The sequence below is a fragment of the Ammospiza caudacuta genome, chromosome 13, assembly GCF_027887145.1.
Source record: "Ammospiza caudacuta isolate bAmmCau1 chromosome 13, bAmmCau1.pri, whole genome shotgun sequence".
NCBI lineage: Eukaryota > Metazoa > Chordata > Aves > Passeriformes > Passerellidae > Ammospiza > Ammospiza caudacuta.
In genome coordinates, this window is record NC_080605.1 from 12,923,568 (window position 1) to 13,050,708 (window position 127,141).

Sequence of the window (127,141 nt, forward strand, 5' to 3'; positions counted from 1 at the left end):
CTGAGAATAAAAAAAAAAAAAAAACAGCGTTAGAAATGATGCACTACTCTGATACTAACATACCTGCTAAGATTTACTCACAGCAGAGTCTTACACAGCTTTAATGTGTTAAAAACTGGGCATGAGAGATAAACAGAATCATCTAAGAGTCAGGCTAGAGAAAAGCCAGTCTCTCTCTCTCACTCTCTCTCTCTCTCTCTCTCTCTCTCTGCTTTTTATTTTCAGTTTGTTCATTTAGTTCACTGACCACATTTTAGTTCACTGACCACTTCAACAGGCACTTTTGAGGTGAGAAATATCTCCATAAATGCAAGCAATTTGTTGAAAATGGTAACGAGTAGAGCCCAACTAAGCACATTGTTATGAAAAACAGAGCTGAAGCCACTCTGACAGGAGTTGTGCTAGTTTAAAGTCCATTAACAATAAGCAGGGCCACACTTCACCTCAGCACAGCTGGCCCCTGAGGAGGCTGCTTGTACTTGTCCTTGAAAGAGAAAAGAGCAGATAAGCCACAAAGAGTTATATTGTGGGGACAGCTTGTGTGGATCCTGGTGAAGGACATGAAAGCAGCCAAATAAAAATACATTCAGTCCTGATTGCAGCCAGCTTATTTTTACATTTGCATATTCCACTAAGATCTATAATTTTCAGGTAGTGAATTTCCTTTTTTTTTTTAAGTCTCAGCTATTGATTTCTTATTAACCAGTTTGGGGACAGTGGGCTGTTCGTATAAGAGAAAGCAAATCAAAATTTTAATCATAAATGTAAATTTAAAAGCAGGATCAAATTAATTGCTACATTTAGCAAATTGTTTCAGACATGTAACAGGAAAATCCTATATCTTTGGATAAGTAGAGGAGGCAAGTTTGACAAATATTGCATTTATATGACTTGCTACCTTGTTACCTGTAAAAAGTCTCAAATTTAGAATTTTAAGCTGTGATTTTTTATAATCCTTATTTATTGCAGATTGAGAGTGGGTCCTCTGTAGAAGTAAACACATGACCCAAGCAAAACTGAACTCTCAAAAACCAATTACAGGAAACTGAGGAGCAATAACAGAGTTGTCCATAATCTTCTTGACTTTGGATTCTTTCTTATTTCTACAAACTATTTTATATTCACATGCTCTGCTGGCTACTGGTTTTTCCTCTTGTTTACACACAGTGCAGAGGACTGAGTTGTCAGAGAGGAACTGCTCATCTTTAGCACTGATAACACCATATACATCATAAGCATTTGTGATATAAAGCACAGTCTGAGCAATACAGGCACTCTTGCATGAAGGCACATGGAAATCAGCATTTGTTGAGGGAGGTTGACCTCAACTATTAAATAATAAAAGTTTTCTGAAGAGCTTTTCAAATGTACTGCTTTTTGAAACTCAGATGTCTGGGTTGTGTTGGACTTTCAGTCAGATTCACTGCCCTGACCTCCTGCAGACATACCAAGGACAGGCCAATCCCATCTTACAAAATACAAAGCTGGTGACAGCTGTGGTTCCAATCCCTCCAATACTTGGCTGTGTTTGAACCATGGAGAGTTCTTTATGTCTGGAGGTGTATGGACAATATCGGCTTCTCCTAGCAGTAGTATTTTATTGGCAAGAGAAGTAGTTGCATTAAAAGGACATGCCCCAGCTTGGAGCTGGCAGGCAAAATGTGCTGGATTGTCTCTTTGGTTCTTAAAAAGCATCAGTTTATGAGAACTGACATTGCCAGACATTTAAGTTCTATCTCACATGCAGTGCTGCAGTTTAAATAGGCAAAACTTGACCCTGCAGATAAGAAGCATGGCCTCACACATTGCTCCATGGCTGGAGAGCTGCTTGTGCCAGCACAAAACAGGCAGGGGTTTAGAGGAAGAGATGTGCCCTCAATGATGCTGTTCCCAGCAGCAAGAGCCCTACCTGCACTATTGCAAGAGTGGAGAGAGAATTTTGAACAGATGTTGCAGACTCCATTTCAGTCAGCTGTCCACTAGCAGGGTGTATTCTGTTCAGAGAGCTTGGAGTACAGACTGTCACTCCAATGGGGAATTTTCTCCCAAAACCCACCACCTGCTGTGGGTCTGCCTGTACTGTCTGACACGGGAAATCCAGAGAAAAGGGAGCCACTCCCCAGGGAAAGGCAGCACTTGTTGTTGGCAGCATCTCCCTATAGAGGCCCTACCTGGCCCGAGCCAGCAGCTCTGCAGGGGGATCTTTACTCCAGGACGGAATAAGAACCTGCGACATCCCGAGCACAGCGTGAGGCCCTTTTTCCTTCCCAGGGGAACTACTGAAGAAGCAAACATTGTTACGGATGACGCAGATGAGAAAATGGGAAACGGGGACGGGGAAGGAGGAGAGTGGAACTGGAACTTTTTTAACCTCGCACGTTTCGTTGGCTATGAGCGCACGAGAGCGCCGGGGGGATCCGCACACGGGGGGATGAGCACACGCGGGGCTATATCCACACACGGGGGGATTCGCACACGGAGGGATCCGCATACGGGGAATCCGCACACGCGGGGCTATATCGACACACGGGGAGCTACATCTGCACACGGGGGGAATCCGCACACGGGGGGCTATATCCGCACCCGGGGGATCCGCACACACGGGGCTATATGCGCACCCCGGGGATCCGCACACACGGGGCTATATGCGCATCCGGGGGATCCGCACACACGGGGCTATATCCGCACCCCGGGGATCCGCACACACGGGGGGCTATATCCGCACCCCGGGGATCCGCACACACGGGGCTATATGCGCATCCGGGGGATCCGCACACACGGGGGGCTATATCCGCACCCCGGGGATCCGCACACACGGGGCTATATGCGCACCCCGGGGATCCGCACACGGGGGGTCCCGGCCGGAGCCGCTCCGGGAGCGCCAAGGGCGGCGGCCAGCGCCCCCTGGCGGGTACGGCGGGCACGGCAGAGCCGCTCCGCGGGGAAAGCGCGGGGAAAGCGCTGCAAAGGGACCTCTGACACTGCAAAGGGATCCCTGACACTGCAAAGGGATCTGTCACACTGCAAAGGGATCCCTGACACTGCGAAGGGATCCCTGACACTGCAAAGGGATCTGTCACACTGCAAAGGGACCTCTGACACTGCAAAGGGACCTCTGACACTGCAAAGGGATCTCTGACACTGCAAAGGGATCTGTCACACTGCAATGGGATCTGTCACACTGCAATGGGATGTGTCACACTGTGAAGAGATCTCTCACACTGCACAGCGATCTGTCACACTGTAAAGGGACCTCTGACACTGCAATGGGATCTGTCACACTGCAAAGGGATCCCTGACACTGCAATGGGATCTGTCACTCTGCAAAGGGACCTCTGACACTGCAGTGGGATCTGTCACTCTGCAAAGGGATCCCTGATACTGCAATGGGATCTCTGACACTGCAATGGGATCTGTCACACTGCACAGCAATCTCTCCAGCTCTCCAGCGGAGAGCGATCTCACACTGCACTGATCTCTCCCACTGCAGAGCGATCTCTGACACTGCACAGTGATCTCCGTGCTTCCACAGGAATGTCTGTAATGACTCACTAACTATTAAAGCTGCACCCTTCATGTTTTAAGTACAACTCCCTATACCAAAGGGTGAAGAGTTTAAATCAGCTCTGTCACACAATATTTTAGTTGCTATATTCCTATCTCCTTAACAGAAAAGGTCCTAGCATAGGAACAAAAATGGTAGATGACCATTCAGGTGTCCTCACAGACAATGACTCAGACAGAAATTACCTTTTTTCCAGGGATCTCTTCTTACACAAACTTTTCTATGCTGCTTTGTTTCCAGTGCTGTGAATAAAGTCTCAGAGGAGCTTATTATGAACCTGCTGGATGTAATGAAGGCTTACATAACTGGAACCTAAAAATCCTTAGGGTCCCCACACTGCTGAATTAGTGTGGAGGTTTTTAGCCCCCAACAGGGACTAATCACCTCTGAAAATCCCATCTACTGTATTTGTAAAGAGATTCACTTGGTTGCTTTGATGTTAAAACACAATGAGCCACAAACAGATTACTTGGGTCAGGTAACAGATGGCACTGAAATCCTTTTGTGAGGTGGAGTCATCATCCAATTGCATAAAATTTCATAAGGAAAAGGTGTATGTATTTCTCAGAGTGCTTGAATGAGATCACATTTGGTAAAAGTCTGAGGGACAAAAGATTTTCTATTATTACTCCTATAAAAAATGTTTGCAAATAGGTATTAACTCAAAATTGCTGTACCCTTGCAGTCCATTACTCAGTGCTCTGAAGATATAAAAATAATCTGTACAAATAGCACAGTAGTTGCAAATAAGAAAGTTTTATTCTTTTCATCAGTTTGAAAGCATGATATTAATTTTGGCTTTCAAAATCAAAGACCTGTTAAAATAAAAAACTACCCAATAGAGAGCACACCCCAGAGGTATTTCCTGGCTGTTGTCTCAAAGGAATCCTGGCACAGATGAATACCATCCTGATCCCATCAGGTATATTTACAGAGAGAACAAACAGGCTTAACTATTAAACCCCTATGAACAGCATTTTTATGAAATTATTAAAGATAAAAGCCTTAATGGTTTCTCAGATTTGCATCTCTCAGACAAATGGTGATGCTGTGATCAGTGGAACACCCAGGAGTGCCACCACAGCAGAATAGCACATCACCTAGCCAGAGCCCATGGACAGAACTGGCTCAATCCCTTCCTTTTATTCCAGTTCTCTGGGATGTCAGCTCACACCTGGCCCTGGTTTGGATCACCACTCTCTCAGACACAGAAATCTGGAGGGTACAGCAGTTTGTGTGTGTTCAATAGTTTACAGGAGCAGAGCTCAGTGTGGCTGGGGGTGCTGGCAGTGCCCCAGAGGTTTCACTCCTCACACACACACACCCAGCTGCTCTCAAGGCTGAGCTGGCAGCTCCCCCATGCAGGATTTGTGCCATCTGGGTGAGCACCCAGCCCCTTGGCCCTCACCTGCTGGGTGCAGCAGTGCCAGCGCTGGACCAGGGCAGGGGCTCCTCCTGCACACCCCACCCCACCCACAGAACAGAGAGCAGCTTCAAAGTGTATGCAACATTTTATTGAAAAAATACGAATGTTCTGTACATAAAGTACAACTTAATGGGCTTGATAAAATCTCCAGAGACTTATTGGTTAATATAGGTCTTCTTTTCTTCTTTTCCCTCTAAGGGCATAAAGCATACAATGAAGCAGCAGGTCCCTGTACTTGTGCAAGTGCAATCCCATGGCTGTGTGTGCAGCTCAGCACCTGGCTCTACACGGGACTCCAACATGCCCAAAGTACTTTTGATGGATGGTCTGCAAGGAATTTAAAGCATGGAAGAACTGCACAGGACTGGTCCTTCAATCCACTGGTGATTCAGAATTTATTGTGAGAACTCTGTTCTCCTAAACAGTCTGCATCTGCATATCCAATATTTCTGACAAATAAATACAAAAATAAATAGGGATCTGGCCTCACAGAACCTGAAGTCTCAGAAGCAACAAAACTTTTAGCAAGCTACATACATAATTTCAACTATGTCAACATAATTTATTTAAATCTCTATCAATAAATGTATTAAAAGTATAAATTCTTACCCAATACTGAGAGTTTAGTTCTGGAAATAAACCCAGAAAAGGAAAGCTTTTTCAGTCCTCTCTTACTTCAGTGTGCTCTTAGAAAATGCTTTATAGCTGAACTTCAGCAGAAACTAGCTGCTATATAATGCACTTCTATCCCCCAAACCTAATATAAAAAGCTTTTTAAATCTTTTTACAGTAACTGGCTTTCATGTCCTAACTTTACATACAGTTACTAAAAATACTGCACATAGCAGTGCTGACTAAAAATAGGTTTAGTGTTAAAACTACATGCACAAATGCTGGGGTACCAAAGCAGAAACTGAATAATGTGGCAGCTTCACAATTTATGTTGCTAATTGGGTGGTGTAACAAATACTGCAATCCCAAAAGATATGTATGTTGCAAATGGAAAAACAATGAACAGGAATGGATGAGGAGAACGTTAGGCAAAAAAACCTTTTTTTCTTCTCTGTTTGAAACTGGAATGTCCGTAATGGCCAAGAAGGAAAATGTAGCCCAGGGGTAGAAGCTTCTAAATCAGGAGTAAATGGTGATGACTTCTCTGCCACCACCTCTCACAAGCAGTACCCTCTCCAGACCCTCAGTCAAGACTTCAAGAAACTCCATGTCTGTTTCAGTACAGTCAAGGACAAAAAGCACCAAAACCACAATACACAGGGGTTAGACCAGGGCCAGCTCACAGCCCTCAGCTCTGGTCTCACTTAGTGCAGGTAACCCTCTAAGGACCAAAATACTTTGAGTTTGTGGCACATTTTCCTATAAGCAATTACCACCTTACAGCCACAAGCCAGTGCCCTCCACTCAGGGAAAGCTTTGTCACATATCCCAGGCTCAACAGCACCGGTGGCCAAATGAATTCAAGAGAACAGATTAAAGAAAAACCTTCTGTGTGGCCCAGGCCTTGTCTGAAAGGATACAGTTTTCATCTCCATCAGTATTCTTTGGAGGACCAGGCATGTTGAGGAGCACAAGTCTGGCATCATGGGATCTATTTACAATGACTTCATTGAGCTTCACTGCTGTGTGCATCCTTCGGACATTGGACTGGTTCCTGTAGGAGAAGCACATTCAGACTCACTGTTAGAAACATGCCTCTGAGCACTGAATTATTAAAAAGGTCCTTTAAAAGCATACTCAAATCTCCTAAATACCCTATTAAATGTCAACTCAACACAGTGATTTCCTTCCAAGTTTATGATCAAGATACATAAGACATTTCCCAGACCTACTCAGATACAGCGAGTCTGCTGGTTTTAAGATCTCTGGAGTCAAATCCAGTTTAGAAAGTTACACTGCTCTTCAAAAAGCATTCTTGATAAAGATGATTTAGTGCTGCATAAGAAATTAGAACACAGTTGCATGAGGGGATGTGCTCTTCAACCAGGCACAGTCGTGACTGCAGGGCCTTCCATGTGGGCAGCCCTGCCGGGAGCCCTCACACTGGCAGCACAGGCACCTCTCCAGCCCCAGCAGCACCAAACTCTCTCAGGGGCCTGGGAACCAGCACCAAGCTCCCACAGGGGCCTGGGAACCAGCACCAAGCTCCCACAGGGGCCTGGGAACCAGCACCAAGCTCCCACAGGGGCCTGGGAGCCACCACCAAACTCTCTCAGGAGCCTGGGAACCAGCACCACACCCTCTCAATGGCCTGGGAGTCAGCACCAAGCTCCCTCAGGGGCCTGGGAGCCAGCACCAAGCTCCCTCAGGGGCCTGGAATCAAGCAGGAGCCTGGCACCACCGTGCTCAGCCACACTCGCCAGGAGCACACTTCCCTCCTGGTGTTGAACAGCAGTTGGCATCTCCAGAGAAAGGCTGGGCCACTACAGACTGCAGTCACAGACTGGGAAACACAGGATGGCAGCCCAGAGCAGGCTGGGTGTAAGGGGCTTTTCTGGAGGGTTATAGGGATGTTAAGCCCTCCTTCAGGACGCTAATCAATCTCTCTGCCTGGCTGTTTACAGGAAACACTTCTACCCAGGTGTCTCTAAAACATCTATCACGCTATCAAACTTGAGTGGCCACTTAGTTCAAAAGGTAGGGGAGAAAAGGGAAATAGGTGCAGCATAATCTCACACACGTCGGCTCCATAAGAATCCAGGCTAAGAGAGGTAAAAGCATTAATTATTTGGAATATATTACCACAAAATAACATCAATTCATGCAGGAACAAAACTCAAAAGTAACCTTTGGGGATTTCAAGCCTTCTTACAGGAAATCAACCATTATTTTGGTAACATAAAAGGAATACAGAAATAAACAAACTTGTCGAAGCTTATCTATTAGAATATATTTATACTTTTGAGGCTTTTCCACTTGAGATTTTGTCTTCATTTTATTGTAATAAAAAAAAGTATTAGTAGAAACAAGTGAAATATGCATCTCTGCTTTCATTGATTCAGCTTTGCATGAGTGAAACTCTTTAGTAACCATGCTGCTCTTCTGAATATTCAGATTTGCAAAAAAAAATCATTTATATGCACAGAAAGAAGATGTGGTGGGAAGAACCATGTTTATTATGCTAACAGAATAATTTACCCACTGTGAATTACCTCTCTGTTAATTCATGTTCTTATTCAATTTGGATCAAGAACACCCTCTGTCTTCACCACATCAGCTTCAGAAAGCCAGGGACAACACTGAGGCCAGATTAGGTTTACAGGAAGTGAGGAAAAAGCCAGCAGCAGGAACGTAGCAGTTGTTAGCTATGTATAGTTCTGGAAAGGAAACTGAAAACTGAACGTGTGGTTTTCTCTAAGGTGGTATTTCAAACTGGCATTTCCCCACTGATCTGAAGGTGTAGGCTACAAGAAAGGGCTTGTTTAGTGCCCAGAAAGTGCCAGAACTAACATCCTAGCAGTGTTGTGCAATGAGAGCTTCTCTAAATGAGTAATGTTTCCTCCTACTTGTGTCATACTCTGCTTAGGAAAATAGGTTCAGACTGGAATTGTTTTCTATCCTTAGTTCTCGTCAGGACAACTCCTGTAGTTTGTTACATCCTACTTATAATGATACTTAGCTTAAGTAGCTAATCCTGCTCCCTTTAAAACATTGCTAAGACTACTCAACTCTAGTGCCTTTTCTTCCATTAATACACACAGTTTTCCTGCTTTTATCTGAGAAAATTAAGTCTTTCCTCTCAACCATCTTAATGTATTTCTAATTTAAATAACAACTTACACGATTTCCCACCCTCTGAAAGCATGGAAGAGGAAAAAGTACAGGTAGTTAACACCAAATTCAGCAGAATTTCTACAGTAGGATTCAGCCTAAAACAGATTTGAATTCTGATTTATGAGGGAAAAAAACATCTGGAACTTTGCCAAGTATGCAAAACTGAGCTCTTCATGTGAGATGTAGGAAATCAAAGAAGTCACAGGAGATTCACACAGTTTTACACAAAGCCAAAAGAGACCTTTACTTCTCACTCTTCAGTGGTAGCACCCCAGCTGTGGTTACATGCCAGTGCTCCTGCAGCAGCAACTCTCAGAGGGTTGATCACACACAGATGCTGCTTCAAGTCATTCATCACCATCTCCACAGCTTCTTCCTTTATGGGTTAAACATCCACACTATACGCTAGACAGTGAAATTATCATCTTTCTTTTAAATTCTGATTAGATCAGTAAAATCATCATTAAGGGATTTGGGAGACAGTAGGGAAGTTGCCACAGGATTTAACAGTTCCAATTTAGCATTTGGCTATACCAAGTGAAATATTGAGGGATGTGTGCACATTTGATTGGTCAGAGGTTTCTGGGGACAGCTACTGCTGTCTTTTCATAGCCAGGTCTCAATGTTTATAGCACAAGTCCACACCAAGGATTAAGAAACAAAAGATAATTAAAAGCACAGCACGAGTAGAGCTTCAAGAGGTGGAAAGTGTAGACTTAGACAAGACTCACGGCTTAATGGTGATGAGATCTCTGAAGCTGCCCACAGCACTGCCACGGTTCCGCTTCTCAGCATCACATTTCTCCTTTGTCCAGGTCATCTGGATATTCTCAGGAACAGGGTCTGCCTCATCTTCCTCATCTGAGTAGAGGCTCTCCAGACGTGCTATTGAATGTCTGTCCTTGACAAGCTGAGCCTGGAGGGCACATAAGTGACCAGGTGAATTCAGAGGCTTTATTTTATGTTCTCTGGTGCTCTTTAAATAATTAGATACAAATAATTGTATCTTCTAGCCTTCAGGAGAGTTCTGATACCAGGCATAAGCCCTAGCCAAAAGTCTTACATACCAAACTGACTTTTAACAGTTTTGATGGGTGTAAGCCAAGCAGAATTTGGACTGACATAAGCCTGTATCTGTACAAGAAAAAAATGTCAGTCCAGCTCACATCATGACATGGTCAGGAACAACAGACAAAATCAGCCCAGAAAAAAAAGTTTTTTAGTTTTGAAAACTAAAAACAAAAAGCTTAACAAACCCATGCAGAAAAGATGGATCATCTTTCATAGCTACATGACATAGACATCATAGTCACCTCCTATAAGTCCAAACTAGAAAGACATCTTCAGCAGGAAAACAGGATATGCTATAAATTGACACAAATACTGGATATAAAGAAAAAAAACAAGAGCTACATGCAATTTTGGGAGACAAAAAAAGCTATACTAAAAGTATTTCCTTACATCTTTAGAGCACAGGAGTTAAATTTAAGCAGCAGCTACATAACACACTGCTAGGAAGTCACTTTGTGTCATCCCCCTCAGCAGCCCATAGAAAACAACCACAAATTACATACCTCCCTTTCCCTCTCAGTTTTTGTCAGCCTCATCTGCCTCAGCATCTGAGATCTCTGCTCCATCATAAGAGTTCTCTCATAAGTATATGCTGAGATATCACTATTGTGCTGCAGAAATAAGGACAAATATTGTGTTTGTATTCAAGTCATAACAAAACATCATCATGTGCATAATAAAGTGGAAAATGGGCTCAATTCCCTTACCATTTCTACCACTTCTACTTCTGCCTCTATTCGGAGCTGATAGAGGAAAGTAGCCAAATCTTTCTTCATCTGGATGCTGTTATCATCCATCTGAGCAACAGTAAAAATTCTCATTTTGCATTTTCTCCAAACCTGGTGAGGGAACACCAATTCTCAGTTATCTGAACCAATAACACTTTGCTCTACAAAAGAGAAACTTAGCAACATGTCCACTCTTATTTATCAATACAGGCTCTACAACTGGGCCACGTTTCTTTAAACTAAAGAATGCAGAAATAGGTGGGGGACATTCTCTGGGTAGCTGCTTACTTTGTGCTGTTTGAGAAGAAAAGGAAGCAACATCAGCATGCCTCCATCATGCACAATCCACCACACATCAATGTTGCCTTCGTTGTAACGCTCGTGGTTGCTGGGGTAGAAAGAGACATTTTTGGGAACCAGCAGAGCCAGGTGAGCTGCAGTTGTGCAGCGAACAGTACCTGCCCAGGAGGGGGAGAACACAGTCACTTCCAACTCTGCCAGAGTCATTTACGGCTAGAAAAACACTATTCACTGAGCAAGTGTCAGCAAACCATAGAAGTCATCACTTTATAAATAAAGAAAAGTATGTACAGCAAGGCTTGCACAGACAGGTCAGTCCCAGTGACAAAGCCAGGATTAAGCAGACTCACAGGAACACAAGCCTTATTTCACACTGGAAAGTAAAGCAGCAACCTTCAAAGCTAAGAATGAGGAGAGAGCATCTGCTCTGTTCTAATTTGATTAAGTAACTGGACCACAGTAGAAGGAGAGAGATAGAAACAGGGAGAGTGTTATCCACTAGAGTGGGATAGGTTAGAACCACTGACAAAACAGAGATTATCTAGGAAACAAATTATAGTTTGCCACAAAACCAACATGTCTCAAGCCCATAATTTTTTAACCATTCACTAGACACGAGTTTTAGCCGCTGGAATAATCTTTGAAGGTCTTTCTTAGGTCTTTTACCTAAAGGAAATGGTATTTCAAACAGAGCAGTGCTGTGAGAAAATACCTGCTTCTCCATCAATACTAGAAAAAAAGGTAAACTCAAAACCAATCTTACAAAGATTCTGTTAAAATCCCCTGTGTGTAATAAACATCTCTACTGACAACATCTGATCACACCAAACCTTTAAACTCACCTATAAATGTCTTCCAAGACCTTGGATCTTCACTCTGTCTCCAGCCATAAGGCCACCCCAAAACCACAGTGTTGTGCTTCATGCCACCGAGTCCACAGGACTGGATCAAGTGAGCAATTCCTTCTCTAACTTTATTGGCTACAACTACTTGACAAAATCCTTTCACCTTCTCAATTTCCATCATATTCTTGATAGTCTGAAAGAAAAGGAAAGGGAAAAAAATCTCAGTTTTCCTTCCCGAAAGGAATTCCTTTATAGACAGAATATTTCTTTGTCATGAGATTGTAATGGAAATGCCTGGTTTTCATGTCCATAGGTAAAGCATATTACAATGCAAAGTTCCGCTCATCAGATTTCCTTCATAAAACAAAAGAGAAAACATCCACTTGTTTAAAACACAGTTTCTTTCCAAACATCAGCATTTCTAACAGATTAAAAGATTTTTTGGTTTGTGGTATCATCTCTTATTCATAGTAGTAGATAGTGATATCTGTGTTACTATTTTACTTTCCATTTTCTAATACTACAACACTCACCTTTTTAAACCCAAGGCCAACTGACTTCATTTGGATTTCCAGTTTCAAATTCCCAAGTAACATGCTGTATTATATTAAATTTACAAATATAAGCACCAAATCCCACACACACGCAAGTATACCTTTTCTTTGTTTAAAAACTAAACAAACTTAATCAACACATAATCCATTAATTAGCTTTCCTTTTGGAGCAATTTTCCTACAGAAAAAGCCTCTGGGGAAAAAAGTGAATACATTGAAGCTGTACAGATGTAAACAGGGCTATGACATCATGTTTACACAATGAGAAAAATTTATTAATTTATTAAAAAATTTTCAGGACCATCCTTCAATGCTTTTTATAATAAATTCATCAATACACTGAAAAAAACACATTTGCTAAGTTTAACAGTTACTGAAATCACAGAATCACTAGGTTGGATGAGACCTTTAAGATCACCAAGTCCAACCCATGCCCTAACACCTCAACTAAACCTCATCCAGGGATGGTGACTCCACCACCTCCCCAGGCAGACCATTCCCCTACTTTATCACTCTTTCCATAAAAAACTTTTTACTTGGAATATTCAGAAAGCTAAACAGTCCCCTTCCCTCCATTAGGCACAGAAACTTCTACAGTCATTATTTCCTATAAATGAAGGCAGTTTTATGCAGTAAGGCTGTTTACAATGGTGAGCATTGATCTGCATTCCCAAAGGCACAACTGGCAGCTGAAACATTTCTGCAAGTCCCTTCCTGAACAGCTGTAGCACTGCTGAACTTGTTCTGTGTTTCATGGACGCCTTATCAAGATGCTTTTTTCCACGTATAATTACGAAACAAAATTTTGCATTACCTGCCCACTCACCCCTTTCTACTGCAGGATTTAGGACACTGACCTGCTCAGCAGCCTGCGCTTCTCCATAAGTTTCCAAGAAATTCCCTTGGATGACTGATCCTATGATAGTCAAACCTTTACCAGCTTTCAGCTGGGATGCAAATGTTAACAGTCTTGGGTATTTTACATGCAAATCTTCATCAAGTTTCAGAAGCACCAGCAACTGAGGCCTGGAGAAAATAAAAGACAAGGTATTTTTTAACTTAAGTTTTAACAGTAACACTTGTAAAAACCTGCCTCTAATCATTTATATTGTGCTTAAATTTTGACTCTGAAACATTCTCTCTGTCTCTCACACATTCAAGGGACCTTACTCAATATTTTGTTTCTCTTGGTTTAAAGTAGATGTGAAACTGTGGGAATTCAGCTGCTGCATTGTGCTGAGAGTAATAAAACCCGCTGATATACTCAGCTTGAGAGGCTTGCATTAGTGTTTAATTTACAGGCATGTTTTTCGTGGCTCTTTTAAGTACTATTGGAGCACACATAGTATTCATACTGTAGGGCTGTTCTCCCAGATCTCCCAGGATACTTGTGCCAAGAAAATATCTGTCTTCTGTCTCCAGAAACCTGGCACATGGAAAACAGAAATATTTTCATCTAAACATAGATCCCACCTGCCTGCTGTTCCTTAAGGTATTGCTACACAATCAATGAAGTCACTTTCTGTCTGAACAAGTATAAAAATATTTATAAAACTCTGTCCTTGATAGATTCATCTTGCTCTTGTTCAGAGCCCAAAGGTTGTGCAATGCCCAAGCAAGAAGAGGGTTCTTGCCCACTCTGTTTTCAACACCAAGAGGGGATGACATCAGAAGGAATAATGTTGGCCACTGCTCATTTCCTGGCCTCTGCACCTCTGTACTCACAGACCTCCAGCTCCCCCAGGTTCCACTTCTGAATTCACCAATTTGGAGTCCAGTTAAAGATCCAAAGGGCACTAAAGGTCTGTCCATACAGGGTCCACACAGTGACAGGACAGCTTACTGCAAACTCAACACTTTTTATAATATCCTGGGCATTTTAATTCATTCACACTCTTGTCTAGAGTCCAGTTTAATTCCTTGAGTGTAAGCAGACAACCAAGGCAGCCATTTCACCAGTCCAGGGTGAGTACCTCCAGTTCTTGGTGTGTGGAGGGCCCTCCTCCAGCCTGAGCAGCGCGTATCTGGCAGCGCTGAGTGACAGGCCCCGGATGCCATCACCCCACTCCTTCTCTGCCCTGTGAAGAACAAACACTTCAGCAATACATGGCTCCAGGAGCACTCACCTGCACACTTACATCAGGCTATAGAGCTCTGAGCACCTTACTGTGGGTTTAATAACATGACATGTATGGCATCTACATTTGTAATTTGTATAATTAAATATGTCTGCAATATCACAGATCATGTAAGAAAATTTAAAATGTTTCAGTAAAATTTATATGATGAACCACCATTCTGAGCTCAATTTGTAATCAACACTACAGAGAAGGCTTCCCAAGCATATACAAACATGTGGCATTTCAACACCCTACTTAGTTAATAGGCCAAATTAAGTTAGAAAGTCACATTACAGCCTGACTCCATCCAGTGCTGATCTCCAGCAACCCAAGCAGCCAATTCAACTGTTCTAGACAGACAGATTGGAATATAATGGTTGGCATCAGCTGTTCTGGGCCTGAAGTAATCATCTGCAGTCAACAGCAGATAGATCCCAACCAGCTTTTTACTTCCTGCAATTCATGTTACCTCTAACACCTCTAGAAGCTTAACAACAAAGTACTTCAGGGGCTTTTGCTTAGCAGTGACACAGTAAAATAATAAAAACAAAAATTAACTGGTAAGGAAAGCCGTCCAAATCATCTCTGGACAGTTCCTTTTCCAAATGTGAAGACTCTAGAGATAATTCATTAAAGAGATCCGGCTCTTACCCTTTCTTATCCAGGTAATACTTACCCTTGGTACTCAATGTACTTGTAAATCATGCCTGCAATAAGCATAGCTACCAAAGCATAATACCAGGATGAAATGAACATCAGTGCCAGGCAAATGCTCATGCCTAAAAACGAGAGGGCCCTAAAATGAAAAGCAAAGGTATTAATAAGTAGCGGGGCAGAAAAGCTTAAAAAACAAGTCAAATACATTCTTGCTCTTTTTTCTTTAAACTGTCTATGCTGAACTGGCAGTGAAAGCAAAGCCTCCACTGGATGTCCCCAGTCCCATCAGTTTTAGTTAAATGTTGTTAAATGCTGTTAAAATGAAACTCTTGTGCCATGACGTATGTGAGTCTGGCTCTCCTGCACAACTGATATCCAGAGCAATAAAAGATGCTCCTTGCCCTCCTGGAGAAGGTTCCCAGGTGCAGATTGCAGGCTCAGAGAGGTGCCAGCCCTGCACTCACCAGTGGTAGTATTTAAAGCGGGGCCGCCAGTTCGGGGTTCGCAGAAGTGTCTGCACTGCACATGCAAGATTAACAAAGAGGTAACACATCAAGAAAAACCTGCAAAACAAAGTGCAAAACCTTTTAGCATGCACATTTATAGATCCTGGTATATATTATGATTACATGATTGATTTCAAGTAAAAATCCCACTGCCCTGTCCCATGCCCTGTACCCCAACCCCTCTGATTTTTATTAGCCTGAACTATCAGCATAAAGTAGCTGGAACAATTTTTTAATTGGATCAAGTTAGATCTGTTCACAACATAATGCTGTAATTGTTCTGTGATGAAAATGTTTTCTCAAACCAAACAAAAACATAATAAAAACGTGCTTATTCACAGAATTCTCCGGAGCAGAAACAAATAGATTTATATGTCGAGCCTGAAGTCAGAGGATTCATAGAAATTACAGAAGTGGAACCCAGGCTCTGGGAATTTGCTTTACTGGTTTAAGATAAAAGTTCTGAAAGACAATCAAACTAGCAAAACTCAAGAGCATTTCTATTCCCCCCCTGAGACAGCAACCAGGCTGTTTCTTACATTGAGAGAATTGGAGCCACCATGTCAAGTGAAGCAATAAGGATTCCCAGCTCAGCAATTAATGCTGTTAACAGAAGAGCCCATGTTGGTTCACCATTTGCTTTTCCATGACCAAAGATCTGAAGAAACAGAAACATTAAGCAAATCTTCCTGGTATTTCATAAGGTTGTAATGGGAAAAAAGAAAATTATAATCAACAGTAATTTTTTAATCAACAGTAATTCTTTTACATACTTCCTTCTCTAGAGCAAGGAGTCAAATTATTTTAATGGCTTGCCATGCTTTACAAAATTAGATATTCAACTTTTAGATAAGTTTACCCCGTAAGTCTAGTTAAAAATCCTTCAAAGTATTCTTTGGTGCCAACAAAAGCAAAAAACCCATCAAAATAAAAAATACTGCCCCTCCCCTCAGCGCTGGGCAAACTGGGGAGACTAAATCTGATTTTAGGGGCACGAGGTGAGTCAGGCGAGGCAGCAGGAGCAGGCAGCCCGTGCAGGTACCCACCCAGAGGAAGGGGATGATGTTGTCCTTGGCGATGGCCTGCAGCAGCCGGGGGGCCCCAGTCAGGCTCTGCAGCCCCGCCCCACAGGTGGAGAAGAAGGAGCCGATGACGATGACCCAGGGCGAGGGCCAGGACAGCGTCCCCACCACCAGGTTCCTGTTCACTGCGTCACCGAACCTGAGCAGCAACACAACCACTCTGAGACTCTGAGACTGCTTTGGGACTCAGCTTTGGGGTTTTCAGGGCACTTTTAGCATGTCATTTAAATACTACTATCAATACTATAATATTTAATTGATTTTTTATATTTAATGTAATACATAATTAATATTTTAATATAATATTTTAATGTGTTATAGAGTATTATTAATAACACCATATAACTTTCTTAACTAGAGAACATAAAGTAACAAATAATCTCATATCTAATCAAATAAATATCTCATATCTAAGCAAATAATCAAATATCTCTGATATGCAGATTGGAAGTGTCTGCAGCTTGATTTCAACATTTCATTACACATATTCTAAAATTCTCTTATTATCATCACAACATTATTTTTTACAATTGCAAAAAAACCCACAAGAATTAAGACACAGAATCAGAAATCTGAGGGTGCCATGCCAGAAAATATCAAATGGAATACAAGAAGTTTCCAAAAGCTGTGCTTACAATTTGCATACAAATATGGTTTAAAAGGCACCCAGAAGTAATTTTTTTTTTATTAAAAATACGCCTTAAATTCACCTCGAAGAAAAGGCATTTTTTTTAGAAAAAGGAACTGAAATTTATGAACTCTCCCATTAAAGTCTCCCTTCATCTTAATGTTTCACTGCAACCTAAAAAACAAAAAATCTCAAAGTACACCACCATTAATTAAAAAGAAAAAAACAACAAGGAGAGGAGTGGGGCACACACAGAAAACAGACAAGAACACACCTACACCATAAAAAAAGCAAAACAAAGGAGAGCATTAAAGCAGTAACACTTACTTATCTCTCAGGACAACACCTTCTATGCAGGCTCCAAATAATAACACACAACTGAAGTCTGGAGGACACAATGTGCTAAGGAAGCAGAATTTATTTAGACATGGCAGATGAAAGTATTGTGGAAAGGACAGCATGTGCCTCCATCCTGTGGCACTTGCACTCCAGCTTCTCCACAAGTACATGGTAAAGCTGGCAAGGAAATTAATGCCTCACTGCTCACATGCACCTCCTAATGTTACAGAGAAAGAATTTTCTAAGTTTCAGTTTTTAAAAAGGACAGGTTTAAATGCCATGATAAAGGAGAAAAAAAATCAAATGAAGCATTTTTATACTAAAATGTCAACTTAATCTTCTGGTACTACAGAAGTTAATATTAAAATATTGCTTTTCTCTCTCCTTCTGATATTAAAATATTGCTTTTCTCTCTCCTGAGTCTGATATTTGGAACATACAGCTAACCATTACCTTGCACATTCTTTTTTTGTGTCTCTGCTGGCATTCACATCACCCATAAATCTTTGGCTATCAGGTTTGTTTGTTTGTTATTAACTGTACTGCTTCTGCAATGGGAAGTACAAAATACCTCAGGCTTTTTGGATCTGACATTCCAGTAAAGTTTTTGACCTTGTGAATAAAGTTCACACAAATGATTAAATCTTGAATTTTACCTCTGAATGTAACTATAAGTTACAAACTGCAATCACTGGAGAAACATTGCTCCTGAAAGTGGCAGTGTCACCCTGGTGTGGCACAAACAGGGACACATTCAGATCCAGTCACCCACTGGGTGAGGCCAGCAGAGCTGGGGGTTACGGCTGTGACCTCTTTTAATATTTATTACATGCACAGGAAATGCTGACTTCTTGGTACAGGGTCAGTTCCCAAAGTGACAGCAGGGAAATGCTGCATTCCTTAAGAGCTGGGACAAGCAAGCTGCATCCTGATTTACAGCTTGGCAAAAAAACAGGAATGAAACAGCAGAATTTCCAAGAGAGTCACCATCTCAGCCAGCTGCCCTTTGGGTGAAACTAATTCAGAAAGCTCTTGAATTTATTTTTCTATGTTGATAAATTGTCCTTTAGGACACCAAGAGCTAGATAAAGCTGTAAGATCTTGGCTCATCTCTTCTTGAGCAGGAGAGCAGAGATGAAGACAAGTCTTTCCTAAGCAAAGCTCCTGTTGTCTTAAGCCCTGGAGAGTTGAAAAAACACTTGGGAACATTGTCTAACTTCTGACTCCAGTTTATCTTGTTCTAAAACGTTCAAGAAAACCTATACTCCTTAAAGTCACTCCAAAGAAAAGGCTTTTTTTTTTAAGAAAAAGGAACTGAAGTTTATGAACTCTCCCATTAAAGCCTCCCCTCATCTTAGTGTTCCACTGCAACCTAAAAAACAAAAAATCTCCAAGTACACCACCAGCATGAAAAGCTAGAGATCACTGTGTGGCAAAGAACAGCAATGGGAATGCAAAAGAAAAGAACCCACCACAAAAAAGGGGATGGAAAGTCACAGGATCATAATTACAGTTCTTTCAGCTCTGTTGTTTTGGGGTTTTCCCCCACTGGCCAATCATACTTGCACAGACAATTTGGTAAACTGAAAGCAGTTCCAGAAATCAGACACAATGTCCCAGCAGTCCAGTAATTTGAAAAGGATACAGACTAGTGATGTGGTGACAATGGCAAGAATTGTTCCAACAGGGATGGACTTCTGTGCATCCTTGAGGTCCCCTGATCTGTTTGAACCAGCCATGATCCCTGAAAGCACATTTTGGTAAGATCTCAGGGCGGGAGGAAGCTCAGAGCCCCAGCAGCCCCCTGATGCCAGCAATTCTCACCAGTCACTGAAGGGAAGAAGATGCCAACGAGCACCATGAAGGACGTGGTGATATCTGAGAGCACGTACAGGTGCAGGTTGTTCTTCTGGCCTGCCACATCCACAGAGGGCTGATGTGCCCTCTCCAGTATCTCTCCTTTCTCCAAATAATTGCTCCATAAGTTGTCTTCAAGGTTATTATCAGATCACAGAAGAGAAAAGCATGTTTCAGTTCAAACTTGTTCTCATTGAAATGGGTTTCCAACCGTATTTACAACTCAGTGATCAACACAGGAAAACCACAAACATGTATCAATAATCTACAGAAGTCTAAGCAACTTAAACTTTATTATTACTAAATGTAACATTCTTTTAACCTCATACCTACTTCAACCCAAGGAAATACACTGAATATTTTTATGAGCCATCACACAACACAATAGCTCAGAGAATACAAAGCAATATCAAGCAGTTTTCTAGGCAGAAATGGGTTTGTTCACCAGTCAGTGGAAGAATTACAGAATTATATGTTTGGCATTTGAAATTTCACTAACAAATGCTGAGTCTTCTTGTAAACTTAGAAACTAGACTGCAGGGTTCTGTGGAAATGGGAACCTTTGGCACTCAGCTCCTGCTCTCTGGTGTTCATTGCAATAATGAACACTTTTCAATTACACTTTATTCAGGAGTGGGCAAAGAAGGAGACACATTATTTCTATACAAATACTCTTATCTTTCAGGGCATAATCTTAACCTGTCTAAATAAGAGAGCTGGCACTATAGAGTTCTGAAAATTTTTAATAACTTATTCGTGATAGTATAAGTTAAAATTACAGCTGACTTCATGCTGAAATTATGAGATGAACAAGGGAAATTTAATCAATTTTACAGGAAACAAGTACTGTATCACCACAAAAGTTACATCTCCTTTTTTTAAAGGTTATAAGACTTTCTTTATTGAAGATCATTTTCTTCACTGTAATTACATTTCTTCATTCCTTTTTTCTTAACCAGCAGGGAAGAGTTTAACCCATTTCAGCTGCTCAGCATGCCTCCTCTTTGAGGGGAAAAAAAAAGTTTCTACCATACCTATTAAAATGCCACTAGCAGCTCCTGGAATTCCTGCTATCTCCGAGACATTGTTCATTAGGAAATATTCATCACAGTGCTCTGTGGTTAAGTTTGTGCTGTGGCAGAAGAGTTCCCAAAGCTTGGAGGCCACAGTCATGTTATCCTTAACTACAGTTTTGGCACAAACATCAAATTGATCTCTTGACAGAGTCCTGTTGCCCAACATGCAAATCCTGGAAGGGAAACATCAACACCAGAGTTATTGAATGCAAATGGGAAAATGAAATCCACACTCACCCATACTTATTCTTGTATATCACATGGAAACTGCCAGTGGCTCTACTGTGCTACATCATTTCTCACCTCCAAAATGATGGTTGTAGCACAAAAAAGACTGTATCTGTCCCTTTTAGGGCCAGAAATACAAAGTTGCTTTTTTGATTTATGGAATTGATTGATTTATGTTAAACAATAAAAGGGAACAATTAGGAGAACTTTTGGTTTTTTCATTGTTTGGCCTTGGTTTCTTTTTTTTTATTAAACAGAACTACTGGAGTGGAAGAATTGTGAAGAGTAATAGAATTCAAATTACTAGACATTTAGAATATCTAAAGATATTTGGAATCTCATTAGCCCAGTTTCTAAATTGCAACACTTGAATGGCAATATAGACATTTTAGATTCAGAATTAGGAACCTATATTAAAATCACAATAAGCAAAGGTTCTTTTTGTCAGGAAATACTGTCTTTAATTGCTAAAATCCTCCACTGCCTGTTGTTTCATTTAACCACAAACATCATTTGTTTCAGCACTGAAAAATTTTTAATCCATTTGTCTAAAGACAATTCCACCAAACAGTGATGTAATGTAACAGCTTCCTGCACCTAAAAGCTCATTTAGCTTTTCTTCCCACTGCCAGAAAACACCCACAGGAAAATAAAGCTTATTTAATTTTAATTTAATTAATTTCAATTCCATTGTAATTGTTTCACAGGTCCTATTTATCACTGATGACAGGAAGAAAAACAAGGGCTGTTCTTGCACAGTTTGCAGGCCTGTGAACTGTAACTTCCAAGAAGCCTTCCCCTACAAAATTAAAAATAAATACACTATCTTGTTACTTCAGGGAAAAAAAAAAAAAGGATTACACTCCAAGAAGAAAGATAGGGAAAATATTCAATAACAATCTAAGAGATAATGAGGGGGATGTAGAGACATTGTTTTACTTTTACTGCTGTAAACCTCCACTGTTGTAAAACACTATAATCATTGGGCCTTAAACATCCAGAGGGAACACTTGAGGGCTGCAAGCACTGAGTTACGGTCAAAGCATTTCAAGATGTGAATAATTATGCAGATCCAATTCCCCTATTTCCATTCCATTCATCTCTTGTCAGCAGCACCAGAAAACACAGGTTGCATTCCTGGTAAAACACATACATCCACATTACTGCTGCCCCAGCTCTGAGCTGAAGAAGTTGATTCCATGTTTAGCTGACTCCATGTTTGGCTGCCAACATGCCAAGGAGCTCCTGCTGGGTGCAGGGCAGGCTCCTCACAGACAGGGAAAGCTTTTGTGGAGCCTCACACAGCCCCACATCACACTCCCAAGGGGTGCCCAGTTTCTCAGCAAGGAGCTGACCACACCACATATTTCCAGCCACAAAAGCAGTGTGTGATGTCTGACTGGCTGGGGGAAAGGGAGCTGCCAAACTGCTCCCTAAGAACTCACAAATAACCCAGCAACACCATCACTCCAACCCCAACAGCTGCAGGCCAAGAGACTGGATTGGCTTTGCAGGAAGCAGAGCAGTGTCAGCCTCCATCAGCCTCACCACAAGACTTCCTTCTACCAAAACAGTTTAAATTAAAGTGTAATAACATGTTCATTTTAGCCTAAGAAACTTCAGTTCCATGACCTCTGCACACTGTCATTATACACAGCTAAAAATATTGGAAGTAATTCACAAAAAAACAACGTATCAGGCACAAGCTTTAAGTAACCAAAGGGAAAGCCCAACTTCCAGACCCATCCAGCAATGTTACTCACGGGAATTCAGGTGGATCAAAGATGGACTTGATAGCTCCAGCATAAATGGACAGGATGGATATTACTACACAGGCCAAGAAGAGGGAAGCAAATTTGTTGACATACTTCACACCTACAAACACCACCACTGCCATGAGGATGAGGAACACGGTGCCATAGACCCTCATGTTGTTCAGCATGGCACTGGATGCATCGTGGGCATCAGAGGGATGAAAAATTGCTGCTTGTGGCACAATATATGTCTGGAACAAAGAGAAAGCAAAAGTGAGCTGGAGGAACACCAGCACAGAACTCCATGTTATAACTGGGATTGTTATAACAATTAACTATTAGCTAGTTATTAATTGTTTAAATAACTTCAGTATTTAAGCTCCACAGCTGGAAGATTACAGAAGTGACAGCTAAAATCAAAGGGAATACAGCCAACACGAAAACATCTGCTTTTTTAGTGGTGACCAACTACAGTCACTGCCACTTTTTAGGGTATTTTAAGGTATTTAACAATGCATATGCAGATCGGGATTGTGTACTGTACTAGAAATGTAAATCACTTTGCATTCTTCAGCATGCTCTTCCCTGGGAATCTTTTACAGGAAAAGTCAAGAGATAACAGCCCTTTCTATGTCAGCAGTACAACTGAGCCACCTTTATCAAAGGTGAGCAGGAGTCCTGGATTAAGTCACACTTTCATCCGTTCTCTTTACCTCTGGTGCTTCCCTTTTGTCAGTCTGCAGACTCAAAGTGTGCAGCTTCCAAAGGGAAGCACCAGAGGTAAAGAACTGGACACCAAGGAACTGGAAGTGACCTTCCAGTCTCTTCCTGTTAATGTGTATGCAAATATGGGACAAGAGTACTGGGGCACTTTCTATACGTTATTTGTCTTTAGAGCAGGATTGCTCTGGTACTACTCACCAATAAAATCTCAATGGCACCAAGGATATACATGGCTCCTGCAAATGTTGTTCCCAAATAAAAACAGAGCCCTACAGCTCCACCAAACTCTGGGCCCAACGACCTAGATATCATGAAATAGGAGCCACCAGCTGTGAAATAAGAAAAGTGAGTAAAATTATAATTTATTGCTATAAATGTTTAAATATTCACAAAAAGAATACAACAGAATTATATACATTGTATCTGCTATTTTGAGGTTTAACTGAAGTATCTTTTTTGCTAGCACATGGGTAAAAAACAAATAAATTGATCTTTAGCGTGATTGATAACAAGAAGAAATATTAGATATTAATGGAGGCTTTTTATTTGGATTAAGCAAATTTCTCTAGAATAAAACCACATTAACAGCTTAGAGCAACTTAGGTTTTGGGGTTTTTTTTACCTTTTTAACACAACTGAGACTTGCTAACCACACTTACCTGGAACAACACCGTTCGTGGCAATTGCACTCATTGATATGGTTGTCAACATAGTCTGGGGAAAACAGGGAAAAGGAAGCAATTGTGTCAACAACATTTTTTAAAACACAACTTATTTCTTGATAAAATAAAGCTGCCTCTGCATATACAATACAGCATTTCTATTTATTCTGCCTCTCACTATCTAAAAGAAAACAAGGGCAGCAGGAATTTAATCACTGAGCTGTTGAGACTTCTGTTTGAGAGATGGCCCCTGCTTTAATCAGGCCCAGCAGTGGGTGTCTGCAGACAAAGCAAGATAAGGGAATGCAGGTGCTCCTCCATCTGCAGAGCTGTGATTCCAACCAAGGCTGGTCCAGCAAAGCAGGCAGCCCACACCTGGGGCAGGCATGGAAAACAGCTATTTGCTGAACAAACACTATTTATAAGACTGTATTTACACTACAGTTAGCCAGTTTAGAAGTAACAGTAAAAAAAAAAAAAAAATCCTGCAGCTACAAACATGGCAAAGGTGCCTGGCTTAAATCTGACTTTTCTTCACACAAGCACCTACAATGCTGCCTCCCCAAGTTTCCCAGTAGTTTCACAGAGGTTTTGTCACATGCATTACTGTAGCTAAGTACTTACACAACAGCAGCAAAGCAATACAATCAGGAAGGACTGAAGAACTCCAGCCATTCCCACCATCCAAGTCAGCCGAAGGAAGAGAATGACCCCAAAGATATTCTGCATGCATGGCAGATACACCCCCATCAGGGTGCCCATGCTGGGTGACTGGAAAAAAAATTAAATTCATTAACTGAAATTATTCAAAGCACAGGTAACCAAAAAGGCCTTAAAGTTCATTTTTTTAGAAACCTGGGAAACCTAAGGTAGACACATTCAAACACCGTTGTGCTAGACCTCCACAAAATACAACATAACTCCAAAATCTTGAATTTCTGAACAAAATGCTGTCCCTGTCACATACTTAACGAATTAACCTCAATATTTAACACTGACTGGTAATAACAGGAGACACATTTATTTGGTTTTTTGTAAACCCATAGAATTTTCACTATGAAATATATCAAGTGCTGCAGACCCCAAGACAGATCCTTATGCTACTGTCCAGAGTTCACAAATTAGTTTCAAGGAAAACATACTTTTGTCATGTTACAACTAGAAAAGATTTGGAAGCAATCTGGAGACATGGATAATGTATTTTCTTCCATTTTATATATTTCATATAAAACTAATGGTTCTGCCCTTTCTTAAGTTGAATGTCAGCATCAGAATCTGAATTGCTTTTGTCAGTGACTGAGAAAACACAAGTTACATGACTTCACAGGAACTACAAATGACTGGCCTTCAACACAGCATCCTGCAGAAAAATCATCCAAAATAATGGCATCAAAATGACCCTGGTGAGGACTTTATTCCAAGGAATATAAAAATGTTTGTTGCATCGGTACACCTGGCACCAGCAGCATTTCAGAGTCCCAAATATCTGTGGTTTCCTGCCAAGATATTCCATTGCTTCTGCTTTTTAAAGGTTTCCTTTTGCACTTAAAATTAAACTGAATTCTAAAACACAGAGGGAATAGAGTGCCACTTCTAAAAGGCTCATCCTTTTTCACCCCTTCTATAAATAAACATGAATTCCAAAACACATTAGATACGCAACATTTAAAGAAGCCCTTGAACCATCATTCAAATGAGAAGGATATTAAAGGGAGATGACAAAACTTGTTCAAATTTGACTCCACACAGGATTAACTAGGTGCAAAAATAAATAGCACCTTTATAGACAAATGAAGTCATGAACCCAAAGCAACAGTATGTAAGAAAAGCAATAAAATGTGTGCCAAAAACTTTACATAAGGTAATTCAAGAGCGTATCTCATTACACAAGGCAAAACTCTTAAAGAATCACATGTTTAAGATCACCAGGTCAAAAGCAACCAAGGAATTTAGTGCTTCAACTTGCAATTACATGTTACAATGCAGAATTTCCTCATCTGCACTAGAAACCTGCCCTGCCAGACATGAAACAAAACCGTGCCCAGGAACATGATCTGAACTGTTCCTCATTACAAGTGCCAGGAGCTGCTGGCTGAATTGTTTGAAGTCAGCTATGAATTCCTTGACTAAAACTGAAACAGATCAACCAGACTTTTCTCATACACACCACAGCTCAGGTGAACCTCCTGAAGGAAAGTGGATGACAGAATGATGTGCTGAGAATGTGCAGGGGGGTTACCCTATGAGACCTGCAAGCACAGGGCCAGAGCTGTTCCTCAGCTGTTCCAGTGCCACAGTACCAAAACAAATTAATTCCCTAAACCATCACCTGCCATTTTATACAAATTACCATCCTAAATATCTAACCTGATCAGCTTTGCCAGGACTATGTGTGAGAACAAAATGAATTGTCTCATAGTAACAGAAATGACACTTTTTACATAAATGTCCTGATCAGGGCAAGGTAAGGATTTTTTACTGAGTTATTCCAGTGCTATAATTGAGGAGGATCTTCATGGAGTGTTATTTACAGTGTACTTGTTTCCTCAAGGAAGGGAAGGTGTAGATACTTATGATTCCAACACTTTCATCTAATTTCCACCGTGTCTTTAACCCCATGAATATAAACTCAGAAAGGACTAAACAGACATTGCCCAGCACAGGGGATTCCCACTGTCACATTAATGCACACTTTGCCTCTCAGGGACACATTCCAGATTGATGATGATAAAATTATCTGTCTATTCATACATCAGTCCCTCCCTCACAACATCTCTGAGCCCATCAAGTGAATTTATCAGATATGTGGCTATCTCAAGATAAAGGAGTCAAAGAGTTTGTCAAAACTGGCATCTGGGAAAAGAAGCCCATCCTGTTGCTCCTACACAGGAGACGTAAATGAGCGATGGTTTTTGTGTTTTCTATGTGACAGTCCTCCGCACACTAGGAAAGCAGCTGAGATTTCAGCCTGCCCTTACACACCTCCCAGCACCTGCTTCCTTTGCACAAGGATCCACTTCAGCTCAGCTCCTTCCCACCTTCTGCCCTATGTGGTCCCTGCAGCTTTGCTCCACTGTTCCATTATCGCCTCCCCCACCCTCCCAAATGGCCTCTCAAGCCTATCAAGTTACAAGCTCACTTTGACCACAGAGGAAGAGAAATTGTGCATTAGTTGTACACTTGAGACCACAGCAGAGCAGCCTAGGAAATGCCCAAGTGTCTGCTCAAGCAAGTATTACTGAGTGTATCTCAGGCCTAAGAGTTTAGTCTGGATTATCTTACCCTGTGGAAAAAAAAAACTACTCATAAGAAAGAATTATTTACAAATATTACTTGAAGCAGCTTGTTCACAGAACTATTTAACACCAGTAATCTGCAGTGACTTGAGCCTTTTTTTCATCACTAAGTGATACTAAACCAGTGCTGAAGTTTCAACAGAATGTGACCTTAAACAAGGGTTATGTTCAGCCTCAGCAGCAACCACATGAAAAAATGTAACACCCCATGCTGCAGAAAGGAAATTAAAGAAAGACAATTTGAAGATCACCATTTTAGAACAACCCAGAAGGGACAGAAAAATCTCGAAAACAGTCTCAATGATGTAGATGATGTTTCTGCTTACTCTCATCAGCTGCAGACACATAATTTATGTAAATATTGATCTGAGTCTGAAGGACACTATTTCCATTGTGCCAGTGTGATGGGTTATTAAAGCACTTGGCTGCAGGGCTGAGGGACATTGATCAGCAATGACAGCTCTCATGGTGCTCTCTAGCATGAGGACAGACAGCAGCACTGCCTTGAAATTAACTGCCTTGTTAAAGATACAGGAACAAAAACAGTTTGGCTAATTTTTCCATCATGAGAAGGGGATATTTCTATAGCACAAGTGCTTTATTGCAATACTGTGTTTAGAAAAGAAAAAGCAACCCAATTCCCACCTTATTACATTGGAGTTGTGTCAATTTTACCTGATGTGTGCCTAAGAGGGAATGCTACTACCAAAAGTATTTAGTGGGGTTGCTGAAACAAGATAAATGTTCATATCAAGTTGTCTTGCACTGAAATGAGTTTGAAAGGGTGTGATTTGGCAGGCAGGGCTGTGCTAGGTGCCAAAAGGTCCTCACTGAGAGACCTCTCTTACCTGCTCAGAGAATTACAGTCACTTACTGAAAGGATTGCTTTCCTCAGTTCATTTTTAAATATCAGATCTAGAGCCTGCTCACCTGCCTTGCTCCAGCTCTTGCCTATGAGATGCCAATCCCAGCAAGTGACAGGCAAGTCACTGTTTGTCACACCAGCTGGGCACACCCAGTGCAGCACCCACCAAGGGGGGGTTAACAGGGGTTTATCCACCTAAAACAGACCTGCTGGGGCTGGAATGGACTGCCTGACTTCTCATGCTCAAATGGGAAGGACAAGGTAACAGCAGAACAGTGATTTATACTTCAAAGATGACTAAAAGATGTAGAAGAATCCTGTTTGCACTGTTTCTGAATACCTTCAATCCATACCCTTGTCCAGTTACTGCTTTTAAATTTCCTGTGTTTAATGATTATAATTATTGGCCAAGGTTTTCGGCCGTCTTATATTCTGCATGATGGTTAAAATTTTATATTGCTCATGGCAAGAGAGAGAGAAGAAATTCAAGCTGCAGTTATGATATTGCAGCTGATGTAATTTATCCCAGAGACAGACATGCAGACAAAGGTTTGCCTAAGGAAACTGCAGTGTTTACACAGAAAACACTGAGATATTAATACAGCTTGTTACTGTCACTTTTGGAAAGGTCACCAAGCCCATCCCACAAAAACATCTGAGAAGTCTGTGAATACACGTTTCTGGGACATGGGAAAGCATAATTCAGGAAAACACAGTTATTAAACCTGAACTCCATTTTGCCATAGAAGCAAAGCTTTAATAAAGATAATAGTCCTTTTTAATGGCAGTAAACAGCTTGAAAACATGCAAGCATGAATCATACCCAAATGCAGAACTATTAACACCATACCATGCATGGTACTCTACCAGGGACTGAAAACAAGTTCTCAGTTTTCTGGTATTTGCCTCATTTTTACTCTGTGAAGTTTTACATACATTTGCTTTAACCAACTGTATACTGCAGTCCCATTGCCAAATTCTCCCAATACTTTTTCCATCAGGGAAGCAAGGGACTAGATTCCAGATTGCTCTGCAGCTTACCCTGGTATTCTGGTCAGGCAATTAATAAGCAAATAAAGAGCAAAAGTGATCACAACTTCCTCAAAATTTCAACAACTGTGTCTATTGTGTCCTTCACCATTCTACTTTTGTCAGGGAAATAATCAATCTGCTTCAGATACCAAGAGGATGAAAATTATTTTAGATTATGTAATAATACCATATTAGCAGCTGATGCCTGACATTATTCCCACCAAAAGCATGCTAAAACAGAGATGCAGCTGACATTCCTCATTAGTACTGTGAAGGTAAAAACTTTGGACAAGACTCAGCCATTAGTGTAATAGCAAGTACCACACAAAAGAAAATCATAATTAAAATGTTTAAATTGCTTTTTTAATGTCAGTTTATAGGACCAGAATGCAGCTACTTCACCCAGGCGACCTTAGATCAGTCCTGTCATGATGTAAAATTAACCACAATATTGCAACACTTTCAGTGGATGTGGCCTCAAATAAAATTGAATTTTAAGCTTCACGTTGACAAAACAATTTTGTTATCCCCAGTGTAAAACTGCAGAGTAAGGAGCTGGAGTGTGAGTAAGGGCGTTCAGCATGGGGTAAATGCTCACTCCTTGAGAGCACCATTGGTTTGCAACACTATCACTGCCATCTCTTTCTGAAACGACTCAAGCTTTGTAGGGCAGTGCCAGAAAACCTGCAGAATTCAAGCGCTATCTTAGCTTTTCTGGAAACCTTTCTTTTGACAAGACTTGTAAACAAACTGACAGGCCTGCAAGCCATAAAATGCAAGCACACCACTTGCAGGTGCAGCAGTAACCAAAGCACCTGCAGCTCTGCCAGAGGGGAGAGGAGCAGTTGAACACTGCCCTGCTGATAGAAATCAGCTACCAACAACCCAACCTCACCTGCTGCAGCCATTCCAGGGCCAACCATCTAAATGCAATGCTTTGGGGCAGAATTCAGCTGCCTAAGTGCCTGACTCCAGAATGACTCCTGAGCTGCCCCAGGGTGTCCAATCTGAGCTCCATCCTCTGCTCCAGACAGGTGTTGTCTCCTGCAAACCCTGTGCCATTGCCTTGCAGAGATGTGTCAGATACCACTGGGCAGCCAGAACAGCACCAGGAAAAAGCTGGGGGGTGGTTGAGTTTTCATTAGTGGCCCACTGAAAGCCTTCTTATCTAAAGGCACACCAAGCACAGGGAATTGCACTGCAGTGCAGTTTTACCCACCACATCTGCCCCAGCTCTCTCTTACAGCTGTATCCCTACAGCTTCTGTGTCATTTCTTTGCAACATTGTCATGGCTCCTGAGAGAGGTTAAGAACAAGCACAAGGGAGGCCAGTTCCCCAAAAATCCCACAGGGAATCATCCCAATCATCACTTTTGGCCATGGAGAGAATCTCTACTTACTTTTGATACTTTCTTCTTCGATCCATCAGTACTTTCTGCTTCTTCATGTTCCTTGACACCTTGAGTAAGATTTGTGTAGTTGACCAACTTGCCAAGCAGAGATGACACTTTTGGTCGTATATCAAGCTCCTCCTGTGGAAGAAGACAACAAGTCAGCTTCTGCAGTTCACAGCACTTCTGAAGAGTGGCTGGGATCACACCTTCCTGGGCATGCCTGAGGCTACCAGGGAACACACCAGAAAAATCATCCAGGAAATGACAGAGTATTTCACTGTGCCTCAACCACTGGTGAGAGGTTTTAATTTTCTGAAAGGAAAAGGCCAAAATGTCTGCACCATGTGAATCATTCTCCTCAGGTGCTGAAAAGCATAATTGCAGCAATGAAGAAGTGTGAGCCTTAGAGAAAATGAATGTGCAGCTTGCACGTACCTCTAATGTCAACTCACATCAACAGATATACTTTTAAAAAGGTCAAGCTGCCAAACAAATCAGAGATTTAGTGATTAAACTCTGCTTATTGTAGACAAGTATGCACTCTGATGATTTTATTACATTTTCAAAACTATATTATCTAATTCCTGTGGATCTAGACAAAATTCCCAAGAGACACATGTATGGAGGGCCTCCCACCTTTATACTCATCCCATCCAATTTTGTTTCTGGTTTGGGGCAGGGGGGAGGAAAAAGTCCCAGAACAAAATCATCCCCTTTCCTTTTCTCTTTAATTTTAAAATCTTGCATGTCTGATAGCACAATAAGGAATTGCATGGTAAAGAGAAACAACTTTCTACACAGGAAATAAAAACCAATTGAGAAAGATTTCACTGTCTGCAGCTTTATCATATCTTTGGGTATCACCTTGAACAGCTTCTGGTGGCATCAGTAGCATGATGTGCTTTGTACATGATGCAGAAATGGACCCCAAATGGGGTCACCTCTAAAGGGATGACATGAGCCAAGCACCCCTTTTCTTACTCCTTCCTGTGATCTGACCTGCAGTTGACATGTTTAAAAATCTGATCACAATTCCTTCCAGAAGGGGCTGAGACAAGATGCTCACGAGAGCAGCATGGCCTGTGGGATCCTGGTGGATCCTCCTTTCACTTAGTGCCACAGGAGAGCCTGCACACCTGGTGTGGTCCTGTGCTTATGGAAAAGGCCTCCAGCAGGAGAGCCTGCCCCTCCCTAATTCCAGATATTTACAGTTAAACAGAGTTTTGGCTCTGCCTCACAGATCCAGCTGTCCCCACTCCTGAGCTCTGTCACCACACAGGACCTCCCTGCCTGCTGGTGCCCCGACAACAGATGGACACCACAAAAAGGCAGGTGGGGGAGAAAGAGGTGCTCAATCCCTCCCATCATGGAAGATCACAAATCACATACAGAAGTACAAAAACCAGGTAGAAATTACCTCAAACAACGCCAGATTTCTGTCATAGTAATCACCTCCCTTGCCAGCTTCTGAACTGTTCAGGAAAGGACTGTTTTCTTTATGGTTGCCATGACCTGTGAAGAAAAAAAAAGCAAGTTTTGATAAGCAGAGAATGATGCTGTAACCTTGAAGAATCCGTAGGGAAAAACTCATTTGTTTAATTGAATTTGTTTCTTTTTAGTACCTCAAGTCATACAATGTTAACAATATCAAAGGTGTTACTCTCAAGGTAGAGTTTTTTCTATTTCTACTCCTCTGTTTCATTAAAATGGAATAAAAAGACACCTCAAAGTAAAATTTACAAGTGGGGTCACAGCTACAGTGCTATATGTGCCTGGTGTGTGCTCACTTCTGTAACTGTTTTTATACAGAACAGTGGCAAGCACTGGGACAGCTCCTGTGCATTAGAAATGGCTGCTAATGGTAACAGCAGCCTCTGAGCTGTGTGCCCAACCCAGTCAGATACATTTACTAAAACTGAACACTTCAAAGGCAGATTCTGTAATGATAATACAAAACAGCTCCCAAAGCACCTTTTTAGTTCTTAAATGCTGTTGGTTATGCACTGTGCCCACTAATCCCCAGACATTCAACACCCTCACTGTGTTCTGAACATTTAAGCTGCGCATTCTTCAGGCTCCTCTTATACTCCTGTACTAAAACCTGATTTAATATACACTAAAATCAGAGCATTCCCATATGCAATGAACAATGTTTTAAAAAGAAAATAACATGGAAGATGAGTAGAGTTTTCTGTAGCAAGTAGTAAAAAAAAAAAAAAAAAAAAAAAGGCAAAAAAAAAAACCCAACCAAGGGCACTACAGTTTAAAACCTGTGAGGGGGAAAAATTAAATTGATTTCCATCTTCAAAATAAGTTCTTGGACCTATGTCTCCCATTACCCTCTGCTCAGCAAACAAAAATTCTTCTCTTTTGTCTGTACCTCTTCACTCCCTGCTCTCCCAGCCAATACAAATGAATTATTTCCAAGAGCATCTCCTTAAGAAAGGATTAATCCAAGGAATACCTTTTTCTATTTACAACAGATGTAACCACTACAGAAATTAAAAATGAAAGAAAAAGACATTATTTTCTCAAATGAAAACACTACAAGTTAAATTACTTTACATTGAATACACCAAAAGTGAGAGATTAAATATCTGGATTTTTGGGTGCATCCTTTAAATGGTTACAGTAATCAATTCAACAAGGCTACACTAAATTATTGTAATACAATTCAAGTGAAAATCTCTCTGCATTTTGAAATTTGAATCAACTTACAAAATTAACCTAGCAGCAAAGAGGAGACTCCTCCCCTACACACAGTGATCAGCACAAACCACACTGTTACAAAAGTTATTGTTTTAAGCCAAGAAATTATGAGAACACTCAGTCCTATTCTTACTGAGGGGAAGGCATGCATGGAAAGCAGTAGAATTTTCTGGAAATTGCTGACAGGTGCTTTGAACAAAACTGTTGGAAAAACAATATTCACAAAGAACAGAGGGATTTTAAAGCTTCTGTAAGTAAATACTTAGCTGACCAAAAATATATTAAAAGAGCATCCTATTGTGCTTATGTGCCCAGTGCCCTTCTCACAGCTCTGACAACTGACCTCAAAATGTTCATGAGCTGCTGCCTTTACAAGGGGTCTCAGCTTATTTGCTGACCCCACCTACACATAAGAGATGCTCACTTTGTAGAAAATTGTAGAATTTTTTATATTACTACAAAAACATCAGTAAGCTTAACAACACAGCATCAAAATCAAACAGTTATCAACTTAAGCAAAGGTTAAAATCTGCAAAAACTACTTGCTTGCTGTATTTGTTATACCTGTAGTGGAATATACCAGATCAATTTTGCTGCAGTGTGCTGCAGTCCCCCCATCCTGTTGTGGTTAAAGTACATTTACAATTTTTGCTGAGGAAATGGAGTTATCTGCCATACACCTTTTACTCATTAAATTGACAGAAATGATGGTGCAAATTATGACATCAACAAAAATACTGCTGTCTGCTTGATTCTTCAAGACTCTGGTCTCTGCAGTATCTTCTCCATTACACTTATTAAACACAGCAAGGTCATGGCAACTTTGGTTTGTTTCCTCAATTCCTGTATTATAGTCCTATATTATATAGGAAATCCTATATACTGGTTCAGGTGACAATGTTTGAAATATCAGCCTGGTTTTTTTTATCACTGAGTGATTTTTAAAGCAATTCTTTGCTGCCTTAGTTTTCCTCCTTCCATTGGGAACCCTACCTTATCACTGTCTCAAGTCAGCATAATGGGTGTTCTTTTACTTATAACACTTAGAGAAACTCTCAACAATTTTATGTACAAAATCCTGCTGTTGCCAAGGTACATTCATACATTCAATCTCAGTTTTTCAAACAAGATTATAATTATTTTGCTCTTTCTCAATGCCCTTGTTACCATAATCCACATAACCTCTCCTTAGTTAAGAAAGATTACTTCATACCACTCCTTGAGCCTGACAAAGACCAGTGACTTAAAATGCATCTTCAACTTGATTATTATTTTTTAGATGCATCTTCATTTTACTACCAGTGTAGTTTTCACAATTGATCTGTTCAGAAGACCTCTCTCTCTCTATATATATATAAAGAGCTTCTATCTTCTCTCTCATTCTCCATTTATACACTCAATTATCACTCAGACCCTTCCCATTAGACTGTCCTTCCAAATGTGACCTCTTGGCATGCTGGCTTTATACACCATCCTGCACACAGGAAGCTCAAACTGAATAGAAAATTCAGTAGAACTAGTGACTGGAAATACAGTATTGATTTTGCAATTGCCAGGGCACATTTTCTTCCAGATGGTTCAGATAGAGATGTACTACAGGCTTTTTACCACATTCACAGCAGCAGCTCCATTGTCCTGAAATAACATACCTATGAATTACTGCAGACAACGCAAAAATTAAAGTGAACTTTCCCACTGATCTACTAAAGTGCCACCTTAAAGTCCCTCTCAAACACTGTACACTTTCCACAGAAGTGAAGGAGTGTAAGTTTATATGCAAGTTCTTTACAGTGAAATTCTAGTTCCACAAGGATGGAATAAGCAGAACTGGTGCTGCAGAGATGTGTGCTAATTCAAGACTACTACATTGCTAACTTCAATACAGCTAATTAAATGACAGCCAAAAATCACCTTCACCACAGCTGCATGTTCAATGCAATCCCTTCTTTACAGACATGTTCTAAATCAAAGCATTCCTCTCACTTTCTCTCTTCTCACATTGTGCTTCCATTTCAGGAGTAAAACCTCCAGCAAACGACCATTTCCTCAACATCAATCACAACTGTACTTTGACAAAACACACCAGGGACTGCAGCACAGTGCAGAAAAAACTTTCTCCAGTACATTCCCTGTGCTAGTGAGCAAGAGCAGCAGCTTCAGAGAGACCTACTTGTGACTGGAAATATAGCATTGGTTTCATTCCCTGTGCCAGTGAGCAAGAGCAGCAGCTTCAGAGAGACCTACTTGTGACTGGAAATATAGCATTGGTTTCATTCCCTGTGCCAGTGAGCAAGAGCAGCAGCTTCAGAGAGACTTACTTGCACGAGACGGGCGCGTTATCTCCATCAGCTTGGGGAGGGAGCGGATGTGGCCTCGGAAAGCCACCCTGGGGAATTCCTGCCCCAGCTGCACCCGGGGACACTTCACATCCTGAGGCACCAAGTCTCCTGGGCAAGCACCATCCTGTGACATGGGCACAGTGCTCCACATCCTTAGTTATCAAGCCTTTGGTCCTGGCCAGTAGCTATGGTGTTAGTTTTTTCATCATGCAAGATTGATTTGCAAGGGACATTGCTCAAAGAGAGAGCTAAATATTCTGCAACAGAGAATAATTTATTGGCCTTAGTCCCTAATTAATCTCAAATTTTGAGGTATTCAAACTGTATTCCAAGTAGGTTAATGTTTCCTCTTCACTTGTTTCATTGCTTCTCGGTCTTCATTATCTTTCAATAATTAAGGCATTTTATTTCTGAATCCTACCAGTTCTCTTCCAAACCAGATAATTCTATTTGCAAACACCACATCAACTATACAGTTATCTAAACATCTCCAGCAGAGTTCCCTGAACATTCTACTCCCCTACTCAGATATGGGCACAGGTCTAGAGAACAAGCTCCTCATCCTGTGGATCACTTTGTTAGCGTTCAAAAACACATAATCACGGGGGATTACATGCAGTGCTTTTTATTAAGAGCTCTGGGAATCGGGGTATATTCAACCCAAATCTGACTCCGACCATACATCTGAAATGATCATGTTTTATACTGTATCATTACATAACTTTCATGTTAATTATTAAACTTATATTGTTCTATTGTATACATAAATTTAGCCCCTCTCTGAATTTCCAACATAGTTTCTCACTATTCTTCTTATGGTTATATAATAATTACATTTAATTACTAAACAATCATCACATCTAACAATTATATAATTTATCATACTGCTTACACAGGTGCAGTTGATCTGGGAAAGCACAAAGCTTAACATTTTAGATTCTATCTTTAACTTTTTCCAGGGTTCTACTATCAACTTGAGTTCCTTAAAACATCAGCGATGATCCATGGAACAAAACCTAAAACCCTCAAGTGTGCACGCTCCCACACACAAACACACACGCTCAGGAAACAGAATAAAAGCAATAAATGGATGTCCAAACTTCTGCGTCACAGCCAAGCAAAAACACTGTGACTAAACTGTAGCAGATATTCTACTGACTGGTTTTACTTTGTTCTCCTCCAAAAGGTTAATGTTGTCTTTACTAAAAAAAAATTCAAAAGTATTAAGAACATGGAGGACACTATTCATGCTACTGCTTTCCTTCTGGAAGAGGATTAGGCCAGACACAGTTTCACTGCTTGAGCATGCTGAATGCAAGCCTTTTGTGCAAGCCATTGTGTTTTCTTAAGTAACCGAGGGATGAAATCCAGAATTTAGAGAGAATGACAAACAAAAGACATACATGAAAGTAACTAAAAGATTAGTGAGGACAAATGAAAACTGAACAATTAGGCACAGTGATACATACTTTACACAATATTATAAAGAAAAGACCGGGAAGCTTCACAATGATAAGGACTGCTCTGCCAGACTAAAATAATCATTCAGAAAGTAGCAAGAGCAGTTGCATGACTTGACCTGTCAAGGTTTTTTTCCTCTACTGCCAGTTTCCAAACTCCCTTACAAAAACCACCACTCCCCTACCTCATCACATTTAGATAAAGAAGCAGAAATTAGTAAATCTTTAAAAAACTACAGATTGTTCCATCAGGACATGACTAACCCAGAGATGCTCACCTACTCATGGAAACTTCATCTACCTGGCAAGTTAAGACGTGCTGAAGGCACAGATGGACAGAGCCTGCCCAGCTTTAGTCTGACCCACACAGACAACAAAGTGAACACAGCAATGCCAATCAAGCTACAGCAAGGTTAAAACATCAAAGAAAAAGCAAATTCTGAAGAGGGCTGAACTTTGATAAGAAACTTCTGCCACTTTGCTTCTCCAGGCACATCAGAGCTGAGCTGATGGCAGCAGGCAGAGGCACACACAGCCTGCTCCCAGCAGCTCAGGAGGAACAGAGCCCCCAACACAGCCCAGAGGCAGGAGAGCTGCACAGAGCTCCAGACACTGCTGGGACAGGTGAGGGTGGCATGCAGGGCTGCCACAACCCTCCCTGCCTCAAGTACCAAATCCTAAGTGAGGGACTAAATTTCTTCCGATAATTTCAGTGAGAATCAGAGTTCAAGTCAGAGCTGGAACTGAAATGCTCAGCTTGACCAAGAAACAAGTTGGTTTATTTACCCCCTTATAACCAACAAACAGCAGGTATTTCCTAGAAAACCAGCTCAAAGGACAGCCCAACACTCCTGCCCTCAATGTAATTTAATTTCTGGAGCAGTGTAGAGTTAGTATCTCACTTGTAATTGTACTATACATGTACAGGCTCTTTTGTGTCCACCACAGCAACAAACACTGTGATGAAATACCCTGTCTAGCAGCTAACACCACATTTTGCAGTTATTCAGACACTATTTCACAAATATTACTGGCCACAAAACCTGTGATAGTTAAGGGCACAAACTGAGCCATTTTCATGCACAGGGAACACCACTTGATCTGACTTTTTTTTTTAATTAGAACAAAAAATATTCATACTTCTAATATTTCATCTACCAGTAACACTGGAATCTAAAATTAAAATCAGAGCTGATACCCAAGTAGTTGCTGCAGGTTTCCCTTAATGTGAGCAATCTAACAGCAGGCTGTTAAAGCCAACTAATCACACAGGCTCACTCCTCACTCAGAAGGAGAGGCTCAATTAGCTGACCTCTGGAGTGCCTCTCTGTGTATGCACCCTGACATGCTGCAAATTACCACTAAAGAGAGCCTAACCTAAATAAAACCCTGATTTACAGATATTGTAAGACAGGCAAAATGTATCCCACTCTGGAAAGCAAGTTAGTTCAGTTCTGATTTATTTGTGTTTTCTCAGATGTTCATGTGTCAGTATGTTCTGCAAATTTCTACACAAGTGGCAATTAAGGCACAATTTACTTTGATTTTTGACCACAAAATCAAAATAGGTTTGCTACACTTAATTGTTCTCACAAGACCTAGAAGCAAATGAATACACCCAAGGTAGGTATTCTACTGGGAAAAAAAATGGAGAAACAATGGGATTGCTCCAAACAGAAATTATTGCATAATCAGGTTTTATTAGTCAGATTATTTAGAGGGAATTTGTTCACAGCCTTATGGATAAGGTTTTAACATAAAAAGCTACCGATGTCCATTTTTATCACACTTTGGGGGTTTGGTTTGTTTTTAACAGCTCCTGAGACACCATTTCCCAGATGTCAGTGAGGATCATGCTCACACTGTTCCTCCCAAAGGCTGTGTGAAGTTCAGAGTGCTCTGCTCATCACTCAAGACCTGCAGGTCTGGGAATTGCTGAGAAACAGAAAACCCTCACCAAGGTGTCCAAGAACCCTGGTGTCTCCAATCCCCAGCAGCCAAGCACTCAGGAGTGCTGCAAAGTAAACCAAGAGACTCATTCTAGGATATAACCTAAGAAACATGCAGACAACAATTTGATTTCAAATACATTCCAAGTCTACTCCTATTCATGTGGTTCCTCACATGTGGCTGGAACTAAACAAAACTCATTCATTCTCAGAACTGCTATGGAATATTTTTCTTGGTTCATTCCTGAGATTATATCAAATAATTCAATGCACAATTATGCTTTTGCAGATATCACTACCTTGACATTTCATTAAGAGAAATCAGACATTGCTTCTTTTCTTAAATTGCTTTCAGCAATTTAGCAAAAATCTTAACCCAACATCAGCAGCAGTCCCAAATAAAGATAACTTTAAGCAATAATAAAAAAAGACAGCCTATTAGAAATACTTGTTTCTCCATGGACAACACACAACTAGCCAGAAACACAAAGAATTTCTAAAATGAAAATTCTGGTTACAAACTTATTTATGGCAGTAGAACAGGCTGCTGACATTACAGGATCTGATAACAAGGAATACTTATTTTTCACTTTAGCTACAAAGTAGTCGGCAGTACCCAAAGCACTTTTTTTCATTAAAAACAAAGTTGTGATTTAACTTTCATATTTTTAAAAACTGAAAACAATAATTCCTTTATTTAGCAGTAAGAAAAAGACAAAAGTAGCAAAGTGACATTCCAAGCTCAGAAAAAAACATTTCTCAAAATGTTTTGAAAAGTCCACTAAGTTCTTGTTTTGAGGCTGGGCTGGTTTAGGTGGGGGGGGGGTTTAAATAGGATTATTGTATTTACACCAGAAATAGGAGAAACAGGAAATAACCACTATTGCATCTAGTTAAACAAAACTCATTCAAACTACAAACTAGGCATTGCTGATGAAATAATGAATTGAAATCTGTTAATGTCAGTTCACACAAAACCTTGACTACCAGGTCATTTCCACTGAAGTTGGAGGGAAGCACAAGCTGTAAAATCCCAGCTGACCCAGTATTTTATCAAAATAAAGGCCAAAGTCACTCTAGATAAGAACTCACGCAACAATGAGGCTGATGAGAGGAAAGCACAGCAGAATAAAAGGACAGATCTTTCCCTGGAGAGCTTTGAGATCCTCTGTACTTGAAACACAAGCTCAAAAAAATCAGTTTCACTGGCAACACTGAACACTCCCATGCCTGCTCCAGACACACATTTCCATCAGAAACTGCAGCATAAACACCAAACTACTGACATCCATGCCCATGTTAATAGTATATGTTGTTCATTCACTATTATAACATTATTTTGCTATGTAATAACATTATTTACTTCACTGTTAATTGACAGTGTCAGTATAGTTTTGAGTTTACTGGATTTTACCCAACTAGTAAAGCTGTGATTCTTAAGACTTATTACATACTACACTGCAGTTCACATTTATCATCAGCAACAGTGATGGCACCTATAAAAGTGACACAAACAAAGCATAATTGTACCCAAAAACTAAAATAAAAAGCCATATTATTGATATTACAGTCATTCCTCTGAACCAGTTCAGAGTTCAAAAGATGGCACTTGCTTGTGCTCTGCTTGAAAGGAACAGCCAAAACGTTCCCAGACAATATCCTATGCAATAGATAGGCTGGAGTAGAGTACAAAATTAAGTACACAATTAAGCACAGATCTTGGATTTATCCCTAGATAAACACCTGTGAAGACTTCTACTGTACTTTTCAAAACTGGATTAGAGAACAGCCTTTCCCATCAAGTTGTCTGACCCTACAGAACTCAAAGGATTTAGCAATTTAATAACCCAGTGTTTCAGAAAACATTATTACTATTTTTCAGTTAATACACTGATAGTTTCAGAACACTTATAATTCTTTGTAAGTGCTAATATCAGCATAAAATACTTACCCTTTAGCAACAGTTCTTTGACATTTTCAGTAACTTGGTTTACCATTATTCTTCTTCCAGCTCTTAGCACATTCTTTAGTAAATGCCTCCCCTGTGAAGTCTTGAGGATTGGACAACTTTAATAATATTCTATTTCCAAAAGAACTGTTTCTACCTGCTCTGACAAAGTGCTGGCTGCAATGCTGAATTGGACTGATCTCTTCCAAGAGGCAAGAGGTCCTTACAGAAAGTTAAGCCGACACTGATATAATCCTGGCATTATAATCCTTTCAACACTGAGAAAATACACAAATATCAGATCTTAGAGAAAATGCTGCTTGTGAAATCCAAGCCCAGCCACATTTAAGAGGCACATTGCAGTTGTTTGCACACTTACTCAGAAAAGTGTGGCACAAATCTGCTGCTGGCTGAGTGTGGAACCAGAGAGGGTTTTAAACCTGCTAGTGCCATGAAAAGTGTAGCTCTGTGACGTTAGCCCTGCAGGCATTTCAGCTTTCAAGTGAAAACAGTGATCTGTTTCTTTCCATCTTCAATACATTAGAATAGGATGACCCATTAATGGATGAACCACATGTGAGATCACAAAAAAAAAAAAAAAAAATAGAAACAGCAGGATGAAATGGAAGGTTTATGTAAGATACACGAGAAATACTAACTTAGAGATTCTCACCACTTCATAATTACCAGAGCCCTCACCTTCTGCCCATTCCCATTCAGACCCTCTGCACACCAGCACACACCTCACTAAGATTTAGCTACATGATGGGGTAGGGGCAGTCACCAGGAATACCTGTGTCAATAAAGATGCCAAGGCACTTTTAAGAAATTGGATTTAGGAACTCACATCACTTGGGAGTTTTCATAATATAACCTGTCACTGCCAGATGAAACAAAAATCCCACTATAAAAACAACCTTTATTTCACTGTAATCCAGTTCAGAGGTTCTTTCATGTGGAACGGCTCCAGAACCATTTCTCACGATTATCCTCCCCGAAACTCCATCCCCTCACATGCATGAGGACACCTCAGATACAGCATACCTATCTAAATACAGGGAGCAGCATTCTGGTATTTCCCCTGCCTCAGGAAAAGCCTCTTGTCTTGCTACAAAGTGTTCTCACTTTCTCTGAAAGACTGCAACACACATCTATGAGACCAGTATGCAGATTCCATGCAGTATTCTTTCTTTCTGAGATCAAATACAGAAAATTCTTTTCAGCTCCATACATGTTCAACTGACCAGGGCTTCACAGCACAAAAGAGAGAACAACAAAAAAAAAAGCCCAAAAAACCACACAGCACTATTTTGGATGTACATATTCCCTCCTCCAGCTGAACACAGGGCAAAGAAACAATTGTACAGGCACAAACCTTGGAGTGAGAGAAAGCAGATGGGAACAGTGACCCCTAAAAGCCAGTATTGCCACCAGCTCACAAAACTTCCTACAGGGAACAAGTATAAAGAAATAAGGTAAGAGCCAGAATGCTAAATATGATCCAGAGATACAGAAAATGACAGAAGAAAGGAGATTTAATTACTTTGAACATTTCAATGTACGTACATTCTGTGTATTGCATATTACACAATGTACATTTACAGACATCTATCTATCTACTATCATTCACTCCTGGAAGACAGCAGAAAGACATTGGTAACCACTTCCAAGCTGATTGTGAAACCCTGAATGTCATTGGTTTTCAGTCAGTTAACTCATCCAGAAAGTGCTGAACATCAGATATTTCTTACATTTGAGAAGTACTGTGTTCCATGTGAAAACAAAGTTCATGAGAGTTCGTTTTTCTTTTAAGCCAAGGAAAAAGGAAAGGGGGAGGATGTTTCAAGGAGGGGAAAATAAAAGAAAAAAAAAGTTAAGCAAATCCAAGGATGACTTTTTAGTGTGAAGCGCTACAAACAGCCAAAACTCACAATAACTCTGGTCATAATACTTACAAGAAATTACAAATCAGCATGATACTTCTCCAAGAAAAGGGAGTCACTCCTTCCCACTGAACATCTCAGAGGGTGGAGGGAGCTCTGACACTGCACATGATAAAGAGAAAACCACTGTTCTTCTTAAATACAAATATTTTGACACACATTTACAAAGAACGCACAAGTCTCACAAAACAGCACCACACATTTCCCACAGTGCAGCACAGCACGGATGTCAGATATCTGGAGAAGCCACAGTGGCTTTTACCATCATTTTACAGAAAGTTCATCTGTTTGCAAAAGCTTCAGAGCAAAGTGGGTATAACAGAATAGCTTGGAGAAACTCTTCAAAGAGCAATCAGCAACATTAGATCACTTTTCTGCTTCACCAGTCAGGAATTAGGTAGCTGCACACAATCTAAGCCAGAAAACACTCCAAGATGTATAATGGTGAGTTTGCTCCAGCTAAATATGAGCTTCTACTAAATAGTCCACAATACAGCATCTTAAAAGGGCAAAGACAAAATACTGCAATTAAATAATTCTCTCTGTGTTGCCTTGAGTCACAGCTTTAAAGCTCCTTGCATGTGTGCTAAAAGGCATCATAGCACAAGGCAGATAATCATCCCACTGTCTGGTTACACAGAATTGGGATTTACCAAACATGACTCAGCTATACCTCCTCTCATGAGTGGCCACCACGTGTCAGAAATTAACCCCTGACACTGTCACCAGATTTCCTGGAACTCAGAAACACATCAAGAGTTTAGAGTGGTTTGTGCTGCCCTAGACAAAGAGGACAAGGTAAAAGTTCCACACAGGAGCTGAAGCAAGGGTTGGCTTGTGATGCTCTCAAAGCAGCCATGCCCCAGCTCAGGGTGCAGAACACAAACAGGAATGAAAGGAAAGGAAGGGATGCTGTTGAGGGGATGGGAGTGGCCAAGTGGCACTACTGCCAAACACTTCACATTGTGAAATCACAGGCTGGACAGGTAAAACCTTAGCAGAACAAAGCCCAAAAGATACAGGAGCAGTAGAAGCTAAAATCAGATCTGCAAGACAATTAATGAACTTGTACCTTTGTGTCAGCTCTAGATACAAATACATACACTACAGCAAGTAGTAGAAAAATTAAGATCATTTGTACTATTTGGGAGAGGATCAGCAAGACAAAGCTCCTGAATGCAAAGGGAAGGCAGAAGAGGAACAGTAATGTGCTGTCCTCCATCAGAGGCAGCAGCAGCTCTGCCATCCTCTAGAATTACTCCCAGTCCTGACTCAGATCTGACCAGAGCTGGACTTTGCACACAGTAACTAAGCTCAGGGCTACTCAGCTTGCAAACAGAGACAGGGTCATAAAACAAAGTAGCATTGCTATAGATAATTTTATGGAAAACAATTATACTGCAGGGCATAAAAACTTGTGTTTAACTGCAGCAATCAGCAATGTAAAGTATGCAAGAGCAAGTCTCAACAAATTTGCCCTTCTTAACTCAGCAAATGAGCAGCTTCTAATGGCACACCATAAAAATCCTTTTTTCCCTTTGACATGGAAGTGAAAGTCAGAAGGTTGTATGGTCTGCTTCATGATAAGAGGGTAAATGCAGTGATTGAATGATGTTCCTAATCCCTCAGATAAACAGAAGAAATTGCTGGCTACTGGTAGGAGATGAAACTGAAGGCTGGTAATTAGACTGCAGGGAAAAAATCCCATGTAGCCTTGTTGAGGCATAATTACCTTGAACCTCTCCACAGCACAGAGTGCCTCTGCCCTACACACAGCTCTGCCAGGATGTGGTTACACAATCCCTGCAAGGCAGCCCCCAGCAGCAGCTCACAGCTTTGATTCTCCTTCTAAAGCAATCGATGGATGGCATCCTCATGACAGGACAGGCCATGTGCCAATCAATGACACAGCTGGGCTTCTAGGACAATGCAGGTCACTTGGGGGGACAGAAAGGAGCTAATTAAGCATTCTGCATTCAAGAGGATGGACCTGTGGGCCAAAAACCCAGGAGACATGAGGCAAGCCCAAGATGTGAATACCTGTGGAAATACCATGCCTTACCCAGAGGAGCTTCCTGGAGCAGCACTGTGACCATCACACACAGGTGGGATGATGATCACCCTTTCTGCACCCCCAGCAGAACCTCCTCCCTCTCCCTTTGCCCAGCCCTGCCTGGCACTGGCCTCTCATCTTCTGCTCAGCAAAATGCCATTTCATTTATATTTCCAATAAGTCTAAAGCTGCATCCACTCAGCAAAGCATAAGTGCCAAGTTACCAAACCACCCCATTCATCCATCAGCTAATTGAGTAAAAGCTTTTTGGGGGCAATTAGCACTTTATTCTGCACATCAAATTCCATCTCTCTGTCCTACAGAGCACAAAGAAGATCAAAAGATGATTAAGAAAGAACTCCACCTGGTGCCTTTAACAGCAACAAAAATCTGAGAAAATGTATTCCCAGATCTGTTCTGACCTGTACATCTGCTGCTCAGACATGATTTAACACTGCTGGAAAGTAAACAACTTTCTTTTCCAAGCCATACCTAGAACCCACCACAAAATCTAAAGCCCTATTAAAAGCCTGCTAGGAAAAAAAATGCTACTTATTCACTCCAGGAATTCTTTTTATGGTTCAGAAGTGACAGTCGTGAAATAGTGTTTAAAATGAAAGCTATAGGGAAGAAATAGGCAGTAAACAGGTTACAAAATAACCTCCAGACAGAGTTACATATTTTTACATATATATATATATATATATATATATATATATATATACATATATATACACAGTTACAGTATACAAAATGTTGGCATATTCAAATTCCAGAGGTTTACATGCATTCTAAGGGCTGTATTTTTGTGTAGACCCTATTAAATTTAAACACAGTCACATTAACTGTCATGTATTTGAGTCTGTGAAAAGACGAATTATTTGTGTATGTATTTTATGTTGCCTGCTTAAAACAAAGATATTTTTTGCTTGGCAATTGCTACAGCAGCCACTGTGAAAGATGCTCAGTCCTCCATGCATGACAAAATCCAAGTATGCTGAAAGAAATCATCCAAAGCAGCTGAACTGAAAGAACAAGAACAGTACTACTCATTGCTAAGGGATCACTTGGCAGCATTTAAACAGTTGCCTATTGAAAACTAATAATTAAGAAAGAGGTTTTACTAAATCAAACAAAAAAACACCCTGAAACTTTATTATCTGAGCATAAAAATCAGTTTAGTACAATTAAGAGATGCAAAATTTCCAATTCAGAGGTTACTGAAGACAAAGGAAACACCCCTAAATTGTAATTCAAATAGGCTTTAAACCATGTCTTAAAAGGGTGCATTTTTCTTCCCTGTAATTCAGGTCACAGAACAACGTATTTAAAGAGCAACCTTGAACCAACAAGTTGAAGACATGGACCTTTTGATCAAAGAAATCTTGCTCCATGTATTGGAGCTAACAGCAATTTTTCTGAATTTAAAGCAATGTGCACATTATTTGTTGCATCGCAATAAAAAACAGATGTAAATCCTTAACTTGGTCTTGGAAGGGGAAAGTCACCAAATGCAGCTTTGCTCTCCCTGTGGCACTGGGTATCCCCCATCCTGTCACCTGCACTTCAAAACAAGGCAGTGGTCACCAACTCTGAGTTTTCTCAAGGTGGTTGTTCCAACCTCAGCCAACAGCATTTATTAGGCTACATTTTTAGGTTTGGCTACATTTACAAGGCTAAATTTATTTAGATTTGGCTACATTTCCTAGTCAATGAGACTGCAAACTACCTTAAGTCTTCATTCTACACAGAACTTTAGAGCAAAAGCCAAAATTAAATTTTACACTGAAAAGCACACAAAAACTTATACTTCAATTTTGTTGCAGCAGGGAAAAGAAAGCAGATGTCACTATTTTCTTTGAGCAAGTGAAACACTGAAGAAATTTGTAAGGGGAAACTGAATAACACACATAGATCAATTTGATACATGAGAGAGAGCTGTAAGACAAACAAGACATCCAAAAATGTACTTAAAATTCTTTAGAAAACTTCAGAGATTGTATAGGAGATATCACTTCAGCATTATTAAAATATTCCAAAACTTAGACTCAACTCAACTTAGACTCAAGTTTGGAATGGCAGCTTAGCAAGCACAGGCAGAGAGAATTAGTTAAAAACTCCACATCTTTTCATGATTTTTTTTTCTTTTCTACAACTGCTGAGCCTTCTAATGCAGGTGTTCTCCAAAACACCAAATATCTGCAGCTGCAAAAGACCAACAGAGGCTTGTTTGGGTTTTTTCAACAATCTTCCCTTAGGTTTTTGCACCATGCAGACCCACACACACACACACGGGTACGGGAGCTGCTTTCACATCACTCAGACATATCACAGAGATTCCTCCCAGAGCTTTTTCAAATAACTGGAATACCAGAGAACACACAAAAAGGCCCATGTTTTCCTATATTTAGCCGGGTCTCCTGTTCACCAGCAGCTGGCACCACCATCCCCTTGGTATGGGACAGCTGCAGCCTCTCAGCTCAGCCCCAGTCACTGCACAAATTAGAAGAAGCGGGAGACATGCTCAGCAAAAGCAGCAGTTTGTGCAGCAACAAGAAGTTTTTTGTTTTCCTGGACAAGCATTTTAACAAGTTAAACCTTCCTACACTACAAGCCAATAAAATAAAATAGAGGTATTGACCGCGGGCTCCAGGAAAATGAGCTCCTCAGAAGAATTCCTTTGATTACAGGGTATAAAGAAGTATGTACCACCTCCTTCACCCACCCAGCTATTATAAACAGCTAATTATGTCACAAAGCACTTTTCCACTCTCATTTTTCACATGCCAAACTCTTATCTTTCCTTATCTGAAGCAAGAGTCCACTTCTCTATGCACCTGCATTGCTGAGGAAAGCATTGTGGAATTTAGCACTGCAATCATTGCTGTGCTAATTGCTGATTGCTCAAACAGAAAGGAAAAGAATTGAAAAAAAAAAAAAAAAAAGAAAAAGGGAAAGAAAAGGAAAAAAGCCCTAACAACAAAAAAACCTTCCAGGACTTCTAAAGTATGACCCTGCTGCTAAGACCCCTTTCAGGATCTGCACTGAAAACCATAATTATTGCTGTGGATCCCACAGGTACTCTTTCTGAAAAGAAAAAAATATTCACATATTTAGCACTGACAGGACACCTTTAATATTTCCAAATTTACACATCATACTTTTCAGAGAGGGGAAACCAAACAGCAGCAGAACAGGGAAAAAAACCTCTTCCCATCAAAACGCTACTACACTGAAAAAGATGCAGTCTCCATTCCATTTTCAGTAAGAGAACAATTAACAAACCACCAGAAAAGACAGTTCACTGACATCAGTACTGCTATTCTCAGGTTACTTTCTTTTCTCTGAAACAATTCAGAGGTTCTGCCTCAACTCCACCCCAGGCTGCCTCCTCTATGACCTTTCTGCAGCTTTTAGGCAACACAAAAAATGCTGAAGACGCATGTGCTAAGAGATTATGCAAAAATATTCCACTATGACCACCATAACAAACAGTGCCATTTAGCCACACTGCTGCCAGCAGAAGTTCTTAAGATAACTTAAATGAAATGTAGACATGTTTCTGTTGTCCTATTTAGCCCTACTGTCTAATTTATTACATGACTGATTTTATCTTATCTCTGAACTTGGCCAAAACACCTACATGTAAGAATTAGGCACTTTGAAGAAGAATTTTTGAATGATTTATGTGTCCCCATTAAAAGTATCTTCAGACACATCTCATGTGAGCTTGCAAAAGTCTTGCAAAATACTGAGAATCTTTACAGTAAGTTACCACAGATTAAAGCAGTGAACCAGGAAGTTTGAAGCAAAAGCACACTGCTATCACACCAGAACTTTACCCACATTTTCCAAAGCAGCTCACTGCAAATGAGCAGCACAATCTGCTGCTGCACAAGAACACTGAGCACACTGACACAGAATGCAAGCTCGAGGCAAAGGTCCCAAGTCTAGTTAGAGAACTCTGGGCTTGGAGGAAGCCATGTGATAACTGGAACAAGAGCAGAGCAATTCCTTGGCAAAACCAAGGGTGGCAGCTGACCAAAGCTAGTTAGTGACACCAAGCTGATTAGTGTCTCCTTTCCACACAAAAGTCAAGGGAAGATAAATAACTTCCCACAGGACACATGACGTTGCCACACTTTGGTTAACTGGGTGCACAATGACTGTGGAGCTGAGATTTCTATTAAAGCAAAGTGTATTTGGTTTTTTAAACACTATTCAGACCCCACTGTCCCTCTTTTTGCCCTGTGTACCCAACCTAATATGCTGGCTTTATTTCAAAGACAGAGGGGATGCCAAATTCACATTTCTCATCCCTGACGATCCATAAAGAAGGGCTCACGTGTTTATCATAGGATCACAGGATAATTCTTTGTACTTCTTTTTCTAAATGAAAGATGTCAAAGTCTATTATAAGCAGTGGCAGTCAGTGGAACCTACTTACAAATAAAAGGCTGATTTTATTCATAAGCAAGCACTGGAACTATCTGACAAGGCTAAATTATTGCACACTGACTAATGCCTTCTTATGGAAATGGTTGACAAGAAATTCTGTTGCAGAACAGTTACACATCTGCAGATGTGAAACTTGATGTCCTAAAAAAAGCAAAATTCAGGAAAAAAAAAAAAGCCTTCAAAACCAGAGATATGACAAATGAAGGCAGCGGTAAAAAGATCAAACCAAAAAAAGAATCCACCAGAATCATAAGCAACAGCCTAAGATATTGGGCAAGGAGCACTGCACAGCACAGCCTGCAGACTGTTACAGAGCAGCTACAAACAACTGCAGTGCCATGGCCACACTCTGCAAGGGCCATGTCCTTACTGAGTCACCTCAACCCATCCAACCAAACTGAGCAATCCAAACAAGTCCTGGAACCAGGTTCTGAATAGCAAGCTGACTAAATAAAATCTTCCCAGCAGAAGGTTCACCAGAACAACTGCAACCACTTTCTCACACTGCCTGTGGTGGGGCTATGTGAGGGCACAGACAGCTGGACACAGGCACTGCTCTGTGTGCATCCATGTGCCAGGAACAACTGTGGGCACTTGGGTAAGGCCAGCACCTACAACCTGAACCCTGCACTCAAGTCACACAGTTTATCTTATCTCCAATCAGGGGCATCCCCAACACCAACAAACCCCTCCATGAGCGCTGTAATCAGCTGCCACAGAAGGCTCTGCAGGCTCCAGCCAGTGCTGAAGAGCTCGGAGATATTCTGCCTTCAACAGGAGCTGCCACATCATCAACATCCCCTGTGTGAGAGGCCAGGGTAACTGCACAGGATGTAGAAACCAGCACCAAAACCGAAAGGAATAACACAAGATTGAGCTCAGATTCCCCTCTACAGAGCTACAAACCAAGAAACCCAGAGAAAAACAGAAAAGGCTACTGAGGAAGAACATGCTTGTCAGGACAGGTAGGCAAGACACATCTCTTCATACACACACCCCGAGGATATGAAACAATACTTAATTACTGTGAAAGTAAATTAAAAAATGGAAGGCAGTTAGAGTTCAAACAAAAACAGAACTAGCTACCATATATTAGTAGAGAAATTACTAGATATTTATCAGCTTTAAAATAGAGAGACTCAGCTAACTTCCAGCAGCATGGCTGTGCACTGCAGCTGGGACAGCAGCATGTTAGAGGCCACAGCCTGCCAGTGACTGATGGACTGTGACAGGAGCTGAGTGGGAATCCTCAAGTGGGTTGGTTGCACACATCCTACAGGCAGCCTCATACCTAAATAAGAGGTGGTTTGAGTTGGCCTTCCTTTATCCACCATGGCAGCAGCTTCCACAAGCCACACTTACCAACCCATGGCCAAAGCTAGCTACTGGAAAAAGCATTCCAGGAGGTGTCCACCTCGACCTGCTGAGACGGGTAAAAAACACCTGTTACTGTCATACACACAGGGACTGCATGGTAAGCAGGCTGAGAGTGAAACAGTCCTATTTTACAAAACAAATTAAGGGCCCTGCACAGCCTTTAGGGCTAGTGCCTCAAACTGTCTGTAGTAACAGACAGCTTGGGAAAAGCACCTCCCTTTCATCACCCTAAAACACCCACACTAGGCATGGAAAGAACAGGCATTAGGGCTATGTCAGCTACTTGGTCTTCAAAATCTAAAATTTCCTTGAAAATGATACAAAGTAAGAAAGAAACTCCCAGTGCACACGTATTGGAGATTGAAAAGCGTATTCTCAGAGAAATTAGCAAGTTAACAAGGCAGAACTGAACTTTGTTCTTATGGCAGTTGAGTATCACTCAGCAAAATAACCCTGTTGCCTTCCCTAAGCACAGGCCTGAGGCGTGCAGCTCCCTTCAGGGATTACTGTACATTCAGGTACATTTGCAGTCAGAGAAGTTTGACTGCACAGGCAAGGAAGATCAGGTCAGGTGTTTACTGCTTTGTCTTTTGTTGCCTAGAGTCACTCATGATTCACAGAGGGTAAGTCAGATTCACCAGATGAACCCATGGGAAGATCCTCTTCCTAAAGGTTACAGAAAGCTAAACATAACCAAGGCAGGAAAAAAAAAAAAAAAAAGGAACAGATTGCACAAAGAGCTAAAACAACCTTGTACCAGGACTATATTGCTGCCCAAATCTAAGTGTCCTTCACATTCCCAATAGAAACACTCACTGTATTTAAAGTGATTTATATCTAAAAGTCACAGCAAAACACCAAGACAGGCTGAGCACTCCCATCAGCTGCCTAGTTAAAGAATGTAGTTCTCACCACCCAAAATCCCCTCCTACTTACGTGATCTTCTTCTGAAATTGGAATAAATTAACCCCCAAGAAAAAGCAGCAGCTCTGCCTGGCAGGAGCAGTTGAGAGAGCCACAGAGGCACAAAGCACTTGCTGTACTATTCAAGGGCCCGGTTTGCAGGAGAGAGACCTTGCAGGGCAGCCGTGTTTTTTAGGATGATATAAACAACTAAAGCAGACACCGTTAAATTCGGCTAATTTAACTGCATTCTCTATCACCCGTTTATTTTCGCAGTGGAGCACTGAAAACATCTGAGCCTATCTCCACGCACTCTTATCACCTCCGGAGAAGGGAGCCTGTGGGAGCACCGATAAGAGCCATACCCCGGGCCAGCCCCGCTCCCCCCGCACCCCGGGCTATCACCCAGCGCCGGGGGGGCGGAGGGAACCCCGGGCTGGCTCCGGGGAACCCCGCACCAGGGCATCCCCTGCTGCGCCGCCCCCGCTCGGCACGGCCCGGCCCGGCCCGGGGCTGGCACGGGCGGCAGCGCTGTCCCGGAGCGCCGGGCTCCGCGTCCCGGCCGTGGCAACAGCGGAGCCGCCGCCGCCCGGCGCTCCCGGGGGGCTCCTCCCCAGGGCGCGGCGCCCCGAGCAGCCCGGCAGGCACCGCCAGCGCCCCCGCCTTTGTGTCGGCCGCAGCCGGCGGCAGCGGGGCGGGAGCCGCGCTCCCCGAGCCCCGGAGCGTGGGCACCGCCGCCCCCCGCCCGGCCGTGCCCGCTCACCGTCGGAGCTGACGGTGTCGTAGGAATCGCCGGGGGCGGGCGCCGCGGCCGGCTCCCGGTAGTCCACCCAGCTGAGCCCTTCTACGCTGTCGTACTCGGCGCGGGGCTTGTCCTCCACCGGCACCACGGTGAAGTGCGGCATGGCTGGCGGGGCGGAGAGGGCTCCCCGCGGCACCGCGGCGAGGCAGGCGGGACGCGGCGCGGAGCCGGCGGCGCATTCCTGCCCCGTGCGGTCACTTCCTCTCAGGAAACCGCGCTCCTCAACTCCACCCATTCCAGAGCGAGCGGCGGGGCGGTGCGGATCCCGCCGCCCCCGGGGCCGCCGCGCCAGCACCGGGCGCGGGGGCGGGGGTCGCTCCGCCGGGCGGCCGCGCTCGGCGGCGGGGGCGCGGAGGAGGGGCCGGAGGCGGCGAGGGGAAGGGGGAGCCTTCCTCCCGCATTCATCGTGACAGGAGCCGGGCCCGGGGGCGGCGGGAGCGGGGCGGGGCGGAGCGGGCGCCCTCCGCCGCCGCCCTCCCTTGCGGGCGCTGCCGGACCGCCTCGGGGAGGAAATTTCCCCTCCATCCTGGCCCGGGCTCCCTCCCCTGCCGCCGCCGCCATTTGCTAGGCGGGAGCGATGCGCGGAGAGCGGCGGCGGGGATGGAGCCGGGTGATCCAGGAGCGCCTGGAGGGACGGGGTGGTGCGGGCGAGCATCACCAAGTGAGCCGCGGGCAGCGGACCCGGGAGCCCGCCGGGCCGGGCAGTGAGAGTACTATTTAGGGATATCACGGCTGGTTATCCCTAGTTAGGGATATCACGGCTCCCAGCAGCCGGTTCCAGCCCGGCGTGGGGCTGGCAGACAAGTGGAAGGCGCAGTGGTACCCGGAGAGCCGGGTGTGCGCCCGGTGCCGGTACCGGGCGATGTTCAGGGTGCCGGTACCCGGTGTGTGCAGGATGCCGGTACCCGGTGTGTGCAGGATGCCGGTACTAGGCGATGTGCAGGGTGCCGGTATCGGGTGTGTGCAGGATGCCGGTACCCGGTGTGTGCAGGATGCCGGTATCGGGTGTGTACAGGATGCCGGTACCCGGTGTGTGCCGCTGTCCCCGCTTCCTGTGCCTGCGGTGGCCGCGCTGCGCTTTCCCGTGTGCTCCCTCCGGCTCCGGCGACACGAAGCCCCAGGCAGGGACGTGGCAAGCGGAGCAGCCCACGAGAAAGGGGAAGATGGCAGCGCTGAGGGCTGCGGGCAGATCGGGCAGGGCAGATTTGCATGCGGGCCGAGGTGTCGGTAGCCGGATGCAAAGCAGGCACAGTTGCTAAGGCAGCAGACGGATGCAGCGTGGCCCTGCCGCTCACACGGGCTCGGGGGGACACCATTGTTCCGTGCCACTCCGGAGGCAGAGCGGTGACATCCCCTCTGTACAGCCCAGGGCACGCAGCCACCCCACTCCCCGAGTGAGCAAAATGAGATATCGCCTTCACATTTGTCGAAGCTGGCACCAGCAGCGGGTATCTTGGCCTTCACGTGGAGTTTGAACTTGAATTAATAGGGGATAATGTCATTTATTGTCTGCATTTGAAAGCTGGCCTTGACAGGTGAAGGATCCCTTTTTAATGTGTTGTGTAATCATCAGGACAAAACTCTGTAAAACAGTTTGTGTATTTTACTGGGGACTGTCAATTCACACTAATTCTGTAGATTTCTGTAAACTAAAATATTCCCTATTGAAGAAATGTACAGTGTGTACAGTGACAAGACATCCCAGCACAGCTGTAAGATTTGTCTTTGGATCCCACAGGAGTCTGCAGGAGGATGCAAAGGAGGAGCAGAGCAAGGGGCTAAGGCTGGACCTTTCCTGTGCTCCCACCTTACCCCCAGTTTTATGAATATGTCCTGCCTTTCCGACAGGAAGAAAAATTTGTAATGAGCAGGGGAGAGACAAACATGAGGGAGAATGCTTTGTTCACAAGAACAGACTAATAAGTCTACTTTTAATTACTTGGGGTTTGAAATGAAGGTGAAGGATCCATGCTGTGGAGCGACTGCTGCCAGGGGGGTGCAGGTCTCTCAGTTCACTTAGCACAGGGCTGCTGGTGGACCACCTCTGGGGCAAGTCAGGGTGATTCCACCTCTTGGTATTGATCAGACAGGTGGAAAGACTTCTAAGACTCCTGTGCTTTCATATAACCTACATTTTACTTTTGACACTTAGCTCTGTTCGTGGAAAAAAGGATCTTCATGTGGCTGTGTGTATCTCTGTAAACAGCCTTATCAGTTTTGGAGGAGATTTTAAAAAAGAACAGCATTTCCTCTGTTGAAAACTCCTAGTTTCTTGAAGACTTAAGTTGAGATTTTTTTTTTCCCAGTAAGCCTAAAAGAAGCGTGTTTGTAAATGTGATCCCCTGAGATCTATAAAGTTTTACTTGCAATTTCTCTGAACAAGCAATAATTTTATCCCCCAGAGGAAAGTAGAACAATGGGCCAAAAAGTAGCATTTTCTGTTTTACCCTCTATGGTTGAATTACATTTCATTAGTGTTCATTTAAAGTTTGACCTTACAAGATAAACCCCACCAAAAACCACCAGGAAAATTAATTGATAGGGGACAAATAATTTTATATAGAAAAGGGGCAAGATGCTAATTCATCATTAAGTATGTTTGTTCATGTTCAGTCTTCTTTCCACTTTTCCACTTTATAAAGGTTTTGAGTGAAAGTGTCTGCTCTAAGTAAGCTGGCCTAGAAGAAGGAGGCAGGACTGCAAGAAATAAGTCTCCAAAGTTAATGTTTTTGGAGTCCTGCTTATTCAGGAAGAAGCATTAAAATGGGTGTTTCCCTCTCATAGCACTTTGGAAAGCAGATATGGCAAGGATACACTGCTCTTTAGGCACCAAAACTGCATCTGTGCCATCACAGAACATTATAGTTTCATAGAATCAGTGGTACTGAAATTGTAACCCATGAGCAGAAAAAGTTAAAAAAAATTTAAGCTCATGCACATGTACCAGCAACTCCCTTCTGTGGAATGGAAGCGATATCCAAATGCCTTAGCAGAGAATTGAGCCCTAGGAAACCATTCAAGTCTATTGAAGCAAAAATATTTCTTTTGTCTAAGGACAAGGGTCCTTTACTGACTTGCAGAAAGACTGTATTTAGAGATGAGAAGTTATCTACCCAGATCAACTTTGTTCAGCATCTGATTTTGAAGAGAGCACAATTCAACCTGGATAATTATTTTTTTCTAAGGTTAATAAGTGACTGTTACTCTGAATGGTATGAGGGGCTCTCAAAAATTGCCTGATATGAATATGATACTGGAATGAAACTGGATGGTCTACAGTACTACAGTATTTACCTGAAAACAACACTGCTACCTTCTCATTAAATAAAAGGGATGAAAATTACCTGTTTTTTACAAAGCTAAATAGAGTTCGGGGTTATGGTTTCATATAGGTACAGACTGGTCAGTTAAAACAAAAAGCAGAGACAATAATTTTAATTTCCTCTTTTTTTTTTTTTTATTTTTCTACACACGCCACTCCAATATCAACAGAGAAAAACTACACTTCTAGGAAAAAAGCCTGGTGGTTTCACACCAAAGAAAAAAAAGGAGTTCAGCTCTGCAGAATCATATTAGAAGAGAAAAGGTCTGTGTTTTCAGTAGTCTAGTTTACATTTACAGCATCACTGAAATCAGCAGCCTGAAGATCAGCAAATCCATCATCTCCCCTCTGATACACAACCAGGAACTGCTTTTAAATTGGTCGTAACTGCAAATCATGTAATCAAAGGCACAGTTCAGTTCTGCATTAGTAAGCCACTGGATATTTGTGAGCCACCTTAAGCAGGTAAAGCTTCCAGCCGAAGGGGCAGTGCCCTTGCACAGTAGAAACTGTGTTGTTCAAAGGCTCTGTGAGAAACTCTGAGCCTTCCAGAAGGGCAGTTTAGTCAACTGCTGTGGAGCCTGATAGAAATCCTCAGGGCAGGCAAGTGAGGTCAAGTTTTCCTTGAACACTTCTGACTGCAGGGGTGTGATGGTGTTCACAGGGGTCTGAGGATGAGGGAAGAGATGAGGATCTGACTCCATGTTTCAGAAGGCTTGATTTATTATTTTATGATATATATTATATTAAAACTATACTAAAAGAACAGAATAAAGGATTTCATCAGAAGGCTAGCTAAGAATAGAAAAAGAATCATAACAAAGGCTTGTGACTGACTGAGACAGTCTGGACAGCTGGGCTGTGATTGGCCATTAATTAGAAACAACCACATGAGACCAATCACAGATGCACCTGTTGCATTCCACAGCAGCAGATAACCATTGTTTACATTTTGTTCCTGAGGCCTCTCAGCTTCTCAGGAGAAAAAAATCGTAAGGAAAGGATTTTTCATAAAACACGTCTGTGACATCGGTGCCCACCTCTGCAGCACTGCAAAAGGAGCCTGGCTTCCAGAGCCCAGCACGAGCAGGGGCTGCACACATGCCCAGCTGCCAGACAGGCTCTGTGTGCAGGGGTTCATCCCTCCCCTGCAGGCTGCACTCAGAGGTTCCCCAGGAGGGAATTACCATCAGTGGTTGTTGGTCCTTCCAAGGGTTCAGCCCTCACAAGGGGTGTGGTGCACACATGGGGGGCCCTGGTACAGTTCTGGGGTGTTGGTGACTTCCAGACTTGCAACGTGGGATGTTAACCTCAATCAAACAACAAAAAGCAGCAGCATTTCAATTCCTGCTCAAAGCAAGTGATTTCCCATTTGTTTAAAGGATAAACACAGCATCTGAAACTCTGTTTGAGGACAGCTTTTCTTATATTTTATTTTTCCTGAATTTCATGGAGAAATATCTAATTTTAAGTAGTTCTGTTGTTTCTAAAGTTTAGTTTTTTGTTTTTTCTAGGAGAATCAAGACCAAGTGAAAAGTATCATCTGTAGAAATAAGTCATTACACTGCAATTCAGATATATTTTTTAATTCATCTCTAACATTATGTTGCCCCTAACACAGCAGGGAATCTGTAGCTGTTATTCATTGGTTTGAAAGATTTTTCCCACTAGAGCGGGACCTGGGTGACAAATGGCCAAGAGCTGACCATCAGAAATAGAATAACAAAACAAAATTCACCTCTGCCAAGGCATAGTTTCCCAGGACATCGGGCTTGGCAGGAATTCTGCCGGTTCATGGCCAGCATTTCACCAGAGTGAACTTTGGTTTTCAGCACATTCCTGCTTCTCCACGTGTGAGGATCACACCAGAGCAGGCTGGAATGGCAGCCTGGCTGTGAAGGTTTCCCACTCATACAGAGCAGCATCCATGCCAAGGACAGGAAGAGATCCTTTGGAGAGGACCATGACAGGAGCATCCATGTAATAAAGGCTTGTGGGAGATGCAATGTGCAATCCTCCATGGGCCATTTCCAGGAGAAAAGTGAGGCAAGGAAAGGCCACACTGAGCAAGACAGAAGCTCTTGCTAAAGACAACTGGAAATTTTGCTATTCTGCTAGAAAACATATCACAGCTTAAACCTTCAAAGACCACAAGAGGACACTATGGTGCCACTTAGCTTCAAAGTTTATTTACTTTAAGGAACTTCTGCTTCACTTGTAAAATTATTTATGACTGTATTTGATGCACAGACTAGCCATCTCTACAAAAAACCTTGATCTCATCTTTAGACACTGAAGAGTTGCTTAGTCTTTGAGATGCCATTTCTTTCCTACTCACCCAGGTTCTGCACATTCAAATAAGAACAACTATATCAAGGTTTTCTACAACAAACTTGTTAAATGTGGCAGTAACTTTTAGTGTAGAATAAAGATGCTGGAAAAAAATACTACTCTGTGGATCAATTTTCAGATCAGTTGCATTTTTAGCATGGGTAGATTTGTCATGGTCTATTTAATTTTTAATAAAGGGCTCAGAGAGGAAACTGAGCACAGACCTAGACAAGATTCTTGAGATGCTGAGTTTATCTACAGGAGGAAACTCAGGAAGATTAATCCAAATCCAAAGCTCTATTAAACTTATTCTAATGTTTGTATTCCAGACTAAAGAGACCTTCTTTTGATTTGTGTGATGAAACTTGTATTAGCTTCAGTTTTAATCTCACTTAGTTTGATCTTTGTTTTGTTTCTCAGCAGCAACCCTCAGAGGAACCTGAATTCTTGTTTCCTGGACTTTATATTTTCCTTTAATTGCAGAATTGATAAAGGAAATGTTTTATGAAAACAGATAGACCCGGTGCTGAGAAAGGGCTTCAGAGGAAAATATCAATTATACAGAGGAAAGAATCATCTCAATGGAGTTTAAAAAACAATCTGGGGAGAAGAATTAAGTGCCCTCTCATTTGAGTTCTGATTGTTAGGGCCAGAGCCTTAATTAGAAGCAGCCACATTTTTCTGTTGTAAGATAAATGCTGAACTTTGTTTACTTAGCTTGGGTTTTTCCCCCTCCACTATTTGTTGTCTCATGACAGAGAAGCAACTGAACCAAGCCCAAGACCTCTCTGAGTCACAGTTTTTGGAAAGAGGAATTTGTTGTTGCTTTTGTTTGCAAACAAAAAAAAAAAGTCATAATGGAGTTATAAATAAACATGAATGTGAGGAACTTTTTCTATTTCTCTGGTGTCAGAAGATTAAAAAAGGATAATTATAATACCAGCAAATAACTATTCCCATGTTGAGTGGTTCTATGTAGATGTAAGGCTTCTAGGTAAGATAGCAAGACAAAAAATGAAGACCCGGAAAAAAAAAAAAGGAAGAAAAAAAGAGAAAAAGGTAATTATTGAACCACTGAATCAAGCCTTCCAGAACCGTCCAAGCAGGGTTATCCAGGACCACACTCCGCCCTGGAAATGGTTCAGAAGATCAACTAAAATACTGCTCTGGGTCTGCAAATTAAATCCAACAAGTCTTAAGAGCACATAAAAGCCACTATTAGTGGGAAGAATCTTCTGGTTACTTAATTCTTTTGTACTTTAATCATGTTATGTTTTCAGAATTTGAAGCAATTTGATCACTTCCATATGTATAAATCCAGAGAAGAGCAAACAGAACTGCTGCTTTCAATAGCAAATGGAAGAAATCCAAGTTGCTGCAGTCTCACTCTGGTTTTCTACTCCTCCCCTCCCCTGACAATGAGCATGGTTAACCCAATCTCTGACACCATCAGCGGGAAAGAAACTCATCCCTTGAAGGAGAAAAGTTTTCTGCAAGAGCAGCTGGCTGAACCAGCTTAGACAAACACCAGTGCTGTGTCCAGGAGCCAGGGACAGAGCAGGGCAGCAGGCACAGCTGGCTCTGAGGAGCTGCTGGGGCACTGCTCCTCACCCCACAGCACGAGGGATGCAACAGCTGGCTTGGCAAAGTTGGTTCTGTGGGGCAGATGCCCACTGAACCTTGGGTGTAAAATAAAAAGTTAATAAACTCATATGCATATAGGTGGTTAGATTTAATGCACAGTGTTTGCTGACCTGGAAACAGAAATATGCTGGCATGTTGCTTGAGAAACTCAATGAGATGCAAGGAGGAATGTAGGTATTCAGCGGAGCTGAGTAGTTTGTATCTAATGTAAAACATCCAGGAGTCCTTGCATGGCCCAGACAAGTCACCTGCTGGTGAAAGTTTGGTACAGGAGCTGAACTGCTCAGATTTTGGGTGACAGAACTGTCATGTGTGTCAGACCAGCAGCAGACTTTGGAGGTTTGGTTTCTAGCATCATCACTTGCCCAGATGGACAACTCAGAGGTGAAGTGATTTATTTCTGTGGATGCTACAGCCCATTAGTCAGGGAAAGGATAGTACTGGGGGAAGGGCCCTGGCACCAGCCTTTTAGAACCAAATCAATAGTCTGCATCAATGTTATCCCTGTAGTTCTTGGCTGCTCATATCACATACATAAAAGCATGAGCTTTTGATTGTTTAAGATGCCTTCAACTTTGGGTCTTTTGAAAATCAGCCTAAGGTGCTTCATAGTACATAGATTTTGAGATTTACAGAAATATTAATAAATATTTTCAGAATTCATCTTAGCACAACTCATTATTTAGAAGAGGTAAGTCATGACTTGCATTCTTTCATTTGGCAGCCAACAGAGCTTATTACAAAGTTTGCATCTCAATTACATCTGGAACTTCACTGATACCAGCAGCCATAATAGAATCTGTCAGCTGAACTTGAATGCATTTTGAATTACCAATGCAAATGGCTGTTATTAATTGGGGCAGGGCAAAGGCATTCAATTGCAGCATGAATCATCCTCCCATTGGGAGACAGAAAACAGAGTACAATCATTTTGTGCTTGAGTTGTTACAAATGCAAAGTTGTGAAGAGTACAAGTTGCTCTCAGGGCTGGAGACACTGGCACCAGAGTGAAGGGTCACTAGTTTTTCTGAGAGCAGTCACAGCTGCACCTTACATGGATTTACTTTCGATATTTTTTTCGAAAGTAAATTTTTTTTAATTAGAAATTAAATTAGAAATTTTTTTAATTAGAAATTAATTTCTAATAAGACACCTTCCTACCATGCTTCAAGTTGTGTGGTTTTGATCATTTAAGAAAAATAAATTAGCGGCAGATATTAAATAAGCTAGATAACATGGATAATCAGTGCACAAGATTTCATCTGTTGGTTTTGCCTTCTGATTTTGTTTCTCACAAGCAGCTTATTTGAAGCCTTCTGAATTAACATTGTAACTGGTAATGGAAAAGGGGCATTTAGATCACAAATGTGTGAGAAGTGCAGTGAAGCAGAGGTTATCCTAACCCTGATGCAGGAACCCCACCTGGTTCCCCTTTTTGCCTTGTTCTCCATGCCCTGGACAGCTGGAGCAGGGATTTGCTGCAGGTGAATGTCCTCATGGACTCAGTGCAGTGACTCATCCCTTCCCATGGGCACTTGCTGGGATGGGTTTAGCAGGATCTGAATTTAGATGAGGCTGACTGCCTACATGCAGGATTAAACCTCCTTGAATTTCAAGCAGGGGCTTGAAGGGCAACCCTTCCCTTTGTCATTGACCCAGAGTCCTCATGTTACTCTGGCCTTCTTTCTGCCACAGGGGTGTGAGGTTCTTCCAGGGTCTCATGGGCCTCTGAACACCTACACTCTTTTGTGAGATTACACCAGTGTCCTTACACAATTTTAACCAATATTTTATTGAAATTTCATGTCTCTGTTTTGCCACAAGGTTACAAATTACTCGTTGCACAGTCAACAAACAAGTGCAATACATAATAGATGATAAGTCATAGAAAAGTATTTTATGTATCTTTAAGAAAAGGAATATATATTTTTAGTCCATGCTGTAGTATGGGAAGGTAAAAAAGTAAAAATTAGCAGGCAGTAAAATGACAACACAGTATAAAGAAAACAGCTGGAAGGAATAAAGAAACATCTTACATTTTGTGTAAGGAAGGAAATATCAGAGCCCTAGTTCTGAGAAAAGACACCATGTATGGAAGTTGTCCAATGAATCTATTAGAAGTTCTGATGGGAATTAAATGTTTGCCATATTGAATTAATGATTTTACCAGTAAAACCAGTTCTCATTACAGTCAAACAATATCAGGGAGGCCAGACTTCTGAATTAGTAATTCCCCTTTCTACATGCATATCCAGGATCAGTATTTATTGAGAAACTATTATTTTAAAGTTGGCTTCTGTGCAACTAGATTGTTTCCCATGGTTTGTAAACAATTCGGTGACATACAAAAGTATAATTAGAATATATTTATCAAGGAGATCATCTTATCAAAAAAATTAATGAAGCCTAATTTTGAAGCTATAAAATACCAGAGTTCTTCCAGAAACCCTGCTTGTACACAAAATACAGAAATGGATGGTAGGAACAGTCTCAAATTCCTCTAGAAAAAAGCCTAATGTGCTGGTTTTTCATCCTATTCATGCTCAGCCTTCTCTTGTTGTTAAATACTTTGTGTGCTTACAAATGCTTTCTTTAGATCAATTACAGAGCTTTTATTCTACATTGTCTAAATTCCGTAGATGTCATATTAGTAAATAAAAATTGGTATAAAAAAATCACCATTAACAGCAAATATCATGGGAAAGCATTTACCAGCAAGCACTGGGAACAGACTACACAAAGATGTGGTGCTGCCATCTTATCATTTCATTATAAATCTCAGTATATTGACTAAAATGTCAGTTTTGAGCCTATGAAGAGCAGGCCTATTTCAATATATGCTCTTGTGTATTTTAAAATGTATTCCACAGGCCAAAACAGCAGATTTAAAATAAAAAGATCTCTGTCTAATTTTGCATCTATGAATCCGCTGGCGATGGTCTGATTTTAGCCAGCTAGAATAGAAATGAAATAATAAAACGTGTTATTGATAAGGATAATTGTTTCAATGTCAAAAAGATTTCCACAACCCTCATACTAGCCAGAATTCCTGCTTTGTCCTGACTTGTTCTTGTTCACATCATCATGAAAATGCTGCAAACAGTTCTCCTCAAATTATAAAAAGTATCTACAGCATTGCCTGCACCTGAATGTAGAGATCTGCCTCTACCCTTCAGTAATTGTCCAGTTGCCCACTGTCCTGGTCAGGGTTCAAAAATAAGAGTTTAGTACTGCAGGATGGGTTTCTAAAGCTAGTTGTAGGCATGCAGTTCAAGCTGGAATAGGCTTGTCACTCATCTTGTCATCTCAAAAAACAAAACAAAACCCCAAGCAAACCAAAAAAGCACTTTTCTCCATATGGCAGGGGTTGGTCTTCTCTGAGTAAGGCATCAACTATTGATGGAAGCTGTATGATTTAACAAGAAGCAATATTTGAAAACTACTTGGCACAGATGTCTTAATCATAATTTCTAGTTCCTGTGTGAAACTGCTGGTTCTGGGCTCCAGTCTTTATTCCACAATATGAGTACCAAAACCATGCATTGAGTATTACAGAATTTATTCTTTAAATGTGAATATTTTCCATTAACAAAGTTGGTCCTGGTCTAGCCAAGGTGATACAGAATTTATCAGTTCAAATTCTAAACACTTTTGCTACATCATTTATAATTTACATGACTTTTCAAATATGAAGATGAATTTATAGAAATTATGTTTAAAATTTATAATGGTCTTCTGCTAACAAATCACAGAAAGATAAGTAGCTGCATTGCAGAGTATTCCAAAAATCTCTCTAGACTCCATAAGCTTATGATACATAATACAGCATTAAACATGATACAAGTGTCAGGATGAAAGGCTGTGCCACAGAAGGAAATCCAAAGGACCTGGATGGCTGAGGCTGAGGCTTACGTAGGTCTAGGCGACAGGAGTGTTTTGTTTCTTGCAGAATTTCACTTTCACCTACGCCCATTACTGCAAAATTGTTCCGCACCTACAAAAATTCAAAAGTTTGTCCCTGAAAGCCACACTGGCACAACAGCTTTATGCAGCTAGCAAATTCAATGCTATTTACCCAACTCAAGCTGTATTGCAAAACCACATCTGAGTGTGAGGAAATCAATATTATTATTCTGCTGTATCCATTCCTGTGAAGCACTTCCCAGAATTCAGCACATTACAGGCAAGAGTCACAGGTCTGGCTGCTCTTTGTCTTGGCTCTCTCCACATTTGGAGAACACACACTCATGAACTTTCTTTCCTGAAAAGAGCTCTCAAGAGCTTCTCACTCTCAAGACAGAACTTAAACATCTCTAATTTAGATGGGAAAAAAACATCATTAAATCCCACAGATTGGTTAGGAGAGGTGAATTTGAGCCTCTCCATAATGTCAGTCTGCCACACAGTGAGGTCAGCATTATGGAGATATTTTGGCAGGTTAACTGGAATAGTTCAAATTTCACTAATTTCAGTTCATCCAACATGCCCGAAAAAGAGAAGTGGAAGAAAGGTCACTGTGAAATATCTGTTGTCTATAAGGCTTTGTGTGTAATATCTACTTACCTATCCCTGTCAATAAAAGTAGGAGGCAAGCAGTCTGGAAGTTTCAGCAGAGGCATTTGTAAAAGTTACCATTGAGGGGGCCCTACTCTTATCCAGTCTCCTTCCCTCCTCTCCTCCCTCATCCTTCTGGATTAAAATTTACCATTTATACTTAAAGCTCATTGGGATCTAGTTGTTATGTTTATGGCTTGTTAGTGGCATGGCCATGGCAGAGGCCTTTTGAACAGCAGCCCAATCCCATGACAAGAATTAAATTGATTTGCAGGAGTCAACATTCCTTGCTGCCCCAGCGAGCACGGCCAGACTGCGATGCTGGTACATCCGCAGCTTCTCCAAACCATGAAGTGATTCCATTTAGAAGTCACTGATGTGTGCTTATCAGATTACTGCAGAGAGAAAAACTTCCAAAGAGCTTTGTCTGCTCTCTCTTGTTTTCCTTTATGCTGCTAACACTCTCTTGCCATCTTGGTTTCTTTCCCAGCGTTTGGATTTACTGAATTAGGTGCTTACATTCCCTCTCTTGTTGAACAAAAAAACCTCTCCAAAACAAAACACATAAAATGGGGAAAAAAAAAAACAAAGAAAAAACCCACCCAAAAAATGCACAACAAAACACCAACAATTCATCTTTCCCTCTTGGTAAGAATCAAGATTCAGTTTGGATTTAAATCTTACATTTTCTACTTCCCTGAAGACACGGAGAAAGTTCTCCCTTAAGACTCCTTTCAGTTCAGTTTCATTCCATCCTCTTCTAAGAAGTTCCTCTATCAAAGAGGGGTATTTAGAGACATCTTCCAATCCCTCGGGAAAGCTGTTGGCAAGAGTCACAGAAGAACATCTAAAACACATCACTGGCAAGTTGGAGAAAAAGGGTTTTAATTAGTCTTTTGCACATATTGACTTTTGAAGTGAGCTGACTTTGGACCCAATTCTTCCTCTGGGAATTCAGCTGACAAACAGAAACAGCACTGGGACACAACGAAAGTGTTTTTCTTCACCTAGGACCCAATAAACAGAACACAACTGGAATGAAGATGCACTTCTATAGAGGCAAAATAAGAGCATAGGAGGATAGAAGACCAAAAGGGGAAAAAATAACCAGAAATTAATGTATATGGTAATCCACACTTTCCATCAGGACTTCAGAGTAAGAGGAAACAGCTGCATCACAGATGAAGTTGGGGCAATCCACTCATGTAACTGAGAACAAAAGGAAACCTACAAACACATGATGAGCTCTGGAGTTGCAGACAATTTTGTGAACTCTGTTGTTTACAAACTATTTACAAAAAATACTCCAATTAGAATAATAATATTAGTTTGGATTAAGCCAATTGTTTAGGCAGTGGAAAGAAACCTATTCAGAGCCTCTACTGAAGAAATTACAAAAAAGCAAAACTGATCTATGCCTGTGCTAATTCTTGTCAGAATAAAAATAATTTAGAAATAAAAAGGCTGCAAAACCTGCATCAAACAGCTGGTTTAAATTGTATTTCCATAAGACTTTGATGTTGTTTTGAGATGACTAATATTTTTGCTACTCTTCTGTTCCATGAAGGTATGGTGATCAGCATATCTCAAAAATCTGTGGCAGTACTAGCATGAATTAGGACCTCAACAACTCCACCACCAATTTAACTGATGGTCTTTGAGAAAATTCATGATAAAATGTGTCCTTTCCTTGCAAACTGTGTTTTTATTTTGAACATAATCATTTCAGAGCTATGATATCATGGGAGCTGACAAAATGGGTTTGTACTTCACAGATGTTTGTACTTCACAGATGGGGGCCTGACTCTGACTTTCATTCCGAAGCAGGCCTGACTCCAGGAGAAAACGAAAAAAGAAAAAGGAGGTAATGATTTAATAGAAAGATAAAAAGAAAAAAAAGTTTAAGGTTGCAGCAGCAAACGCCACCCAACCTGCATTTGTTTCCTGTGCTGTAACTGCAGTGGGCCAGGAGAGGAGAGGTTTCGTGGTAGGCTGCTCACCAGGCTCTGATTGCCTCAAACACTTCCCAAAACCAGGAGTGGCTTCACAGCACCCAAACTCTCTGGGCTTTCCCCAAGGAGAGTGGAGGAAAGAGTTTTGCAGCTCCTCTCTGGACTGAACCATTTACCATATAAAGGTTCAGGCAGCTTTTCTGTCATTCATCTGTGGCTTTTGGAGAAAAACATCCTCTATCACTGGTTTTGTGTGCCCAAACCACCACCTAGAGCACATGGCTTCAGAGTTCATAGGGCGTGAGGATCCATTTGTAGCACTGCTTCATACAGTTCTAAAAAGGAATTATTGTGCCCCTCTTTCATAAAACTTGGGTTAATGCTCTTTACAAGATAATCTGATACCACTTTTTCTTAGTCTGCCTTCTTTTTTTCCCTTAAATGAACCAAAACCCACATAATTTAAGGAGCAGATGTCAATGTTTGTACAACTTTACTCACCGTTGCACTCCATCATAGTCACCACCAATTCCTATTGATTCTGAGCCTGCAACTTCCTTTATATGGTCAAAATGATCTGAAAGAAAACATCAAGAAAACAACACCTAAGCGCCTAACAAAAAAAAAGACTATTACAGTTCATACATATTGGTACTGGGTAACAGCTCTCCTTAGTAGTGGGTTCTTGATAAAATCCTTTTTAATAAGTCCAAAGACACCCCATCAGGCAGCAACCTTCAAAATAACAGCTACACTGACGAAATGCAAATGAGGAAAGAGACATGAGCATCACAGTGCGTTCATTCCTAACAAGCAGCCCAATTATACCAATAGAATTTTCATTATCCATTACACACCTATGTTTCCCACTCTTAATTACATAGGCTTAAGGTGTTTTCCAGAAAGTAACAACTACTTTGGGATTAATGGCTGTTGGCTCTGTTTGTGAGCATTGTGTCCTCCAGCTACACACACATCTTGTACCTCTTGTTATTGTTTAATGAGTATTAGCTAGGAAAGTACCTAGAGCTGGGCTAAGGTGTGGATGGAATAAACAAGCAGTGTAATTTACACAGCCTTGAAAACGATGCATGCCCCAGGATATTCACAGAATTTGTACAAATTTGTAGAACCCATAAAAACTAAAGTATATAAACATCAAACCTGCAAGGGTAGAAATATTAACAACTTTTCTGCCACAGGCCAGTACATCTGCATTGAAAGACACCATGATAATTCCCTTGTTCTTTTTCTGAAAGATATGAAGAGACAGGTGATGAGTGAACACTCGTGCCCTGCAAACTTCGTGGGCATCTAATGCAGAATCTTCTACACCCATCCACCAGTGAGAACAGCAACATTAAGTCAAAGTTCAGATGGCAACACAAGGCTTTGCCTCCCTGCCCTTTCCCCTGTGTTCATTTTACTTTCATGCAGACTGAATCAGCAGAAGTGCAGTGACTACATCCAGCAAACTCAACCAGAATTCCAAAGTATTTGCAAACACTTTATTTTTGTAGTCAAAGGCTAAACACAACCCAGAGAAAATGCCCCAGAAGCAATTGTAAACTGCTGTTCAAGGATCTGTTTCTAAATTAAATTCAGGAATGAGGAGGTGGAAAGTAAACATCATGATTTGAATGCACGTTAACTGCAGCCCATCCAATCATTGCCATTAAAACAAAAAACAAAACCCCCAAGAAGTAAAGCCAACAAATTCCTTCCTCCAAAAACAAACCCAAGAACATATCACTCACCAGTTCCTGGAGGATATCATCAGGAACATTTCTTGAGTGGTTACAAACAGAAAATGATGCAGAGTGGCTGAAAATTACTGGTGCTTTTGAGATGTTGAGTGCAGCTTTTACAGTGGAGTAGGAGGTGTGAGATAAATCTATCAGCATACCCAGGCGATTCATCTCCTTTACCACTTCCTAAAACAGATGTACAGACAACAGTGTCAGTGTTAAGTTTCCTGAAAGGAAGCTGTTTGGCTAGTATATGGAAATAGATAGATTAATTCTGCAGCTGTCAGCTAGTCACAAACATGCTGTGCCTGAATTGGTTGCTATGTACCTATTAATTAATTAGTGATCTATTCAGTCAAAATTACCCAGCATGCTAAAAACTTAGAAAACTTAATCAATCCAAAATAAGTCACTAAAAGTGTTATTCACATTTTACTACTTGCACTTATGAATTCATACAGCTAGTCTGTATTTAAACAATTGTAATTAAATCCAACACTTCTTTTACCCTAAGAAACATCACAGGAAATTTGGTTTGACTAAATCCTGGTCACCTCCCAGCTATCAAGAACTTCCAGTAATTAATTTTTAATGTCAGTTTGCTTTTGAGAAGATAAGGCCAGAAGTTGTTAGTTGCATGACAGATTGCCCAGATTAGCATTTGAAAGAGATCCTTACTTGGCCAAATGCAGTCAGACCAATAACACTAGGATAAAAGTTGTGTATTCCTTTAGATGATGATTCAGACCTTAAAAGAGGGAGTGAGGGAGAAGAAACATTTTATTATTCTGGAGAATACAGTATCAGCAGCTGAAAACTGTTGCACTACACAAAAGAAAAATTACTACAATGTCACACAGCCCCACAAAAGTGGGGATAATGAGCTATGTAATAGGAATCTTGTTCAGGCAGTGCTTTTTATGTTCTTAACGGCTTTCAAGTTCAACTAATCAACTAATGTTGATTTTTGTGAAGGAATTTAAGACAATCAGATTGTCAAGTGCCTGAGTTATGATCATAACAAGCACTACATAATGGATGTAGTGTCCCACCACATGCACAGAAAACTATTTATCCCCAAAACCTATCACCTTGAATTGGTTCAAAGTCTTTCACAGGATAAGTTTGTGTCTGAATCCATAGTTCTCCCATCATGCAGCTGCCACTCCTTTGCATTAGACAGTCACACAAAAATATGCACAATGGTTACCAGGGAGTGTTGCAGGTGTGTGTTAGAGTCATGTAACGAACCCCCAAGTCATAGTACATCCTCAGTGCTGCCAGGCTGCTGTCAATGGAGTGGCCACCTTCTATTCCAATCAAACATGCAATCTTTTTACTGTCAGAGATACCTGGAAAACACGAAGGAGGATGATTCCAAAGTAATTTGATGACAGATAAGAAGCCAGCAGTACCAAGCAGCAATTGTCTGTGTAAATTGCAAGCAATAGTAAAGACATTTTCATAGAATTGGAGCTTACAGAATACATGTTTATATGGCAAATTTTCTCATGACTGTAATGGACCAGGGCTGTGCACAGTCAGTGGCTGTGGTTCAGAGGAAATGTTGAAGTTACTCTTTAAAGCAGGACATCTTGTCTGCTTGCATGTCTCTGAACACACCTCCTGTGATCACGTTTAAAAAATTCCTTTACAAGGAAGATCACCTTGGGAAGTCATCACAAGCTCCAGCTCTTCGTAGCTGTTGCACATCCTCTTGACAACATCGATTTGCTCTAAGGTCAGGCGAACAGCGTCCTTGTTCTGAGCGCTGCAAAGAACATACACTGACCAAAACTGAAAGAGACATTGACAAGTGAACCAGGTAACTTGTGTTTTAACTTGGAAACTTCTGTTTGCTCATAGTTCAGGAGCACAGACCAAAATAACTTCCTGCAGTTTAGAAGGGAGTCGCCACTGCAGCTTTTTCCCCAAAGAAAGGGCTAAGATGCAAGGCAAGAGCACCCACTCCAGACAAAAAAGCACCTACTCCAGATTAAGGCCTCCTGATACACTCTACTCCACAGCACAGGCAGGAAAGTAAGTATAAGCTTCCTTTAATTTATATATCACAAAACATATGCTGCTGTTTTGACTAAGAGTACCTGAATTATAAAACCCAAACTTTTGAAACACAGCTGTCGTGAAAGAGTGTTTGTGGCTTTTCAATTATATTATTTTTTCCTTTTTCAACATAAAGAACCAAAATCAGGACTAGGAAGGAAGCAAATTTAGAAATATGTTCTGAGCCCCACCACCACAGCAGTACATACCTGAGCTCCCACATAACCAGCCTGAAGTTTTGCAAGGTTTGTGTGGGTCCTGTTGAGGTCTCTCAAGTTGACTCCACTGATTTTATTTTGGTAAAGTATTCTCAGCTGCAGTACAAAGTCATTGTGGCTAGAATGGAAAACAAACAGGGCTTGTGATAGAAATAAGTTGTTCCCTTTCTAACCCAAGTGTAATTTCTTCCACTGTTTGGAGTCCCTTAGAACATTAATTGCCAATAATCCTTCCAGCAATAGATGCCTAAAAGTCTCTCTTCTTTTCTGCTTCTCCCCCGGTCCCACCAGTGATCAGGTTGGGGGTGTACAATAAGTTGGGAATGGACACGGCTGAGACAGCTGACCCCAGCTGGCCAAAAGATTTTCCAGACCATATGCTCAGCATATAAACCTTGGGAGGAGAAGGAAGGCAGGAGACATTCAGAATCCTGATGTTTATCTTTCTAAGAAAACGTTATGTGTGATGGAGCCTTGCTTCCTGGGGATGGCTGAGCGCCTTAGTCATGGGAAGAATTAATGCCTTGTCTTGCTTTGTTTGTGCATAGCCTTTGCTTTCCTTATTAAGCTGTCTGTGTCTCAACTCACAAGTTTTCTCACTTTTCTGATCCTCTCCCTCATCCCACCAGAGGGACAAGTGAGCAAGGGCTGTGTGGGGCTCAGTTGCCAGGTGGGGTTAAACTGTGACACCTGGCCAGAAAATCAAACAGTGTTTAGGGTAACACAATCCTACATTAAATACCCTCTGAACCCAAATTCTTTCCCAATGTGTCACTGTAATGGTAGCTCAGTGCTGTGTGCTCATAACAGCCCAAGCTTCTGCTAATCTGACATTTCAGCATTTCCTCCACCCTTGTCAGACTCACAAAGGGGATTTCATTGAATATATTTTATATACCCATCGATCAAACGTGCATCTTGCATCAGCTCAATGGCTCTTTCTCTCATTGATTTCTCACAGCTGAATGGCACAATATCAGAAAAGAACATCAGCAGCCACAATAACTTTGCCATATTTCTCTTCTTTCCCATTTTCCAGTGGAAAAAGTGCTAGAGCACAGGGATACCACAGATGTTCACTGATGACAATGAAACAGCAAAATTTCCAGTCTGCAGAGACTTTAGGCTTAACAGTGCAGGCAGAGCTGAATGCTCCTCCTTCTGATAAGGCTGCTGTGAGTTCTGAAGGAGGAAAGAAAAAAACAAAGAAATAATAGTAAACAGAAGGGAAAGTAGCATTAGAAACTCTGAAACTGCTACATTCTCCTAAAGATTTTAGGTTCTCTGGCTATTTGTGCTTCTTGCACATATGACCTCTCCATAAACTCTGCTGCTGCCACCAGCTCAGAGCTGAAGGGAACCAACTGCTCAGTCAGAGCTGTAGCTGAGCCTGCTACACCCTGGACTCACACCCAAAACCAGCTTCCAAAACAGCAGAAGAAGATAGTTTTGTTCATTATGTTAACTTGCTTGTTCTCTTTCTGTGGGAAATACCACATTGAAATGAGCACAGAAACTGTTTTCTGAGAAAGTTGAGAAGTGAACTTAAACCACACAGAACATCAGATGGGATGAAAGGAGCAGTGATTGCTAGAAACAAAACCATCCTCAAAATCCTTCCTCTGATAGCAGTAGAGTCTTAGAAGTTTTTCTTCCATAAATATGCATCAGAAATAAACATGTATTGTGAGATCCAAAAACTTTAGTGGAACAGCACTTCTACAAAACCATAAAGTTTAGAGAGCAATCAGAAGCTGTTTCTTTTCTGCTCTGTTGCAAACATAGAGATTTCCCTCAAATGTCAAAGCACAAATACAGACTTATCCTTTTACCACAAATGCAGACTTTGTTACCACAGGGAAAAAAGTCTTTGTATCTCTAATCTAGAAAATGTTAAATTTGTTTGTGGCAGCTCAGCATGTGAAATGTTAAAAAGACAAGGTCGAAAAACTGCCCAAGCAGAAGAATTCTGACAAGTTAGTACCACAAAAGCAAATTAGTTTCTGTAGACATGTTTTGGTTGCAAATTCCTCAAGCCAAAACACAGGACAGATCTGCAGCCTGAATCTCTAGAGCTCTGCCAGATCCTGACAAAAGGACTGTAAAGGAAAAACTAAGATTTTATAGCTTATTATCTGCTCTGGCCTCATATACTCATTGAAGTTCATATAACATGTCTGTTCAAACTGCTTAATGAAAATGTAGCAAGCCTTTTTCACACAATAAAACTGTTCTGAGGCTATAAAAACTGATACACAGTGTAGATTTTGGTCCAAATATTTACAATTTTTTTCTATGAATTCAACAGCAATTTTCAGGAAGATTTTTCACCAGGAACTAAGTGTTCTTCCAGTGGTTTGACTGCTAAAATAAATTATTTTCATCTATACATTACCAAATCATCTTTCTGTGTATGTGTACAAAAATGCAGTTCTTTGTTGCTACAAGAATTTTCTATAGATTTGCTAATCAAATTATCTTCTCAGTTTTGTGCAAAATATTCTTTATACTTTGACAGTAAGACTCCTTTGCCTTTGAAACTGTTTAGGTATAAAAAAAGACTCATAATTAAATCATCATTCAGAGATCAGTACTTGAAAACTGAGGGAGCATTGCAAGCGCTACACAAAATTAAGGAGATGGTATATTAGCATCCCTGTTTAAACAACATTTTAAATACAAAACCCACAGAGTTTTTTCCCAAGCTGACTGAGTAGAGCTGAGAAGTGGAAGCTGAAATAAGATTTATAGCTTTTCTTTGTTTATCTAGAGGCTCCTTGGAGCAGTTACCTTCTCCAGCCGAGTCAAAATCCACATTCCTCTGTGCTGGATCCGTCAGCTAAAGCTGGGCACTGGACCTGCCTGGCATCCCAGCAGCAACAAGAAACCTCCTGTGCTCCTTTAGCTCGTGCCACAGGCTGCACACACAGCAGGCATTTGGAAAATGCCACTTTGTGAGATGCAAGGTTTGTGCAGAGCTCTCAGCTCAGCTACACCCACGGGGGAGCCCCACAAGGCTTCTGCTGTGCCTTGTTAAAAACCCAGCGTTTCCTCCCTCTCGTGGCAGCCTGGCTGTGCAGTCCACAGTGCCTCTGTTCCCGAGCAGATGGTGTGTTAAAGTCACTGCTTGTGTGGTTCAGAAATAGGTGCCTCTCACCACAGAAAAATTTAGGTTGGAAGGGGTTTTTGGTGGGGTGTCATCTAGTCCAGCCACCTGGGCCCAGGTAAGGTGACTCCAAAGTTAGATCAGGTTGCTCAGGACCTCATTCAGTAGAAGATTTGATATCTTCTATGAAAAAGAACATAGAACTTTTCCAGACCCCTGTTCTAGGGCTTGCTTATTCACATTGACTATACCTCAGCCAGTAAATATCTACTTTGTGTTGCCATACCTGCTGTACTTTATTCAGGACTTTCAGTGCCACTGTATTATATTTACAAAGGTCAAAATAGTCACAAGGTACATGTGACATTTCCAAAAATAATTATGAACCTACTGTGACTTTTCAGTCTCTGAACCTACTGTGACTTTTCACTCCCTTTCAAACACGAAAATTTAGGAACAAGGAAATATATGCAAAACCATGACGCTAGAGTTTCACATGAAGTCGTCTGCTTATCATAATTTTTATTTCACTTCATATTTTTACCGGAAACCAAAAGGGCATAATGATTTTGTTTAGGATTCATTGCAGAGAAATGACCAAATCTCATGATCCAATCTCCCACAGACCTGTTGTGCAAGTCATGTCTTAAGTGAATACACATTTGTCATCAATCCTCTAGTTCCCACTAACTGGAAAACTTAAACAGAACTCCCCACATCCCTGGCAATTCTGCTGCAAATTGCTAATTTGGTGAACTCCACTTATAAACATTTATTAGTCACTTCTCTGGACTAGGGAACCCTAAACATTACAAATGAAATAACAAGAGAAAAGACTAATATTTTCTCTTCGTAATCTGAAGAGAATTTTCTCTTCTCTGATCCAGACCAAAGCCATTATTATGCCTATGACAAGAAACTATCTTTCATGTTGAAATTAAAGCAGCAGTTATGGGGTTCAGACTCCTTTTCCATTTATGGTCTAGTTCTAGCCCGTATTTCCTGGTTAATTTTACATTTTTCAGGTTCTCAACTATATCTTCCAGAGTAATTAAATATCACATACCTTGCAATTTACTTTTCCCAATTTCTGAATCTTCTCTCCTTGCAAAGTCAAGTTAAATCTCTGATCTGATTTTTACATAAAACTCTTTTTCCACATTTGCAGAAAAGCTAAGTTCACCGACTCCCTGTTCAACAACAGTTTTTGCTGAGCCACTGAGCACCTTCTTGAGCTTTTAACAGCTCACTTCTTTGCAGATTCAGAACATAACGGATTTTTAAAGCTGCTAAATGCCAAAAGCTTCCTTTGTCCATCATGAGGTTTCTTCTATAATTTTATTCCAGTAGTCCTGGATTAGTGTTAGCAGCTGTTGGTGCATTGTAATTCTTACAATGTGGCATTTTTGATGTACATCCTTCCTGCAGAGTTCACCTGGCAGCACTGGTCTCTTGCTCAGTGTCCCAGGAGCTATCTTTATTGCCCAGGGTGTTGTTACACAGCTGTCTCTCCCTGATGATAGCTATCACCATGTTTATAGCATGTTATATTCACCTCACACATATTTTGGAGCAGGCTGGGAAGCTGTAAAAGGACTGCAGCATTCACACTGGAATCAGCTGCTGTCAGGAGGCAGAGGGATAACATTATGTGTTGGAAGTACTTTTCCCACTAGGAAGGCTTGTTCCAGCCCAGAGCCTCTTCATTAATTTCAGCACTTATACATCCAAGCCCCTGATAGTTTTTACTGCCAGCACAGATTGAGCTGTAGATGACTACAGCTGGAAAGTAGGACTTGGTACGTGCAGATGCCTTTTGCAGCAGTCATCTCTAGCTCCAATTTTGTTTTCTATAAAATTCTTCTCTTCTACCAGCTCCTGGCATCAATTACACTATATAGCAGCACTTCAGTATTTGGGATAGAGACAATAGATAGTTTTGTGTGTAATCAGCTTCAAAACCCCATTGCAATTGCTTAGGGACAGGCCACATTAACATAGATTGTAACTCCTGCTAATCAAGGATTCAAACTTGCTGTCCTTCTTCTGTGTGAAGATTACAATCTCCAGGGCAGTCAATTTGGCATTTCTTGAGGGCAGGCATCAGTGTTTTTAATTAGAAACTGTTACAACATGTTAGGAAGAGAAAATCCTGTGTATCAGGATTTCAGTTTGCATAAAAATAGCAATAGAGGCAGAATTAACCATTGCAAATTGAGTTCCATCTGTTTCTTCTGCTTATCTCAGCCTTAGTTTCAGGTCCTGAAATGAAGTGAGCTCACACTCAGAGGGGGTGGTGATGGGAGGTCCTTTGGTAATTTTAATCTGTTTAAATCAGCGTGGTTGCAACGTATTTCTTAGATGAGACCTTATGAGAAATATTCATCTTGGGAGATCAAAGAGGTTAAAAACCAAGCCAGGGAAAACCTTCTTTTTGCCGTGTTGCTCTGCTTTTGGGGTGCCCAAAGCTGCCCCAGTTTCATGAATAATTTGACCAACATCCTGAAGGCAGTTCAGAGGCTGCCATACCCTCTCAGGACATGAACACACAGAACCACATCACTGGCACCAGTTAGCAAACACAAAAGAAACAGGAAGTTCTGTTGTTCAAACACAAAAGAAACAGGAAGTACCAAGACAAGCTGTTCTCTTCACAGAACAAACATTTCATGAAGCACATGAAGATATCACCAAAGCTCCTTAGAAGGAATCTAGAGCTGAACATTTGCCCATAGCTGAAAGCAAATAGTCCAAAATGAATGCAGATACATCATTTTGATCATACATGAACACAAATTAGTACTATTCTGACACCCACCAATGTGTCTTGTCAAAAGTTTTTCTAAAAATACCAAAGTTGCTGTGGATTCTCCTGGCTCAATACTCGGACAGAATTAATTTCTGTACTTTCTTGGAAAGAAAGGTGGAGAAAGCAACAGTGGGAAAAAATTGCTGCAAGAGCTTATCTAGTAATTTATATTATGTTTATTTTAAAATAGCATTAATATTTACAATTGGTAATGCCCAAATGGCAAAGCAAACCAAGCAGGTTTCTATTTGTTTAGCTATACACTTGTTCTACAGAGGTATCAGGTATCCAGTTTAACTCTTTTGATTCAAGCAAGGCGAAGTTCTTGCCACGAGGTGGCAGGAGCTTCCCCATTAAAATGATACCTAGTCTGTGATCTGGTGACAGATTGCTAATTGGCAGCACTGGAGATGACTTCTGAGAAGCAGGATGCAAACCAGCTTGCTTCAGACAGGTGGGCTCTTTTATTTGGAGGTTATCCCCCCGCCCAAGGAAATAAAAAGAAAAATCTTTTTTTTGAAAGGCAGTTGAAGAGGTCATGAAAGCCTCAAGGACAACAGAAGTTGTTGCCTGCTCAGTTTGAGAGTTTTATCTGAAAAGGCTTCCAGAAACACTTAAAAAAGAAAAGGAAAAAAAAAAAAAAAAAAAAAGCTCCTGTTTAAAAGCAGAATTCTCAAAGCTCTATTTCTGCCACTTCCCACTCCAATTTTTCAGGAAGAGCAAAGCCATTCATATCTATTTAAAGCAGCTGCTGCCCCAGCCAGGCAGGGCAGCAAGCTCCACTAAATGCCATGTTCCCTGTTCAGCACAGGTTTCTGAGGAGAGCCAATGATTTTGATATCAATGAGAAAATCCAATTTAGAGCAAGTCTACTTAGCTTCATTTTTGCCACCTAATAATGGGCCTATTTTTTTCCTTCGTGTTTCAAGGATTTTGAGTTTTGGAGGGATACCTAAAAATTGCCTGATGTGCAGATGGTATCCAGGTAATCCTTGAGCAAGGCCTGGCTTCTTATTCATTCCTATGCTTATGAGTAGAACATTTCCTTTACTGCAAGCTTGTCAGCACATGCTAGGATATTCGAAGAGTGTAGGTTTTTATACCAGCTCTCTAAATAATCAGTTGTGTGCCAGTCTCTTCCTTAGCAATCCTGACAGGCTTGAGCAATGTCTTCTCTTTGCTGTGTATCTGCAAGCACCTGTGCTGGGCACACATGCAGGTACTGTTTATTTTCCTGCCTGAGAAGTATTGTGAAGCTAAACAGAGCATGGAAATAAATTTACTGGCTTTGTCTCTTGTTCAGACCACATTGAACAAACTGGAAACTAAGTAAAGTTGCTCATTGTCTGTCAGAGACTTTCAGAAAAATCTAGAATTTGCTGCAATTGTTTTAAGTTACCTGCCTCAGAATCTGACAGGAAGCACAATCAGATGCTCTTAAACATTCAGAGCTGTGTGGAAATAAGAGATCCTAAGTAATTTTATTTTTTTTTAACATAAGTTTTAAGAAACTTCCAAGTAGTTTTTTCTTGGCATCTTCTTGATAGACCAGAAAATTTATCAAGGATGGCCTAGGCTAGGATCCATTATTTCTGAGGTGTTTTTCACAACATATTGTGATGCTTAAGAGGTTTCTTTAATTGAGGAATTTATCAGTAATTTCAATGAGGCAGTAGACAGAAATTTGCCATGGTTCTATTGGAAAGAGAGCTCCCTTGCAGCAATGAGAGCAAATCACCATGGAAACTTTTTGCTAAGATGGTATTAAAGCACAGCATGTACACTTACATCTCTCCTTTTGTAATAGACAGCATTTTGTGACACAGTCTGGAGTGACTGAGTAAAAGGGTTATTTGCACATGGGGCACCAGGACTTTCCCAGAACTGCTGTAGGATTTTGTTATGCTGCAGAGCTGGCCAGTTGACAGCACATTTTGTTACACATAGAGAAGTGTTAAGAGATGAGTGGACAAGTAATTTTACCCAAACAGCTTGGTAAAGTCAAGTTGATACACACACAGGAAAAACAGATTTGTGAGCAGGCCTTAAATCAGTTTATCACCATGAGAAGCTAACTAAATGTTCTCATGCTGTCATAGAATGATCTGGTTTTCAGGTCAGGCTGGACCAGGTGTGGTACAAAATGGGGAGCAGCCCCTCTCCAGGGGGACACTGTGCTCCCACAGCACAAGTGTGTCTCAGACTCTGCACTGGGGTCTCACTGACCTTTGTACACAGGCACAGATGTATTACAAATACATCACACCAGGACCCAGATAAAGACATCTTGTTCTCCTGTGCTAAGGCCAAACTGTGAGAGATCACTCACATCAGTTTTTCTCCTCTGACTTCACCCAAGAGCTGTGCACAAAACCACAGGAGCACACAGGAAGAGATACATTGTCTTAAATCTGTTGACATAAGCCAGAACACATTCCCTATTCCCTACAGAACATTAAACAAGTATCTACAAGCATCCTGTTTTGAGGTTCATTATGGTTTTGACATATTCCTGTCCCAGTTTTATATGTGTCTGCCAACACTGTATGCCCAACAGAATTCTCTTTTTGTAAATATTTTCCAACATAATTTCTCTTAGAACCAAGATAATGGTTTCTCAGTTGGTTGGTCATAAATGAATAACAAAATTTGTTAAACAATTTTACCTGCCTTATCAAAAATTATACTGCAGAAGAAAGTTTGGAAACAGTGTGGATATAATGCTTTAGACTGTTTAAATGAAGTTGTTCTACTTTAATTATAAATTCTAGTTAAGGCAAAAGGAATTTGTAGGTATTTGTATCCAGCTACCTGTCCAGTAAGGACACAGAAAAGTCATGTGAGGATTTAATGGCCAGAGTGAGGTACGTAAGTTCAATTTTGATCCTTCACTGAAGAGACTCAAAGGTTACAGCTCATAAAAGGCGAAGAATTTATTTATTTTCATCATAGTTCCTCCATGAGCAAGGCTGCCCTGTACAGCTGGGCTGGGGCCTGGTGGACAAGTGACTTCTAGAGGGATGAAGGTTCCAGTGCCTTCAGGAGCTTTCAGATGCAGCTCTGGAAAAGGATTCTGTGGAGTTGGAAAGGAATTGAATCTGGGCTCTCATTTTTGGGGGCAAATATGCAGAACAGTCAACAGGACCTCCTCTTGGGGTCGTACTCTGAGAGGAATGGCCACTGCCCCTTCCCCTTCCACTCGGGATCATAACTGGAAAGGGTTGGTGTGAGCCAAGAGCAAAGATTTCTGACCTACCCCTGCTTGTTTGCCAGTCGCATCCAGGTAGCTCATTAGTCAGCCTAAAGGGCTTTTCAGCCTAAATCAGCCTTTCAAAAAGCACCAAGAGCTGCTGAATATAAAGCCACAAAAAGGCTTTTGATCTGGATGTTTGTTTTTCTTTAAATGGGTCTGAATCTGAGATGTAACCCACATTCTCCAGAGAGAGAGAAAAATGTGACAGTAAGGTTCTTTCCTGCTGTTATGCTTCAGTGCCCTCCTTCCACTCCAGAGTCAAGAGGCTTAGAGAGCTAATGCACAAGTATCAAAAAGCTGAACCATGACTATCAAAACAGGAGTGGTTTGCAACATACCTGATATTCAGTGCAATTAGGAGCTGAAGCACCCATTAGCAATCAGAAAATGGACAAATTAGTTTGTACCTAGACAAGCTAAAAATGTTACCATTTAAATACTACTATTTAATCTTTTAGGTTTTTCCCCCTACCCTTATTCTTAGGGTTGACTCTTCTCCTTACTCTGGGATTGCAAATTTGTTCAGAGATGTCCAGTGCTATCCTCTCTCAAAAAGACACACCTAATGCCTGTTTAGGCATTAGCCAGGGATGAAAATCCAATGCTCTTAGCCCAACTCAACTCAGACAACAGCAACAGCATCTGGCTTCCAGTTCAATCTTGATCTTGATCATCAATGATAGCTGTCAGACTTCTACAGTTTTATTTCCTCTCACAGAGATTATTCAGTGTCCTTTTGCTACATCCTCCCGCTCATGTTTAAATATTTGTTGTCTTCCTCTAAGAAGCAACAGAGTTTCTAAAGAACAGCAGAATTTTTACAGCTGAGATATTTCATGCAGCTCAATCCACAGGGCATTAATTGTTTCTGATTTCCAAATGAAACACACTGAATTTTTAAATACCACACATAATGTGAGTGTTCCCAGCAAATCAGACACTACAGGTTCACTTGCTATTTATGCTCCTGTACTTATTCAAGACTTGATCTTCTGCTTGCTGGACTAATGAACAGGTCTTATGGCAAGTGCTTTGTCTTGGCATGGTAATTCCCTTCTGAGTGTATTTAGATTGGCAATTCTAAATACAGGGGCAGGAGATTTCTCACTGTCAAATCCACATGATTTAAAGCAGTGGAGAAGTGGCACAATGAAAGAAAGAGAAGAAGGAATCTTTATATTTGTGAAACTTTTGACTGCCACGGTAAACATATGTTCAGGATAAATTTTCAGCAAAGCATGTAAATTAACACTGGGAATTGCTTCCTTGTGTGTCAGGCCAGCCTGGTGTACTTCTACACCAGCCAAGCTCCATTTGAAATCAGATTTGCAGCATCTCGGTTCCCTAATGAAAACAAGCTGAGTTCCTGCACATAGTTTAGCCTTCTGGATGTCTAATTCAGCAGGTGACTGCCATTTTCTATCCAGAATATTCACCTTTCTTCCCCCTGCCCCAGTTATAACATTTTCACAGAACTGGAATGTTCCTTCTGTAAGAATTTAGGTAATTGTTGAATTTTATTTTTTTAACAAATCTGAACAATTCTATGATCTGTCCCTCCTCATTGCCAAAACTGTTCTATTCTCTGCCCATATTCTGCTTAGCATGCCATGACATCTTTCAGATCTGCAAAACTCTGTTTGTTTTGCAGGTGACACATACAAGCAGTTCTTCAATTCCTACATGCATTGTCTCAAATCCCCTGCAGCAGGAACCACACATTCTGCAACTTTTATTATTTTTCCCAAACCCACTAAAAGATTTAAATGCATGTTCTCATTTGCTATGACTGTTACAGGTTCTTTTTAAATAATTCTTTCTGGTACAACTGTCCACTAAAGAAAAGGGGAAAAAACAAATCCACAAAAACCCCAAGCATCAAAAATACAAAGATAGCCATTGAAATCACTTTCAATAGCCTTTTCTAAAATGCTACATGTAGCATATGAGTAATATGACAAGAAGTAACCTTAGAGTGGTCACATATCACAAAAGGAAAAAGGAAAACATGTTTAAGTTTGATGATTTAAGGGGGTGGGGGGTGGGAGTGCATAAGGACGAGAGAGAACCACAGCAGACAGAAGTGAGTACTGAGCTGACAATGTCTGAAGGCAGCAAAGGAGGCAAAGTGTCAGCAGATGGCACTCGGGCTGCAGCACAGCCCCACAGCTCGCAGAGATCCCGGCAAACACACAAAATATTCGAGAACTGGAAGACTGAGAGGTGTCTGAGGTCCTGGGCCATTGAGGCAGCCAGGCTGTGGAGCTGCAGGTGGTGTCAGGTCCAGCCACGATGATCTGCCCATGACAAGGGGAGATGATTTCTTCCACTGTGGCTCAGACATCCTTCCCTACCTGGCATGACCCTGTAACTACCAAAAGCTCTGAGGGAAATAAGGGATTGAGCTCCAGATCAGTTTTAAGCATATTTAAGGGTGTAATCAGAGCAGGCTACAGAAGGCATCACTGTCGCCTCTGAACAAGAAAAAATCACAAGGCAGAGCAAGTCTCAGTTCCTGAACTTGGTTCCTAGCATTAAGGGGCTCCCCCAGTCAAACCCTCCCACTCACAAGAGCCAGTGGTGCCCCACTCTGACCAAGCACCTGGAGCTGTAACCACTGAAAACAGAGGTGGGTACTCTCCTTAGCCGGCAGCTGTGCTGCACCCATAAATCACTGTGTGCAGGTACTGTTAATGTTTGACTAAACTTTGTTCCCTCCTCACCGCCTGAATTGTGAGGAAAGAAACCATTAGAACTAACCTGCTTATTACCTTCCAAAACATACGTGTTGTTTCTATAAGTAAGCATTATAACCACACTAACTGAGCCAAAAATCTTAAACAAAACTGTTTTAAAAAACCCAAACTTAACTCTCTTCCCTGTCAGGGAATATTACAGCTGCTCACAGCTACTAAGATGGAACATTTCCTTTTCCAGTGCAGATGCTGTTGGCACTACTGGGCTGAACCCAAAATGCCTTCAAAGCTATATCAACAAGGTCCACGAATATTCAGGCACTTGGGAATTTGGGCAGATATCCCAGCAGTGGCAGGACCCAGGGCTGAATCTAAAGGTCTCCCAGCTTTTTGTGTTGGAAACACAACTATTCAGATGGCTTTATGCTCTAATGGGAGCATTGAATACTGTGAAACAAATAAGCAACTAATATCATTCTCTGTTGATTAAAATAAAGTGGTTTTAGTGTTTTTTTTTTTTGTCTTATACAGCCAGTAACAGTGCTGCCCCTCACAGAACTGCACACACTATTGTTCAGCAGCTGCTGCTTATCCATCCCTTTGGATGAGAACGGTTTGCTTTTCCCCCTCGAGAGCAGTAATGCATGGGGACAAAGCTGGCCAGGGGTTGTTTTCTGAAGGGCTCAGGTCACAGACAGCATTTGTTCTCTGTGCTACAGCTCAGGGTGGAGTTGGGAAAGCAGGTGTGACAGCCACAGATGCAGCAGTGTGGGAGGGAAGCAGAAGAGGAGGAGCATGTGGAAGCCGAGTTGCTGCTGCTCCGCTGCTGCTCCAAGCTCCCGGGGCAGCCTCATCCTCTGCTCCTCTGACACAGACTTTCTCTGCCACACCAGCACCAACTGCTAAACCTGGATGTCACCTCTTGGATGACACAAATTCCTCAGCTCTTTTTTTTTGCCAGTCCCTGGAATAAACTGCATGAGAGACAGAGAGAACTCGGAAGAATCATCTGAAGAAAATTACTCCTCAAAGGAAAGACACAGCATTGGAAAAGACAAAAGTTCATCTCTGGCCACCCCATGAAACAACACCTGTCATAAGTCAGGGCTCCAGTGACTGCCCCTTGGCTGGCTCCATGGAGGAGCAGGAATACAGCTTTGTGCTTTCCTTTGGAGCCAACATCAGCAAGTGCAGCCTTGAGACCAACCAAACAGAGGCCCCAATGTGCTGGGCCGGAGTGACCAGGGGCGGCCCGGAGGTGGTGATTGTCCCCGTGCTTTTTGGGTTGATTTTTCTCCTGGGAATGGTGGGAAACACGTTAGTGTTGGTTGTTCTGGGGCGTCTCCGTCCTGGGGGCCGCCCGTCACGCAGCGCCACCAACATCTTCATCCTCAACTTAAGTATTGCAGACTTCTCCTTCCTGCTCTTCTGCGTCCCCTTCCAGGCCACCATCTACTCCCTGCCAGAGTGGATCTTCGGTGCCTTCTTCTGCAAGTGGGTTCACTACTCGGCCATGGCAACGATGCTGGTCAGCATCTTCACCCTGGTGGCCATGTCGGTGGACAGGTACATCGCTGTGGTGCACGCCAAACGCTCGCCCTGCATCCGCAGCAGGCGCAACGCTGCCCTCGGCGTGGCCGCCATCTGGCTGCTGTCCCTCCTCATCGCCATCCCCGTGGCCCAGCACCAGGCCCTCATGAGTGGCCACCAGCAGGCACCCAACAGCTCTTTCTGCTGGGAGCACTGGGCAAACGGCTCCACAGCCAAGCAGATGTACAAGATCACCATCCTGCTGGTGGGATACCTCCTGCCCCTGCTGCTCATCACCTGCTGCTATGCCAAGGTGGGTGCCAGGGATGGGATCAATGCTTAAATGGAGGGAAAGATCCCAGACTCTTGGTGGCTTGTATGTGTACACAGCTACACAGCCAACCCTTTCCATATCCTCTCCTGGTACAGAATACCTTTTTGAGGCGGGGGAAGGGAAGGAAAACAGAGAATGAAATTTCGCCAGCCTACAAAAAGGATTAAAACTACCAAGATGACACCAAGCCTGTCACCGAAACCCCCTAAAGGCTCTTGCTCTTTTTCATATTTTTCATTTTGTTCTTTCTAAATAACAAATGTTTGCTACTGGCAAGAGGAAAACCTGTGAAGGGATAAACAATTCCAGGTTATTGCTGTGCTGTAATCAGGTTTCAAAAAGCTAGATGTTGTTAATTGAGAATTGCGTAGAATGCTCCAACACTCCTTACAACCCTCCCTTTGGAGGGTGACCCACTGCATTTTGTGCTGCCTCCAGGAGTGACAGGACAGCCCCACCAGGGCACAGGACTGGCAGCTGCTCTCTGCCCATGAGCATCATCAGCCTAGGGAATAAATGAAGACAATCTGAGGCTCAATATAAAATTCACAGTCCATCTGAAAACTCCTGTGGATTTCAGCTTAGTGCCAGCTGAGCTCTTGATATATGCTGAACTATTGAAACCCTAGCAGGTTTAATGCCCTTTCTAAACCTTGTTTCTTGAAAGAGAAATTGGAGAGCTTAGAATTCAAAGCCTGAGACATCAAATTCATCTTTGAAGTCATGTTGAAACAATTACTTCAATTTTTTGGTGCTTGTATGAAGAGTTCAAATATTAATACACAAATTTCAATTTCCCGTTCAATATATTGCTCCTTTTTTCCTCCCAAGGTTTTATACCACCTCCATACGAAAGTAAAGAACATTTCCAAGAAGTCAGAGAGATCAAAGAAGAAGGTAAATATCTTTGGTTTGATCTGTATGTTGACTATAATATAATACATATGCCAGGTTTATAAGGTAATCAGCCTGCTCTGTGCTGATTCCAGCTGATTTAGAGCCTTTACAGTTTCTGCCAGTCCTTTTGCCTATAAATCTTAACCAGATTTAACTGTAGGTTGTATTAATTTCTATTGGTTCATTACATTCACTAGCATACACTCAGTTTTGTTTGCAATATACTTATGAGGACCAATTCATAATTGGTCTTCATAATTCTTGCACTAACACTGTCTGTAAGGACAGAATTCAACTGGTATTTGCAATATTATCTCATAACAATAACTGTCCAAGTTATAATACACCACAAACAATATTTATTAGACAGGTATTACTTACCCTTTACCTCTCAGAATGTTTTGAGCATGTTTTCTGTTTCCACTAGGTTCTGATAAGCATTCTTTTCACCACCTTTTCTAAGGCAACACATTATGCAGCAATGAGCTGCTGTGCATTGCCTGCTGCAGGAGCACCACCAAACCTAGATGGAACAGAGACTACCTTGAAGAACAAGGTAGTCCTGATTTTTTCATAAATGCTGATGCTGCAGCAGATAAACTGTGAATTACAATGTCAAAACCAGGAGTACAATTTCTGGATCAATAGTGCAGACTACAAAGAGAAAGCACAGTCAGAGTTTTGTGTGTTTAACAGCTACTATGAGAAAAGGCAACCAAGGTGTGTTGACAATTTTGATAATGTAAAATGCATCAACGTGCTAAGAAGCACTGTCATTCCACATAGAATCATTTCACAAGTTTGAAAAATTGCTTTAGGTCTCAAAATTACCAAAAAATCCCTAAACTGATTGGTTTAAATTTCCCTCCAGAATTTCCTTACTTATGTATGAATGGCACACTACCTATTTTGTTGCTAATTTTTCAGAGAATACTACCAACAGTTGAAAATTACTACTGTTACTTTCCTGTAAAGAAGTTAAGAATTTCATTTATGACAATGTATCTACTTGTGTCATTTTCAGATTTGCTCTATAGAGTTAGATGAAAAAACAGCACTACAGTTTCTTCAATCTCAAGTTTAGTTATTAGATATTGCCAAGAGGATCAATTAAAAAAAATACCCTTTGATTTTAGCAGTTCAAACAAGTTAGTGGTGCAGCACTTTTTCCTCCCTGTCCTTAAGTATTTACCTGGCCATTATTATGAAACACCCAACAGCAAATCTTGTTCCATATAGCACAGTCAGACCTAGTTAAATAGGTGATCCTTTCAGATAGAAGAAAAATTAAATACATGCCTCTACACACACACATATCATCCTTCACAATGTGTCTTCTTCCAGCCCTGTCTGGGTAGAAATTGTGCATCTAGCCTTCCTGCATGTCAAACATCTTCTTTAGTGTACTTACTTAAAGGGGTATTTTGTTGCAAACACTATTCAGTATTTCTCAGGGAGACTTCCTTGAGTTGGTTGCAGACACACTCAAGTCTTGTATATTCGTTCAAAACATACTTGAAACACAAGATTGAGAGCCAGTTTTTTAAAGCATATCTTCTTAAGGACACAGATGGCTGTCAGTTCTGTTACTCCAGCTTCCTTCATATGTACTTAGTTGGTCCATTTGTGAAGGTAGTTGTGCTTGGGTTTAATTCATAAACCTCATCAGGGATTAAGTGAAGAGCTTTTGTTTATCTAGCTGAAAAATGTTTGACAAATGAATCTTGATCCACATTTGGAAGGTTAATTTAGGACGTACAGAACATTGAGTTTGTTCTGAAATATGTGTGACTTCAGTGGTTAAACCCTGATTGCCTTAAGCTATGAGAGAAAGTGTAGCACAACAACCAAGTCTCCCCACATGAGGTGATAAAATTGTCTGAGTCACATCTGTTAATTCACAGTGTGCATCTTCATCAAACTGATAAGGAAAACAAGATGTCATATTCATAAAAAAGAGGATAGTCTGAAATTATGACCATGCAGTTCCTACTTCATTCCTATAATTTCAAGAAAACAGAGCATTTGAGCTACATCCTCCCTCTACTCCCAAGAGATTGGGGTGTGGGTTTGCTCATTTTGGGCTTTCCCCTTTGGGTTTGGTTTGGTTTGTGGGTTTAGAGTTGTTTTGTTTTTAAACAGTAAAATAGCAAATTTAGCAAACAATTTTTTGTTCAAATATCCCAATGCTCATCTGGGCTCCATACATGAGTTAAGGTCTCAAAAGAATCAAATTGCTGACTCAGAGTCCTTGTTGAACAAGATTTTCCAGTGAAACAGTTGCCAACATTACCACTGCAAACAGTTTGCTCTGTCACTCAGCATTTCAGAAGCTATAAGAACTCTCTTCAAGACTGAACACTTAACACAAAACATAGTTTAGAAAGAAAGCAAATGACATAGAGCTCAGGGAATGGTCTTGCCATAAGCAGCATTCCACATGCTGACTGGAAACACACTGCTATTATTCACCATTATAAGCTGCTTCTGAAAAAATAGTTTTACTGGGTAAGATTTTTTTTAAATGTCAAGACTTATTTCAGGATCTTTACCTTTCATTGACCTTGCTGGAGTCTTGGTGTAATACCAGTCCCTCCCCACCCCCAGATCCTATAACACTGATAACAGGCAGAAGAGACATCATTCTTACTCGCATTGTTTGAGCCATAGCACACAGTAAGAAGCATTACTGGGACAAATCCAAGGTAAAGCCACCAGAAAGGTCATAGAGGAGCTGGTATTTTGTCTGCTATTAGTACACCCTGGAAATCTGGAAACAGCATGTGAACCTCAATAAGACAAACATTTACAGAACAAGTGGGACTCTGCTGGATCCAGACCTAAGGTGATTTCTAAAGAGATGACAATGGCATGGCCAAATGAACGGTCCCAGTGTTGTGCAAGCACATGCATGATTTTCCTAGCTGCACTACTGCAGCAAAGAAAGCAAAATAATGCTGGATTTAAATTACTCTAAATATGTGAAGCATATTACTGGAGTCCAGGTACTTGATACTGTAGCTCAACCTCCCCCTTTAAGGTCACACTGTACCATTAATTTGTATCTATATCTTTAAAAATGAAAAAAAAATTTATAAACATTTTTTATTAAATAAATCAAATCTATGAAAACAGGAAACAAAATGTAATGAACTACAGTATTAGGAATTTGTTTTTCCAAGTAGTCTCTTGCTGGATCCTCTACGCCTTTCTGCCTTTTTGTGACACAGCATGGTTCCTAGTACCTGTTCCTTCCAGCTGTGCTCCCTGCCCTCCCTGGTGTGTGCTGCCTGCTCCCTCCAGCTGTGCTCCCTTCCATCCCTGGTGTGTGCTGCCTGCTCCCTCCAGCTGTGCTCTCTCCAGCTGTGCTCCCTTCCCTCCCTGGTGTGTGTTGCTGCTCCCTCCAGCTGTGCTCCCTCCAGCTGTGCTCCCTTCCCTGGTGTTTGCTGCTGCTCCCAGCAGAGCAGCGCCTGCTGCCCAGGGCCCCCAGAGCTACATGAACAGACAAGTGTGTGATAACTCCGTCTGTTATCACAGTATGGAAACAAAACCCAGCTAAAGTTCAATCAGTGCCAGGGGTTTGGCTATCCACAGTTAAGGGGAATTCTGACACATGCACCTACAGAGTGGCACTGCCACCTCATTTCCTCTCAAGGGGATCTTGTCAATAAGTACCCACTGCTATATGAAGCATCTTCTCTAAACAAAGTCTCCAGGCTTCCTTTCACCAGGATCTGAGACCCAGCTCTTGTCTCCCAGACCACAGTGCAACAAGACATAGCTGGGCTTTCAGTGTGGGTTTTATTTCCTGTACAATGTTTGTAAAGTCACTTTTCCCTTCTCTTTCATTACTGGTGATCTTTCTACTGTCTGTCACTGTCCCATTTGCCACAACATCATACTCAAGGTCTGTTATTTGAAGGTATGTAGAGGCTAAAAGGACAGCCTAAGAGAGCTCTTTCAGCTGGTTTTCAGAACAGACTGTTCATGGGCAGTTTTTAGACCCACTATTGTAAAGTCAGTTACAAACAGATTTTGTTTGAATAGGTCCCGTTTATGAATAATCCAGAGAGCTCTGACAGCTGTCACCCTCTCCAAGTCAGTGTTCAAACACCTGCTGAAAAGAACAAGTTTGTCTTTAGCAGAATCCTACAAATGCCATAGAGACACATATAGAAAAAAAAAAAAAAAAAAAAAAAAAAAAAAAAAAAAAAAAAAAAAAGCCTAAAAGGTTTTGTGCTTGGGTTGTGATCTTTAAGCTTTTAACTTACAGGATGGTTATGTTCAAACTACAGCAACCTTTCAATTTATGCAGACATGAAACTTTGCAAAAATTTCCCTAGCACAAAGTTTACTGCATCCTGGCTTCACATTCCATTATCAGGAGAATTTGACCTTTAATTCAGATTCCCGCTTTGAAATCTTTATATAACTTTGCCATCTACACGTCAATTGTTGGACATGCTCAATTTAAAGTGCTTTTCCATTTGTACCATCTCTGCATTAGAGCAAGGAAGATGTTTAGAATTTTTTGCATGCCTAGGCTGAAATTCTGCATGATGAGCTAAGACTGTGCCTGCAGAAGAGAGACATGGCTGCCTGCTTCCCCATTTAATGCCATACTAGCTGTACAAGTTTGCCAGCCTTGAAAATCAGATGGTGAGATGCTGCAGGATTCTCCTTTGAAGTTTTGGATAATTGTTTTTTGAGGCCAGCCAGCAAGACCACATGCTAAGAAATTCTGTGCACCCCTCTTTGACAATAAAGTGTATTTCAGTTCTGTCACCTCTTTTCTCAGCTACTCAGAGTACAGCAAGTCTGTAATTTGGCTCCAAAGAAAGTTAACAATCCCTGTCTGACAGTGTTGCAAAATGTTTCATAAGAGCCCAGCCCCAGGAACTCTGATCTTACATCTGCCTTAAATAAGATGATTTAATGATGGAAATTAATGCAGACTAAGGTCTAGCAGGGCCCTGTTGTGTTTTACTGGCCTCTGGAGCACACCAGCGTTCCTCAGTGTTTACTCAGTTCTGTATTGTGCATCTTTAAAGAACAAATAACAAGTTTTGCAAACTGAACAATCGGAAATTCTTTTCCAAGTTTAAGAATGTGTCTGGGGATGTGAATTTCACAGCAATTTCGCAAGCTCCCTTGATAGGATAGTAGGAGTTGTGGGACCTTGAGGCCAAAAGCTTCAATTAACAGACCAAATGAGCCACTTCAAGATAACAAATCTTCCTTTTCTATTGGTTAGCTACAACTGAAAGGTGAGCCGCGCCTGCCTGGTGGGTCAGCAAATCAGCTGTTCATTGCTTCCAGAGCTAAGTAAACACAAAGACACACGGAGTTTATTTGGGACACTCCCTGGTGTGCTGCACTTTGAAGGTCATACAAGAGCCTGAGGTAAAAGATACAGAATTCCTTCAAGGTAGATGGGTATTCCTGAACATCTTGGCCAAGAGAGGCAGATGAAAGTTGTGTACTAAACAAATGCTGTGTACTAAACAAATGCTCTGTATGCTAAATGAATTATTTGGCTATTGTCCATGCAAATTGAAGGTTTTCATGTAGACAATGAACGTGTTGTTCAAGGCCTTGGTATTTGAACAACAGAAAATACAGCAAAGGAACATGGAAGATCCTGGGATCCATCGAGCAGAAGAATATAATTCAGAAGTGTCATCCTGCACATCATTTGATTAACAGGAGCCCAGGGCAGCAGGAATTAAGAACATCATTACCAATTAGGAGGTAATAGAAATATCACAATGCTCATACACATTTATGAATAGAAAGTGAATAAATTTCAAGGGCACCAACAGAGGATATTAGTGGCATAATCCCAGAATGAGAGATGTGCAGATGAGCAGCTGGAACAGTGCAAGCGAGCTGCTGGGAAATGAAGAGTCCCTCTTAGCACATAAAGCAAGTAATCAAAATGAGCTGATAACATCTGAAAATATATTTACTTCAGTCCCTCCTCTTCTTCATGGCATTCAGCTGCCATCTCTGGCTCCAAGAAAGAAGACAGAACAATAAAAAAGAATACTGTCAGTGTGGTTTTCAGATCACTGAAGAGTAGAATTAGACTCAAGTGTAATAAAAAATAGACCAAAGAGCAATGAGAAGTGCGTCAGTAGTAATTAAGAGATGTGTGTGCTCTGAAGTAGAGACAGCTGCTATCCAACATCTAAGTTACTCAAGAATAAGTATGCCATATTCTAAACATTTTGCATTTATCATTAAGCTATGGGCATGTTTCTGGAGATCAGAGTGTGCTTGGGACCTTTCTGTTAGAATTCTATGTGCAAAAATGAAAAGAATGTTTGCAAATCCACCAGGGCAAGTCAGATTTGCCAACAAAGCAAACAAGAACGTGGCACCAGGAGTGAAGGAAGTGGCAGATTTCACTTTGCACGCTGACTCACGGACGGACTCTGAGCAAAGGGATGTTCTCCATTGGTATCCCTGAATGTAAAGCCACAGAAATTCTCTTCCTCAGAGGTTGGTAAGCTCCTCCAGCAGTACAGTGGTATATTGCACTAAGCCACATGTCTTTTCTGGTCACTGACACTTGGTCCCTGCAGTATCTAAAAACAAAAGCTTAAGGCACTGTGGGTCAATACATATTTTCCAAGTCTTCACTACAGTAAATGACAAGTTACAGTGAAGTCTGTCACTCTGTAGTTCACCATAATGAAGTATGGGGCAGTAAAAATGTGCACCAATTGTCTCTCAAACTTTAAGGAGAAGAATCTACAAGTTAGAGATGAGCATATCAGAATAAAAGATTTGTCAGTAAATGACATAATCAGACATCCTCCCACAAAGCAGTAATAAAGGAAGAGTCATTTTTAATTTGCTAATAAGACAGTGTGGAAGAACTGGGATAGACTTCTTTATGCTTCTTCATTTAGAATTATGGAAGAAGAAAAGGAGGAAAAATAATCTCAGGAACCATATTCAGGAAACAGCAGTTGTCTCACTAATGAAGCCCAGTTTGTCTGCGAGCCAGTACTGTTTAATAAAAACCTAATTGAATGTTCTTTCACATTTCTGTGTGGCTGAGGTACACAGTAGAAATGGATGGTCTGATCAGCTCTGAAAAATGATGTGCACCTGGGCTGTCTCCCACTGGGACTAAATTAGGAAAGTGACAAGCCCTCTACCCCTCTAGACTGTTCTGTCCACTTTATATTTTAATTTCGGGAATGTTTATTAATCTAACATTCAGGTGGTTCTTCCTAAAATATGTAAATCCATGGAATACTTGAAGCATTTGATTCATTAAAGGCAATCTTAATTTTGCCCTTGACAAGATGCCTGACAAGTTGAAGCAAGAAACTTCATTAAAAGCTTATCAAGGACAACAGGTCTAAACACAATTAAATGTTAAAGACTTCATCATCCTCCTGAATGAGGTATCTCACCCAAAATGTTTTTAAATACATTTTCCAATGCTTTTTGAAGGATGAGGGAAGGCTAAAAGCAAGAAATAGCTTGTCCAGGGCCAGGGTAAAAGTAATAAAAGGGCAAAACAGAAAAAGAAATGCTGGAAAGCATAAATGAGAGGCAGATGACCTACAAAGATAACAAATGAATAAGCAAGTAAATTCAACACAATCTGCACATGACAGAAATGGACAGGGGGAAAGGGAGGAATAACAGAAGTTCATTGAATTATCTGACATGCAAAAATATCTCCTTGTCTTCGTCACCATGCTATTGATTCACTGTACAGCTTCAATGCACTTACTTTGCCTGTACAACAAATACACTGTAAGGAATATCCTGGAGATGCTTGAAAGATTTCTAGGAGAAGTAAGAGAGACTGAGGTGGCCAGTAATGGCCATTGTACGCTCTATTATGGACCCACCAAAATTTCAGAGTCAAGCCAGAAGGTTTGCATTAAGTAGGGACAGTTTGATCAACAGTAATGCAGTAACCATGCAAACTGTCACAGCTCATGGAAGAAGCTCAAACAGTACACAAACTATTTGGATCAGTCCTCCACAGCTGGTCACAGTCTACAGTAACAGTACTTTAAGCTACAGCAAAGTTACCACACTAAAATCCAAACAGTGTTTTGTTTCAGTTTCCTCTGTCTTAACTACATATTCCCTAACTTGAAAAAACTGACAGAAGTTCCATTTCCAAAACCAGTTTCTTGAGTCATGAATCACGTGTGAGTGCTCTAGTATTGTCTGTGTTTTCCATCTGCAAAATCCCAAAAAGCTGGACCCCAGAAACAGCTCTGTGCTATTACATAGCAACTGCAAACCCATTGTGTAATACTCAGCCCTAAGTTAAATGCACGGTTTGTTATTTCACAATAAAAGGGGGGAAAGCTAGGTATATAAGCCTTATTCAAAAGCATATTTCAGTGCTTGTAGCCCCCTAATTTAGGCAGATGGATGCTGTGAAAGGTTGCCTGGGTAACAAGCCTAAGCTACTTAACATTGCTAGAGGGTAAAGTAGCACCATTATTGCTGGTGAAAGCTAATGATGGGACCTGTTTATTAATCATTTCTTTGGTACCCATCATACCACAGTGGGTGAGCCAGACCCCACAAGACCACTAGGTCTGTGTCCTTCAGTGTCATCAACTCCTTATCATTCCAGTCTATTTTTAAGGACATCATCTGCCCCCCAGCATGGTTGGTTTGAGGACACTTGGCAGGGTAGTTTGTTCACTCTTAGGGGAGCTTTGTTAGCTCAGCTGTCTGACAGCATTCTGGTAGGTGAAACAAGGAAGCCCCTGGAGTATGCCAGGTACACAATGAACCTACAGGTTATTGCCTTTCAAAGTTAATAGAACCTTATTTGAGAGACCCATTTGACAGAAATCCCTTTTTTTTACTTGTATTGTAGTCTTGATCTAAAGTAATAACATCTTCCTTAGAGAGGTTAATGGGTTTAACTAAATGTCACCATGATAACCACTGACTAAACAAATTTCTGTTCACTAGAAAATCATCCCTTTTCTAGGAAAGGAACTTTACACTATTCACTTGAAATCATGCAAGGGAATTATTGACAGAAACATTGACCTAGACTAGTAAGGCTGTAAATCTTGAACTGAAATGAAACCTGATTTTAATTTTAATTTTTCTCCCTTGCTTTTCTGCTACTTGTACAACAATTTTCCTTAGGGGAAGGATATAATCTGCACGTTTGCAAGTTGTTACATTTATTAAAATGACAATATAGAAATGAGAAACATAAATACCAAAGATAAAAAGCAGATTCTGCAGAGAACAAAGTGGGGCAAGAGGAGGGAAGTCACAGCTGTGCATATGCTACAGAACCCCAAAACTGAGGGTTTAAATACAAAACAATTGCTCACCTTGCATTACCATTTTTATTTTTGAAATTTCTTTAAGTCAGGTAGACTTAGCCCTACAAAAATATCAGGAAAGGATCTTAGGGCCCCCAAGTCAGTAATCTCTGAGACTTGCCAGGCATTCCCTGGGTGTTCTAGAAGCAGAAAGTAAGAGAAAAGCAACACTACCAGCTTTCCTAAACTTGGAAAGTGCAGTCCTGCTCCCACAGGCCTCAGGGTCTTACAGAAAGAAAGTTGAAGTGAGTTACAGCTTAATTTTATTTACTGTCACTGTTTACCTTCATTTTGTATGGAGATTTCAAAGACCACTGTTTTCAGGAAAATTATACCTCAGGTCAAGCTTTGGAACTTACAAATGACAGACTGTGTCAGATGCTGGCCAGCTAAGCGGGGAGCAGGCTCTGCAGGGACACACTTCCAACCCAGGCAGCACAGGCTGGGATCTCACAGGCACAGGGAGCCTCCCTCAGGTCATCACCCAGCTGGGAATATGTCAATGAGCACTGTGTATTTAAAACAAAAAAATCCTCTATGCATTGGTTTTCTGAGTTTCTTCTGTAATAGGGAAGATACTGGAAAAACCTTTCACCTCAGGCCAGCCTTTGTTACTCCTCTCAGTGGCATGCTTACTTGGAAGTAGTTTTCCCCTGCAGTTATTTTCCATAGCCTCAGTGTTCCTCACCCTCTAAGTGTTAGGAACTATTATTTCCACTCTTCCTTGTAACACACTGCTGCAGCTTTGAACTGTCTGAAGTTTTATGGGCACTACCTCAAGTGTCTACAGTTATTTGCTTGAGCTAAAACAAATCAATCCAAGTTTACCAGAGTTTTTAGCATCCTTTTTCATACTGTCACGATTTGCCCACCTGGCAGTTGTCAGTGTTGCCTGACAGGAAAGCAAACCCACTCATCCCACAGGCTCGCTTGCTTACCGTGACCATTTAATACACGATCTTCTCTTCTCCAGACGGCACAGACGGTGCTCCTGGTGGTTGCTGTGTTCCTGCTCTCCTGGCTGCCACACCACATCATCACCATGTGGGCAGAGTTTGGGCACTTTCCCCTGAACAACATCTCCTTCACCTTCCGCATCATCTCTCACTGCCTGGCCTACGGGAACTCCTGCATCAACCCCATCCTTTACGCTTTCCTCTCGGAGAATTTCCGCAAGGCCTGCCGCCAAGTCTTCACCTGCAAGCTCCTCCTGCAGCCCGTGGCCGCTGAGAAACCGGCCAGAGTGCGCATGGAGAACTTCTCCACCACCCACTCCACCACAAACGTGTAAGCTGGGCTCACAAATACCTTTCAGGAGGAAGAGGAGGGAAGAGGGTTCTGTGTGGGGAGAACATGCATGCAGGTGCACTCCAGGGACCGGTGGAGTCTGCAAAAGTGTGCACTTTGTCAGGCTACTGGAGTGGTAGGAGACATATTTCCCTCTCACTGTGATGACATGTGACAGAGCCTTGTACCTTGCTAGACACTGGGCTAAGTGCAACAGAATTATCTGAATGCCCATAAGATAGAGCCCAAATGAAGTTGAGTTATAACCATAGGACCTAAAGTAAGATTTACACAGAAAGCAGAATGTGTACAGACAAGAAGAGAACAGTTAATTACATCTGTAGACAATCATTGAGATGTGAACAATGAGTGATGCAACATTCAGAGAGCAGTTTGGGAGAAGTCAAACTAAAGTCTTTGGATGTCTGTTTCTTCAACCAATTTGACCATGTGTGAGCTGCATACACATTTAGCTCACTACTGGGGGTAGGGTCTCTATACCCCCTTGAAGGCTTTGCTGTAGCATTTACCTATTGGGCAATTACACCTTTCACATGATGTGCCAGTGGTGTGGCTGTCTGCATTTGGTGGCTCTGTATCAGCTTATACACCCCAGAGTGAGTGTCTGTGTGCTCCTGTGTGTAATTACTGCTGTTAATCACTGGCTCCAGCAACTGTCCCTTGGTGAGCAAAAATACAACAGTGGTATTTCTCAATATATGCTTAAAAAACTGTGGCTTTGTTTGAAAGTACTGTCTACAAAAGGTTTTGTTGGTAAATAGTGTTCTCTTGAATCTATTGACCCAAGTGGCTTTTTATTAGTCACTTTAGTATATAAATGCCTGAAATTTGTGGTGAGGGTTTGTTTGGGTTTTTTGTTTGTTTGCTTGGGCTTTTTGACAAATTGCTGTGATCAACAGTGCCCTAGCAACAAAAGATAAGGTCATTGTACCAAGTTCATTGCTTGTAACAATGGCTGAAAGAATTTCATTATTTCACTGTGTTGTCTAATTCAGTATTTCTGTGTGCTGCAATCCAGACTGCACTTTTCATAGACTGTAAAAATGTGTGTTACAGAAGTTAAACTACAAATTACATGCTGTCCATGCGATGAATGGGTTTCCAGTCTCCAAATGGATCACTCTCACTATATTTCTAAAACTTGGGAGCTATTGTATTAAATAATTTTATTGCAGTTTGTAACTTCCTTTATGAGCCTCCTAAATGTGCAATATGAACAGAGCACAAGTGCAACAGGATAAAGTCACTGCCTATCTTTGGGTGACTATCTGCACAAGTTTTCTCTTTGTTTAACTTTTACTCTAGAGAGTAGCTCCAGTGAATTATTTGCTTAGGAACTAGATTTAGATCCAATGCTGTGATCTTCTCATTTACTATAATGTAGAAATCTGCTATTTCTACATTCCCAGTGATAGCATAGCCTAAAGCAGAGAGCATGGGAAAAACAGCCACCAAGAGAAAGGGTTGGGGCAAATAACTGCAACAGAAATCAGAGCTAAAATGCTTATTTGTGTGACTATTTACCATGGATACAAACTAGCAGCTAGATATGAAATAACCTCAGACTCACTTCAACTCTCTTGGTTGGAAGCAAAATAGGACAAAGGCACAACATTCAAAAGAAATCCTACACTCACTCTGTTAGGTGAGAGTCATTAGAACCTGTGAGTCAACACACTTATTTAACAGAAGCCATCTTCCAGTGTGCTGGGGGTTGGGGTTTTTTGATTTTTTTACAACCAGTTCAGAAACTGTACATGTCACTATAGTATGCAGAAAAAAATGTACAGGAAACACTTTAGGGCTTTTTATTTAATATAATATGAAGGAGCAAGATCCCATTTCTCAGTGAAAGGTAACCATAAAATAACAAATTAAGGCCTTGAAAGAGTCCCAGGAATTATTGTGCCTTCTCATTCCCATTGTACAGGTATCTGGTCTAGAATTCTCCAAATGAACTGCTACATCACAAGAAAATAAAACATCCTTTGATCTTTAGTCCTTTGTGTCTGTAACTGGTCAGGTTTTTTCTTCTGCCACAGTAGCAACTTTTCAGTTTTAATAACGAATATTAGCTGATGGTGGTGGGCAGTAATGAAATGCAATAGAACTGTATATCATACAAACATACTTTCATTTGGATTTGAATTTAAATTATGTCTCAAAATAAGTAAACGAAATCAACTGATGAAGTAATTCTTCAATATTCTCCAAAAACATTCTATTACTCTCTTACTAGTTTCCTTTGAGAAAGCCACATGTTATGATGGCTGTGCAAACGAATACTGCAGCTTCCAGAACAGTGCACAAAGTTAATCTGGTCATCTGATTCTGAAACTCAGCTCTATTCTTTCAATCTCTCTTACACACAGCAGCTCATTCACTCTGCCTTGACGGCCTCAAGGGAAGCCCCTACCAGGGAATGCCGGGCAACCTGAATCAACCTGCATTAGGAGAAGGTTTATTAATAGAGTCCATCCCTGGGAGACCTGTCCTTTTCCGGGCTGCAGTCTCTATTTTCCGTACCAGGTCCACGTCCCACCGATGGGTGACAAAACTAACCACAGCTCCGGGTGCCTTGCTCCCGACGCGGCCGACTCTCCCGGCACGGTGCAGGTAGTCCTGCAGGGTGTCTGGGAAGTCATAGTTGACCACCAGCTGCACACTGCTGGTGTCCAGCCCCCGTGAGGCAAGGTCAGTGCAGACAAGGACAGACACGTCTCCCTTCTGGAAAGCGGCGAAGATGCCGGCTCTAGCAGCTGCCGACATCTGCCCCTGCAGCCTCAGGTGCTTGATTCTGTGGTCGTCCAGGATATAGCCCAGCCAGTTGACGGTGCTGGCACTGTTGCAGAAGATGAGAACGGCCCCGCCTGATGATGGGCGCTCCTTGAGCAGCTGCAGCAATTCGGGCAGCTTGTCCCGGCCTTTGAGGCGGACAAACTTCTGCTGGACGTGAGGCGGCAGGCGGTGCAGGCTCTGGGTGCTGAGGGTGACAAACCGGCCCACGTCAGTGAATTTCGCCAGCGTCTCGCTGAGCCCAGCGGGGAAGGTGGCTCCGACCACGACCACCTGCGTCCTCTCCTCGTCGGGCCCGGCCGGCCCGGGAGCGCCGGCGGCCAGGGGCGCGTGTGCCAGGATCTCCTCCAGCAGCTCCGTGAAGGACTCGTCCATCAGCGAGTCCGCCTCGTCCAGCACCATCCAGCGCAGCCTCTCCAGGGCCAGGAAGCGCCGCCGCAGCGCCTCCCGCAGCGCGCCGGGGGTGCCCAGCAGCACGGCGGGGCCCGGCGGCGGCGCCCGCAGCTGCCTCCGCAGCCCGCCCGCGGCCCCGCCGCCCGTGAGGCCGCGCACCGCCAGCCCCGCGGGCGCGCACAGCGCCGCCGCCACCGCGCCCACCTGCGCCGCCAGCTCCCGCGACGGCAGCACCACCAGCCCGCGGGGCGCCGCCGGCCCCGCCGCCGCCGCCTCCGCTGCCGGCGCCTCAGGGCGGCCGAGCAGGCGCTCCAGCAGCGGCAGCAGGTACGCCAGAGTCTTCCCGCTGCCCGTCTCGGCGGCGCACAGCGCGCTGCGGCCGCGGCGCAGCGCGGGGATGGCGAGGCGCTGCACGGCCGTGGGCCGGCCGATGGAGAGCCGCTCCAGGCCGGCCAGCAGCGCCGGCTGCAGCCCCAGCTCGGCGAAGGTCGGGCCCTGTCCCCTCTCAGCCGGCAGCGCCTGCAAGGCGGGAGCCGCCTGCTGCGAGGGTTCTAGCTGGAAGTAATCCCCGTACGCCTTCCGGTGCTTCCATCCCGCCGACACCAGCGGCGGCTGCTCCCAGCGCCCCACGGTCTGCCAGCGGGGCTGGCTCAGCTCCGGCCGCCGGCTCCGCAGCAGCAGCTTCCCGGAACGCGGCGCCGCCGCCTCCCGCTGCTCGCGCCGCCGGCGCTGCGCGCCCCGCTGCAGGCGCTGCCGCAGGGCCCAGGGGACGCGCACCACGGCCCCGGGGGGCTGCGGGCTCCCCGCCGCCGCCGCCGCTGTCCCGCTGCCCGCCGGCCGCCGCGGCAGCAGCAGCGGGAGGGCGAGCCCTGCCCGGCCCAGCGCCATCGCGGTCCGCACGTGGGGCGGCGGCGCTGCCCGATGACGCCTGAAACAGGCGCTGGCCCCGGCTCTCCCCGCCCCGCGGAGCCGCGGCGGAGCCACGCGAGGAGGGTGAGTGCGGCCGGCGCTGCCGCTCCCTTCATTCGCCTTTTTTCGCCGCCGGCTGAGAGCGTTCCCCACGCCGCCACCGCGGGAGCAGTCGCGGCCCTGAGGGGCTCCGGCAGGGGCGGCGCGGGGACCCTCGCTCGGGAAGGAGCCCGTGGGGCGGGGAGCAGCCCCCGGTGTCCTCAGGCTGGGTGAGCCCGGTCCCCGCTGCCCGGCGAGCCCCTCACCCCTGGCGGGGCTCCCACCGCCCCTTCCCAGGAAAGGACACGCCTGTGTTTGCGGGTGGGAAATGACACTCCGTGACGGTGCCCCTGGGCTCTCTCTTTCAGGTGGTACAGCAACGGGAATGACGGTGAACGCACCGCTGTGCTTCAGGGGAAAGAAGATCCTGGCTCCAATGGTGCGAGTGGGGACGCTCCCCATGCGGCTGCTTGCTCTGGACTACGGTGCCGATATCGTGTACTGTGAGGTATGGAGAAGGAGCTAATGAGGCGGTTTTATCTGACAACATTGTTATTAAGGAAAGTACAAATGGACGTTTTTTATTGTATGACTTGTTCTTTTTACACATAGTTTTCAATTAAAAATGAGGAAAGAAGAATCTCTTTGTCTTGAGGCATGTCTCAGAGCCATTCTCAACTTATGGCAAATCCATATTTATAGACTGTTCAGTAACTTCACGTAATTTAGACAAAACATCATAATAATTTCCTCAAGTTGTACTTTTATTTGCATTTGAGGGGGGTAGGGTGTTGGGTTTTTTGGGGTTTTGTTTTGCATTTTGTTTCAGTAGAGTCAGAACTTTGAAGCAACTTTGAAGACTGACTTCATGTCTCATCTGGTTAGTTCTGCTGTGTCTCCATGTATTTCACTCCTATATAGCATTGCTCTCCTTGTTTCTTAAACACTTTTTTTTAAGGCTGCCTGAAACTGAGGTGTGGGGTCCTCAGCACAAGAACTATGTGGACCTGTTAGAGTAGATCCAGAGAGGCCACAGTGCTGATCAGAGTGCTGGAGCACCTCTCCTACAAACACAGGCTGAGAGAGTTGGGATTGTTCTCTCTGGGGAAGAGAACGCTCTGAGGAGACCTCGTTGAGCCCTTCCAGTGCTTAAAGGGAGCTTTTTAAAAGGGAGAGAGAGGAACATTTTACAAGGACAGATAGCGATAGGACATGGGGTAATAGTTTTAAACTAAAGAGAGGACAGCTTTAGATTAGATATTAGTAAAAAGTTCTTTAACCAGAGGGTGCTGAGGTACTGGGAGAGGTTGCTCAGCGAAGTTGGTCTCTCTAGATAATTACTTAATAAAATGGGCAATTGTTTAGAGCTGACTAGCTGAAACAATTCAACTCACTGAGATTTTTTTATCCTTTCTACTCAGGAGCTGATTGACATAAAGATGCTGCAGTGTAAGAGGGTTGTAAATGGTAAGTATGGCATTTCTTTTGATAATACCTGTAAGAAGTCTCTTTTCTATTTAAGAGAAAGGGTAATTATTTCTCTGAAGCATTTTTCTAGTGATTATAGTGATGTATCAGTACTTACCATCTCACTGAATTGTGTCTAGGGGCTTACAGTAAGGTTTTGAAGTGCTGCCTTAGACCTGTCAGCTGCTCTAGTTTTCAACTTCCAGTTTGTTTGGACTGCAGTAGAGACAGTTTCCAATTACATGTCTTTTTAAATGTTAGCTGTTTGTGACATGATAATATACACACCTTTTAGTCTCAAGCAACACATACAAACATCACTGTTTATCATTCATTTATTAACTTGAAGTCCATGGGCTGGATTTGGAATAACATGATTGTCACTGCAAGTTCTTAAAAAGGTACCTTTGGGACCTGGCCCTGTCTGAGTGGCATAGAGACAGTTATTTGCAGTGTCCCTGGTGGGAAACAGAAGTTCACTACAAATCTCCTCTCCCCTCCTGCCCCTTCCCCAAAATAGTACTGTTCATTCTGGCTGAGTCATCATTGGGCTTTGATACTTTTCAAGGAACATCACATGCCTTTGATGGCATTTCATTTATATACAAATGACATGGTCATGTGACTTTTTTTAATTTTTGCATTTGTAGCATTTGTACAGAATTTTTATCTGTTTCTCATTTCATACAGAAGTACTTGAAACAGTGGACTTTGTTGCACCTAATGACAGAGTTGTTTTCAGAACTTGTGAAAGGGAGAGAGAGCGTGTTGTCTTCCAAATGGTAAGAAACTAGAGACTCTTCTACCAACATAATTAAATGAGGTGGCTTCACACCAAAGGTGCTGCAGAATTTCTGAGCTGTTGGTACAAACCAAGATTCTGCATTGTAAGTTCTCCTAAGAGGTGATTAAGATAACCTCTGTGCTCCTCAGCAGCTTGGTTTTGTAAGGGGTATCTTAGATATTTCTGAACTTATGGATGTGGATATAAATTGTGCTGATGTCTGATCACACATTGAAGTTTTTCACTGTCCTGTGAACAGTGTCACTGGAAAGACTGAAAAAGGCAGCATTGTTTAGTATAGATAAGAGAGGATTAATGATTGCATTGGCTTTGCACAAATGGGTTAAAGAGTCTCTTTGCTGAAAAGAAAATGACAGTAATTTGCTCTTAGAGACCACTCTGTGTAGACAAGAGATGATGGCCTTGGAGGGAGGGGGAAGCATGAGTGGACTGCATTAGATACTGAAAAGACCCTTTTCAGTGGTAATGTAGCCCTCAAATAAGTTGCTTGTAGAGTCTGTAGAATTGTTATTAGTGGAGCTTTTTAAGAACATTAAAATAGATATCTGTTGCTGAGGGGCTAAGAACATTTAATATTGCTGTAGGTGAAGAGGGCAGATAGACATCTTTGGATGCTTTTTTGTATCACCTTTTATCATCCAGTGGCTGACTCCACTATGTCCTGTAGGTAAATGTTTGAAATATCCAGTGTGCCCCTGAGTGGGTCTCTGTCTGTACTGAATGTTCAGAACAAATATAGTTGTACACATGTGCAAGTAAGCACCTTGTTTTGTTATTAATTTGATGATATTTTGTAATTATAAATCCTCTTCTTTTACCAACAGGGTTCAGCAGATGCTGAAAGAGCCCTGGCAGTAGCTAAACTTGTGTAAGTCATCTTCCCTCAACCCCTTCTCACCTTGGGTTTGTCTGGGATTTTTTGTGCAGAGGAATTATTGTAGAAGACAGGTTTTTTATGATAGCTCTTGATAGATCCAGGAAAAGTTCAGCTGTATGAATTCTGTGCTGGGATAGCTTCTTGCTAGTGCAAGTGTGTCCTTGATCTCTCCAGTATGAACCCTGGGTATTGCTGCAAGACCAGTACACCTGAAAATGTCCCTTACTGTTTGTGGTTTAAAGCCTGCAGTAATGTATTGTGCAGAAACCAAAAATGGCTCTTAAAAAGGTGGTTTTAAGCCTCCATTTAAATAGATGGAAGTTTCAATAGGGGTTACTATAGTGATGAATTTAGTGGTGGATATACTTTATATAGGATTAAGTACATAGAAGGTATTTAAGATGAGTATCTGCAGCTTCTGCACAGCACTGGTTATTGAAACCTGTGAAGAGTCTGATCTTCAGACCATCATTAAGATTTATATATTTAACTTAAATAAGTGAGAAGCTAAAAATTCAGAAGTTCAAATTTACCTTAAGTTCTCATTTAAGCCTTTATGATGGTGGAACAAATTATGTGGCAAGATGTCTGTTTCTTGATTCTTGTTCTAATATGCTAAAAAATATTTTGATTTTTCCTTCTCTTTCAGAGAGAGTGATGTGGCTGGTATTGATATCAACATGGGATGCCCAAAAGAATATTCTACTAAGGCAAGGGGATTTTGATTACTCTTAAATGAGCCTTTTCTGTCTTAGAGATATGGAGTGTGGAGTACATGGTCTGGTTTTCAAATTCAAGCAGTAAAATTTTGATTAAGAGAAAAATTAAATTTAATTGTTTGTAGTAAACAGAACACTCTGGAAGGTGTCATGGCCCTAGTACAGTAAAATAACATAGGCTGCTAGAAAATCCTTAAAGGCTAGATAAAATAAAGTGGTTAGGATTTTTTAGTATTTTTCTGAAGTCATTAATTTGTTGGGTGAGTGAAATAAGTTCCACCTAGCCTTAATAAAATTTGAAATCACAGTTTGTCATCTGAGCAAATAGATAGCAAAAAGTAGTCACAGCTTAGTAATGCTGAATTCAATTCTTAGTCAGTTTTAAATGAGAGTACAATGGGTCACTTAAAACCTGGTTTGTTTGTTTTGTAATAAAGTACCTGCAGTTCTAAATTAGTCCTGTATCTGTGACTAGAGCAGAGCAGTCAAACTGATTGTTAGGACTGTTAAGCTACTTGATGTAGAGATAAAGGATCAATAAGTTGAACCATGGCACTCCATTTTGATGTCAAATGCTCCACAGAGCTGTAATTAAGAACAAAACACCAAATATCCATCTTGTACTAGGGTGAAATAGCAGGAGTACAACTGCTGGTGAGTGGTTATTCTCCAATAATAGTTCTGGGTCAAAAAAATTTGTACAAAAAAGTTATTGGCCTCTGCATCTATGTATGCAGATGAAACAGTGGGAAGAGCAGCTAAAATATTAAATTGTTCATAATTATTTTATGGATGAAAAATGGGAAAGTGGATGATTATGTTTGCTAAAAATAGCTTCCTGAAATCCTGTCTGCTCCCTAAAGTGATGAGAGCAAGGTGATCCCTGAATTATTGCTTAATTATTCTGATACAGGTCTAAGAAATGTAGCACCACGGTGTTCAGTAATGCTTCTGTATTTTAAATTTTGCCATTTTTTCCTTAATATGATATTGTGCTTTTGTTGTGGTCTGCTTTTTTTCTATTTGCTATTTAGGCAAAACAATTGAGTTGAAAAATGTGTTTGCCTAGTGGGTAACAGCTTCTCTCTGTTTTCCCAGGGAGGTATGGGAGCAGCACTGCTGTCTGATCCTGACAAAATAGAGTCTGTAAGTATCACCTGGTAGGGCTGGAGGTGCCTTGGGAAGAATTGTGCACTGTGCTCTACTGGCAGCAGGAATGAGTTAATAAACAACAAATTTGTGATTGCTTGAGTGGAATACTCAGTTTAGGACACTGGAGTTAAGGTGATAGATAAATATTCTTGATTTAGTTCTCCTTGTCATTATGTGGACTATGAAACTGTACTTTTGGGCTTTTTTCAGTTTGAAAACTTTCAGTGTAGTGCAGTATTTGTGAGTTTTACATGTCTATGCATGTTTTTTGAAATCAGAGTTCACTGGTCACACCATATTAAAAGCAGGGTTGAAACTCCAGCAGCAGTTAATTGCTCTCTAAAAATCCAGTTCAAATCAACAAAGAAATGGCAGTAAAAATGTCTTAGACTATAAGTAGTCTTATGTACCTACTGGATAAAATTGTATATTCAGTTACAGATTGTATATGTCTGTCTATGTAAGATTCTTTATAGGGGTATAGTAAACAGTGTTACATTATTCAAATTTATTTTCAAGAGAGAAAGGAGGAGAGTTTTAGTGATTCCACTGTTGTGATCAGATTTTTGTCTTCCTTTTTTTTTTTTTTCAGATATTGACCACCCTTGTTAAAGGAATTTGTAAACCAATAACCTGCAAAATCCGCATTTTGCCCTCAGTAAGAGCATAAATTGTTCTGAATTGTTCAGCTGTTACTGCTCTGATTTGCTATCAGTTAGAATATATGTTGTTCTAGTATGTTTCACTGTACACTGTTGCTGTGAAATAGCACTTGGAACTTACAATTTCTGTTTGGGATACTGTCCCAGCCTAAATCTGACCTGCAGGTGCACAGAGACTGTGACTGTGGCCTTGTCAGTTTCTGTGATAGGCAAGAGCACAGAGGCTTTTGTCCTCTAAATTTCTCAACTGAGTCATTTTTATGTCATAGAGGTTCCAGAGGGTGTAGGACAGCACTCTCAAGCAGCCACTAGATGCTGTTAGTTCCTGTTTTTCACATGGGGTGACCAATAGATAATTGTTTTCTGTTCTTTTAGACTAATTTTTCTTCTATACTGTTTTCTTGTTCTTGTAATTAGAACAGCCAATGAAGTTATGGGGTCTGTCTTTTTCAGGATCTTTTTCCAGAATTTTTTTACAGCTGATGTAGCTTCCTTACTGCTTTTTTTTTTTTTTTTAAGATGTATTCTCTACATATTTTTAAACCTCCAAAAGATTGTACCTTTTGGAGTACCTTCTCTTTTAAAGACTGATTATTTAGCAATTGAGTATTTAATTACAATTTAGCAATTGGGTATTTAATTACTTCCCAGATATAATGACTGCATATGACCTAAACAGATATTTCAGTAGATGGATGAACTCTACCTGAGCCAGCTTTGTTCAGACGTCATTTATGTGTTGGGATAAACAATTGAAGCTTGTGTGAAAAGAATCAGTAACCCAGTCTCAGATCATTTTGGTTCTGAAGTAATAAATTAAAGAACTGGCACCTTTATCCCAGAGCCTCCTCCTTTTTGTTTCAAGCTGGTTTTGGATAATGTCATCCCTCAGAACAACAGGTGAGCTTCTGTCTCTGCATCCCTGCCAGCTGGGACATGTTGCAGTTTTCAGACTGAATCTGATATCTTTGGGATGAGCCACAGATATTCCTTCAGCTTTTGAAAGGAAAATTTGCCTTTTTTTTCATTCTCCCTTTCCCTAAAGATGCATAAGACAGGCTAGTGCAGCAGTGTGAAAATTTTATTTCTGCTTTTTAAGAGGATTTTCCCCCTTTGAAGATATACTGGGCATGTAAGAATATCCTTAGAATATTTTAGATGCTGGTTAACATTTTTAAGACACATCTGAGAGGAATATTTATAGTTGTGTGATTGCATGTTAGGTTGATTTCAGAAGGCATCCTCTGACTGAAAAGCATTTTAATTACAATTTACAGAGTAGTCATTAGAGAGGACTCTGTAAAATACAATTTACAGAGTAGTCATTAGAGAGGACTGGAACATCAAATGTTCCAGTCATTTTCAATTGACAGTCTGAAAACCTTTGGAAAATATTCTCCTGCTACAGAGTATTGTGTTACCTGGTTTGAGAAAGTTTATCATCTCTAGGTTTAAGGAAGCATTGAAAATGCATTCTTTTTTTCTGCCATAGCATGTAGGTTTTTAATTGAAGTATGTATTAAATGTTTGTACATGTTATGTTATTGATGAAAGGCAGGAATCACATCACTCTTGATAAAAGAAGACTTCCAGCATTTGTTTGTACAATGTCACATGGTAGTTATTCATGATAGTTATTCCTTTTGCTTTGAATTAAAATCATGTCCAACTGTCTTATCCCTCAGGTGGAGGATACTGTCAATCTGGTGAAGAGGATAGAGAAAACTGGCATTGCTGCCATTGCAGTCCATGGAAGGTAAATTGATTTTAGGCAAGAAAGATTTTTTTAGTTTGTTGATGACTGTACCACAGTATGATATGACTGATATGAGTATCCTCTATACACTAAATGTAATATGTGGTTCTGATTTCAACTGTTAACTGAATTGGTGTTCTAGGAAATCAAGTCAGTAATTAGGGAATTTAACTCCTTGCTGCTCTTTTCCTAAATATTTTTTCTCAAGACCAAATAAAACTAAAATTATCTTGCATACTTTGTATCTAAAAAATGAAATATATAAAACAAATAAGTTGAAACAAATATATCCCAATAATCCTTGTGTCATGTCTGCTGTGGTTTAGAGATCTATAAATTCCACAGGAAGTCTTTGGTCTTGTCTTATTTTTTTTTCTGTTGGAAAGGAAGAAGGAGGAGAGGCCTCAGCACCCTGTCCATTGTGATGTGATCAAGGCCATATCTGAAGCTGTCTCCATTCCAGTGATAGCAAAGTAAGTTGGACCAATTAGCTCATTCTGGTCAGATGCCTGTACTTAAGTTTTACAAGTGCAGGAAAAAGAGGCATGATTAATTATATTAGTGTTGTTAATTTTTAGTGGAGGATCTCATGAGTTCATTAAGGAATATGCAGACATTGAGACCTTCCAGAAAGCAACAGCTGCCTCATCAGTCATGATTGCTCGTGCTGCCATGTGGAACCCCTCTGTCTTCAGAAAAGAGGGGTTTTGCCCCTTGAAGGATGTCATGCAAGATTACATCAAATATGTATGTTTTTATGAAGGTCGTACATGTAATTAACATTGTTTAGAATTGTTAGTCCAAATCCTACTGCAGTATCTTAACTCCTCTTAATTTCAAAGACTTGGTTCTGGGGATATTTTAACATAGTGCATGTTACACAATCCTTGCAAATCAATCCCTGCTTCCTCTGTTTGATTTTGTTTAGAAATCTGTATGCAGAAAACATGTTTTTTAGCCCTTGTTTCTTGGGAACATTTATGAGGTTTACCAGGCTATCTAAAAATGTAAAGAAATCTAAAAATGTGTAGTCCAACCCTTTTGAAGTCACAGTTGTACAAACTGAGCAGATTATTATATACAGTATACAATATTGAATTTACAACATTGAACAGAAAGATGAAAGACTACTAAATAATCAGTTGCTCCTAGATTCACTTTTAGAAATTAATTACTTTTCACAAACACAGTCAAGAAGTATTTGCAGTAGGAAAGCAAAGGGAATGATTTGCCAATAAAGTAATTGGCAAATTACTATGTTGTAGTACTGTAGTTCCATTAGCCAAGTCATCTAATGTATAAAGTTTTATCCATTATTCAAAAGACAAAATTTTAATGATGTCATAAGGAATTAGTCAGAAATCTGAACTTTAATCATGTCATCAAATCAAATTCTTTTTTTAATTTGATCTTGCTATTAACGAGTTACTTACTAAAATATCAGTGCATTGCTAGTCAATGATGTAAACAGGTCAACTCTTTCTTCAGAAGTATATGAGTCAGTTGAACTTTAGTTGGTGAAGTCATGCCAAAATAATCAGATTATAGTCACATTCATGGGTGATGTTGAATCTGTTACTGAGGAAACTGCACTGTGGTTTGCCTTTCAAAAATGATTGGGGAAGTCATCAAGACACCATGTGCAGTGCAGAAGATAAATTTATTTGGTGTGGTTTTGAATTCTCTGTTTCTTTCCATCAGGCAGTGAGGTATGACAATCACTACACCAACACTAAATACTGCTTGTGTCAGATGTTAAGAGAACAGTTGGAAACTACTCAGGGTAAGAAGCTGCATGCTGCACAGTCCACACAGGAGATCTGGTAAGCATGGACTTCAGAAAAGAGTTGTACTCTGTCAAACTTGCACACCACTTCTCTGTCCAGCACTGCCTGGCATTTCACACTGTCAGGAGAAGTTACAAAAACCCCAAAAATAACCCCCAAAAATCCTGATGGGAGATGTGAAATATCAGAGTAAACTTTTTCAGGTTTCCTCCATGCTCAGATGTTAAATCTTTAGCCCTAAAACTCTCTATATTCAGCACACTCATTTGAGTGGTGCTTCACTGAGTGACAAGCATTTATCCAGTATTTGCATGAAGCGATTAAGAAAAATTTCAGCTTGTCTGAAATTTTGTGGAACTTGTCTTCTTCCAAGGATTTGATTTAGCTTTCCCACTTGCATGTGAGGTTTGTAACGTTACTGGAATATTTGTAACATATTTTTTTTTAAATGAACACTTAGAAACACAGAAACATGCATCAGGGTTGCCTGGTACTTAATTGTAATTTTTTGTGCTGCTTTTCGTTTCTGGAACACCTTAATGAATAATGGCAATCTTTCTGAGGACATATAGTAGCTTTAAAGAATCTTATCATCCTGCATATCTGAAACAGACTGGATGAAATTTCTCAGTGGGAGAGACAGAAATGAAAGAACAAAAATTTTGAGAGAAACCATAAAATAGGCAGATGAATAAAGAATTAGCACTGAATTAGGAGAATTCAGGTTTGGACACATTTCAAATGGAACAAAAAGCTCTGAGCTTGCATGTGTAATATCCATGTTGTGTGTTATAATTATCTTTCTGATAGAAGGGAGGGGAGAAGTCTCCTTGTTTTCTATAAAATGAGCAGTCTGAAACTGTTTGATATCTAATGTGTATGAAAATGGATAGAAATGTTGAAAGCTTGAAATATTTTGAAAAATAATGTATTGGTTTCTAGCAAACCCTAATCAGCATTTGGTTCCTGTTCAAGAGAAATGGAAATGCCTGCAATCCTTTTGCCATTTTATTGCCTTTTACCAATTTTGGCTTTCTAGAAATAATTCTGTCCATGATTATTACATTACAGTACAATGAAGGGAATTTGTATTGCATATATGAAGGGAGCTAGACTTCATTATTCTTAAAGATGCAATGGAATCTATGAACAACATTTAAACTTTGCAAGTTACTTTTCACTTTGGCAACTTAAAGAATTTAACTTGTTTTAGTATGCTAACAGACTATTTTGATTATAGATTTTGAGTTTAGGAAAAAAGATAAAGTATAGATTAGAACTCAAATCTTTTGCAGCTTCAGTAAAGTCTTAGCCCAGAGGGTGGTGGTGTTTTCTGCTGCATGAATAGCATTGCAGAGCATGTAAAATAAATACTGTAAGTAACAGTTTTACACAGGTAATTAGAGGTGTCATAGTTCATACACATAAACACTGGATAGAGATCTAGTGTAAAACTATGGGGTTTATGTGCTATGCCTAACAATTCTTTAGGGGCTTCCAAAATCAAACTCTCTGGTTTTGTAAAACTTCAAAAATGGGCTAAAGCAATGTGTGTGCAGGAGAGGGGGACAGAGAGAGCCATTTGGAAATTTATGAAACTGTTTTCTGCCAGCAAACTTGGTCTTTTAACCCCTGTTCTGAACCACCTGTTTCATGTCCAGATAACTGAGGAACATTCAGTTTTTAAAATGCACCACTTTATCTTCAGACAATTATAGTGCATAATTCTGCTGTCTCCTGGTGGTGAGGATGGGTTACAGCCATTTGAGCTTTAACCTCAGTGCTGAATGCAAGAGAGCAGCCTGCTGCTCTTCCCACAAAACATTTTCATAGCAGTATGTAATAAATTGCCTTCCCTTAGAAGCACATAAGTCAGTATTTTTCAGCTTCATTGCTTTTTTGCTTGGAGCATTGGAGATGGCTTTGTGGGCAAAATCCATTTTGTCATTGAGCAGTCCTGTATCAACCAGCATCTTCATAGCCAAAAGTAAAAGTCTCTTTTATGCTGCAGGTTTTATTGCCATTTTCATCTGTAGAAAATCAATAGTCTCAGTTTTTCAAAGTAGATCCAACCTGCCATGAGTTTGAAATTTAAAAGGGTTTGAGGCTTTTGCCTTTGACTAAAATCCTTGTTGCTGCTTCTCTTTATTTGGGCTTGTGAATAATACTCTGAAGTCAGAAAATCTGAGATTTTGAGGGGTTTGGATGCTATAGTGTTTATTGCTTATAGTATTTTTAATCACTATAATTAGAAGAAGATTCTTTTTCTTCCTTTTTGCTCGTATTGCCCGTGTGGAGTTGATGCACCAGGAGTCACACTGAGATGTTTGTTTGCTGATTTATCCAGCTGCAAGTTATTAATGAACTAATAGCTTGAACATTGCAGGACCTGTATTTCTGACTGATTCTCCCTGCCCTTCCAGGCTACAAATTGCATATGTAGTGCTGGAAATTAGAACATCCTTTTCCTACTTGTAGTTCAATGTAATGTCACTGTGCAGAATTCAGCCACACTTCCACTTAACATGTACTGTAAACACAATTGATTTCTACATTTTCTTTCTCTGTCATAATGTGATTCAAAAATTTATAAACTGATCTCTAATATAAAGGAATTCTGTTTGAATAGTGAAGCCTTTGAAATGGGTGACTTCTATGAAGAAACCACAGCTATTTTTGAAGCAAAGAAAACATCTTTAGAAACCAAGGTGCAAGATGAAGATGACCAAACAGAAGATCCAGATGTAATAAAAATGGCTGTTAGATTTGACAAGTAAGTGTGCAAATCAAATTTTTCACTCTCTTGCATCTCTGAATAATAACTGTGAAGCTGACAGTGTCTTAACAGTTTTTTGAAAATGATGATTTGCAAAACAGCACTTACTGGGTGAATTCCTATGAAGCAGTAAGTGAACATCATTGCATAATCACCACTTTTCCTGTGCCATTTGGATGCTGTAGGATGTTCTCTAGTTCCAGGCTTCCCGAGACGGCTTAATTCTCTCACTTAATTTTTGAAAGTGCTGAGTGCTCTAAAAGAAAATTAAAAATAGAACATCTCCATGTAGAAAAGTGTATTACAAATATGTAGAGTTCAGTTATTTTTAGTGAAACTTGACTAAAACATAATTTTTCTATAAAAAGTCCTGAACAAATTTCTTAATACTCTTCTAAGCAGAGAACACGCTCATCTGAAGTCTTCCAAATGTGTTCCACTCATAAGCTGTTCCTTGAAAAATTAATTCATGGAGTTGAATTCTATTTTATATCATTTTTAATTATAATCTCTGAAGCCTGTAGAATTGCTGTTACTTTCCATGTTAAACTCATATTTGCTGGTTTTGCTAATAGGCCTATCAAACAGCTCAAGTGTGATATGCAAAATCTTCCACAAATGCAGTCATAGTGCTTTAATATTTAGAGGATATATTTCCTGACTCCTTGAGAACTGAATACAGATTTTTTAAAATGTTTTTTTTTCTGCCATATGTAAGGGTTTGTAATTCTTTGTTGATAACTGAATAAATTCCTACATTTTCTACCCTTTTTTTTCATTTGATTACTGCTTCGTAACAAAAGCAGCTTCTCCTTTTTACTACTGGTGTTTAATTGGTGCTTATAATAAGCAGTAGCAAACTGTATCTCTCTTCTGTGTCACATAGTTAGAATCTCCTTTCTGCTAAGTATGTCTTCTCTAGCTGTATTACTACAGGGTGTAAATGTTCAGGAAAACTTTAGATTTTATTTTAGATGTTTTGTCACACCTATTACTTGAGTTCTCTAATGAAGAAGAAGCATCTTCATAATTTGAGCTGTAAAATTACACTTCAAATAATTGGTAGAAGTAATACAAAAGACATCACTGTCTTTTTAAAATAGAACTTTGTGCACCATTGTTGACAACAAATTTTTCTGTCTAGGCGAGAATATCCACCACAGATCACTCCAAAAATGTATCTTCTGGAATGGTGCAGGAAAGAAAAGCATCCTCAGCCTGTTTATGAAACTGTGAGTCAATGAGAAATTCTTTCAAACCTCTCCCTCTGCCTTGTATATGAAATTAAGTATTTTAGGACTCAAGGTAGTGAGAAATTCTGCTTCAGCTTTCTGGTTTAGCTCTTTCAGAAAGCAGCTGCAGAAATGGTAATGCACACAGATATGGCAACAGCAGCTTATTTTATTAGAAAATAAAAAATCCAAAGTCAGGCCTTCAGTCTGCTTTTGATTAATTTGTGAAAGAAGTTTTGCTGTAACTTTCTGGTCATTATATAGAAACCCACGACTCACCTTTTACTACTTCTGTGAAGTAAAGAATTAAGTCTTGGAATGTTTTCTCTGTTGCACACTGTTACAGATAGGAGCTGTATGGGACAGGAGCACCTGTTTGGTTACATTGGCAACATTATTTGATTACTTTTTAGTTTTGTAAAGCAAAAATATTTGTAACTTGGACAATTTGTTAATTTTTTGATGTTGTATATGTATGGTGAAATTTGTGGTGTGAATTAGAGTAATGTTAAAGTTATGTTACTTGTTATCCTTATCTTTATAAATATGAAGCAATGTTGATGATGTTGTTTCTTATTTAAATTACATGACTGGTTTTTGACAACCCCTTTGAATTCTTTTTTTTCTACAGGTTCAAAGACCACTGGATAGATTATTCTGCTCAGTAGTGACAGTAGCTGAGCGAAAATACCGATCAAGTCTGTGGTAAGCCATCCTTAATGGGTTTTTCAGCTGGATTTTTGTTTCTGAAATGTTGCTTAAAAACTTTCATTAAAAGGATATTCTAGTTTATTCCATTTGCCTTTGATGAAGTTCAACTGAAAGTTACCTCCTGAAGCTACTTCTAGGAGGGAGAAAGGATTAAAAACTTCTGAGAATTGAATGTGACAAGAGGAAGTAAGCACTGGCATAATCAAGTAAACAGTTACAGATTTTAATTCACTTTGTGTTAGTCCACAAATTGTATTGGAAGGGGAGCAAATAAGTGACCCAGTTCCATTCTGTATGTGATGAGTGCAGAAAGAAGCCAAGGGAGGCAGAGGGGAATGTTGGAGCAGGTTATGTCTTCAGCCACTGCAGCAGATCCTTTCCAATAAGAAGTCAGGACTAAGTGTCTGTATTCAGTGAAGCAGAGTTCTTGGAGATCACAGTTAATTAGCAGCTCCACCCAGGTCTGCTCTAAAGTTTCTTGATGGTATTTTATACAATCATCTATTAATACCAGAGTTGATTTTGAGGCATTTGCACCTAAGGTGATCTTGATTTATCTGCAAAGCTAGAGCTCAGCATTGAACATTTCAAACAGGACAAGCACACACAACTGCTTTGCAGCCTTCCTGTTCAGAGACTTTAGGAAGTTATGCTCAGCTGATATGAAATTTTGAGAAGAAAATGGTTTCAAATACTGACTTCCACAAATGTGTGATGGGCAGTCTTTCTCAGAAGTGACAGAATTTTTATTATTGCGGAACAGTTCCTGCTTTTGTCAGCATCAATGAACTTGTCCAGCTGACAGAGAATGTACTTACGCCTGAGCCTCTTTCAAGAAAAGTGATCCTTCATAACTCAGTTTTGTTTAGTGATCAGATGTGTAAAAGTTACCTTTCTGTGGGGCAAACACACATTGGCTGTGTACCTTTGACATGGAGAGTGTTCAGGAGACAAGCCCTGATAGAGACAGATTTTCTAGGAATATTGCATCAGGAGTGATGCATCAACACTTGACACTTAGCAAGATTGAAATAATTTCTGGAAATGACCTGGTTTGTTTTTCTGCTGTGAGATGACGACAAATGCTGTTTGTTTCATGATGTTGCATCAGAGACAGGAAATTGTCTCTTGGCAGTGTAGAGACCTCAGTTTCTACTTTCACGTGTGCTCTGTGTGCTTGCTCTTCAGGGACAAGTCCAAGAAACTGGCAGAACAGGCTGCAGCTATTGTCTGTCTGAGAGCACTGGGTGTCCCAGAGGGAAAGCTCTGTGAGGGAGAAAATCACCTGATTAACAAACGCAAGAGGGGGGACCAGGAGCCCCTGATTAACAGAGACCATGGAGAGGAGCTTGCTGAGCCTTCCCATAAAAAAGCCAATTTTATTGAAGACACTTCTGACATGAATGTGCCGAAGATGCCACGATAGCATGGAATTAATGGAAATTAGAGGTTTCATGCCTATGCAGCTACAAATGAGCTCCTGTTTGTATATCTTGCTGTTCACGTTTCGTTTGGATTCTCTCAGAGACAGATACATTTCCCAGTTGTGAAAGATGCCACTGAGATGTTTACTGTTCACCACCCACTGTCCCTATGGTGCCTTTCAGATGATAATTAGGAACTTGATTTTAAACAACATGGAGAAGGTAATCCCAGTAATAAAACTTTTTTAAAATATCAGTTATTTTCAAAGCAACTTCGTCATTGGTTTCATTACTTGTTTTTTTATTCTTAATAAGTCTACAGTGTGCGGGTAAGAGATGTATTGATACATCATCCACAAACAGAGGAATCTAACTGTGTATTGGAACTGTGTAGTTAATCAGAAAAATCAATGTAGGAAAATAATTAGTAGCAAAGTAGGCATGGTTGTGTCAATTGAGTTTCATGCATGTTTTGCAAGCTTTGTTTATACCCTTCATGTATCAAGAAAAAGTTTTTTTGCAGAAAGAAGGACTTAAAAATTGTAAGACAAGCATTAAAATAACATTCTTCTGTGATAACTTCTACTATATTTTACCTTCAGAAATAGGCAGTACCATTAACTCTCCTTTTCTGGTCTTAGGTGTTAACAATTGTGTCTTTCCAGTAAGGAGCTGGAGCCAAGCCTTGTAGCACTGACTTTGTTGAATGAAGGTTCTTTTTGTCTTTTGAACTTGAAAGTCCTCGTAAATGTCTACAAGTGGATTACTTGCAGTAATGGCCATCCAAATATGGCCTTGTATGTTCTTGAAATGTGACCTTGTTTGTCTCAGCAATCAGCTGTTGGAGATACAGGGGTCTTGATCAAAGGCCCATGTTCTCTTCTTTGTTTTCATCATCACAACCTCTTATTAAAGTAAACTGTAAGTAAATGCTGTATGCCCGGAGAGGATACAGACCCTGTGTAATTCAGGACAGCTCAGCTGAGCTTGTCTCATTCAAATTAGAGTTCTGAATCCTCAAAAAGATGCCAAAAGAATTCAGAGAGATTTGTTGTTAACAGTCTATTGAAACAGTGGCTTAGTTTCACTCAACAGTGTGAGGGATTGTGAGATTATCAGCTCTGGTCAGAAAACAAAATGATGGGGATGTATCATGCCATGATCTCTAAAGTACTTTGGATAAAGAATTTACAAGATATAATTCATTTGGCTGTAACTCATAAAGAATCTTTCTCTGTAAAAATTTGCTTCTTTTCCTCAAGTGCTAGTGCCACATTAAACCATTATTTTAAAAAGGAAAAACAGTATCTCATCAGACAGTATTCAGGGTTGTGAAGTTAAAATGTTTGCTGTTTAGATTAATTGACAGTAAGTCTATACAGTTTAGGAAGAAGTTTTTCTTGTTCAATTTGTACATTACAGTAAACCCACTTTAATATGTTTATATTTGACATCATTTTAGTGCTACAATTTTACTCTGAAGCACTAAAAAAATTTGTAGTATTAATCAGAAATTTCAGAAGTAGCCCTTTTCCTATTATAAATTCTATCTGGAATATCTTACTTTTGTCAGAACTATTTGAAGCCACAATAATAAAGAAAAAGTCATTTTTAGGTCCTTCTACCAGTGTGATTTGCAGGGTCTAATGTAATAGAATCATGGAATGTTTGAGTGTGGAAAGGACCTCTGGAGATTGTGTGATCCAAACCCCATGCTCAAAGCAGGATGAATTAGGGCAGGTTTCTCAGGACTGTGTCTAACTGGGTTTTGCACATCTTCAAGGGTTGAGACTCCACAACCTTTCTTGGCAACTCATTCCAGTGTTTGAGCATCCTCAAGGTAAGCAAAAGTGAGGTTTTTTTCCTTCTTCTACATGGAATATCCTGAATTCCAATTTGTGCCCATTGCCTCTTGTCCTGCCACACAGAAGGATCTGGCTTAGTCTTGTAATCATTGTCTGCCTAAAAGGAAAATTGAATCTTTGGGTAATACAGCTGATGTTGCCTAAGTACACGGTGGACTTGTATGGCAGCAATTGCTGTGGATCAGTGGGAGTTCCAGTGGATTGGGATGAGTTAATAGATGAGTCAGCCATGAGAAGCATGTTATTCCTCTTTTGACCCAGAAAACCCAAAAAATTACTCAGGAGAAAGTGTGTCACTGCTGACTTGAACTTCTTACAGAAGTGAGATAGGATCATTCAATGTAGGAGCCAAGGTGTTCATAACAGTATTTGTACCTTGGGGGTTTTATTTCTGGTACTTTGTCATGTGATGTGAATGTGCCTCCTCCTGCCTCCTGAGTGAGGTACAGCCTGTGCAGACTTTTCATATTGCTTCCTTCAGCCAGTGACTCCATTCATGCAGAGCACAGGTTTGTGCTGAGAGCTTGGTGTTCCTGTGCTGCTTGAGGAGGTGTAAATCCTGGATTCATTTGATCACTGAGCAGATTTCTGCAGGATGCTGTCAAAGATTCACATGTAACTGTAGTTGAAGACAGATACCTTAATACAGGTAGCATGAATACCAGCCTGGAGGGGCTTTACTACTCATCTTATATTACAGAATATGTGCCTTGGTTTGGTTGGTGGAGAGAGGTGGATAAAGCTGGCTGCATAGTTTGCTAGGAGTGAAACAAATTCTGTGTTAACACTAGCCTGCAAAGTGTGTTTATTAAATCAAATGGGTGCTAAACCTTGCGGGGGGGGGGGATGTTTCTGTTTTTAATGACCTCATGTTTTCAAATCCTTCCTGAAATTATTACACAGTTGCCAATGTTACACTTACTCCCCTTAGCTCTCTGCAGTGCTTGTACACACTAATGGGGTTGTCTGTGCTGTATCTATGGATAGGCCAAACAGAGCCTGTGAAAATGAGAGTGAGGAGTCACTCTGTTGGAATGAGCTTTTAATGCTAAATATAGAAGGGCTGTAATTCTGGCAAATGGCTAGAAAGTGTAACATTTGACGCCTTTGATCAGTTTCAGGAAGAACCAAAGAAATGTTGCACTTGTATATATATCTATGTGCTTGCCAGAATGTTGTGATTTGATGACTTTGTTACATACTTTCACTCCTTGTAACTGTTACAACCAATGTGTGACGACTTTGATCATTGAATTCATCCTAACCAGTTCTACAGATAGGATCACACATGATAAATGGAGTTATCCTTTCTCAGTGTTGGTGGAAATGTAATTACTTCAGTGACCAGTGTTTTCCTCTTAGAAATCCTTACATTCACGTTGCTTTTAAAGAGCAACTGGTTACTGTCTGAGTTTCTACCGTGCTTCTCTTCCCTGCTGTACCTTCCAGAAACAGAAGGTGGCAGGTATTTTTATTGTTGGCACAAAAATACACTATCTTCTGCAGTATTTACCAATCCAGCCATGGCACTTCAGCATTCTTGCATAGGGTGGCAATTGAGACCACAGCTGGGTTGCAGGATATTTAGCTTCACTTTTCAGAATTTTTTTTTTCATTTAATGCAGTGTGAATATAATGCTTGGTCAATACTGATGAAAACTGTGCTCTATTTTAAGTATTTGCTTAGTGAAAATGTTTCAGTGTTAATCCTGTGGAACTCTGTGAAGCAACTGGAGGGGTTTTTGTCCCAGGGGTACCCTCAGCCAACAAAAGAGCATTTGTATTTTTTCACTTGGTAATGATGCTGCAGAGAGTATTTGTAATGATACCTGCCAAAGTGTGGTCCATGGGTATGGGGAGAACCGTAACTTGTCCTCCCTGTATTCTGCTTACTAGCAATGTGAATGGGAATGCAGAGATATTTTTGCCAGCCTTTAGTGTGGATGCACTCAGTGAGGGTCTACCTCCAGGGCCTTGCAGGCTGGAATGCTTTTTGGAATGTCCCAGGCTCTGAGCCCAGCCCCGCCCTGGAATGTGAGGTTAAATGTTGGCGGTACAAATACAGAGTCTGAATATCAAAATCCTAGAGTTGCCCAGCACTGCAGTTTCAGAAACTGGCAAGTGAGCCACATGTCAGCTCAGCTGCTCTCCAGTTCAAAGCATAAGCATGCCTCGGGTTGCTGGGGAAGGAGGGGGAGGTGGGACGGGTTTTGTTTTGGTTTGGTTTTCCCTTACCCGTTATGACACGCACAAGAACGTGCTTTTCAAACACGTCAGCTGGCAAGACTGTGAGAGGTCCCACACAGGTGTTAGCTGGAAAAAGTCTTCATTCACAAAGGCATTTTACTGCCATTCTTTAGTCAAACCTAGGAACTCAACATAATGAGAGCTGTAGACTTTTTAAACAGGAACTTGCTTATATTCAGGCTTTGAGTCAAGGAGGATGAGATGGCCTGCGAGGCTTAAGTTCCATCTGTGCCACTGTGCAGGAGCCGACGCTTGAGGCTTTGAGTCAGAGGTGCTGATGACAAAGGTGATGAAAAACATTAAAAGCTAAACATGGAAAGCAAGCCTTTGGTGAGGAGGGAGTGCATCATGTATTGTTAAAAACCACTTGTCTAGGTCAGTTAAGGAGAACTGCTGAGCTCCTGGGGGAGTCTGGTTCAGTCACCCATATTCCAAGGAGCTCCAGCCTCAGTGAGGTTTATGAGAGGAGCCTTAAAATGCCTCACTTGTGTTCACTTAGCTCCCAAATGAAACTGTGTTGCAGGAGCTAATGTGAATCAGCTGTTAGACGTCTATCAGTTAAACAAATAAATACTTTTCCCTTGCCCTGGTGTGGTGGGAGAGTCTCTGTTTTCTGTTTTTAGAAAATTATTGTCTGCAAGAGGACTGTCTTACAAATCTGATACTTTTTTCATTTTAACTTAATTTTCCTTGATAAACTCCATACGTTTGTTAATGCTTCAGTATGTCATTGTGTTCCTGTTCAACTGCCTTGAAAAATTATTGTTTGGTGGTTGCAACCAATGGTATCATCTATGTACAGTTGTGAACATGCATTTTTTGATTAGTATTCTGTTGCGTGGAGCTGGCAGAGCTGGATTTGAATACAGATCTTCAACCTACTTTTTAGCTGGTTTAAAGCAGTATAAACACATTCCCTTCTCTAAAACTTTTCTTGTTGATTTGCAAACTTCTCTAAGCAGTGTTAGGCTGCTGTGTGTGCCTGTGCACTTACCACTGCACAGGTGTTAGCATGAGTTGTCAGCAGCTGGTCATGTTGGACTTCTTAAACAGAAACTGATCAAGTGGTTTCCCTCATTGTGGTCAAAGAAAAGTGAGCGTTATAAAGATATTTATCTAAAATTACTACATTTGTACCTTTTCTAATCTTAAGCATTGTCAAAGATTGTCTTTGTGAGTAAAAAAAAAAATGAGGCTGTGATTGAACTTCATTGGGAAGCTTCTCACTGACTTACCTGGTTTGGTTCAGTGTATGCTTATTTACTTAAGAAATGGACCTCTGCCATTCTCTATAAGTTTTTCAGGCAGTAAAAGGGGGTTTTTGTTTTTTGGGGTGGTTGTTTGGTTTTTTTTTTGTTATTTATGGGGTAGTTTACTGTTTCATTAACTTTCTGAATTGCTATAAAATTGAGAGCAAAGTTTCTGGCCATCTCTGTATCCATTCTAGTTACATTTCCATACTAAATCCCAGGCAACAAAAAGTTTAAAAGCTGAAGCCATTGTTTTATTTAGTGCTGAAATAGAGCCAAATCCTGGACACCAGACAGAACACAAGTAAACATGTGTGAGTAGAGACACCTACACGAGCCACAAAACCCATGAGATCTGAAGGGTGTTAAAAACAATATGAGGCAGTTTCACTTGAGCAGAAATGTGCATTTATTTCCCCTGTATGGCATACAAAAGGGGTGTTTGTAAGGGTTTGGTTTTTTAGCAGTTAATTTAACATTGTGTATTCAGATCTGTGGGTGGAAGGGAATGGAAGGTGAGGTGTTCACAAGGGCATCAGAATGATAAGATTTCAGAGAGGTGCAATATTGGGACTGCAGGATTCAGGCAGTAAATCACTGTACAGTTAGACCATGATGCCTACCTGTCACATCAGTGGCATGGTAATTATGTCATGTTGCCCTGTGACATTCTCTTATTACAGCTAATAGCAGCTTTCATGTTTTGCAGTGCCTGAACATGGAAAAGAGTTGTAGTTCTTAGAAAGTTTATAGCCTGTAGGCTATAGAAATACTGCATTATGAATGCTGAATTAATAGGGATTTAATAAATTACCTTCTCTCCCATTAACTTTTATCAGCATGCCAAGTGTTGCAATGCAGACTGTAAAATCAGTGTAAAATTTGCTCACTGGTGTGGGTAACATGCATGACTGTGCAGCATGGCCTGAGAGTGCATATCCCATAATGGCAGCAGTGCTGGCTGAAGGGATAGAGAGAGAAAAGAAATAAGATTAGTCACTGCTGTCTTTCTGTGCAGTAGTACTGGTACAGCATTTACCCATAGATTAAATATTTACCCCTTTTTCTTGTGTTCATTTTTAGTATTTAAACTCACATTTGTAGTAAGATTCTCCATTCTTTGTTAGAGGCAAAGTGTGTAATACAGTGTTCATTGAAAGTGATGCCTTATGCCACAGAAGCAAACACAGCTTTTGTGTTCTCCACAGGATGGAGGGAAGAGTTTCCATTTAACTTTGTAGAGAAACTGAAGACAAACAGATTTGATCCACCCACACTTTATTTTCCTCATACCTCTTCATAAAAAAAAATCAATTTAGATGAAGAGGAGGTTTTACAGAAAAAGTTGGTATATTTTCATGAGAGGAAGAGCTAACCTCATCCTGTTAGAAAATATCTTGCATCTTCACCTATCACTGCCTGGCTGCTATTGTGTACCGTTTTCCTCTCAGCCCAGCTCTGAATTCATGGGATCACCTGGTCAGAGAGAACATTTCACCCACACAGCTCACTCCTCTCACTTCCCCTGTGCTTTGGAACCCTCCGTGTCACAGTACTGACAGTGCAGACTCACAGTGAGCAGCTAATTGTATTCCTTCTTGCACTAGGAATTTTTATTGGCTGTTCTAGGACTGTGACTGAAATTGATTTTCACTAAATACAGCTCAGCCCTTAAGGAAGCCATCTGCAACTCTTTAACAGATTTTGGGATATTGATAAAAACTGATCCTAGCATATTGATGGTACTCTTCACTCAGGTCTGTGTGGGTTGGGAAGAGGTTTTTCAAACGGTAATTCAGGATAGCTTCTGCTCAGTTGTTTTCTTAGCCTTACTAAGCTAAAGTTAGCTTTTGTAAACACCTTTCTTTTCTTCCACTTCAGTATTTAGAGTAGGCATGTCAAGCTGACCAGTCTTTTTAGCTGAACATAAATAGTCACCTTGTTAATCCTGGAATTTCCATTGCAAAGCTTTCTTGCATCCCTGCGTGAATAAAATGAATTTGGGATGCAGCTGTTACACCTGAACAGTATTGTGTAGGTTTTGACTTCCACTCAACAAGGTTTTTAGCTGAGGTGACAAAGTAAATCAGTTGTTTTCCAGTCTTTGGTCTGCAAAGATTGTTTCTGTAGTAGAGATCATTAAAGAGCTTCTTCCTTGAGGTTTGTAGGGCACGGTTGGCAGCATCCAGTGTTGGTTTTCCTTACATTGCTCACTCACACTGCAGCTGGGATCCTCAAGAACATGTGTGTACAAAACATCCTGTTGACAAGCTCAGCACAAACATCAGTGGCAGGAAAAGAAAAGGGCAATTAAAATACTTCTTAGTCTTTTCAAGTACACTATGTCCAGATCAGGACTCAGGTCAGTGATAAGGGTGTCTGTGGAGTTCGTACAGTTGCTGTCTGTTATGTAGCTCATCTCCTAAAAGAATGTAATGGTTTTCATTCTTTGGCACTTCTATGCAAATTAGCTGAGAAATTAGTGCCATCAGAAGATACAGACCAACAGATGCCATTTTCTGTTATGCTTCCTTGTGATTGAAGAGATGAAACTGGAAAATGTCTGGAAATTCTATCCGCTGTACTTCACATTTATTGCCTGCTCAATATTGTGCAGACGAGTTCGTGAGCTTTGTATAGGTATTAAATGTATTCTGTTCATTTCTATGGATTAATCAATTGGTGAATAATGTACAGTATTGAGCTCTGTCAACAACTTGTATCCATATAACAGAAATACACCCCCAGTGCATGGTGAACTGATGCAGTTAACACAAAACTTGCATCAAGAGGATCTTCCTTGATAAGTGAGGAAGTGGCATGATCTGTCATTAGCTTCCTTCTAACGAGAAACAGGTATCTGCAACCACATCTTTAGACTCCCACGCCACTGTGGATATCAAGATGTTAAACTTGGTTTATTTTAAAGGTCATCGTGTGAGATCTCATGCACAATTTCTAAGCCATAAACAAAACATAGCTCCATAAAAGGAAAATACATATTATCAAAAGTGAGTGAAACTTAACACAGTGTCTAAAAATAGACTCCTACATTACTTTTCTGACTCAAAAACATTGGCAATTTTGCACAGAGTTTGGGTTTTTTTGGTTCATATGAGAAAACATTCAGGTCTGTGTGGAATATACTTTTATCCTCTGTATGATAGCAAAATCCACAACAGGCCAAGTGTTAAGAGTAGATGGAGTGTCTGCTGTGAAGAATTTACCATCTAGGAGAGAAATCTGAACAATAGAGCAGACAGGATATAACTACAAAGGGTGAAAGGTAGGGAGGAGCACAAAGTTGACTGACCCATTTTTCACAAGAGTAAAGGAGAAGCTGGACTACATATTTTTGCACTTTTTGTGCTCTGTGACAAGGATAGATGTGGTGAAGCAGGAGGGAGCTGAGGGACTCAGAATGGACTCATGGTATCGTCAAGACAAAGGAGAAAGAAAACCATTATACAAAGCAGCTTAAAGAATGTGTTGTGGATGAACTGGTGAGCAGAAAGTTAAAATAGTCAGAACTGGGAACTGGAACGTGTGAACTGGGGTCACATGAAGCAATATTAATGTCAGGAGAAAATTATTTGCCATCTCCATGAATGCTTTATTGGTAATTTAGGTATGACTTCAAGATCCTGAATGATGTCCTGAATTCAGATCTATCTACTATGTACATGAGGACTATTGATGTACTTTCTTATATATGATTGTTGACAGGAGATTGTTTAGCATGGAAATCAGCATTTTTTCAAGTTTCACTAGTTGAGTATAAAGCTTTAGACTGAGTTACTTATAAAGGATGAAATGCTGGTTGAATTAGATGGATTACAGTAACATACTTTGGATCTAAGTTCTCACAAACTTAAAAGCTATTTAGCCAAGGAATTTTGCTCCAAGCTCTTTTCTGTCTGAAATTTTTTAATTGTGTGCTTTAGAAGAAGGAACTGATATGCAGTAATTCATGGAGACTGCATGAGATTTTGCATTAAATGTCTTGTATTTAACTGAGATGGGAGGTGAACTGAAGAATGCCAAAAAGGGGTACTCAGTTAAGGAAGTTGGTACCTGTCCCTGAATCTTGTAAATGTATTGGAAGGACCCTGTTTGAACTATGTTGCCAGTATATTCTTGGACTAATTATTCTTGAAACAACTATCATTTCTCAGAGATACTCAAAGCTACTAAATAAACTCTTGTAGTGTTGAATTCAAACCTCTTAAATTCCTTCTTTATTGAAAGAGTGGAGCTACAACTAAGACAAGGGACTATGAAGGCTGACTCGACATCTCTTCTGAACTCTTTAACTGACCTTTTCCCACTCAGCAGTAATTTCATGCCTTTACAGCTCCAGATCTGCTGTTAGAATAGATACACTCTGTCAGCAAGGCTCACTTAATAGGCTGTGGTTTGAACCAAGGTATCAAGTCCTGACTTCTGCTTCTTACTGCAGCCTCTTTTGCTTCTTACCTCCTCCCTTTTGCCAACACAGACACTTGCTTGTGGTTGCTTTTATTTTTCAGCTGAATCAGTTCCCTGATTTGATTCACTCTGGGACCAAACAAGTCTCAGTGGTGGCACAACAGCAAGGATGGCACCTCAGTGAGAAAGGATGCCTGGGAATGGAGAGTGTCTAAAGAGGGAAAATGGGGACTGTTGGCCTGTATTAGTCACCTATTAGTCACCAGGAAAGGTCAGTACAGCCACAGCCTCATTAGCTTCAGGCCCAGAGAAATATCTCCCAGCAGTTTATGGGCAGTGTTCATATTAGTCAAATGAGACTTTTTACATCAAATTATCCCTACATGATGAGAGTCATGGCAAAAGAGCCCTTCTGAACAAGGATATTGGGAGACACTTTGCTTTGTAAGTTCTGTGATTTCTGGGAGCAGTTAAAACAAATGTTATTTCCATGTAATTGAAGTTGTATTGTTAAAATACCAGTTAAAATGACTGGCTACTGGCAGAAGAGCTAGACTGAAACAGATCTCTGAGCTGGCTAATAATACTTCTTAAGTATTTATTCAGTTTTGTAGAACATCATGCACCCCTGCAATGAAATCTGTGCTGCAAGAGTTCTGCTAACAACAGCTGCTCTACAGCCAGGCTGGCTGTGCTTTCATGAGCTGTAGCTCTAAAAATGCCTGCAGTGTCCATACACTGTCAGACACACTGGGGAGTTGTTGGGCAGTATCTCCATTATTGAATGGTTAAAGTAGTTGTAGTTCAGGTGGACTAGCCATTGATTTTGAGGCATAGGACAGCAATGCAAGTTTGTGATGGAAATCTGCTTTTCTGAGCCTAGATGGTGATTTTAGGGAAGATTGTATCTTTTAAGCCCTAGATATTTTATTACTTCTTGCTAGCTCTCAATAGAGATCGTGGCAGCTGATAAACGATTCACTCAAGTGTAGGATCTAAAATATCTTGTTTTACCTCCTTTATCCTCCCACTATTGTTTCCTGAAAGCAAACATTTTGAAATCATTATTGAATCCACAGCCTATTTGTAGATGTTTGCCTGAGGAATTAGTGCTGTGGAGGAGGTTTGGGTTAGTGTCAATATAGGCTGAGATCCTCTGTCTCTGATTTGGATGTACTGTGGTCAAGTCAGTTTTGTGATTTGTGAAATTCTAGAAGGGTAGAGTGGAAATCTCCTCCTGCCCCTGCATCACACTCTCAGTTCTGCAAGTGCAGCTGTGTGTGCAGCTATCTGGCCAGCTTGACTGGGGAACTGATGCAGGGTTAAAAACAAGCCTGCAAAAGAAAGTGGGTTTGTTAGGTAGAATTTTTTGATAACAAAGGACCAGAAGAACCACTCAGGAATCTCCTTTATTGCCCTCTTTGAACCAGGTTATGTAGTTCTTGGGCTACCCAGGGCCCCACAGTTCACATTACCAGATGCTTTGGACAATGTCTCAGTCCTAAATGAAAGATGAAAACAGATACCTTTTCAACACAGAAGTGGCAGCTGGAAGTACTTAAAGGGTAGATATTGGCAACTACAAATGAGCTGAAATGGAATCTAAGTGGATTCTTGTATGTCTAACAGACAAATAGCATTCTTGTACAAAGTGAGTTGTCTTTCCTGGCAGTAAGGCACTCAGACTTGTTTCTTGACTGAGTAAGAGATGCTGTCCCTCTTCTCTATGCTATGTAAGATAGCAGCATTTAGTATTTGGAGGGAAGTTAGCTGCAAAAAAAAGGTTGTGCCAATTCAAAGTGTGGACAAGAGAACAAATATTTTTCATCTTGCAGCAGTTTTTGAGTTAACTGGTTTTAATTGTAAGATTATCTTTAAATAGTTTAGCCAGAGGCTAAACTTTGCAGATCATTAAATATAGATACTTTTTTTCCAAATGGCCATCAGTTCCTCTCTTTAAAGAAACTACTTACAGTTGCCTATTCCTGTGATATTCCTAGTGAGATTTCACTTTTCTTCTAAATCATGGTATTCATTCACTTTCTGTCAAGGTATTAGTAGGCATGGTAACCAACTGTCAGTGAGAACCTTGTCCAGTCCCAGGAGTAACAGGAGCCAACAAAAAGGAACATTTTTCTTTCATTCCTTTCCTATGGTTCTCTGATAGTTTGCCACAAAAAGCAGATTATTTTGACAGAACCAGATTAGGGAGTGTCTCCATGTGTAGTCAGACTGCAGATCTGAGGGGCCTGGCAGCTTTGGTGGTGTGAAGGAGTTCATCCCTTGATACAGACCAGCTGCACAACT

At 41.2% G+C, this 127,141-nt stretch overlaps 5 protein-coding genes across 8 annotated transcripts; 2 read left to right on the plus strand and 3 right to left on the minus strand.

Annotated features, from left to right (window-relative positions):
- Window positions 1-5,057: 5,057 nt before the first annotated feature.
- Window positions 5,058-52,629, minus strand: SLC12A4 (solute carrier family 12 member 4). 2 transcript variants are annotated; one of them, XM_058813803.1, is made up of 24 exons: window positions 52,397-52,629; window positions 31,912-32,006; window positions 30,501-30,632; window positions 24,532-24,678; window positions 23,905-23,959; window positions 23,444-23,574; window positions 22,532-22,773; window positions 20,499-20,713; window positions 19,432-19,596; window positions 19,253-19,351; window positions 17,596-17,653; window positions 16,605-16,779; window positions 16,098-16,216; window positions 15,517-15,615; window positions 15,072-15,191; window positions 14,249-14,353; window positions 13,133-13,301; window positions 11,719-11,914; window positions 10,865-11,034; window positions 10,556-10,687; window positions 10,352-10,459; window positions 9,509-9,693; window positions 6,524-6,657; window positions 5,058-6,214 (listed from the first exon to the last, which is right to left on the minus strand). In XM_058813803.1, exons 1-24 carry the CDS (start codon window positions 52,536-52,538, stop codon window positions 6,123-6,125), a joined length of 3,285 nt encoding a protein of 1,094 aa, XP_058669786.1. In that variant the 5' UTR covers window positions 52,539-52,629; the 3' UTR covers window positions 5,058-6,122. The 2 variants fall into 2 exon arrangements, with proteins under 2 accessions (XP_058669786.1, XP_058669787.1); XM_058813804.1 differs by lacking the exon at window positions 52,397-52,629 and adding an exon at window positions 35,522-36,132.
- An 8,916-nt stretch (window positions 52,630-61,545) lies between these two features.
- LOC131563401 (dipeptidase 2-like) lies at window positions 61,546-73,269 on the minus strand. 3 transcript variants are annotated; one of them, XM_058813435.1, is made up of 11 exons: window positions 73,059-73,269; window positions 71,167-71,450; window positions 70,260-70,386; window positions 69,654-69,783; window positions 69,197-69,338; window positions 68,665-68,734; window positions 67,996-68,172; window positions 67,403-67,490; window positions 66,740-66,815; window positions 64,971-65,106; window positions 61,546-63,726 (listed from the first exon to the last, which is right to left on the minus strand). In XM_058813435.1, the coding sequence occupies exons 2-11, from the start codon at window positions 71,298-71,300 to the stop codon at window positions 63,541-63,543; spliced, it is 1,266 nt and encodes a 421-aa protein (XP_058669418.1). In that variant the 5' UTR covers window positions 71,301-71,450; window positions 73,059-73,269; the 3' UTR covers window positions 61,546-63,540. The 3 variants fall into 3 exon arrangements, with proteins under 3 accessions (XP_058669418.1, XP_058669419.1, XP_058669420.1); XM_058813436.1 differs by lacking the exon at window positions 69,197-69,338 and having other exon boundaries at window positions 69,654-69,757; XM_058813437.1 differs by lacking the exon at window positions 73,059-73,269 and having other exon boundaries at window positions 69,654-69,757; window positions 71,167-71,407.
- Window positions 73,270-83,267: 9,998 nt separating this feature from the next.
- LOC131563631 (galanin receptor type 1-like) lies at window positions 83,268-95,522 on the plus strand. The gene is made up of 3 exons (XM_058813741.1): window positions 83,268-83,975; window positions 84,828-84,893; window positions 95,205-95,522. The coding sequence occupies exons 1-3, from the start codon at window positions 83,268-83,270 to the stop codon at window positions 95,520-95,522; spliced, it is 1,092 nt and encodes a 363-aa protein (XP_058669724.1).
- Window positions 95,523-96,799: 1,277 nt separating this feature from the next.
- DDX28 (DEAD-box helicase 28) lies at window positions 96,800-99,616 on the minus strand. The gene has a single exon (XM_058813718.1). The coding sequence runs from the start codon at window positions 99,614-99,616 to the stop codon at window positions 97,979-97,981; it is 1,638 nt and encodes a 545-aa protein (XP_058669701.1). The 3' UTR covers window positions 96,800-97,978.
- Window positions 99,617-100,031: 415 nt separating this feature from the next.
- DUS2 (dihydrouridine synthase 2) lies at window positions 100,032-115,270 on the plus strand. Its single transcript, XM_058813675.1, has 15 exons — window positions 100,032-100,184; window positions 101,098-101,143; window positions 101,834-101,925; window positions 102,773-102,816; window positions 103,475-103,535; window positions 104,643-104,690; window positions 105,289-105,354; window positions 107,044-107,114; window positions 107,501-107,587; window positions 107,693-107,861; window positions 108,816-108,937; window positions 111,531-111,674; window positions 112,822-112,909; window positions 113,541-113,614; window positions 114,809-115,270. Exons 1-15 carry the CDS (start codon window positions 100,062-100,064, stop codon window positions 115,044-115,046), a joined length of 1,473 nt encoding a protein of 490 aa, XP_058669658.1. The 5' UTR covers window positions 100,032-100,061; the 3' UTR covers window positions 115,047-115,270.
- The last annotated feature ends 11,871 nt before the right edge of the window (window positions 115,271-127,141 follow it).

Excerpts from the sequence above, each read along its gene's own strand:
- LOC131563631 (XM_058813741.1), top strand. The coding sequence starts at position 83,268 with ATGGAGGAGCAGGAATACAGCTTTGTGCTTTCCTTTGGAGCCAACATC. Across the intron at positions 83,976-84,827 it reads TCACCTGCTGCTATGCCAAG|GTTTTATACCACCTCCATAC; the intron begins GTGGGTGCCAGG and ends TTTCCTCCCAAG. Across the intron at positions 84,894-95,204 it reads CAGAGAGATCAAAGAAGAAG|ACGGCACAGACGGTGCTCCT; the intron begins GTAAATATCTTT and ends TCTCTTCTCCAG.
- DUS2 (XM_058813675.1), top strand. The coding sequence starts at position 100,062 with ATGACGGTGAACGCACCGCTGTGCTTCAGGGGAAAGAAGATCCTGGCT. Across the intron at positions 100,185-101,097 it reads CCGATATCGTGTACTGTGAG|GAGCTGATTGACATAAAGAT; the intron begins GTATGGAGAAGG and ends CTTTCTACTCAG. Across the intron at positions 101,144-101,833 it reads GTGTAAGAGGGTTGTAAATG|AAGTACTTGAAACAGTGGAC; the intron begins GTAAGTATGGCA and ends CATTTCATACAG.
- SLC12A4 (XM_058813804.1), bottom strand. The coding sequence starts at position 35,693 with ATGTGGAGCACTGTGCCCATGTCACAGGATGGTGCTTGCCCAGGAGAC. Across the intron at positions 23,960-24,531 it reads TATTGCTTTGCTGCTGTTGT|ACTATGTTGACAACCATATC; the intron begins GTAAGTACTTAG and ends TGTTTTCCCCAG. Across the intron at positions 22,774-23,443 it reads GTGCCATTGAGATTTTATTG|ACATATATTGTGCCACAAGC; the intron begins GTGAGTAGTACC and ends TCTTTGTTCCAG.
- LOC131563401 (XM_058813435.1), bottom strand. The coding sequence starts at position 71,300 with ATGGGAAAGAAGAGAAATATGGCAAAGTTATTGTGGCTGCTGATGTTC. Across the intron at positions 69,784-70,259 it reads CTGGTTATGTGGGAGCTCAG|TTTTGGTCAGTGTATGTTCT; the intron begins GTATGTACTGCT and ends TGTCTCTTTCAG. Across the intron at positions 67,491-67,995 it reads ATGATATCCTCCAGGAACTG|AAAAAGAACAAGGGAATTAT; the intron begins GTGAGTGATATG and ends CATATCTTTCAG.
- DDX28 (XM_058813718.1), bottom strand. The coding sequence starts at position 99,616 with ATGGCGCTGGGCCGGGCAGGGCTCGCCCTCCCGCTGCTGCTGCCGCGG.